The 144,179-nt window shown below is 41.8% G+C and overlaps 3 protein-coding genes and 1 long non-coding RNA gene across 6 annotated transcripts in view; 2 read left to right on the top strand and 2 right to left on the bottom strand.

The window, feature by feature from the left end:
* Positions 1-3,152, bottom strand: part of FOS (Fos proto-oncogene, AP-1 transcription factor subunit) — a 3,422-nt gene extending 270 nt beyond the window's left edge. Inside the window, exons 1-4 of the mRNA XM_006184467.3 lie at positions 2,861-3,152; positions 1,837-2,088; positions 1,296-1,403; positions 1-1,172 (exon numbers count right to left, since the gene is read on the bottom strand). The exon at positions 1-1,172 is cut by the window's left edge and continues 270 nt beyond it. Of these exons, the coding sequence (XP_006184529.1) occupies positions 531-1,172; positions 1,296-1,403; positions 1,837-2,088; positions 2,861-3,001 (1,143 nt within the window). The 5' untranslated portion in view covers positions 3,002-3,152 and the 3' untranslated portion in view covers positions 1-530. The remainder of the gene's footprint in view (positions 1,173-1,295; positions 1,404-1,836; positions 2,089-2,860) is intronic.
* A 64,291-nt stretch (positions 3,153-67,443) lies between these two features.
* Positions 67,444-103,185, top strand: TMED10 (transmembrane p24 trafficking protein 10). The gene is made up of 5 exons (XM_006184469.3): positions 67,444-67,729; positions 86,092-86,203; positions 90,885-90,958; positions 99,222-99,348; positions 99,947-103,185. Exons 1-5 carry the CDS (start codon positions 67,505-67,507, stop codon positions 100,066-100,068), a joined length of 660 nt encoding a protein of 219 aa, XP_006184531.1. The 5' UTR covers positions 67,444-67,504; the 3' UTR covers positions 100,069-103,185.
* A 4,402-nt stretch (positions 103,186-107,587) lies between these two features.
* NEK9 (NIMA related kinase 9) lies at positions 107,588-141,809 on the top strand. Of its 3 annotated transcripts, none has more exons than XR_004320845.1 (23): positions 107,588-107,947; positions 110,154-110,331; positions 112,065-112,120; positions 112,678-112,748; positions 114,031-114,136; positions 115,679-115,810; positions 117,297-117,407; positions 118,217-118,281; positions 120,459-120,509; positions 120,968-121,160; positions 122,756-122,900; positions 124,156-124,356; positions 124,545-124,591; positions 125,830-125,985; positions 127,316-127,424; positions 127,887-128,048; positions 131,370-131,540; positions 132,305-132,364; positions 134,685-134,890; positions 135,971-136,132; positions 137,390-137,602; positions 139,119-139,380; positions 140,973-141,809. XR_004320845.1 is itself a non-coding variant. In XM_032482392.1 (22 exons), exons 1-22 carry the CDS (start codon positions 107,729-107,731, stop codon positions 139,239-139,241), a joined length of 2,937 nt encoding a protein of 978 aa, XP_032338283.1. In that variant the 5' UTR covers positions 107,588-107,728; the 3' UTR covers positions 139,242-141,809. The 3 variants fall into 3 exon arrangements, 1 of the variants encoding a protein (XP_032338283.1); XR_004320844.1 differs by having other exon boundaries at positions 139,119-139,562; XM_032482392.1 differs by having other exon boundaries at positions 139,119-141,809.
* LOC116664349 lies at positions 117,108-126,693 on the bottom strand. The gene is made up of 3 exons (XR_004320848.1): positions 126,554-126,693; positions 125,224-125,285; positions 117,108-117,168 (listed from the first exon to the last, which is right to left on the bottom strand). It is a non-coding gene; the product is annotated as an uncharacterized LOC116664349 (long non-coding RNA).
* Positions 141,810-144,179: the final 2,370 nt, after the last annotated feature.

Genomic DNA, 144,179 nt, shown 5'->3' with positions numbered 1-144,179 from the left:
AAATCTACAGTACATGGATATAGCTATTTATTTCTATCTACTAGAAAATAAAGTCATATCTTTTCTTAGTTTAATATTGGTCATTGCTAATCAGAACACACTATTGCCAGGAACACAGTAGTTATTGTTAAAATCAGCTGCACTAGATACAATTTGAAAATATCCAGCACCAGGTTAATTCCAATAATGAACCCAATAGATTAGTTAATGCTATGAGAAGACTAAAGGGAAAGAGAAAAGAGACACAGACCCAGGCCTGGCTCAACATGCTACTAACTACCAGCTCTCAGATGTGTCACTGGGAACAATACACACTCCATGCGTTTTGCTACATCTCCGGAAGAGGTAAGGACTTGAGTCCACACGTGGTTGCTTTCAAGTCCTTGAGGCCCACAGCCTGGTGTGTTTCACGCACAGATAATGTCCTCCCTAGGTCTGCAGGAACCCTCGAGGGAAGACGTGGTTCTCTCCGTAATGTACCAGCTCAGGCAGTGGCACAGGCATGCCTGCTGCCTCCCCTCTCTGCCTGCTCACAGGGCCAGCAGCGTGGGTGAGCTGAGCGAGTCAGAGGAAGGCTCGTTGCTGCTGCTGCCCTTGCGGTGAGCAGCTGCACAGCTGGGGAAGGAGTCAGCCTCGGGGTAGGTAAAGACGAAGGAAGACGTGTAAGTAGTGCAGCTGGGAGTACAGGTGACCACTGGGGTGCACAGGGGCTCCAGCTCTGTGGCCATGGGCCCCATCCCCAGGGAACCACCATGCAGGGGCTCCCAGTCTGCTGCATAGAAGGAACCAGACAGGTCCATGTCTGGCACAGAACGTGCGGTCTCAGAGCCGCTGGGCCTGGAAGATGCTGGGAACAAGAAGTCATCAAAGGGCTCAGCCTTCAGCTCCATGCTGCTGGAGCTCTTGGCGGGCTCCACTGAGGGCTTGGGCTCAGGGTCATTTAGGAGGGGCAGGGTGAAGGCCTCCTCGGATTCTGGGGTGGCAGCCTCAGGCAGGCCCCCACTCAGATCAAGGGAAGCCACAGACATCTCTTCTGGGAAACCCAGGTCATCAGGGATCTTGCAGGCAGGTCGATGAGCTGCCAGGATGAACTCTAGTTTTTCCTTCTCCTTCAGCAGGTTGGCAATCTCAGTCTGCAAAGCGGACTTCTCATCTTCTAATTGGTCTGTCTCCTGGAGAGAGAGGATAAAGCAAAGTGTAAGACACAGTCTTGCTCAAGGACACTTCTCGCTTATGCCCAATCTCCAACTTTCCCCTTAAGTTTTAAAAAGAAGTGACCCAAGGGATCTACCTACCGCTTGGAGTGTGTCAGTCAGCTCCCTCCTCCGGTTCCGGCATTTGGCTGCAGCCATCTTATTCCTTTCCCTTCGGATTCTCCTTTTCTCTTCTTCTTCTGGGGACAACTGCGGGGAGAAGAAGAGCAACATTCAGTAACAGTGTCTGTCATCAGCTCCATTTGTGCACCCCAGTGAAACTGGCTCCTGCAGCTTCCCAGCCTCTGGCACCTCTTCTGTGAAGCCATTTCTAACCTGCAGTTTGCAGGCTGGGTGTGACTTGCATTTCAAATAAGATCCTCAGCAAGAGAACAAAGAGGAGCCCAGTCTAAAAGCATGAGATAGGAATCTATTAGGGAAGAAACTAGGCATTATGGTACCTCTTGGGGTGGGACTATAGGAGTCTGACTTGGGATGGAAAGGGCTTGGAGCCAGGGTTCCTCATTCAGGATTATGTAGTCATCTCTATGCATGGCTTCACCCTGTCCACTGCGCCCCCCAATTCCACCAATGCCGACCGCCACCTCTCAGCCACAGAGAGAAGGTGCCAAGAACTCCTCACCTGTTCCACCTTGCCCCTCCTGCCAATGCTCTGAGCTCTGCCTCCTGTCATAGTCTTCACGACTCCAGCCCTGGGGTAAGCCCCAGTCGAGGGAGTGGGGACTCCATAGGGGTGGGGAGCTCTGGTCTGGGATGGGGCCACGGAGGAGACCAGGGTGGGCTGCACCAGCCACTGCAGGTCCGGGCTGGTCGAGATGGCCGTCACTGTTGGGATGAAGTTGGCACTGGAGACGGCCAGATCGGTACAGAAATCCTAGAACGAAAACAGAAGGAGAAAGCTGATGTGAGTGAGCAGGTTCTGGACGCAGGTGGGGCGAGCCGAGTTCCCAGTGCCGCATGCAGCAGGGAGAGGGAGGAGAAACCGTCCTGCCATGGACTGCTCAAGTCTTTTTACATGCCCCTCATGGAGAACGAAAGATCTCCCCATTTCTTCCTAGGAATTCCGCAGCGCGTTGCCTTTCTCCTCCATCATCCTGCTGCTGCGTTCCCGTTATCCCTTCAGCATCACTCGCTTGAAAGGGGGTTTGTTATAAATATCCCTGACGTCTGCGCTGACGCAGGCGCCGCTCCGGAGTCTCCTGAATGAACTCGCTTTTTATCAATGAAACTGCCTTACACACCCGCCAGCTTCACCCTCCTTCCTTACCCCTCCTCCCTGCTCCAGGCAGCGAGGGGAGGGGAGATTGCCGCTTTTTGCTGCCTCCCTGAGGCGCCGGGCTCTAGTTAACGAGTCTTTGCCTGGGACACTTTTGCCCCAGCTAGTGTCAGGGACCAGTCAGGGAGCGCGGGCCGGGGGCAGCTCAGTATGAACCCGCGGTTGGAAAGGAGAGCCAATTCTTATGATGACAAGAGTGCGTGCACTCCAAACAAGTCTGGGGCTCCCGAGATAGGGCACTCCGGCCGGGGCAAGCCTCCCTCCCCAGGGAAAGGGGTTCCCGACTCGTCTTCCTGAGAGTTCCTCCCTGGTGTGTCTTCCTGGGTGACCCCGAGCCCTGGGCCCCGAGGCGCCGCGAAGCCAGCCTTACCTGCGCATTGACGGGAGAGCCCATGCTGGAGAAGGAGTCGGCCGGTGAGTGGTAGTAGGAGAGATTGTCCCCGGCCGGGGAGGCGCTGCTGCAGCGGGAGGATGACGCCTCGTAGTCGGCGTTGAAGCCGGAGAACATCATGATCTCAGGTAGTCAAAGTCGGGCGAGGGGCTTAGGGGCGGAGACAGGTAGGAGCTGCGGGGCAGAGCTGGGTAGAGAGCGGTCGCTGCTCGCTCGCTGCGCCGCCGCCGGCTCTGTCTCAGCTTCTCAGCTGCTCGCTGCAGATGCGGTTGGAGTACTAGGCGCCGCAGCCACTGCTTTTATAACAGCATTTTCTGAATGAGCCCAACACGTCACGGGGCGCAACCATTGTGGCCCCCGAGGGGTGGCGCGCGTGCCTGGCCACCTCTGTCGCCTTCTCGCCGCCTCCGCCGTCCTCTCAGCCCCCTGCCTCCCGTCTTGTTGTGTTCTTTATCTTGTGAGAGTTCTCCATCTGGGTCTTAGAGGTCGCATGGAGCCCTTAAGATGAGGGACTTCGGGGATGATTCCCCCCACGACCGCAGGGAACGGCCGTGGAAACCTGCTGACGCAGATGTCCTAATATGGACATCCTGTGTAAAGGGGAGGGAGGGATTGACGGGAACTGCTCGCGGGCTGCAGCCAACACCAAGGGTGCAGCGCGGGGGGAGGCGGGGACCGCGGCCGGGGGGAGGGGAGGCGGGAAAGGCGGAGAACGCGAGCGAACATTCGCACCTGGTTCAATGCGGACCCTTGTTCCCGGGGTGGGGGTGGGGGGCGCCTTTTTGCCCGTGTATGGAAACCAGGGAACAGTTCTGAAGCTCAGGTATGGGCGAAACAGGTACATAGCCCGGAGGACTTAAGCCTCGGCTCGGGAAGGAATGCGTCTCCACCCCCATTCCCCATTCAAACCCTAATTCAGTGCAAACTGTGGAAGAAGGCCCTCACCCCCCTCGCCTCAAACCCCTAGGCTCCCGGACTACTAGGAGGACTGTTACTGCTTTTAGAAGCAGAAAGTCGGGGTATCCAAATTAAGAGAATACGATAACCTACTTTATCTACGATGCTGGGTATTTCAATTATAATTTTTTTTTTAAGGAAAAAGGCGATTTTTTTTTCTCGGCCATATATGGGATGTTAGTGTCACTGTCAAATCTCTGAGACATTAGCCAATAAACACTATGCAGAACCTCAATGCAAGGATGTCTGAAGGGTTCATTTGCCTGGTTCTGACCTCGGGCCTGGGGCCTGGGGTGGAAGTAGGGGTGTTATGTGGACAAGGTCGTCAGTTCAGGGTACCGGATGTAGTGAGCTCTTGGGGAAGCGCAAGTCTGAGCTGGGGTGGTGGGGGTGGTTCAGTCCCCCAGGAAGCTGGTTATTGGGAGCCCGCAGCGAGTGATTTTCCAGCGCGGACTTGGAGGGGGGAGGATCGGGGGCGCTGGAAGACTGTGCCAGCAGCTCCCAGACCTCGGCGGCTGGGACCTCAGGCATCGCTCCGTGGCTCGGAAAACAGGGCTTTGGGGCAAGGTGCTCACGAGTGGGTTGCGCCCCCAGAACTCCTTGCCTCCTGCTCCAGTGTAAAGGACAGCCTGGGTCACCCTGTCCTGGCTAGGTCCCAGCGCGGTGGCCACCTCCGGGACCCGAAGTCGCAGGTCCCCGGATAGCCCCCGGTGTCCCTTCCCCGACTCTTCGCGCCCGGGGGGGTCACGGTGGGCACCTGGAGAGGGGCGAGGCGGGATTGGGGCGAGGCGGGATTAGGGCAGCGGGCGGATCCTTTGGGACGCGCGGGGAGCGGGACCGCCGAACTGCCTCCAGCCGCCGCACCCCGGAGCCAGGCGATCCTGCTATAGATAGTAACAGGGAAGCGGCTGTTTACAGCAACACTGCGCAGCCAGGGCCGTCTCCAGGAGACGCCGCGCGGCCGGGCGCGCCGTCGGTCTGGCTAGGCCGCCCTCCCTCCTCGCTCCCCGGGGGCCTCGGCCTCCCTGTCGCGGCTGCGGCCACTCCCGCCGCCTGACATCATCCGCGGGGTCTGGGGGCTGAGTGCGGCTTGCGCGCGGCTAGGCGCTAACCTCGATTCTTAGAGATGCGAAGCCGGAGGGAGCGGGGAGGGCAGGGAGGCGGAGATTCGTGGAACTGGGCCACTTGCTATTTTTGCATTCCCTGTCACAAGCAGAGGTGAAAACAGAATTTAATCATTGTATGTCACTGGTTTATATTGGTGGGAATTTGGGCGCGCTTTTTTTTTCTCTCTTGAAAAAGGAGCGAGAAAAGGAAAAACACATAATACATAAACACAGACTTCTCTGAGCTGCTCTGAATCCTAAAGCAGTTCTGAGGCCTTCCATTCACCTAATTCTGTCATCTGTCAAGCTATTCCACTGTCCTTGATTCTTCAAAAAAAAAAAAAAAAGTTATGAAGGCAAATCCATTTCTATTCTTCTTAGCTTCCGGCAAAGTAGGTCAAGCTTTGAATTCCTGGGTCTGGACTTGTCTTCCATTCATAACTGAATCTCAGGCCACTTAAGAGAAAACCTAGAATGATTTCATTTACTTCCCCTTCAGAGTCTTGAAGCAGCTCAGGCCAACACCTAAAGCATGTGTCAAGATTTTATATCCAGGATTTACCTCATATATCGTTTATCCTGCCCTTGCCAATAAAAAAGGAAAAGAGCCTTTGGATAAGACTGTCTCCTCCACATAGCTTAACTCTTTCCTTCCTAGCACCATTATGACCAGAGAGTTGGAGACAATAAATCCATCCTCTGAAAAGGACAAGACCACACATTCACTCATTCTTTCATTTATTTAGCAAAGAATTTACTTATTGTGAGCCACCCATGGCCTGGCACTGTGCTGGGGGCTGGCCCTTGCTGTGAAAGAGATTCCAGTGTTGTGGACTTACAAGTCATTAGAGAATTGCAGGGCAGCAGTAAGTGGTTTGACAGAGGTAATAACAGGGTGCTGTGGAACACAGAAGAGGTTTTGGGGACAGGTATCAGAGGAAGTCTACAATACAGAGATGGGACCTGGATCCATTGTCCTCTAGGAAATGACATGATAAAGACTGAAAGGGGCCAGAGCATCTTCTAGGAAGCAAGCACTCGACCCAAAGCAATAATATCAGATGATATAATCTCAGACTTCCTCTCTTGCCCCACGAATATCTAACATGCTCTTACATCTCAGTCCACTCCTGATATCCATTTCAGGACTGCAAAATCCCATTTTTGATATTGAGCTCACATGATCTAGTCTTAAAATAAAGGGAAATCAGAACCAACATGTGAAGTTATCTTTGCCATTTGCCAAGATCAGTGTAACTTTGAGACAGATGTGTGAACACAGTGCCGCCTTCCAGCAGGGCAGGGATTCCAGGTTCTGGACAAGTCTGAGCATATAAAACCAAAACTTGCATAGTTTGTGATTATCTATGTGCCGAGTTCCTCCTATCTGAGGATTCAGCAGTGAAAAGGAGGGTAGACTCTCACATCTGATTTTAACCCAGATTGAAAATAAATTCATTCTTTCTAAGCAGTTGTTTCTTATCAGATAGAGACTTTTCCTATTTGCCCTTCTCTGGCATTTGAGTTTAGAGACCTGACCCACATCAAGCATTTGTTCAATAACTCTGGAGGTCAGTGCACATTGTTTAGCCTGGTGTTATTGCAACATTAAGTGAAAGGCTGCTGTCTGTGCCGCCTACGTAAATGCTGCCGCACACAACCATCCCCAGCATGCAGAAGTACTTGTTTATTTGGGGAAGTGTGGTCTAGTGGTGAAGGGCTGTGGTCAGAGCACGGGACCAGAAGTCAGGAAGATGTGTATAGCAAATTCAACTCCTTCAGGGACTTGGGGAAGTCGCTTCTAAGATTTGTTTAGCATCTACATACTTTTGCCCTTTGTCTTTTTCACATACAAATATTCACTTACTACTTAGCCCAGTGCCTAGCCCTTTGTAGGTGTTTACTAAATATCTATTGAATAGGATGAATGAAGGAATGCCCTCACCCAAGGAAGGCAAATATATATTATTGTCCATTGTGTGGTACTAAGAAATCAAATAGATAGTGTTCTTTAACTTTAAGAAAAGCTGAACAGGCTGAGTCTTTTATTCTTGGTTATAAATAGACAAAAGTTGGGAAAGGGAAAATAACAAGATGTTGGGGCTATTTTCGGCTGGTGCAGGCTCTGTGTATAAAGAACACCCCAGTGGTTCATGATGAAAGGTCAAACTTATCCTTGTTATTGAGCTCCATGAGAAAGACAGCCAGTGTCCATACAATAAATGCCACATTGTCTGCAATGACAATGACTGTGCTACCACCACCCTCTAATTTTATTCATTCGAAATGTCTGGACTCAAAGGGGAGAAGTACTCCACAATTCCCACAGGACTCACACACACGTGAGCCCATCAAAGGGTCTTAGGGGTCAAGGTTACTCACCCTATGGCTCAGACAGTGGGCAAAGTACTGTCCTTATTTTAAAACTGTGGGAGGCACAGGATTACCACCACCATCACAGCACACACACACACACACCACCACCGCCACCACCACTAATCAGTACTAGGAATTTAGCCTCTTTGGGAAAAACCGTTTTCATTCTGAGCAACTCTTGGCTTTTTGACAGGAGATGATGATTCAGTGGGATCCCCGTCCTTCTGCTAATGCGAGCATTTAAACAAAGCTCTGTGTGGTCCCTGGGACACACTCCATCTGGAGCTAGGGAAACTAGGGAACAGCTATGGTGCCTAAGAAGGACATATTTCAGCCCAAGCTCACAGCATCTTTCACCACAGCCGGCAGCATTAGACACCCAATCGCTCGGTCTTGCAGAAGCTTGTTGCCGAAATAAGCACCCCCCACTTTCAGACAAGCAAGGCTTGTCCAGGCTGTCAGCTCCCTGGACGTCCTGAGCTGACCTTCTTCAGCTCTGGTGTACTTAGCTCCTAGAATCCCAGAGGAACCCCACCTACGTCACTAAGCCTATAGGACAACAACACACCCTGCCTAGGAAACCTCAACTCCAGGGCTTCCATCCAATGGGGAAATACGTATGGGCAGGGCCGGGGTGGCTCAGATGGGCTGGCACATGATGAGCTTCAAAGTGTTAAGCCATCTCAAGCACAACTTACATCATCTTATCACCACCATTCAACAAGAATAAGCAAGATCTTTAAAAGAGATGTTAATAATTGTAATGCAAAAAACAAAACAAAACAAAACCCTCCTTTCCCAAACCAGGAAAATCCTGACCAGTATTTAGGAATTCAGAGCTATGCCACCTCCTGATCTACAGATCATAGTTTAATCCTCAGATGGGAACTCTTGGTATCTTGGTTTAGTATCTGATTTTGTTTTACAAGAAAACTTTCAGTTACATCTCCCAGCTGAGGTCTGATTTTTCTCCACTGATGTTTTACCTAGGGTGTCAATGAGTTACAGATCCCTTGTGAAAATTCCAGAATTGACTCTTCTGAAGAATTCCACCTTTAGACTCTGACCTACCCGAGTTGGTGAGATAATCAATTAAGATAAGGACACTGAAAGTCTCTTCTGCTTAGTGGGGCTCTGAATTAAATCATAACACTAAACACTAAATCATAAATCCTTCCAAACCTGTCTAGTGACCAATATACAGAATTACACTTAGAAAAAAATCTACCCTCCTTCCTGAGGTCTACCAGGTCTGTGTAACCTGGCCTCTGCCTCGCCCTCCAACCTCATCTTGAAAGACTTTCCCTCGTTCACTCACTCCACCCACATTAGTCTTCTTTCTTTTCCTCAAATATGGCAAGCTGGTTCAGGAGCTGGGATTTTGAATTCACTGTTCCCTCTTCCCCAGATCTTGACACGTTGGCTTATCCTCATGATCAATATCTGCTCAAATGCCACTGTTTTCCAGGAAGCCTGCTGGTCTCCCATCCAACGTTGCATCCCCTCTCTTTGCCCCTCAGACATTTTCTGTCACATTACTTGGTTTTATTTTCTATCAAGGACTTATCACTAGGTTACCCTGTTTGTTTCTCTATGTACACTTTTCATTGTCTGTCTTCCTCTCCTAAGCCACAAGCTCCATCAAAGCAGGGGCCTTATCTGTCTTATTCAATAGGTATCCATCCTCTGGGCCTAGCTTGTTGACAGCAGTAGACCCTCAATGAATGTTTGTGGAATGAATGAACATAAACAGAAGGTTCATCAGCTATTGTTCCTGTGGCTGAGAAAGCAGCATGGATTCTTTTTGGATAAAGGGGCTTGATGGGTGACTTCCTACCTGTATCCTTCTTAGGTGAGGGGAACCAAAATCCTGATCAGTGCCTTCTCTATTGGGCATAATAATTCAGATGCTTATAAACCCAATGAGTACACCCATCCTTAAAACTGTCTGGACCCCACCCAGAAACAGTCATCAGCACAAGAAGAAATTTCCCCTGTGATAAGTTATCCTTCTGATCCTTACTTTTCTATAAACTCAACCTAATACCACAAGCAACTTTTTAGAAAATATTTGGGCATAAAGGTAAAAACCTAGGCAGCTTTTTAGTGTAAAAGCACTAGGAATGGAGCCATAATAAAACTTGTATGGCCCCCAATACTAAAATGATTATGGTACCCTATCAAGTAATTCAAAATAAAAACAATATCAAATTACAAAATAAATTTTTACTTAAAAAAAAAACTTACAGATATACCAGAATAATGCCAGGATGTAAGTTCCATGAGGAATGAAAAATTGCTGGTTCCCCAGTGCCTGGCACAGTGTGTGGCACAATAGCAAGCACTCAATAACTAGAACGATGGATACAGTTTTCCTGATTCATTCTTAAATCTTTCTCCACCCCGACTCCTGCCCCCACACCACCATGTGCTTCTTGGACAGTCCAGCCATGATTGAGAATGTGGCTGGGGCCAGGTCAGTATCTTGTTTGTTAGGCATGCGCTGGACAGAAGGACTGGAGGAGTATCACATACCACGGGATCACCTGAGGCCTTGATGCAGCGCCTACATCAGCACCATCTGGGCTGGAGCCCATCTCTGCGGTTATAAACAGAGCACCATGTGCTCTTGTTTGGTTCAGATTGCTTAGCACCCAGGGGAAAGGCCAGCCCTCAGGGTTCTTCATTTGAATGTTTGGCAGAACCATTCTATTCCTTTCTCCAGATTTATCAAGTGGTTTGGAATAAATCACGGGTTACCTGCCTAGAGGGTGTCTGTGGATGAGGAATCTTCACTTTCCCCTAGTCTCTGTTTACCAGGAATGGGAAGCTTCATAGTACGTGGGGATTTGGGACTTCATCTGCTGGTATTACTTCACCATCCAGCTCAAGTTTACTTGAACCTAGGGCTTCATCCAGCTGGTGTCTGCCTGAACTTGGAACTTGGAAAAGAGAAGCAAAAGGTTGCAAATAGGCTGGGGAAAGGGAGAAAACCTGATGTTCTTCAAACAGCACTCCATTCACTGGCCCCCAAATCATCAAGCTCACCAAACTGTAGTTCCAAGCCACACACACAGAATATTTCCACACTTCTTATCCATTTCTTGCCCATATGGTAAAGGGACCAGAGACATACATTAAAAAAAAAAAATGGAGAAAACGGAACAGTTTCAGATTAAGTGATTTTAGATTGTATTTTTCGATAAGAGCAGACCTGCAGTGTTAATTTCACACATCTGGTTTGAGATTAACTTAGTTGTATTCTTATCAGATATCTCTATCCTGCTTTTTATTTTCCCATTGGTTTTAGAATTCCCTCCAGGGAAGAAAGAGGTTTCACATACCTCAAATTATTATTACCTTGAATTAAGAAAAAACAATTACCTACAGCTACTAGGCTATGGCCTGTACAAAGTTAATCCTTTCATCACTCAAATTGTACAGAGGCAATTATCCTATTTCTTATTCTCCATTCAGTACCTTTATTGAATACCTACTATGTGCCAGTCACTGGAATCCATCGTAACCAGACAAGCTTCTTACTAACATGAAGCTCACAGTGTAGTGGTATAATAAATTAAGAAAACAAAGAAACAAAAATGTCAGGAAAAAGTAAGTGCTGGGCAGGTAATAAGAAGGGAGGGAGATGTTGTGAGTGACTGTGTTGTTCCTTTGGATGGGATGGAAGGAGGTGACATTTGTCATGAGAAGTGAATGACAAGAAGGAACCAGCCATGAAAGAACAGGGAGCAGAGCATTCTGGGTAGAGAAAATGCTTCCCAATGTAAAGCATTGAGAGACATAACTGCTGAGCCCAGCAACCCTCTGTCTTTGTAAGATTCATTTCAAGCCCTAGTGTCCGAGTGACCAAAAACCATCTCTCCCTCTGCCAGACCCTAACACCTACCAACAAACCATCTCTCCTTTCCCCAGACCACAAACACCAACTTTTGGGTCACTGCTACCAAATTTGGAAATGTCCCAGTTATTGCAGTTTACTTTCCTCCCTAGCTGTCACTATACATCATACAGGATACGGATGGTTCTGTTTTATTCTCACACAGTAACAGCCCATGTGGATCCTTCTTATAGATGGCTCCACACTAAAATCAATGGCTGGTAAGCTGTCTCTCGATAGCTCAGAGAGTCTTCAATGAAAGTACTGAAAAATAGTGATATAAATTTCCCTCAACCGAGCTGTGAGGTATTCCAGGGCCCTTTTTCACAGGAATTTGAAATCAGGCACATTCCATTTTGCCCGTTGTTAGAGAGCTATTGACAATAAACAGAGTCCAGCTTAGAATTTGTGCTGTAAAACAGAACACTGGACAAACCAAGCTTTCTCACTCCGGGTGGCACTCCCCTGTATTCTGCTGATATTTACATGAGGTTTAAGCAAGTATATTTGGGAAGTTTACTGGGAACTAAACTCTTAAAGTATTAGTTTCTTGAATTCTTTGTTATTTTGACTGCACTGGAAACTATCCGGCGAGCCATTATCAGAATCCACCCATCTTCAGTTCCCATAAATATTATGTCTACACAGAAGTATGTGAACTATTTCATAGCTGGAAATACGAACCCGGCTGTGAAAACCTGCTAATGGGAATGACATAAGAAGAACATTAAAACTTAGAGAAAATGCAGTAACGAAGGGAAATGTAGGCTAAAGGATTTTTTGTGTGTGGAGAGGGGATGTTAGCTCAACCTTCAGAGACTGATTATTCACCTCACCCTTGATTATTTAAATCCAGTAGCAAATGAATGCTGACACATTCCTGGGTCCACTAGAGTCACTTTCATTACACCAAATGGAAGGAAGCAGAGTTCAGTTCTCAGAGGTCATCCCTGCTGTCGTTGGTACTAATTGTTCCAGGCAATGAGACCAAGGGAAGCCAAGGCAGCAACTGTCAACAGTCGGTGATTCCTGGGAAGGAGCAAACTACAGGGAGCCGAAGCCATGCATTCTGGAGCTGAGGGCTAACTTCAATCTGGTTGCAAATTTCTCTCTCTCTTTTTTTTTAATGGAGGTACTGGGGACTAAACCCAGGACCTCATGTATGCCAAGCATGCATTCTACCACTGAGCTATACCTTCCCACCTTGTTGCAAACTTCTCATGCAGGGATTGTCTCCCAATTTTGGCAGTCCTAGCCTTTAGAACATTTGGGGAGAGGCATAATAATATGGCAAGCGTGAATTAAATATGAGTTGCTAGTATTATACATATGTTCCCTGCCCCCATCTCCCATTCTGCCCCTCAGTTGGATTTACTCTTATCCAGATCTTAAAATGTCATATCCTCACAGAGAACTTCCCTGCGCATGCAGACTGAATTCAGAACCCATCAGAAGCCCTCATTCCACCCTAGGCTTCAATACAACTTGTAATAATGTATGCTTATTTATGAAGCAACTGGACTAGTGTCTAAAAAATAAGTTCCACAAAGATAGGGATGTTTGTTTTGTTCGCTGATGGACTCCCAAGCACCCAGAGAAGGCTCGGTGTTGGTAGCTGTTAATTGTTGATTGAATTTGTCTGGAATCTATCTCCTTATACGGGGAAGGCAGAAACCTTGCCTGTTTTACTCACCATTGACTCTCTGGCCCCTAACACATATCTGACCATGAAAAAGCTGCTCAAAAACCACACCTTGAATGCATGGAAATAACAATAGCTAATATTTATTGAGTGCTTGCTCAGGGATTATGTTCAGGGCTTTACACATATGTTGATGTTATTTAATATTCACCAAAATTCAATAACACAGGTATTTGATGCCATTTAGGTGGAATGGATTCAATAAATTTTTTTAAAATAATGATTTTATTTTTTAATCCACAATAGATGGTTGGACTAAAATTTCTCCCCAGTGTAGTAAGTAGTGCCTTGGTGACCTGGATGAGTGCACTATTTCCCTAGGTGGCTACCCTTTGGGAACTGGGAGCTGATGAGAGAGAAATTCAGTCTCATGGGCCTTAATTACGCTTAAATTGCTTAGAATTAAATTATAGCCTCAGCTTCTGTTTACACTGGGCTTTTGAGGGAAATATATACTATATACCATAGATAGGTAGATAGATAGGTAGGTAGGTAGGTAGGTAGGTAGGTAGGTAGGTAGATGGATAGATAGATAGGTAGATAGATGGATAGATGTTGTGCTGGTTGCATTGGATACATATTTAACCACAGAACATGGTGAGTGTTTCCACTTCTGCCAGAGGAAACTGGAAGCAGGAAAAAAGTACTGGCCAAACCTTGCCCAAGATGCTGGTTAAACTGGTTCCACCAGTGTCTCCTGCACCCGCCTGGGACACCAGTTGGAAGGTAGGCTTGTTCCCGCCTCTGGGAACTTTGCCAATTTCCACCATTCAGCCCCATCTGATCTGGCTGAATCAGGTATAAGGTAGTCATTAATCACACCCCTACCCCCCTACCCCCCTACCCCCCTACCCCGCCAGGTAAAACTAGAAGTGTTTGGGTAGGTAGGACATGGTCCAAGCAAGGATTAGACCTACTGGAAACAAACTGACCTGCCCCAGAGTGGAAGTAATTCCAAGGGAATTACTCAATGTATTATATTCCCACCATGAGGAACTCATCCAGTGAGATTATGTTACCCTCCTTTACCAAAGAAACCAGTGACCCAAAGGTGCATAATGCAGGAAGTGGGCAGTTTGATCAGGAAACTTAAATGGTTCTTAAATCAGATTTTTACATCTCCTTGATTTATCTGTCTGTTCTTCACCACTAGAAGCACCACCCTTGGAGAATGAAGAAAGAATAGAACTGTCAAAGGAAGGTAGGAGAAATCAAGACAAAGCAAAGGTTTTTCATAAAACTACATATATTCAACTTAAAAGGGCTGTCCTTTAGTCTTAGATGTCCTTTTGACATTAAAAAATATTTGTTAAATGAGTGTTCTCTCTTTTTAAATTGAAGCACAGTTGGTTTACAATGTTTGTTAATTTCTTTTGGTGGGGAAGGCAATTAGGTTTGTTTGGTTGGTTATTTATTTAAATGGAGGTACTGGGGATTGAACCCAGAACTTCAAACATGCTAAACAAGCACTCTACCACTCAGCTATACCCTCCCCATTCCTTTTGACCTTTTGAGTGTTAAAATGCCCTCTCATGTATGAAATTATGGTGATAATAAGTGGCAATTGTATCATTTGGTAAAATTAAAAGTTGGCAACCTGTGTCAGTCCACCAACTTTTTTAAAACTTTGCTGGCCCCTAAAATCGGATAGTGTGGGAAGCCTTGGGTTACTGTACAGCAGTGTCCTCTGAGACTTTGGGTGAGGACGGAGAGAAGCCACCCCCTGTGTGTGTTAGTAGAGCTACAGGTCTGTTGGGTGGGCTCTGAGGATCCTCTGTCAGAAACCTGCACAACTGTGACAGCTGATTTTGAGTAAGATAGTCTTCTCTAGGTTCCCAGCATCTTGTTTCTCAGACTCACCCAAGAGCCCAGTGCTCCTGTGTGGTACCATCTCACCTGTCGAGGAGGAACTTGTCTGATAACCTCATTTATGTTCAACTTTAGGAGCTTACTACTCATAAAAAGAATCTGTATTCTAAAGCTAAGACCGGAGGAGAGTGGCAAATGCTTACTCCAAAGGCATGTATCGCTGAAAATGGATGATTTTAGGGACAGTGAGGAAGCATGACTTGGTATAGGACATATCAAATCCTGCAGGTGGAGATTCATCTGGTTTGTCTGTGAATTACATCCCTCAGGCCCATCTTGATATTGATCCATTTACAGTTCCTCATTTTATAAAACATTTTAAACTTTGAAAATGCCTTCTGCTTTATGGTTTTCAAAGCCCTTTCACAAGAGGGCCTAAGAGGTAAACAGGGCAGATAGCAATATCATTATTTTCACAACTAAGGGAAGCCAGACTTGAGGAGTGTGAGTTGAAGAGCTGAATTCAGTCATGGTTGGGGTGTGGAAGAGGTCTGGTGTGCACTTGGGCCTTGGGAGGCCATGTAGGTCATTGCTTCTACATCTCCAGGCATGGGACAAGGCCTCTGCTGTGGAAACCTGGTAGGTGGAGGAACCACTCAGCACTAAGGCAGGGAGGTGTTGGGGAAAATTGTACCCATTAATAATAATCAAGCATTTATACACCATTTGGTATTTCCACAGTGCCAATTAATAATCACTGTATCATTGTAATCCTCTTAGGTTAAAGCAAACATGTGGAGTCAGTGAGTTCTCCAGACCCCATTTTATAGATGGAGAAGTAAACTGGGGAGATTAATTGTCTTGTGGTTTGAGGAAATGAGCAGCCTAGCAGGACATCATGGTCTTTAGGTTGAACTTGGTCAACTAAATGGAGGAGCTCAGCCAAACCACAGGGCAGGAAGGGTCTGGGCATGTGTGTGCATCAAGCACATATGAAACAAACTGCTGCTTTCAGTACCATCAAAACTATAATCTATTTAGTATTTCCTGGATTAAAAACTCCCTAGGCCACACACCATGGCCCACAATCACGTTTAGGTCATGGTCAAAAGAACAAAAAGAAAGAACTAAAAAGGAAAGAACTAAGTCTAGGAGATGGAAAAAGACATGGAAACTCTAGGTTATAACTAATGCCCTTGGATAGAATCATAAAATCCAGTTCATGTGCTGGAGTCAAATGTAGGCACTTAGAGACTCTGTCATCTCCCATCTTTCTCCCCTCTTTCTTGTCCAGACTGAGAAAATACCCGCAGCCACCTCTTCCAGCTTTTCAGGTCATTTTCAATGTACAACGTAAATATTGCCTCATTATTCCCCTTTTGGTGTAACCCAGATATATTAGCTCTCAGAGACCAAGACACTCTGGATTCCTGGAAACATAAAGAGAGATGATAGAATTAGAAAGGGATGTTTGATCGTTTAAAAATGATCTTATATCAGACTTTCAAATATTCCCGGGCAGTGTCAGGACAAGAGGGAGACCTGTCTGGCAATTTAATATATTTACTGGGTAAACAGTAAGCACTTGCAGTCCCTGTGACTTGATCAGAATGAAGTTCATTACGATAAAAAAAAAAAAACAAAACTGTGCCCTTTGGTCCTATTTGCATTAAGCAGACTCCCAATTTCATTTAATTTCACTCACATCCCCAAAGGAAATTATAGGCTATGAGGCTGCCCTAAGGATAGAGGGAGGACAGTTAGCAAGGCTATTCACCAGAGTAGATAAAGGGAAAAAGGAGGTAGGGGGTGAGGATTAGAACAGAGAGAACAGCTACCCTCCTTACTCCTTATCAATTCTAATCTATGAAAGTAATTTTACTTTCTTGTTGTTAACTTGAGGTTTGCATCAGTGTCTCTCTTTCTCTCTCTCTGGGTTTTGAAAACATATTATCAGGTCATCTAAACCTTTTATAAAAGATTTCAGACTTGTATGTGCATGAGCTGGTGAAGATTTATTATATTTGACACCATAACTTAAGATTTTAAGGCATTCTTGTAAGCACAACTTGACTGAAAACCCTGAGGCTAGATCACTATCTCTTACCAGATGTTAACTCAGTTTCACTGATGGGAACCCAGGGTAAGGTTAAAATTGTTTCTGGAGACATTTGTTCCTCAGAATGTTTAACTCCATCAGTATACTAGTATTGTATATCAAGAAATCTGGGATTTCAAGACCAGAATTGTCCCCCACCCAGTCCTCCATCTCTGTCCTCAATTTATTTCTACCTCTTTTGGAGAAGTCAAATGTCCCCCTGTAAAAAGGGACAGGGAGAAAAGCGTAAGATTCAACTAGCCCACAAATAGAAGCACCCATCCAGTTCTTTGGGTATCCTGTGGTATCTGCTCAGGCTACAAGAAATCTGGGTATCTATGATTGGGAATACGGATAAATGATGTCATTCAACAGAATTAAGACCAGACGGAAAAATGTAGCCAAATCCTGCAGAGAGTAGCACTGAATCCTGGCATTAGGTATGAAAGGCACCCGTCTGGGCTTGAGAGCATAAACAGTTGTCAGTGTGAAGGCAACATAGTCTCTGGGATGAGGCTTGAGAGGGTGAAAGCATTTCTAAGATGTGATGCAGGGTGGCGTCAGAGGGTGAAACACCAGGTATTGGGCTGTGACCGACGCAGGGCCTGAGGGCCGTTACTCTCACAAGAGACCTGATCACAGTGGAACTCTGTCATTTGTTGGGCTATAATCGGTGGGCGCAAGCAGCACGTTGAGCACGTTTTCTCCTGGATCCCATCCTTGGCGACGGATCCAGACCTCAGCCTCCAGGATCTGTTAGAGAAACAAACAAGTGGGAGATAAACAACCAAAACAGCAACACAACAGAGCGGGCGCGGAAGATGAAGCTCCGCCTTTAGAAGCCCCGGGCCAATCAGAAGCCTGTTGCTGGGGTCCGGTGTTTTGCCATCTGACGTTCCCATGGAGACGGAGGAACGTTTCACACTAAACACTGGGAGACGTTGACGTCTATGCATTATCTCCATGGAGACGACTGCGTAAACGTCATCTCCCACGCCCCGCGTCCCCGCCCTCCCGCAGCGCCAGGGGCGGAGGGAGCGACGCTGGCGTCGCCGTCACGTGCTGCATGCCGGGAGCGAGGCCGGGTGGGCAGGGCCTGTTGCTATGGCTGCAGCTGTGGCTGTTGTTGTTTGGAGCTGGAATTAGAAAGTGCTGAGGCGGCAGTGGAGTCAAAACTGTTTCTGAAACAGCGTCTCCCGCCCCCGGGCCCGAGAGGGTTCCCCGGCCCCTGGAAAGTCAGGACACCCCCTAGGCTGTCCCAGCACGCCTCAGCCCTAGGTCCTGAGCCAAGATCTCTCTGTGCTGCCTGTGACTCCAGACTGAAGGCCAAACCCAGACCACTCCCTCCACCCTTACTTGGCCATAATTGTCAGGGTGACCTCCAGAACCACCGTCTCCTCCAGACAGCAGCCCACAGAACAACCACTGACCAAAATGCCTTGCCCAGGAGACAGGAACAAAACTCAGCGTAGAAAACTTACCCATTTTTGGAGTAAACTGCCAAATCAAGCGGAATCGTAAAGAAAGTTGGGTTTGTCTTTTATAATTTAAAAGCAGCAGAACTTTAGACATTCATTCCTTAGAGTTTTGTTGAAGACTTGATGAAAGGGTGTGTAATAATCCTGTTCAAGAACAGTTCTTCTCAAAGGGAGAGAAAATTTAGAACCCCCTGAGGACCCTAATACTAGGAAACGGGAAGGCCTGGAAAACCTAGGTCAATAGGAAGTGAAGCTTTGATTTCTACATTGCTTAATTTTCTCTTGACTATAGAAGATAGGGATGTGTGAGAAATCTCATTGTGTGGGCCTCCTTTTTCTGCACACAGCTCTGGAAACAGTTACAGAAAGGTTGCAGCAACAAATTGTAAACAAAGCCAGATAAACTAACAGAGGAGTGAAGGGTTGAGATGACCATGTCATGTGGTTCAGGGCAAACACCCTGAACAGAATGTAACATTTGAATGATACTGCACAGCTGGATGGCCTAGGACTTTGGATTTTCTCGAGATAATCATAGTCTTCAAGCTTAGCTGAATTTAAATTGTTTCTTTTATTTTTGAAGGAAAGCAGAGGGGGTATTACTTGCTGGAATTAAAAAGCCATGGGGGTGAGAGCACATAGCCTCTGTTTCTGATGGCAGAAGCATAAAGAAGGATTTCATTAAAATGAATGGCATCTGGAGTTGGTCTGGTATCCTTCCATTCCTCCACCAACACATATCCAATCCCATTTCCCATCTCTGACAAATCAGCACCTCAGGTTTCCCTCCCTGTTAATCCATGCTAGCCCTCTCTGTTCTCCCATTCAGATATTTTACTACCTGCCCACGGAGCATATCCATCCCCTTTCAACATTCCCTTGCTCCATCCTCTGACCTACTTATTACTCACTTCCCTGACACCCTTCTCTAAACAGTTCTCTCAACTCCCTTCCCACTCTGTTGCCACTCCCCAGGTGTGTACCCAGTTGACCAGCACTCTCCAAACCCTTGCCCCATCCACCTGGCTCCACCATAATGTTTTTATTTAGTGAAAGGGGGCAGATTTTTGCAAATGTCCAAACACAGGAGAAAGGGCTCAGTGCGTTGAACAAAGTCATCATCTTCACTTAAAAGAAAATCCCCAGATAATAGTTGAGATCCGTGCCACATATCCAAGCATTATGCAGATTCTGCTTACTACAGGACCATGGGCAAGGCAGCGATTTACTAATTCTGACATTTTCAGGGAAGTAATGATAATTTCTACTTTCTTCTGTCAAGTGATGGTCAAGCTATACCCCTTTGTAAGTATCAGTGGTACTCCCTTCCCCTTCCCTGTAATACTCTACCTAGAGCATAAAGCAGGAAAAGGGAGAAACCTCAAGTTCAGGTTAATGGGAAGGCCTGACGAGGGTAGATTAGATTGAATCAGTTTGGACATGGGTACCAAGTGGTTTGTGTTTTGTTTCTGATGGGAAAGTAAAGCATTAATATGATTTACTCCCAGACCTATAAATAACCTGTCTTACCACCTAGGCAAAAAGTAGGGTAGCAGTCCTTCTTATCTTCCCTGCTTTAAAATCAGTTAAGGTAGAATAAGACAGTTTTGTTTACTGTAAGATTCTCTTTCCAGATCTCTCTTCCAGTTCTTCAGGCCAATCAAGAACCCAGCAAGCCAGTGACAGAGAGCTGGGGGTGTGGGCAGGGAGAAAATAACTGAAGGTAAGATTTATCTAGTCCTCTGATGTGCCAGACTGTATAGAATGTTCTTTGCTCTCATATATATGATCTCACTTTATCCATCCAACATCCCTGTAGGTCTTTTAGGTGCCCATTTTGGGCAACTAGGTCTTCTTATGCCCATTTTGACAACCAAAGAAATGGAGGCTCAAGCAGTTAAGCAACCTGCGCAAGGATGTGGTACAGAGCCAGGCTTTCAACCCAGGTGTCCATTTTCAGAGCATCTGCTCTTCCTGCAGCCCCACGATGAGGTGGAACGCACAGAAAACCTTCACCTGAGCATTTCACAAGTTTACCTTTCTACGGGGAGACTGTAGCCCCTTTTTCCAAAAAAAAAAAAATTTAAGGCAAAAGGGAGATTGAAGATCTTTTGTGAGATCTGCTAAGAACTTCATGAAAAGGTGCTGACACTACCAAGTAAGAAAGTGGCTCCATCCCTGCCTCCTGAGACTAACCTGTATTTCCTCACTGGCCCAAGATCCAAGAGGCAAAGAGAGACATGCCCCAGAGCACACACAGCAGAAAGGTTTGGGCGAGTTCTGGGAGACTCTGACCTGCCCCAGGCTAGGGAGGGCGCCACCTGAGTTCACTGGCTACCTGGAGAGCTCTGCCAGATTTATCTGAAGCTGTCGCTTAAGGTCTGGCCCCTCCTCCTTCCCCTCTCTCCTCTCCCATGCCTGACCCTGCAGAAAAGCACGTCCAGCACGAATTCCTCCAAACCTCAGATACCTTTAAGATTTTAAAGTGTATAAAGAGTTCCCTCCTTGACAGACTTTAGTCAAGTCCAGTGGGTGGGAAGGGCATTTCCTGGTGATCCAGGGCTTGGGGGAGACCCTCCTCCCTCCCGCCTTGGCAGGCAGCTCCTGGAGGGATCCATGTGGGTGGCAATGAGTACAGACAAGCCAGAGGGTTTCTTGCTGGACAGGAATGCCCACGGGCCACACCTTCAGCCCTCGTGTCTGGACCCGCGAACTGGGCGGCAGTGCCAGGGAGTGGGTTCGCCTGTGTCTGGCTCCAACAACCGGTTTATTGTGACGATTCTATTTGTGTTCCCTGTGTTCTGTTTGACTTGGCAGCTGGGAAGGGAAAGGGCAGCAGGTTCACTCCAGTTTGTACTGGGTGGTTCCTGCAGCCACACCCAGACTTTAAAGCCAGAGGCTTGCAGCGGGGATGCCTTTACCTGGGGGCCTTCGGTGTGTAAAAGCAAGGTGTGGGAAGGGTTTCCTTCTCATGGGCCAGCAAAGTGTGGCTGGCATTTCACCTATTCCTTTACTACTGACGTCACCCACATTCAGGTCAAGGGGCAGGCTTACGAGACTTGCATCGCCCTGGGATCTGGGACCCCAGGGATGGTTGACTGTGTCCCTTTGAACTGGATTACCCTAAATCCCTGCAACTCATGGACACCTTAACTCCTGGCTCTAAAGCAAAACTCCATGGTCTGACAATTGTGTTCTACTTTGAAGGACTCGTGTTTCTGAAGTTGAAATCTGCACTTTCCTAAAGCATCCGAAGTAGGGATTCTTTTCATACAAGGTGGAAGCCTTCAAAGAGAGCAGCCTTCTAGATCAGGAAGACTTAGCCTAGAATTCTGGATTTGCTCCCTCACTTATCTGAGCCTCCAACTAAAACTAAAATCTCTAGCATGTGGGAAACAACAGCTAACACTTAGGCTACTAAGTGTAAATAGTCAGGCACTATTCTAAGCATTTTTATGAAAACTCATTTAAACTTCCAAGCAACCTAAAGAGGTGAGTAGGTGAGTACAATCATTATCATTCTTTTCTTTCTTTCTTTTTTTTTTAACAGATGAAACAGAGGCACAGAGAGGTTAAGTAATTTGCCAAAGGTCAACCAGCTAATGAGATAGAGTCAGGGTTCCGCTGCAGGTAGTCTGTCTCCAGAACTCATGTGCTGAACCAATGTGTAGTAATGCCATTCCTAGACGCCAGTGCCCTGCCAGGGGCTAGAGATGCTGTGGAGAGCAGATATGGACATAGTCCCCAGTCCCCACCCTGTCATCTCCATACTTTATTTCCAAGGCTCCTAAATCAACCTGAAAAGGGCCTGTCTACCAAACCTAGAAACTGCCCTTGCCCTGGACCCTCAGATAGCCTCTCCTTGAATGCAGGCATTACCTAGGTGAAGGTGACAGTCATGGTCATCCAGCCAGGTCAATAAAAGGATCTTCAGAAGTGCAGTAGCTTCCATGGGATCCTCACCTGTCCCAGGGGCCCTGAAATGAGAGAGCATTCTACTGCACAGGTGGCCGTGTGCCTCTCTGTGCTCCTTCATAGGCTGAGGAAGGGGGGTGGCAGAGTCAGGCCAGGGTGCTGGGGGTAACCAAGCACATCCAGCAGGCACAGCCACAGAGCCCTTCCCTGAAGAAAGTGGCCCTGACCTAGACAGCGGGTGATGAAACCATTTCCTCCTCAAGAGAGATCCAAACACATGGCCTGGCAAGGCCACAAGCTTTGTTCACCAGGCCGCTCCCTACCGGATGTGATAATGTACACTGTGGGCTTGAGAAAGTTAGAATTACTTCTTAAATGGAGACAAGGTGTAGATAATTACCATCGCCCATAGTTATTGAGTGCTTAGCGTGCTTTATGTGGCTGATATGGAATCCTTTATTTAATCCTTAAGACAACCCTATGAAGTAGGTTCTCTTATTATCCCCATCTGACACATTAAAGGATGTAGGCACAGAGAAGTTAACTGCCCCAAGTCTGCACAGACAGTGAGTGAAATTCAAACCCAAGACGGTGGGCCTGACTTCCGAGACTGTGCTCTTAATGACCCAAAGCAAGGTGAAGGCCCTTCCCTCAGAGTTAGTGGAGACATGAGACCAGAGTGAAGACTTGAAACATTTCCATATTGGACTAGGGGGTTCAAAGCCCAAAGGCCAGTTTACTGGGGATCCTTGGGACCACTAGGTCCAGGCCTCAAGAAGTGTCATCTGATTCTGGCCCCCAGGCTCTCATTAGCCACTCTGGAGCTGCCTGAGCCAGAGGTGGCTCCAGTCATGCCCTTAGGCTGAGTAGATCCCATACTAAAAGTCTGAAACTGGGCTGGAACCTGGCTGACCCTACAAGAACAGAAAAGGATAGGGGCAGAGACTTGGTACAAAACTATGTCACATTCAGGGTATTTGTCTGGATATGCCCTTGTCCATCTGGACTTGGGTTCTGTTCAGTGACCGGGATGGCATCATGCCAGGCCAAAACCCCCAAGGCACCTTTCTATGTCTGGCCCTTTCATAGCACCTCCTCTCCCTCCACCTCCTCCCAATAAAACACACACACAACCAGCCCTGGAGCCAGACTCTCTGGGTTCTAATTCTGGCTCTACTGCTCGTTTGCAAAGTATTTACCTTCCAAATTACTTAATCTTTCTGGGCCTCAGTTTCCTTGTCTGTAAAATGGGCATAATAGTACCTTCCTATAGTTTTGTTGGAAGGACACAGGTAATGAATCTTTATGACAAGCGCTCAGTAAATGTTAGGCATTATTATTGTTGTGATAATCTATTATTTCTTTGCATCCTACTTTCTCTAGATATAAGTTTGATGAAAACTGGCTCTAAGCTCTCACTTGCTGGGCTGTTGTTTATCCTCCTCCTTCCCTGTCCTCTCGCTGTCAATCCTTATGTAGTTCTGCCTGAAGAGATCCAGGAATGGATACTTTTTAGAATAAGAAAGAAATCCCATTAGACTAGGTCAGGGGTCTTTGGGAAATTCCTTAAAGCCAATTTTCCCGAGAATTTTTAATGGTTCAATTTGGGAAGGCAGCCAAAGCTATTAATTTATAACAGCTGCTGAGAAATCGTTGTCAACACCTCGGTGTAGGTCCTCTCTGCTGGGCACAGAGGTTAGGCTGAAAGTCATGAAACCCAAAATAACTACTGAGCAATAGCAATGTAGGGAATTACTGACGGCAAAATAACCTTTTTAAAAAAATCCACCTGGCCCTGCCCTTGGCTGTGTCCCCCTGGAGACTCTCACCTTCCTTTTCTTAGATTATCACCTCAGTCTGACTACACACCATGTCTTAACAGATTTAACTTCTGCTCAACTTCTAACATAAGGGCAGTACAAACTCCCATGCCTACTAAATATAAGCTGATGATAATATGGGCCCGTGATAGAAAGTGAACCACTTAATGGGTAAATTAGTGCCACAAAGGAGGGTCAGGGTGAAGGGGTACCTTATCTCAAATCTGAACAAAGAGTGTATTTCCTGTGAAATCTGATGAGAAAAAGAAAAAAAAAACAAAATGCGGTTTGACTCCATCACACAAAGTAAGTTACAGTGGGTCTCGCCCTACCCTAGAACTTTAAAGCCCTGAGCAGCATTTGTGGTTTGGTTTTGTTATCCGATTCTGAGGCTGATACATGCTGCTTTTAGTTCACGGCTGTAGAATTTCCAGTCCTCCTTTCAGCTCTTACGTTATGGTTTCAGGTTGGCTACACACCTCTCTCCACTATTCAGATGGAACAGCCCCAAGGTATCCCCACCAAGAGACCGTATTCATTACAGTAGCTGCCCCTGAGGGCTCACCATGTGCCAGGCACTGCTTTATCTGCCTCGGTTTGTTCACGATGCCCACTTCACAGGTTAGGAAACTGAGGTTCAATACAAATAAAGTAACTGATCCAGGATCTCAAAAGTAGAAAGGTGTCAAGTCTGGATTTCACACCTGAGACCATTTCATGTGACTGCCAAAACGGAGTGCTTACACACCAAATTATGCAGCATGAACTTACTCTTTCCTCCTCTGCTTTTGCTGTACTTTGCTCTTTACTCTTGCACACCTACCATGGATGTCATCTCCACTCCATCTATCCCTCAAGGACCTTCTCCTCTGTTCTGCTGTCCCAGCCATTCCAACCCAAAGTAGTCTCTCATCCGTCTGAGTTTTTTCATCTCGACCATCTACGTTGGCACTTACTTATTCATCATCTTGTATTATTATTCAAATGTTTTATTGCCTAGGCCCTGTCTCCTCAACTAAACTACAATGTTCCAAAAGTCAGGATCAGTGTTTTCCCCAGAGCATTCAGCCTAGAACTCTGGACACAGTAGATGCTCACTAAGTGTCTGAACAAATGAAAGAAAACTCAAGATAAATATTCCAAACATGGCCTCTACACAGAGGTCGTTTTCTGCAAGTGAGAGTCATTCTGAGCTTAGCTGCTTTCAACCAGAAATTTTTTGCAGTGCCTGGCTCAATAAATAGGTGACCAATAAATATTCAAGGAATGAAAGAATGAAACTCCAGGTGCATCACTTATGAGTGACTTGGGCAAATTATCTTAACTATTCTAAGTCTCCTCTAAGGTTTCCTATCTGTAACACAGGGATAATTCTTGGAGAGTTTATGTGAGGTTAGAGACGCGTGAGGCACCCCTCACGGTCCTTGGCACACGATAGCTGCTGTAATGATCATTATCACCATTATTATTTTCTAAACCTTTTGTGGGAAATGGTTGCAGCAACTCGAACATCGAGGACTTTGGTCACTTGTCTAACGAGGGTGAAGTGGAAAATTGCTGTAGACGATCAAAACAATCCTAAGCAACCGTATGACCTTGCATCTGGCTATTTACCAGGTTTCAGGCTTGTGTTTTGTTTTTGCTTGTGGCCAAGTCGGAACCCCATGGTGTCTTCCTATGGAACTCAGCCTACCGTTGCTGCGGGGGCCGCTTTTCCTTTCTTTATTAAGAAAAGGAAACAGGAAATCAAATGTAAAACCCTCTGACGGTTAATGTCACATCGAAGTTGTGAATTTAACCACACCCCCGCCAGGAAATGAAAGTACAGTTCTCACAGTGATGTTCCCTCTCCTTTCGTGGCCCACACGGTGTTTTTCAGATTTTAGTTAGATACTGTAGATCAAAGGGCTGAACTTTGGGCAGTGGGCTGTCATTGGGTGTTTGTTGATTTGGTCATAGGTTAACCTGCAGATTGGCTACTGCACAAACAGAGAAGGACTTTCATTCATTCTATGACAACATGGCTCTATCAGATGTCACAGACAGGAGGTCCACAGGCAGATTCTGACCCAGGGACGTATTCTTCTGTTCCAGCCTACATAATGCATTTTTAAATTTGCTTCACTGCCAATGTTTAGAACCAGAGAGATTTCACGTGTGTGCACACACATGTCCAATCTGGTTTTATGGCCTCCCGTGGGAGAAAAATGGTGATAGTAGATGACAGCTTCCTCCTTTAGAAGCCCCTGTGTCTTTGGTTCTGTGCAGCAGCCCACTGCACTCATTTGCTTTACCTGCCTGCCCCCGAGGGTTTTTGAAGTTCCAGGCTTACAGTCTGTGTATCTGAAAGGCAATCAGAGCAAGAGAGAGTTACAGGTTCCTGACACCTTGAGGTTGGCCTTCTGTATATTCAAGCCTTCGCTTTCACCTAGTCCTCCCTGCACGAGTCTCCCAATTTCCAGGTCACTACTGCTGGCTGCTCCAGATATGGACAGTTGTTCAGAATCTGCCCCAGCCTGAGCAGAAGGAAAGTGTCATTTCTTTGCTCTGCTCCAAGGTAGGTCCAGATACAAGGAAACTTCCAAGGAAACAAATCAGACTTTTCCCTGAACTGCACATCTTCCCCAGCTTATATGGTAGACCTCTTGTTTTGCTGCTCAATGCTCATTCATGCCTCTCCTGGCAGCTGAACTCTCATTTTCCTCCCAGGAATCACCCCTCCCAACTCAATCCCTGTGCTTCAAGTGGAGTTGACGCTACCTCTCACTCCACAGGTGGGTCCGAGAACTGCTAGATGAAACCTTGCCTGAAATAGACTCCCCCAGATTTTTCATTTCCATGAGCTGCTCCCTAGAATCTAGCCCTAAACTTTTCTATGTATTTATTCTGTAAATTTTATTTAAACCACAATAGATTCCTGTTACATATTCTGTTCACAGTTGTCTATCTTAACCACCATCTTTGACATCACACCATGGCAGTTCCCTGATGAGGACTTCAATTTCTTGGCAGACTGCTAGGGAAACATTTCTGGACACAAGTCACTTCCAGGGATGACAGCCCATTTGGCTGGTGGTTGCGCTGCCCCTAAGGCCTCTGGCAGACAGAAATTACCCACAACATCTAAGGCAAGTAACAAATAGACAACTGGTGATCATCAGCCCCTAGGATATTGTTGCACTTTTAACCTGTTGGCCATTGGTTGAGAGATGTCCACATATTACATGCTCCTTGAGGGCAAGGACTGTGCCTGAGTTTCAGTTTTCTTTCTGGAGCCTAGTACGGTGTGCCTGGCATGCCTGCCACAGAGTCAGTGGTCAATAAACATTTCTTATGTGAATAGACAAAGGGATCTTTGTTGAATGTTTCAGGGGGGTGGGGCATCCAGAAACAAGACTCACTCTGAGTCTTCTGTGGAGTTGCTGCTAAGCCCTGAAGGTGACATGACTGACCTGGCTCCATAAGCATTTATTAATAATGATGTCATACTGTCATTCATACAGGATTTCCACATAGTTTCTCTCATTCTTATGCGTTGGGATAAAACACACCTTGCATACCATTAACAGTCAGTTTTAAAAGGGCACAGGGTCCTGGGTTCAATCCCCAGTACCTCCATCAAAAAAGGTAAGGCTTCAAAATTAAAGAATATGTGTGTGTGTGTATATATATATATATATATATATATATATATGTATTTTTTTTTTTTTAAGGAAAAAACCAAAGGGCACATGAACTACTACAAAGGTGGTATAGAAGAGTGGTTACAAGTTTGGAATCTGGAGCCAGACTGCCTAGGTCCAGATCTTAGCTCTTGCATTGACTAGCTTTGGGGTCCTGGGCATGTTACTTAATCTTTGGTTCCTGGGCATGTTACTTAATCTCTCTGTAGCTTTATATTCCCATTTTACAAGTGGGGATATTAAGGGTACTCAACTCATAAAGTTGTCAAGGTGACCTGAGTTGATGGATGTATAACATTTAGAAGGGCAACAAGCATGCAGTGAGCCCTCAATAAACATTAGCTAGTATCTTCACTAGGGAGAGCCCTATTATGTGACTTTTAAAAAGAAACCGAAAGAAATGACAAACATGAGATCCTTTACCATTTCTCCTTCAGAATGCCTCTTGAGGCCAAATGGGCCACTGATTTTGAATATCTTACATATTGAGCACAGAATATATTGTTTTCACTTATTCTCCTCCCTGGAAGTTGTCCCAGTTCATTACTAGTTTCTCGGCAGTTAAAGCACATGTCTTTCTGGGTAACGGTAATGGTGTCTAATACACATAATCCTTTGGTACCCTCCCACTGTGTAAACCGAGTCCCCTGTCCTCGTCACCATCACCAGCTGTGGAATCTTCCTTCTCTTCCTTTCCCCTAAGTGGCCCAGCGTCATCTCATTCAGGGGGAGCTACTCTAACCGCTGCAGCTGTTCTAAAATTGCTGGCATGCCCACGGCCACCCTCCTGCCCTGTCTACTCCCCCGGCTCCTGCTCACGCAGGCTCTCTCCACTCCTTCTCTGTCACAGCAGGGTGATTGTCAGTCAGGATTCATGAGCCTAAAAAAAGGTACTGTTTAAAATTCTGAAAGTTTCCGAGAAAATGCCGGTTATGTTCCCACCTTCCCCATCCCCAGTTTGTTCCTGGGTTCACATCCTTATTATTCTATCACCAGGGGGCAACTCTGAGAACAGGGACAAAAGACTTAGGACAGCGCACGTGCCCGCACAGGCAGAATTCTCTGTGGAAGATCAGTAGGCAGCTTCCAACACAGTGTTAAGTGGAACTGTTGGGGGCAGTGATGCCTTGAGAGTAGAGAAAAGGTAGACTCTAATAAAGCCCCATAAATGAAAATGTCTATATTAAAACAGATGAATTAAGTGGTGATTAACCATCTTTGAAAAAGTACTTCCTGAGTGGAGGCTGAATCAGGATTTAATTAAAGAGCCTCTCTCAGTGCATCTGATTGATAGTGTGGGGCCTCCTCCAAATCTGTCTCCATTTCCTCAGAAATATTCAATGTCAGCTACCACCAGAATTGCTGAGCTGACTTCCCTGACCCAAGGTGGCGTAATCTAATGCTGTCAAGTGTGAGGTGTGCAGCGTGCTGGCATTCTTCCTGTGCTGCAGGCCAGCCTCTCTGGGGCGTGGCATGGCAGAGGGAGCCGCCAGCCCAGTGGGATGGAGCCATGAGGCTCTGATGGTTGTGGCAGAATCACAGCTGCCTTGGTAGTTCTTGGTGTGGCCACAGAGAGGGAATGGGTAGCAGCCTGTGTTCCTCCCTGAGGGTCCCTCAGGTCCATATGCAGTTCCTCTCCCCGCCACCCCACAGATGCGTGGTAGGGTGGAGGGCAGAAAAGGCAGGTGCTGTGTAGAGCACGGGAGAGGTGCTAATCAGTGATGGCTGGTCACCACGGGGACGCTGGCATCACACTAACCATTCTACCCCGAGCAACGATCCTAGCTGCCTGATACAGCAGTGGGGCAGAACAGCCTCTGTCTTAGGCTTTGGAGATAATTGTGGGTCTACTGGTGTCATTTACGGTCAGATTTCCCAGGACCTGGCCTTTGCTCTTCAACTTCATTGGCATTTCCCACCAATCTTATCCCTTACGACATTTGAGGAACTTTTAGTTCTGAAATATGACTTCTGCTCAAATTCAGTCATTCATTCAACAAACACTTGTTGCAAGCCAGGTCAGGAGCTGCAGAGACCTTGTCCTGTAGAAGCCTATGGTCTCGGCAGGATAGACTGGAGAGCATTTTAAGTACCAGGGCAGAGGTGAGCAAAGATGCCAGAGGAGAGGCACTTGATTGGAAGAGTTAACACAACTTCCTGGAGAAGGTAAGCTTAAGTTGAGGCCTGAAGGAAGCTCAGGGGGACAAAAAAAAAGACTGGAAGAGCATTCCAGGTAGATGGAACAGTCCATGCTAGCACATCAGAGACAAGAGGGTTTAGCACATTCAGGGGATTACAAGTGTTTCAGTAAGGTTTAAGTTGTCAGGGAGTTGAATGAGGCTGAATGTCAGGGAGGAGGCCCACTTTGGGAAGAGTTGAGAGGGTTGCTATGTGACCTGAGCCAGGGGGCTAACCAGGACCCAGGTCACAGAGACCCTTCTCTGTCTGCTCAGGCATTTGGGTTTTCTCTGGAGAGAGAAATAAGGAGCCTCTGAAGAGTTTTACACAGTTGGGCAGCTAGATTTGTGTTTTAGAAAGATCACTTTCACATTGGAGGGTGGGGGCAGTTGGAGGACAGTGAGGAGACCACCCCTTGGTGGTATTGGCTAGAGTAGTGAGCTCCAGCCCCCAGTAAGAGGTCGGGGGTGGGGCAGGAGTGGGGAAATTCTGCTTAGGTCAATTATTAATAAAACAGACACACAGTGATTCATTTATATCTTCCCCATTCTTAGCTTCATTTCCCCATCAGGCCCCTACAAGCCCTGTCTTTGATTCTCGTCTGTTCCCCTTCCTGATTCCCTTAGAAGCTCCCTCCACTGGAAGGCAGGTTCCCTTCAGCTCTAGGAAGCAAATCCTTTAGGAGTGCTTTGGCCAGTGGAAGAGAAGGGTCTCCAATGCATTTCAAAGAGCAGCTAAGAAATAGTGCCTCAGTCCAGTTGCTAGTAATGGGAGTCCCCCTGCTATGGTAGCTGCCGGTAAGGGTGACAGGAAAACCCAAATCAGAAACACAAGCGCCAGCCTGAGGCCTCAAATTCTGTGGGACTCTAAGAGCCAAGCCATGTCCATGCCAAACCTTCGCTCCCCCGGGGAGTGGATGCCTTATGGGCTCCATCATGTCAGCCAGAATATACCCTGCAGTTATATGTGGGAAACACGCAGCTCACCAAGGACAGAACATCTCCTTTTCCCTGCTGGTCCGGGGGACAAGACAAATAACTGTGTGACAAGCTCATCAACTCTGTTAGGCTTGTTCTGGGCGGATAATTTATGTTTTGGGAAACCTGGCTCTTTCAGATCCATAGACTAATAAGCTGTGTTATATTAGAATTTGGTGGTATGTTCATCCATCAAAATTTACGTATTTAAAATATTTATTAAGCTTCAATACTGAGAGATACAAAGACAACTTAGATATCATACGTGATTCAACTAGCAAGCACCTGTTTTTACACAGCTGTCCCAAGGTCGGCACTATAAGGGATTTTTGATCTAGAAGGAAAATTTTCCTGGTAAGATTTGTACCCAATGATATAGGAAATGCCATCTTCTGCCATCAACCCATTCCTAAACTCAGGCTTTCACATTTGCTCATCTAGCTGCTTGCTCCTAATTCCAGAGGAAAAAATTCCTGCCATTCAGAGGAAGAGTTGTTTGTGTATAATTTATGAAACTCTTGGGTTCCTTCAGAATGAAAAGAGTTACTGAAATAGAAGTTATTCTTATTACCATGCCAACAGCAGACCCACAACATCATCTTACAAACACGCTCTGTCCTAAAGCCCAAAGCACACGCACTCACGTTCCTCCATCAGAGATCTTTCCATTTCCTTCAAAAACAAACCCTTCTCGTACAATCCCCCCTCCCAGGCGTATAAGCAGGCCTCCTCCCCCAGCGAGTTGGCAGGAGCACACACACACACAGACACACACACACACACACACCTCCCTTCTCATTCCCCAAGAGCTCCGGGGGTGTATGTGTGAATGTCTGAACTGATGACATGTTGTGACAGAACGCGCAAGAGTGAGGCACAGCCACAAAGCAATGCAGGTCACAGCAACAAGCTTTATATAACCCAGAGCCACGGAGAGACCCAAAATAGCAGCCTCCCTGCTGCTCAGTTAGTCTCCCCCATCAACCAGGGATAAAATTAGAGCGGGCACTGACGCGCACCTGCGTCTGCACTGGGACTCCAGGGAGACAGTGAGAACAGGCTCGACACTGCCATCGGCCACGCAGACTGCCAGAATCTTTGGGCCCAATCTGTCACCAGACAGAGATGAGTATGTGTGTGTGCGCATGTGCGTGTGTGCGTGTGTGTGTGTGTTCCTGTGCAGGGGCTGGACGGGTGCACCACGTGGAGCCCTGCTCTGGGAAGAACATTTCAAGGGAATGGCCGGTATGAGGAGCTGGACTGTAGGGGGCTTTGAGAATGATGTTCCAGGCTTTTCAGGAAGAAGTCCGTTCTCACACCAGTCCCTATTTTACCTCACAGCTCCTCTTCACTTCCTTCCACACCACTTCTCTCTGGCCTACATGGGGGCAAGTTTGGCTAGAATACACCCCCACCCTTTAGAACCCCATTCTGCAAAACAAACAAACAAAAACAAAATCCTACTGTGTTTAAGTCCAACCAAACGCAAACAATATGGATATTAAAAGGCTATGCCAAGAAATCAAGATGCGGACAACGCTGGGCAGGGTTGGCTGACTGTTCTGTAGGCCTCTGGGCCATGACCTTGTCCGGAAGCCATGATCGCTGTTCACAGGTGTGGTGGGCAGAAACGCTGTTCAGCTGGGGCAGCTGGGTGATTTGCTTTCTTTTTCCACTTGAGGGAAGGCAGGGCAAAAGTTTTTTTCCAAAAAACAAACAAACAAAAAAAGAAGGTAGTTACAAGTTTGTTATCTTGATCACTGGGTACCAGACATAAATTCCAAGGGAGGAAGCAGAGCTGATCCCAGGAACCAGAGACCAGAGAAATTACATGGCTAGGACAGATAAGACAGAATGAAACTGAGTTGGAGGGGTTTTTTTTGGAGAAAGACCATCATCCTATATCATTACCTCTGAAATTCTACTAGTACACATTCATTTCTGGGGGATGGGGGGGTGATTCTGTCCTTGGAGTTCTCTTTTAAGTAAACATTTCAGAGAGTGGTAACATATTAAAGTATTTCACAAAGAGGAATCAGTGATTTATCAGATCCCTTTCCTTTCAGGGCAACCCAAATAAATCGTAGAGGTCTCATGAGGCCCAGGCTCTACACAGTATCGTCTTCCAAAACCAAAGCAAATCAAACCGCACATACATAGGAGAAATAACCTAAACTAACTAAAAACTAATTTTAAAATTAATTTGCGCTTTTATTTAAATATTGAGAAGAGGGGAAAAAAAGAAGGATCTGATCAGTAAACATAGCCACACTTCTGAACCTTTCTTCCCCTCTCTGAACCTTATAGCTGCTCTCAGCCCGTAAAACTTCCAGACACCCAGCCTTCCTGGATATTTCTCTGCCTCTCCCAGCTCCTTCTCTCTTAGCTCTTTGTTTTTATGTAGATTGACTAGTATCTCTGGTTTCTAGTCCTCTCCAGTCTGCCTACTGTTTGGCTTCTCCACCCACAAAAAAGGAGCATTCAGAAGCTGACTCAGTAAGCAAGAGTCTGTTCTCCACCAGAAGCCTGGATGTAAGGGTCCAGGTCTATATTCATCTCCTTAGACCAGCAGAACTGTGATGCACTGGTGGGCAAGGTCAGGGAGCCCTGGAGAGAGACCTCTGGAGAAAGGACTTTTCTGAAGGAGGTGAGATGGGGAGATGGAGAAATGCAGGTGGAAAGAACTTCAAAGTGAAATTTTTGTTGTTTGATAGTTTTGTCTCTAGCCTACCTTGTCTGGTCACCAGGAATTGAGGCCTAGACTCATTGAAAGGACATGGTGTTAATGACTTAATAGTCTGTCTACCTCCTCTCAATCCCCACCCCAACCCCCAACCTATGGCCCCACTGGACAATTCCATTGCTACTTACTGAACAGGTTTCTTCATGCCCTTGTACCCTTGTTTGTGTTCTTCTGTCTTTCCATAATGCCCTTTCCACCCTTCCTCCTTCCTTCCCCCAACCCCTTCCCTTAATTGGCAGCCTAGAGCATTCAAATTAACTCTTCTACACTCAGCCCAAAGATTACCTACCCTGGCACATTCCCTTTCCTCATCCCTCCCCACCCTTGGTAGGCAGAATTCTAAGATAACCCCCAAGATTCCTGTCCTCTGGTGTATATGCTTTGTATGCCTTTATATACCCTTGAGTGTAGGTAGGATCTGTGAAGATGATGTGATATCACCTCCTTGATTATGGCAAAAGGGATTAAGGTCCCAAATCAGCTGATTTTGAGTTAATTGAAAGAGAGATTATCCTAGGTAGGTGACCCAATCAGATGAGCTCTTCAAAAGAGGGATTGAGACCCTGCCTGAAATCAGAGAGATTTTCTTGCTGGCCTTGAAGAAGTATGCTGCCAGGTTGTGAAAGGGCCTGCAGAAGAAGCCATGTGACAAAGACTTAAGGGCAGCCTCTGGTTGCTGAGAATGGTCCTCAATGACAGCTTACAAAGAAAACAGGGACTTCAGTCATACAGACACAGGAAGTAAAATTCTGCCAACAACCATGTGAACTTGGAAGAGGACCCCACCTCCATGAAGGAATGCAGCCCAAAAGACACCTTGATTTCTGTGTAAAAAGATTTATTGAATAAAAGTTCCCAAACGGGACTCTGGGGACACCCAAGGCACATATTTCCTTTGTCACCACTTTGCACCCCTGACCAGAGTTTCCTTGACCTTAGGAAAAAGGAGGAGGGATTTCTCATGGATGAAGGATTCTAAGCCAAGGGCTTTGGGGCAGGGACAGAAGAGGAAGTGAGGGTGGCATGGCAGACACCTCTCTGTGCTTTTGATTCAGGCATTCCTGATGCTTCCTGGTGTGGACACCTTTCCCTGAGCCTGTTTCCTTGCGTGCAAAAGGGGTGTAATAATCATACTTACCCCATGGGGCTGCTTTCAGGATTATATGAAACAATGCATATAAGGCACACAGCTTAAAGCTTGGCACACAGAAAGCCACCTGTGTCCTTTAGCTGTTATCATTATTTGACTGGTAATCAAGCTCAAAGGGGGTCTTCTAGGGTCTCAAAAATTGGGTGGAAGGCCTGCCCCTGGAGCTGCTCATTGCTTATCAGGCCCTAGGGTCTCTGGAAGGAAAGTAGATCTGGCCAACTCCTCGTTACAGTCTGTTGCCCACTCACCTTACCCCTATACTGGGAGTGGCAAGGAAAGCATTTGGCAAGAAACCCAGGAGTAAGACAATAGGTGTGAATGATGAAACAGGAAGTCTGGTTCAGAAGCAAGTGCCTGCAGTGAACCACTCATGTAGAACACTGAACTTGGCCACTGACTGGGCGCTGAGCCACCATGCAGCTCAAGCTTCAGCGGGAAGGTTTGTATCAGTGCCCCCCGAATTAAAGAACGTGGCCCTTCAGGTCACCGGGGAATAGATTTAGTTGGAGACCAAAGTCTCATTTGAGTCAGCACAGGCTTTGGCCTTCTGGGTTCAAATCTTAGGTCATCCAGGTATTATATGACCTTGGGCACTTTATTCAAGCCCTCTGAGCCTCAACTTCCTTATCTTTGAAAGAGGCAGGGCTACTGGGAAGGTTAATTGACATAACATTCAAAGAGCCTAGTGCAGTGCCTGGCCTGCTCCGTAAACGTGTGCTCCCTCCCACTTCCCCTCCCAGGCGTCTGGGACACCCCTCCACCCATTCCTTGTCTGAAGGATAGTTGACTACTACCTGCTCCCTGGGGTGACGCTGGTTCTTGATTATTTGATATTGCCACACACTCAGCCTTATCACCAGTTATTGACTGTAAGACTCTCTGCTCCACCTGGCTGCTTCCTGCCAGGTGGCTTCTCCTGACGCATGCAGACAATGATGAAGGTTGGGTCAGGTCTTCTGGTGGCCTCAGGGTTGATATAAGAAAATTTCTACTTAATATACCAAATATATGGGAGGCAATTTCTTTTAAAATGTGTCTGTGTGCCTGTAGACTTGCCAAGTCTACCTCCTTGGGGTGCCCAGGCTCCATCCTCCTGGTCCTTCTTCTACCATCTTTGCGGTTCCCAGGATTCTCTTCAGGATTTTCTGTGGGTTCCTCTTCCTCAGTTTATCTTCTAAGTGTCGGATTCCAGGGGCTCCACCCTCAGCCCTCTTCTCTCATCCTCCTCCACATAATCCCTGGGTGATCTCCTCCAGGACCTCAACCACACCATCCCTGGTTGGTTTCATGATCCATCTGTTCCGCTCAGACTCCTCTTCTGACGGCAGATCTGTATATACAGCTGCCTGCAGCACATTTCTACCAGGTGGTTCCACAGCCCCTCAGAATCACTCCTTCCCTCAACACCCACCTAACTCTTCTATATTTTGTGCTGCAGTAAATGGGACACCAAGTAAACCCAGAAGCCTAAGCTAAACCTGCTAACTGACCTCCATCTTCCGTTACTTCTATTTCCTTAGTCTCTCTTGACTGTAGACCCTCCTTTCTGTCTTCGTTAAGCCTAAGCCTGTCTTCCCTGAAACACTGTAGCCACTGCCTGAATGGACTCCCAGACTCCAGGCTTCATTCTCCATAATCACCTCTGGAGAGAGCTTTCTAAAATGCAAATCTCCTCTTAAAATCCCTCCAGCCCTCTATCTATCAGTCAGGGTCCAGCCCAGGAACTGAAATCACACCAGCTATTTCTAACAGAGTTCATTTAAGATGTAAGATTAATTCCAGATCAATTGTTTACAGAGTCTAAAACTGTCAACTGAAAAGACAGATAGAAGGGTAAGGTCACCCTCAGGCGGCAACTCTAGGAAGGAGCGAATAGTTGCGGGAACCCCCAGGGCTGCGGAAACAAAGGGAAGAATTGGGGATAATTAATTTCCATTACCTTAACGATAAGAAACTAGTTTGATGTGCAAAGCCCTCACTCCACCTCCCGATTCTCTCCCTGACACAGCACCAGCTTCCCCGTCCTTAGCCCAAGTCTGCAGTCGTTCTGCTCTCAAACCTCCCAGCTGTCCACTGTTGCCTGAAATGCTGCTCTCCATCCTTTTCTGGTAAGTCATCCCTCAAGGAAGGCTCATGTCCTTCTGAGAGCCTTTCCTGAGCCCTGCCCCCACTTCAGGCAGAGTTCAGTGGCCTCCTTTTTTGAGTGTTCCAATGACATGCTGGTCATGTCACTGTGTCACTATGTATTATCATTGTCATTTTACTCATCGTTCAGCTCTGTGCAGCAGGACAGAGGCAGTCCTTTTGTCCTCTTTGCATCTCCAGCTTTCAGTAGGATGCCTGGCATGTAGTGTATGCTCAATAAATTGTTGAGTGTTAAAGTCAAACCTGCATCACCACTCACATCAATAATCTCCCGCCTGCTTTCCCCATCAAATCCATCCCTCCCAAGGGCAATTGTGATCACATCTGTCCAACGATCAAAAAACTGTCAGCGGATCTCCATTGTCTGAGGAATAAAGTCCAAAGTCCTTTGCACACTATGCCTGACTTGTCCTGACTTCTTGTCTAGGCTTATTGGCCTCTACACCCCTGCACGCACCCATGCCCCTCCCATGTCAGGCCACCCACTATTTCCTCAATACCTTGAACTCTTTCCCTCCAGACCAGAGTTCACTGTTACCTTTGCCAGGAATGCCTTTTGGGGCTACCTTTGCCTGTTGCAGTCGTCCCCAACCTTCAAAGCCTAGTTTATAAGTCGCCTACCTCAGGAAACCTACCTGCACCCTCCTTCAGTGGTGGAGGATAAAGTCCCAAATGTCCAGCAGGACCCTCACACCCCTGTGGAGTCTGGCCCCTCCTCACTGGTCCAGCCTTATCTCTTTTCACTTGTCTCCTTGCTCTGTCTGCCCTAGAATGCGGGTCTTCCCTGGTTCCTGGGATGAGCCATGCTCTCTCATGCTGCTATCCATCATGCAAGCTGTTCCCTCTTCCTGGGAGGCTGTCCCTGCCCTCACTTTCCTGAACTCCAGACCAAGTGAATGTTCCCTCTTACCCACTGTGTTTGTTCTTTTATGCAGCTCCCATTCCTATGCCTATAGGCCAGACTGTATGCTGTGTACAAGTGGGCCCCATGTGTGTCTCATTTGTCATTATATCCCTGCCACTTAGCACAGGGCCTGGTACACGCTAGATGCTCGGTCAACGTGATAAATGTTTACCCACTAACAGAGTCCCTCATTTATAGCATTCTCGGCAGTCTGCAGCAAAGTAGTTATCTGCGTGCACTTCTCCTGATCTTTTTTTTTTTTCACTTCTCCCCATCTTGATCATCAGTTTTTTAAAAAAGCAAGACCAAACCAAACTGGTTTTTTTTTTTTTTTGGACATTCTCAAAACACATTTGGGCATACAAAGATACTTGACAAAAGTCAAGAGAGTAAAATGATAACCCCCTCTTTCCCATCATGCTCCTCAACAGCCATCAACATTTGGTCAACTTTGTTTCATCTGTTTTCCCTTTTTTTTTTAACCCTCCTAGATTATCTGAAGGCACATCTCTGACAGACGTCATTAATTAAATGCTTCTTGAGGGTTAATGTGTCTTGCTCATCTTTACTTTTCACATAGCCCTTAGCTTAGCATCTGGCTGATAACAGATGATAAATGTTCATCGAATTAATTAATTAGAGGAAACTGTCATTCATTCATTCATTCACAAAGATTGAACAAAGTGAACAAAGACATATTGAGCAGCCTCTCTATGCCTGGCACTGTTGGCCCTGGGGACAGATTCTAGTGGGAGGACACAGGAAATGAATGAGTGAATGAAAGAATGAATGAATGAATAAAAATTTTAAAGTACTCCATAGTGGTAAGTACCATGCAGATCATTAAAACAGGACGATGTGATAGCAAGTGGTTAAGCGGCTACTTCAAACAGGTGGGGAAAACCTCTCGAAGGACGTGGCCTTTAAACTGAGTCCTGAATAACAAGAAGGAACAGCCGCGAGGGCAGCTGAGAGGAGAAAGAGTCCAGAGGTCCAGACGTGAAGAACAGCAGCTGCAGTGTCCCTGCGGTGGGAGCTGGCATGGCTGCTGGAGGAACAGGGAGATGGAAGTGTGGTGGGGGTGAGGAGGCAACGTCCTGTTGCGCTTTATAAGCCAAGGCAAGGAGTTTGGGTTTTGTTGAAGGTTTGTTGGGACTCTTTTAAGAAGAGTAGAAGCTTTTAAGCAGTGTGATAGGATCTGTTCAAGAGGCCGTTTTGGCTGCAGTGTGGAGAATAAACCATCAGGCAGCAGGGCAGCTGCAGTGGTTTAGCAGAGAATGACGGTCCTTTAGACGAGAGCAGGGGAAGTGAAGGTGGAGGGACTCGGGGGATGCGGGAGACATTTTGGAGCCAGAGTCCACTGGTCTTGCTGAGGGCCTGGTGTGAGGGTGAGGGAGAGTCCAGAACATTCCTGGGAGGAGAAAGGCCACTGTCCCAGGGTGAGGGAGGCTTCTGTGGCAGGGAAGGAGGTGATCAGGAAGTGCCAGCCAGTGAACAGCAGTGCGGTCATACATGACACCAGGTGGAGTCAGCTGCGCTCACACAATTTTATTTCAGAGGCTTCCGAACCAGCCTCAGTTTCCTCTTCCATCAGATGGGCATGATGATGCCATCTTGAGTGTTTCTTTTGCAGGTTAAATGAGAACGTGTGTAAAGGGCAAGCAGTGTCTGGTGCAGAGTCCGCGCACAATGAATTTGAGCTCTTACCCTCTGCCCCACGCCTGGACACACCCTCAACCTATCAGCCACCGTCTGTCTGAGGACCCATCCTGGGGAGTGCATCCCTCCCTCCTCTAGGAGTGTCACAATTCCCAGGAAGAACCAATTCACCCCACACAAGAATTGTTTTTTGAGTAATTCTATACTTTTGGTGTTTCCAATAGGAAGGGCTGGGACAAGGAACAGGAAATCATCGCCCCAGGGCTACAGCTTTTCTTGATGAGTGAGAACTAGAAATCCTGGGGGACCCACAGGATGAGAGGGGAGCAGTAAGAGGGGGAGACTGTAGGCACTGCTTTTGTGTCCCTTGTGAGACCCAGGGTAACAGGACATCCAGGGACTCTCTTCTCTGCTGAGGGTCCCTCCCCGACTCAAAGGCTCAGTGAGCACAAAGGGCCCACAAACTTGCCTCAGCTTGCCCTTACAGGAAGAGTTCCTGGATCTCCATAACCAGAACCCCTGAGCAATGCCCAGGGTATCCAAAATTTGCTCCTCCCATTGCCCACCCCCCTCACAGAGTGCTAAATCTTTTTTTTTTTTTTAACATATATTTATGTGTGTGGAGGGGTATTTATAAACACATGCATATGTGTCATATCTTATAAGTATGTATATACATAGAAAGACTAAAAAAAAGATATACTAAAAAAGACTAAAAATATATATATTAAAATGTTAAAAGTGAATTTTCTCTGGGTGGCTAAACTATGAGTGATTTTTACTTTTATCATTGTGCTTTTTTGTATTTTCCACCATAAAATGTTTTCCAATGAAGGCAAATATGATAAAGAACCTCTAAAACATCCTTCTTTGAAAATGCTCAGAATCTTCCACAATTCTAACCTATTCCTAAAACCATGGCCATGGCAGAATGTTTGTGTTGGAGTCATAGTCGAGGACATTCATTCACTCACTCATTCATTTCATTCATTCTTTCACTGGACAAATATTTGAGGGCGTTACGGGTATGACTGCTGGACCCTGTGGGGATAGCAGACATATAAGATACAGTGCCTGTCCTCAGGAGCCTTTAAGTTCAGATTGTAAAAACATAAAGCAGAATACTGCAAGGAAATGAAGGACTAATGCAGAAAATAAAGGGTCTGGAGGAGGATGAGATGGCCTCCAGCTGGAAGCATCAGAGGCAATGCGAGAAATGGAGTTTGAACTGGGCCTTAAGGGGTGGGTCACACTTGGATAAGGGGAGCGGGCGGAAGGGCATTCCAGGCAAATGGAATGACATAAGCAAAGGCACAGAGGTAGGGAAGGATCAGAGGTGTTTAAAAAATAGCAAATAAAGCCCACAGCGTCTCTTATAAAGGCTTATTTTATATACTTGAGAGTTTTGCTCAGAGTAATCCTGTGAAGTAGATGGGGCAGTGGCAGCTTCTATTTTATAGGAAACTAAAAGTCTGAGGAGATAGTGGCCAAGGCCTTCTAGCCAAGGCCTCCAAGTAGCCGTGGAAGACACAGAAAGAGAAAGTTTTCACGTCTCCTGACCCCACGGGTGCTCTCATCTGGGAAAGAATACATGGATAGAGACAGGGGGGTTCTCATCAGGAGAGAAAACCAAGCCACTAAGAACATGGCTTAGCATTCCATCCCTCGTAAACATGTGTCGAAACAAATCAGCCCTCTGTGTATACAGGCTGGCTGTCCATCATTGCTTGGGCATAGAGAAAGGTGTAGAAAAATATATACCACACTGTCAAGATTCATTTGGGTAGAGGAGGGTGCAGGAAAGAGAGAAGGAAGGCTGAAGAAAGAAGATGAATTATGTGTTAGAGAAGGCAGTTGGGGAAACGCATAAGAAATGCGTTCCTTGTGGGCATACTTTATAATGGTAGAAATGTGAACAACTAAAATGTTTAGGGGGAGATTTTACTTAAAAAGTAATTATGGCATCTGCATACCAGAGAAAGCTTTTTTAGTCTTTAAAAAAAGGATAAAAACATACATAATGATTAACATGAAATAGTGTTTAGAAGACATATTTTCAAGTGGAAAACACTATACAATAGTATGCGTACTATGAGCCCCACTCTATTAATTTGCTCACAGAAGGCACTCCAATCATGGCTGTCAGTGGCTGTGAGTTTTTTGTTTTTGTTTTTTTTAATAAATAGATTGACTTTAAGATGGGAAAAAGTAGCAAGAATTCTAATCTGCTTTTAAACCACTTTTTCTTATTTACTGGATTTGATCTGAGGCATTGTCCTTGCTTTATTTTCCCAATTGATCTAATCCCGCACCCTCACCTCCCCACTCCCCCTGCTGCCCAGAGCAAGTGCTGTGACAGGGCTGCCAGTTTCCTGAAATGCTCCACGTGCGGGCGGGGGGGAAGACTTGTCCTGCAGCCCATCCTGGGGCTTATTCACAACAGATCCTCAGCCCCAAAATAAACAGCCAGGGTGTTTCCTCTTCCTAAAGGGGAAGCAGAAGCCCCTGGTGAGCAGAGGGAAGGGTGAGCCCTGTCTAGACCATCATCCAGGGGGAATTCTGTCCACACAGTTCCCCCTGGAAATCCCCAGGGCCCGGTGCAGCTTTGCTGACTCAGGCCACCCATTCCGATGGCGCTTCAGATCCCCTCTACCTCGCCCTGCCCCCAACCTTCCTTCTCCAACGCCCCGCTTCACCGCATCTTGCTTAGGAAAGGCACATGGTGCGGGATGCTCTTCCGAAGGAGAATTTGCTCAGATAAGGTAATGGGTCCAGTTAGAGCCTCCCAGATTGATGGGCCTGTCAGGTCCAGCCTTGAGCCTTGCCTGGAGATAATCCTCTCCTCCCAGCTCTGAGAATGCAGCTGGCTGCAGCATGGCCAGAAGGGACTCAAAGAACAAAGAGACATTGAGGGAGTGCAGGTAAACAGGCCCCACTTTCGCTTCTGAGTAAAAGAGTCATCAACCAGGAATAACTCGGTCCCCCACGAGACATTTGGCAATGTCTGGTGACATTTTTGGTTGTCACGACTGGAGGGTGTGTATGTGTGTGTGCTGCTGGCATCTGGTGGGTAGAGGCCTGGGACATGGCTAAGCATCTCAGAATGCACAGAAGAGCACCCTCCCCTATCAGAGAATTATTGGGGGCATGTAAAAGCTCAGTGGTAGAGGGGGTGCTGGCACAGAGTCCTAGGTTCAATCTCCAGTACCTCCATTTAAAAGAAAAAGTAAACAAACAAAACAAAAAGAATTATCTAGTCCCTAATGTCAAAAGTGCCAAGGTTGGGAAACTGAGGTCTAAGGGATATTCTCTGCTTTATAGACCCAAAGGAAAGGGGCTCCCGAGAAATCCCCAGATTTAGGGATATCTGAAAAGAAAGACCCACAAGGTAGAAGATTTTCCTAAAGATAAGAACAATGTTTCCAAGCTGCTGGCCCCCCTCAAAACATGGTATATCTCTATTTCAAAAGTATGTTTAAAACGATTATCTTATAAGTACTTCTTTTTTGTTGTTAAGAAATAAAAGAATGTGCAAAAGGGCAGGGGGCAAAGGAAAAAGACCTGGATTTTGGCCACTAGCTTTGCCCTGTTTCTAAACATTTGGTAATTGAAGACAGACTTTTTTGTCAGAATCCCAGCAAATAAAGCAAATATATATTTGTCTATATTTGTCATGTTAACCTTTATAGTTGTCTGGAACCTTGGAAATATCTCTGACCACACCTGAAAATATATAAGAATAAGACAAAGTGAACCAGAAATTTGGTAACACTTGAGGTAACTTAACTAACAGGTATTCAAATGTCTATGGTCGAAGTTGCAACAGTGAAGATTTGAACTGACTATGTCTGCAGGGTTCACATCTGCCAAACCTTCACTTGGCTTCTCCCTAGAAATCCTAGGTACCTTTGGATATCTTGAACCTCTGGTAGGATGCTGTTACAAGTCCTTTTCCTTGGACTCCTCTCCCAAGATATAATTTGATTCACTAGCATTTACTGAGTTCTTCCAGTGTGCCCAAGAGTGTGGTAGCTGCTCTGGATACATAATACAGTGCGCAGACGTCAATTTGGGGTTAGCATCTCTAGGATTTGAGCCTGAAGGCTTGAAAAGATGCTGTTGCTTCTAATGGAAGAGGATACTAAGTGAATGAGTGGGAGCTGGATTGGGCTGAAAGATAATGACTCAGCATCAGATGATCAAGGATATCCCAGTGGAAAATGTTCATGAAGTTGTTGGAAGGGGAGGGTTGGATCTCAGGTAGGAGTATGAGCTCAAGATCTAAATGTGGAACTCTTCCACGTAAAGATGAGTCCACTGAGATGAACAAAAAATAGAACAGAAGCCAAGGGCTGGACCTTGAGGTGCAATTCACAGTTGAGGGGTGGGAGGAGTAAGAGAATACAGCAAAGGATATGAGTAAGAGCAATTAGAGAAATAGGAAGAAAACCAGGAGAGCACAACACTGTTGTAATTGAGGAGGGAGAGGTTTTTGTTTTGGTTTGGTTCTTTAGTGTTTTTTAAGGGACAGTCAAAAATGTCAAAGCTTCATAGCATGAACCCTGAGAAAAGGACCCTGAGATGTAGGATAACCAACTATCCTAGTTTGCCCAAGGCTGTCCCAGTTTTAATACTGAAAGTCCCACATCCAGGAAACATCTCAGTCTTGGGCAAGTGGAGCAGTAGGGATATGCAAAGCTTTAAGCTAGATACTACGTTGGAGTACCGAAAATGAATAGTTCGGCAGCCAGTCATGTAGATACATAACCTCTAAGAGACCACATTTTTTTTTTTTTTAAAGTCAGATTCTGTATTTGCCATATCCTCTGAGCATGACCCTGGCTCGGACACTGGCCAAGGTTAATAAACTGAGCTAGCTGGATCCAGTCTTTGAAAACCTTTGATCACTTTTTGAGGTTTCTGGCCTGGAAGCACTTCCTATCATAAAATTTAGTTAGCCAAACTCTTATTGGCTCAAGTAGTGTTTCTCTAAATTGCCTTCACTCAAGTAATTGCCTTTACTGGAAACTTAGCTGTCAAGATAGAGTTGACGGCCTTTCAGAAAAGAAAGTAAATCTAAAAACTGATGTACTTGAGAGAAAGATGAAAGAAAATTAGCTCACTCTATCAAAACTGGAGATCCAATTTGGAGGAAACTGCAACAAATTTGGGGAACTACAAGGTACCTCTCTGGCAACTTCCAGAATCCCAGAGCTTTTCTGAAGACCAAACATACCGTGGTTTTGTGAATGGTTATCTCAAGGCTCTTTTTCCAGTAGTATCTTGTGGTGTTTGGAAATCAGAGGAAACTAGGAATGATTTTCATGTTTGCTGTTTTTGTTTTTCACATGTTTCTGTTTCTACCCATTTCCTTTAAGCCAGAGGCCAAAAGCTGGCAGCCTGTGAGCCAATTCAGCTGTGAATGTGTTTTCTTTGGCCTACAGGGTGTTTTTCAAAATTTTGAATTCATTGCCAGCATTTAAAAATCAGGAGATTTCACCGCTCTGAAAAAAATCCGGATTTCCTGCTTTTCTTGAAAAACTGGAGGATCTGAAGACATTGGGGTTACATGTCCACCTGGCAATGGTCTGCAGGAGCTGAGCAACAGCTGCCCTCTTCAGACAGGGCATGTGCTCTGCCCTGGCCCCATCTACCCCCGGCCTGCTACCTCCTCTTACTTTACCTACCAGGCCCATCCCAAGACTTCACAGAGAATGAGGTTTCCAAAATACCTCTGTCATTAGTTCTAAACCACTTGCCTTGACCTGCTTCCTGCTCCACATCCCAACATGTTCCCAAGACTTGAAGGTTCTGATGTCATGACTGATTTCCTGTTTGTGGATTCATCTCAGGCCTCTGGTCCCACACCCGGCACCATTCCCTCAGGCTACCTGTGCTTCCTGCCCACCCTGCCCCTCTAAACCAGGAAGACCCACCCATGTTCCGTGCTGCTGGCAGCCACAAAAACCAAGCCAGATGTACCCCGCGTGGTTTTCTCTCACCTCGGATCTGTCCCTGCCCTGATCCCCCACTCACCACTTCTTTCAGGGCCCACCTGGGTGCTGATGCTCCGACTTTGTCTCCTGTTTCCATCCTTGAAATCATCCCTAGGACTTGACCGTAGAGTTCAGCTCTTGTTTCAGCTCTGGGCTTCTCTCTCTTGAGCTTTGCTTGTGACTTTTTCTACTTACCAAATCTGAAATGAATCCAGCTCCAGCTCTTGGAAATGTATTAGTCATACTAGTGCTAGCTGCTATAACAAGAAAATCCCTAACATTTCAGTGGCTTAATGCCATAAAAGTTTCTCACTCACATAAAAGTCAAATGAGAGTTTTCCTGGCTTGAAAGCAAGACCCAGGCTCCTTTAAACCTACTCTGTTATCCTTGAAGTCTTCAGAATCCTTTCTCCATCTACTGGGCAGCCAAAAGGAGAGAATGGTGAGGAACCCCTGCTTCTTTACTGCCTTACAGCCTGGAATTGATACATGTCATTTCCACTCACATTCCCTCGGTGAGGGCTTACCATACGTTCCCACCTAAATGTAAGAAATGATGGGAAGTACAGTTTGGGGACGAGGTGCCATCCCCCAGTGACAGTGTCTGCAACGGAAGGGAGAGCCTGAGTTTTGGAAGAGCTGCTGGTCATATCTACCACAGCGTCCTGTCTAGGCAGAGGCCCGCAGAGCTGTTTCCCTGGCTGAGCTGGTACTAGTCTCCATTAAGGAAGGAAATTGCACATTTTCCTCCAGGATTATAGAACTCTCTATGGCAACTGACAAAAATCTAAATCAGCCTTAGAAAATAGGGCATTTGTTGGCTCTCATAACTGGGAAGTTCAGGGGGATGGGGCAGCCTACAGTTGGATCCAGGCACTTAAACATGGATGTTACATTTTTCTTTCTCTCTCTGTTTCTGTATCTTGACGAAGTTCCCTCTATCCTTCTGCAGATTTCTCCATAAGGCAGGGAAGGTTGCTGATAGCTGCCTGTGCATCACATCCTCCCAATTCCATGCTCCAAGCCTTAAAAGCCACAGTGAAGGCTCTGATTGGCCTGGCAAGGGCCATAGGAAGACAGATGAACTGTGAGTTCCTTTCCCAGCACCTTGGAGTGGGAGAGGAGCAGCTTCCTTAGGGAAGCAGATACTACTGGACAGACAAAGCGATACACACAGAAACCTCTGACTGCACAGCCTCTGACCACATCTCTGTGGCCAGCCCGGACCCAGGCCCTCAGTGCAGGTCCCTCAGATCAACCCCCTGAGACCAGAGCACGCTCACCATATACTATTTTTGTTAAAGCCATAGCTTCCATAAGAGTTAATAGGATCTTCATGACTTTCCATGAATCCACCAGAGTTAGAAAAGGCCTGATGACAACTTTTGTACAAGACCTGAAGTTCTCGTAAGTTCCATCAAAGGAATATATTTATATAATTAAGTATCATTGGAAAATTCGTGTTTTTCAGGCAGGAATTCACTTCAAATGCTTAAGTACCTCCTTTATTCATCCATCCAACAAATAATTGTTAAGAATCTGCAATATGCCCCAGGGAAGAGTAAGATGCTAGGCATGCCATCATGGATAAGTTCAAGTCCATGGCCTCACCAGGCTTAGAGTCTCTAGTATATAAGGAAACACAGGTGAGGCAAAATGTGATACCATGACCAAGTCTTTAAGATAATATTGTTACACAAACAAACAAACAAAAGACACCCTGAACCCTGAGTATAGAATCAAGAGATTCTCAAAAATGGAAGAAATTCCTGATATGCTAAATAAATGAAGGTAGGAATCAGGAGCAAACAGCAGTCAGAATATCTTGGAATCATGATGTAGGGCAAAGTAATTTGGAGTGTAGGTACCATGAGTATGCTACCTTGCAGGTAGGCCATTGGGATCAGCCATCCTCTGACTTCTTCCTTGATTGCTACTGAGTTTTAGTGGGAGATTTTTTTCCCATGAACACACATTTCCATTTTTTTAGTTGTTAAGTCAATGGCAATTGTTTTGCGCTTTCAGAAACTTGTAATACCATTACCCAAAGTAAAGAAAACCTATACAGTCTAGCTCTTGATTCTCTTAATAAGCTTTTAAAATAATTTCTGATTTATAGAAAAGCTGAGAGTTTCCATATACCCCTCACCCAATGTCTCCTAATAGTACGATTGACAAAACTAAGAAACCAACATTGGTACATTACTGTTAACTAAGCTCCCTACTTTATTATGATTGCACCAGTTTTTCTACTAATATCCTTTTCCTGTTCCAGGATCCAGTCCAGGATATCACATTGCACTTTGTAGCTCTTGATTTTTAAGGATCATTATTCCTCAGGCATGGGTCAACTCTGCCTCTTTTCCTCCTTGCTGCCAATGCTGTAGACATTTCATGGTTCATTAGCACCTGCTGTAGAGTGTGAACAGGGAAGGAAACAATTTTGAAATGCAAATCAGCCAAATGTTGTTATTTATTGGTTTGTGGCAGTTAGCTCAGTTGTTAATAAGGTCAAGGTTATTGGCTCTGTCTCTGTGAGTCAGCTGGCTTAGCAGTGACAGAGGAAATTTTGTCCTATGTCTGTGATTTTTACCCTAAACCCTGTTCAGCTTCTTTGAAATTCAAACTTTTTGCTGCAGTGGGGTAATGATGTGAGTGTCTACCCTGTTACCTTGCTACTCAAAGTGTGGTTCCTGCACCAGCAGCATCAGCAACCCCTGGAGCTTGTTAGAAATACAGAATCTCAGGCCCCACCCAGATCTAAGAATCAGAATCTGCACTTTAACAGGATTCCCAGATGATGAAGAAGCATGGCCAGTCAGCAAATTTTACTGAGAACCTACCCTGTAAAGGGGCTAGAGTCTCAAAAGAAAAAAAGTATATCTCACCATCATAGAATGTACCATCCACCTAATAGAGATTCCAGACAACCCAAATGACAATTGGGATTACAAAGGAAATGTCATATTTAAGCGGAGAGCTGAAGAATAAGAAGATTTAGCAGGTTGAAAGAGGAAGGAAGGGTGAGGGTAAGAGGAAAAGCAGGTAAGGGTTGGAGAAACTCAGAGGCAAGAGAGACCATGGGACCAAGGGAGACTCCTGGGAATTGCACATTGTACAGCATGGCTAGAGCATCAAATGCCGACACTGGGAATGTATGATAGGGGTGATCAGAGATTTCCTTCTCTCTGCATTCATCAGTATCAGCTCATATAATTGAGCACCAACTATACACTAGGCACTGTGCTAAGGCCTGGGGGTATGGGTAATAAATACCATGATCCCATTAGATATGGGACTCCAGTCTAGGTCAATGAAATGTTGTAATTGCCCAAACAAGTGGAGGGAAAATGTGCACGATACATCAGAGAACTTGCAGGTATAGCTCAAGGGTCCTCCAGATGGAACAGTCCAAGGGAGGCTATTGCATTCAAATAGGGTCAGTAAACTGTGACAAATATTGAAGGGCTAAGAAAAGGGGTCCCAACTAAAGCATCATATAATAAAAGGATACGTGAGTCCTACAGAACCAGAGGGTGATGCCAAGGTCAACATGAGGTAGGGGATAGAAAGTGTTTTCATTTTTTATTGCTGCACAACAAATCACCACAAACCTAGCGGCTTAAAATTAAACCCATGTATAAGCTGATAGTTCTGTAGGTTTGAAGTCCCGCAGGCTCAGTTGGGCTCTGTGTAGGTTCTCACAATGCTGAAGCCAAGGTATCAATCAGGCTGGGCTCTTATCTGGAGGCCCTGGGGAAGAACCCACTTCTAAATTCTTTCAGGTATTGGCAAAACCCAGTTTCTTGTGACTATAAAACTGAGGTCCCTCTTTCCTTCCTGGTTTCCACCCAGGGTCCACCACTCTCTGCTCCTAGATGCCATCTACATTCTTTCTCAAGTGGCCCTTTACATCTTCAAAGCATCAACAGTGTATCAAATCTCCCTCATGCTCTGAATCTTCAACTTCCTCTTCCACTGCCAGCTGAGAAAGCTCTCTGTTCCTAAGGGACCATGTGATTAGATCAGGCCCACCTAGATAACATCTCTATCTTAAGGTCAATTGTGCCATATAACATATCTTAATCATGAGAGTGATATCTCATCTTATGGAAAGGTTCTGGAATTAGGATATCTGGGGGTGGGGGTGGGGATCAGGGACCATTTTAGAAATTCTGCCTACTACAGGAGGTAGGAATCAAACGGAGTTTTGGGGATCCTGATTGGCAGGTCTTGGTTCCACATGAGACTTATGGTGAGGGTAGAAGTGGAGTCTGCACTCTGATGACCTCCTGGGAGGTGTGCCTTTGCACCAGTCTGATGCACACAGTCAGAGATTGCACACACATAAACCCTGTGGTTTATCTGATCTCTTGTGGGATTCTGTTCCATGACAGCCCAGATCTGGAACTCAGCCCCATTTCAATCTTGAACCCCAAAGCCACTCACTGTGGCCTTGAGGGGAGCAGCAAACTTTACTGAGCTTTGAGACATGGACACCATCATCCCCTCAAAAGCACTAAGCATTGCTCCCCTTAGAGATACTTCATGGTGCTTGGCTCTCTCTCCACTCCCGTTTCTCCAACTTTACATCCTGCACTACTTTACCTCTTCCTGCCTCTCAGAAGCCAACCCTTTATAAAGTTCCTCCCTTTATCATATGCAGAGTAATTCCATCTTCTCCAGCTCCAGACTTTCTTTTGCACAGCTGATGATTTGGCTAAAGCTTTGGTGTCATCACTTGGAAGGATCTACAAGATTCAGTCCTTAAGTCAAGACCACCCTTTCCGGGGGAGTGAGGGTGAAGGTGGTTTCTGATGCTATGGGTGGAAATGCAAAGTATAGGGGGAGCACAGGGTTGGAGCGCTTCCCCTAGTGGGTTACAGGGAAGGGAAGACCTGAAAGGATGACTAGGAGGGTAGAAACTAGGTCTCAACTAAGGGGAATCATTTTTACTAAAGAGGGAGCTAAGAATGAGAGAGCAAAACCTTTTTTAAGAAATGAAGAAGGAGCACAGAATTGGACCTCGAAGGAAGATTAAGATTCAAGAAAGTGGAGAAGAAGATGAAACAGCTTTCCAAGTAGGATCCTGTTGACAGAAAGGCAGAGAGGATGGTTTGGGGATTCTTGTTAATTACTAGACCTTTTTGACCTAGGTTGGAGGACTGTGACAGAACACACTGGGTGTTAAGGCCAACTAATAAAAGGCATAGAACACGAGGATTTTATTGGACTTCCCTTCCAGAGGTGATGAGGAGCCATTGAGGGTTTTGGCATGGCATGTCAATTTGTGCTACCAAGGTCACTTTTATTGACTTCGCCAGTATATTTGCAAGTATATACTTTCAGATTACACAAAACCCACCTTTATACGCACACGCATATCCAATTCACAAAAGAGCAACTGTTTGTTAAGAACCTGTATTGAACTTGTTTTTTTCCTTTGGCTTAGTGATTCCTTAGTTCACTGAGAATCAGCAGCAGAGCTGTCGCTGACAGGCAATGTATTAGATAGGATTAATTGGCTTTCAGTTTCCAGTCCCACTTTTTATTGGGCCTTCTTAAAAGCTAGAGAGCTATAAACTATGTTTCTCAGACTCCCTTGTGGCTAGGGTTCTAGATGATGCAAATTAAACTCCATCAAGTAAATTCACTCATGAGAGATTTAAATATCAGAAGAGTCAGGGGGCACCTTTCTGATGCTTTGGCTATGACTGCTGACAAGCAATGTGAAGGCCATGTGGACACTACAACAGCATTCCAGAGTTCAATTTCCAGATCCATGAGTCTCAAGTGGAACTTGTAGCAGAGGTGGTAGAGGTGGTACCTGATCCCTGGATTACAGCCATGCTGTTGAATTCTTAAATCAAGCTGTCTCCTTAGTAGCTTCCTGATTATGGAGGAGTTGCAGTTCCCCTGGCAGGTCAGTTCTGCAGTGCTCTGGTTCTCATTCCAAGAGGGAGCTCAGTCCTCCAACCCTTCTGATAATGATAAAATTATTAATTTCCTTCTTGCTTAAAACACCTTGGGTAGCTTCTGTTTCTTGCTCTGAACCTTAATTTCTGCAGCAAGAGGATATAACAGCATAGTTTTTCACTAAAAAGACTCTCAAAAAATATTCTTAGGGTTGACATCCAAACTGTGGTGAATTGAGGGGTCTGGAATTATGTGCCTTTAGCATATGGGCTTTTCTAGGATAATGTTCCCAAGGTGTGATGCAATACCTCTAATGAGATACACCTCCCTCTATGGGACGATTTTAGATACTGGGTGAACATTTACACAGTTTTAATGGATGCATATTTATTTTAATATGTTCTAGAAGAAAGTTGACAGGTAGCATATCACACCTGATTTTGTGAATCAGTGACTTCATGAATATTATTATTTTTTATGGCTAGGCTAGACTGGGTTGCAAGACTCCAGCAAAACACACTAATTAATTTGATGAAAAATATGAAGTAACTGACAGATGGCACACAGATTTGGGAAAAACCATGGAGATGGTATTCGAGTGACTGAGGTTTGGAAAATCCTTTCCTAGTAACTTATTCTTACGAGTCCCCGCACTGTATGAATGAGGGGGAGCGACCTGAGATCATAAATCCTGTTCTCCAACTTGTACCAGACTCCATCCCAAAGATATCATTCTTTTACACTCTAGATATGACTGGAAGTCTAGACTTCTCTAGAATGTCACAGAGAGAACACCCAGAACCTTCAGGTTATCACATACCAAGGCTGGATCAGCCCATCAGTGGAACCAAAAGGTAGGAGGAGAGGAGAAACTGCAGAACGAGCCTGGATCCAGGAACAGCATGTATTCAGCACAGAACCCTAAGTTCGGAAATACCAGACTTGGGTGTGTTTGTTATGGAGACTTACTATAGTGAAAGGGAGGATAAGAATCCAGGATGATTCTCAAAGAGAAAGCTGGCAAAATCATCTCCCAAGAGTCTCTGTCAAAAGCCACAAGCCCCAGACACACTAACAAAATAAGGGGACAGCCAGGAGCCACCCTACCTCTCCGTCCTTGTTTTCATCCCTCAGATCTCAGAAGAGATACGGCAGATATATGACACTAAATGTAATGAGTACAAATTGCAACTACTCAAAAGCTATACCTTGATAAAGCTTAACTGCCCCAGCAGAGAGATAAGACAAGAAACTGGACTAGAGGACATTTAGAATAAAAAAGGCCTAATAGGTCAATGATTTCCAAGTGCTGGTCTATAGACCAGTGTCTAGCTGGCTACAGAATAATCACCTGCGTGGAGGATGGGTGTAGGTTTTTAATTTTTTTCCAGCTTTGTTGAGATATTATTGACATATAACATTGTGTACATTGAAGATGTACAATGTGTTGATTTATACACTTACATATTGCAAAATGTTTACCACCATAAGATGGGAGTGTGTTTTAAAATTGTAGACTCCCAGTCACCACCCAGAGAGTATTCTGGTTCAGGACAGAGACGGACTCTCAGGATTCGTAATTTTAATAAGTTGCCTTGATGGTTCTGATGTGCAGTCAAGTTTTCAAACTACTTTTTGAGCCCTTGTGACTCATGTCTCATTGCTTCCTTCCATTCCCCATGGGCCCAGCCGGGTTCACTCCTCCCACGTTTGTTGACTCTGGCAGCTTGCTAACCCATCTCCTGCCTCTCTCTTACCTTTAAACACTTTGGAACCAAACCAATGACTCTGAAGGTTAGGAAAATCACATAGTAAAGAGAAATAGGATTTAGTGTCCAGAAAGAGCTTTCCCTCTTGGGAAAGTCATATAACCTCTCAAAACTGCACTTTCCCTCATCTCCAAAAATAAGGGTTAATAAATGTGCCCGCTTACTGGGTTGTTGTGAGGATCAAACAAAACTATTCAAGCATCTAGTGAGTGACATGTGATCTAAGTTCATCACATTATTTCTGAGCTCAGAAGCATTAGTGGCTGCTAGGGCTGACAGGTCTTATGGCCAGCCTCTCTTCTTTGGGAACTGTTTCCCTTTCCATGTTCTGCAGGATTCTGCAGGACAAGCAATCCAGATCCTCTGTGGTGGGCACTTGACCCAAGCTAAGCCAATCAGACTCTCTCCTGGGAATCTGAATTTTGAATGGGGATTCAGTGATGAGAAGTTAGAAATTGAGTCATGAATTCATCCTCTGGAGATCCCCTCTTGCTTGGTCCGTTCTTCCTTCAATTCTGTCAGCTCCCCAATAACCTTCTAACAGATTGCCCCCTTTTTCTTTTCAGTTAACCTAGAATTGTTTCCAGTCTTCTGAAACTAAAAAGCCCTAACTGATATACAGCTCCCCATTGTCTACAGAATGAAGTATGCAAACTTCTCATCCTGTGTTTCAGATTCTCCACATTGTGTTCATATCTCACTAAATGGCCCCTCCCTGACTAAACTTAAGCCCCCGTGTAACAATCTCGTGGGAGCCAGCTATTAGACTGTTTGCATTTTATGGGCAAGGATGGGGTCTAACTCATCTCTGTCCCATGCCAGATGGCTTGATATACTTCGATCAGATTTAATTGAGAACTAGCTCTGACATTTAAAAATAAGAAAAGGCACCCCATAGATCAGAGCAGGAAGTGGTTCTCAGAGACTAAGGTTACAGAGAATCTGGGCATTAACCAAATTCTGGGGATATTTTTTAAAGTATATTCTAAAGGATATATTCTATTCCTTTCGCTAGAAATTAGATTTGGAAGTTTAAGGTAGAAGAGCCCACCTGATGCTCCGTGAGGCCAAATGCCCCCCGGGTTTATGTAACACTCGGGATTACACACTTGGGCATTTAGAAAGGCTGTTTGTACCCTCAGGACGTCCTGATGACCCAGGAAATCTTACTCTTAAGTGCTGAGTTCTGGGAACTTAAATCAAGCAGGCTATAATTTTTTTTTTTAACTAAAGGAAAAGAGTGCAAATCCTTAACTGACCACAAATAAAATTAAGAAATTAGGTTGATTTTAAGTTGATCTGGTGACACGACTATTAGTAAATTCTCTTTCCCTTCCTTATCTGTCCCACTCCCTCTGCTAACATTATTAGCCCCAGTCACCATTTAGCCATTGCTATAGGGGCCGCATTCACCACAGGTTTTATATTCCCTGATAGTGATAGGAGAGAGGTAATGATTAAGGTAATTTCTCCTTCAAGAATGATGCAATGAACAAGACAGCCTTGGAGTCTGACAAACTTGGGTTTATATCCTGCGCTGGCACTTGCTAAAAGTTTAACTTCAAGCAAGTTATTTCCTCTCACTAAGTCTTAGTTTCCTTATCTGTAGAATGAAGAGAATAATGCTGTTCCCCTTCTCCTTCTCCAAGATTCGGATTCTGTTGGTCCGTGGTGGCTGTGGATCATTGGAATTTTGTAAGGATCAAATGTATGAAAAGTCTAGCACAGTGCCTGGCACTGAGTCTCCTCAATAAATGTTCCTTTCCCTTCTCCTTTAATGCACTCTTCCCTAATAATATCTGTTCATTTCCACTCCAGACTTCTGATCATATTATACATGTGGTGTATGTACAAGAAAACACATGATTTTTAAGATATAAACATATTCTATGTACATATTCATTCATTTGTTCAACAAATAGCTGTTGAGAATCCATGTGTGCCAGGCACGGTGATTAAACCAGTTAGACAAGATCCCTGTTCTCCTAGATCTTACTTTCTAGTGGGAGAGTGATGTGATAGGGAGGTGCGGTGTGGGGGAGGAGGGCCACATGGACCGGGAAGGTGAGGGAAGACTTCTCTGAAGAGGGGGGCCTGTGAGGTCCGGAGGATGAAGGGAAGCCAACCAGGAACCAGACCAGGGAAGAGCACCCCCAGCAGAGGGCAGGGATGCTGAAGTGGGAAAAGGATGGATCCAATTTATGTTTAAAAAGTGTCACTTTGGCTGCTGTGTCTCAGTGGATTCCAAGGGGCGGGGGTGGAAGGGGTCCATGTGACTACAACACAGCACACCAGATACGTGGACTCCCAGAGTTAGAAAAGAGAGCAGAGGAGCTCTGACCCAAAAGCACAAGAATGCCTGAGGTGGGGGGGGGGGATCACCAGCCTAGAGAGCACTGGTTTTCACCCCCACCTGCACAGTGTAATCACCTGGGGGCACTGCTAACAAAATTCCAAGGATCCGTAGCCACCACCAGGAGCCAAGAGAATCAGAATCTCATAGATGGGGCCAGGCTAATGGAATCTTTTTTTTAAACAAAACTCCCCAGGATATATTCAGAGTTGAGAATCACTGTGTCTGGGTGAACTCTGCAGGACCCCAGCTCTCACCAAGACACCTTTCCAGTGTTGGACATCCCATTACTACCATGTTCTTTTTCAGAATGGGCTAAAATCAGCCTCTGGGTAGCTTCCCTGCACACTCACTCTTGTGGGGCCAGCCAGCAACTTTCTTTTTGCTACTCAACTTACCCACCAACCACCCACCTTTACCCTCATCGCCACATCCACCAACACCCAAGGCAAATTTTGGCAAAGGGGAGTGAAGGAACCCTGGATAGGAAAGAAGGCGCTATCAGGCTTCTGGGCACCCTTCCCGCTCCCCGCAGGGCCACACCTAACAGGCTCTGGCACCTGCGGGCACTGTGTGGGCTGCTCAGTTCCCCACCTTGTGGCAGCAGTGACCAACTGATGACTGTCCTCTCCCACCCAGTACACACTTGTGACCAGAGAATTCAAGAACTGGAAGGGGCTTTAGTATAAGTAGCTTAATTCTAACTCGACCATGGGTGGGCGGAGGAGAGAGCCAGACACTGAATATAATCAGTCTCGTATTTCTGCGGCATTCCTAGAAGCTTGAGGGGGAAGGGAGCTTGATCAACTCTATTCTGGCAGGCTTTGTGTTCCCCGGGCCTCACAAAAGCTCCCTGGAACAGATGCTGTTCTTCTCACTGAGAGATTAGGCAACTGAGGTTCAAAGACATAAAGTAACTTGGCCAAGGCCACACAGCTGATCAGTGCCCAGGGCTCGACGAAAACCAAGTCAGCCTCTCACCAAAGCTCAGCCTCTCTCCGCCACTGTACCAGGCTCCCTCTTGGTGTCCTTTTCTAGAATCTTCCTTCAGTAGAGGGATAATCATCATCACCCTTTCCCCATGTCACCCGATCTGGGGCCAGGAGCCAGCTCGCCAACTCTTCCTACCCATTGCCCACCACTCTGTGCTCCCTGCTTCTTGGGTTCTCCCTACCAGTGCACAGCACCCTTCTGGCCCCTCTCTTATCTTCCTCAACCACGTCTCCTACAAACCCACACCAGAGCACAAAGAAACCCTTAAGTATTAAGAAAAAACAAACGTGGAGGTTGAAAGTCTCCGTTCAGCGTGCATGTTCTGACAGAAGGGTGTTGAGAAGGAACTGCTTTCACTCTTCTGTCTTGACCTATTGCAGTTGCTTTACTTGGGCTGCTATTATTTTGCACACTGATTCCTCTGCAGGGAGAAATTTCTCAACCACTCAGCCTCCGATGATCTCTCCTTTATAGGCTGTGCCCAGAGAGTTCGTACTTGCCTAGGGAATCAGCTTATCCTGTAAAGTTCTCTCGTTGTTGCACATGGACAGATTATGCCCAAGCACTGCCACCACCCTGTTAAACTAAGGGGTTATGGTCTGTACCCCAACACGTGACTTACTAATGTGTGCTTGTTTACTAACTGATTGGCTGACCTGTGGGCAGGGACCACTCAACTGAAACCTGAAAAGTGGCACCATATCTACTCTGAGACCTCAAAAGTGCAGGAACCACAGAAAGAAGCCATTCTTGATGGCATTTTACTTTCAAGGCAGAATGAAAGGCTTTCCTGGAGGAAGCCATTCCTATTATAACCACAGTCCTCTCCCACCTGAAGGAAGCCTCCTCCAGCTCCTGGCAGATCCTCCCCCATCCCCCCCAGGAACTCAGGAGCTAACATCATTATCTCAGGGGCTCTGCCAGGGCTTTTTATGGATCTTATCTTAGTTAATTCCCACAGCCAACCTAGGCAGCATTACCCCCATTTCAAAGCTAAGAAACTCAGGATTAGAAACTGGCTCCAAGGCACAAACAGCTAGTAAAGAGCTGAAATGGGATTAGAACCCAGGTGTACTGGGCCACAAAGTACTAGGTTTTTAATACTTCATCTTGACCAGATTCAAATCTCCTCCAGGTGGAGACCAGGTTGGGGCTCCCCTCCAGCCTTAGTACAGGGCAGGAGCTTAGTGAGTGTTTGCTCAGTAAATTGTCAGAGGAAGTTTACCCTGATTACCTATTGTGTGAGAGCAGTACTGGGGGAAGAGGAAGTGTTTGTGTAGTGATAAGGCCCATGTGCCTGACGGTAGCCCCAGGCCCTGGGCCAGGGACCAGAAGTGGGACATTGGGCCACAGAGTGCGGCAGGGTGAGAGGCCCTTCCCTGACAGGGGCTGAGGGGAGAAATAGCGGAGGCCAGGAGACCTGGGATTTAGTGGAGGATAGAGCGGCCTCCAGAAGTTTGACTGGCTTTGCTTCTCTGACATCCAGGCCTATAGGTTTCCCCGCCTGAAGGAGCTACAGAGACAGGGAAGGAAGAAGGAAGCGGGCTCTCGGTGGACACCAGGGCCACCTGGGGGTTGAGGGAGAAACCAGCCAGAGTGGCTGCGTGTAAGGTGAGGGATTTGGGTTTGGGAGACCTTTGGGGCAGATGTAGGATTTGAAGGAGCTCCCCAGGAAGATGGAGGAGAAATATGGTTTGATTCAACACCTCTCAGAAGAGGACATTTTCCTGGAGGGCCCAGACCAAGGAGGCAAAGAATGAAAAAGCATGGCTTGGAGGGACCAGAAAAAGTGGGGAACTTGATGTGGGGAAGCTGTGTGAGGGAGGTTTAGGAAGCTGGTTCAGAGAGATGGCTGGGCCTGATGAGGGCATACGGAATGCCTTCAGGGGATCGCAGAAGTAGAAGGGCAGGGTTGCTGTGGAAACAGGGACCTGAGCTGATACTGCGCTTCCCGGCCTCGCTGTTTACTGACTGCGGGAATTTGGGCAATTTACTTAACCTGTCTGAGCCTCAGTTTCCTTATCCATAAAATGGGAGATAATAATACCATCTGTCTTATACCATTGTTGTGAGTGTAAAATAAGATAAAGCTCTTGCTAAGCTTAGCACAGTGCCCAGAAAAGAAAGATTCAATAAATGTTAGCAATAACTGGTGATGATAAGATATGTTCTTGGGAGGGAGGGATCTAAGAATACAGTGAAAAAATTAGCTACTGCCAACCTGTTCTATTTCACAACAACTTAAATTTACTGAGTGCATAAGATGTGCCAGACACTCTTCTCAATGTTTTACATGTTTTATTTTATTTAATCCTCACCATAGTCTTAAGAGGTAGGCACTATAATTTTCCTCATTTACATGGGCAGCAGAAGCACAGAGAGTTTAGGTAACTAGCCTGAAGTCACACAGTAGTAGGAAACAGAACTCAGGCGTTCTGACTCTAGGACCACGCACTTACATCCCACCTCTTATCATCTGAAATAAATGTAAGACATCTAGAGATCCAGCAGAGAACTGGTCATGGAGTTCACAGCATGGCATGGGTGAACCTCTGGTGCAGCAGAATCTCCCAGGGAGATGATCTAAAATGCACACACTGGGGCCCCACACTCAGGAAGCCTGACTCTGGCAGCAGGGACAGTGGTAGGGCTGGGGCAGGGAAGACAGAAATTCATATTTTTAACCAACTCCATAGTTGATTCTGATACAGGTTGTCTAGAGGTAGGAGGGGAACGTACAGACAGTGCAGGAATAACTGGATGGCCCAATGGAGATAGTGTCTGGGTGGTGTGAAATGGCAAGTTCTCCTGGATAAGGTGGCATTTGACCTAGGCTTTTTTTTTTTTTCTCAATTGAGGTATAACTGACATATAACCTTATATGAGTTTCAGGTGTACAACATAATGATTCAGTACTTGTACACATTGAAAATTGATGACCTGAACTTTAAAGATGGATAGGCGTTTGTACAACCCTCTACCTTTCTCCATTTGGAGGCTGTATTGGGTTCAACTGTGTCCCCCAAAAAGATATATTGAGGTCCTAATCCCTGAAACCTGTATGACTTTAATTGGTAAAAAGGTCTAGGCTGATGTAATTAAGGATCTTGAGATCATCCTGGATTATCCGGGTGCATCCTAAGTAACAAGTGTCATAGGAGACAGAGAGGAGAGACACAAAAGAGAAGTCCATGTGAAGACAGAGGCAGAGATTGGAGTCATGCTGCCACAAGGCAAGGAAAGCAGGGAGCCACCAGGAGCCACTGGAAGCTGGAAAAGGCCAGCAAAAATTCTCCCCTAGAGACTTCAGATGGAGCCCGTCCCCGCTAACACCTTGATTTCAGACTTCTGGCCTCCAAAACTGTGACAGAATGCATTTTTGTTGTTTTAAGCCACCAAGTTTGTGGTAATGTGTTATGGCAGCGCTAGGAAACTGACACAGAGGCTTTCATCCTAGTCACACCATTCGCCCTTGGGAGGTCTTTGCCATTAGATGCTGAGCTCTGGAGGTCATGGCCTGCAGACAGCTCAGCCATGCTTGCTGAGCCCCTAGCCAGGACACCAGACCCAGAAGCAGGGTGGTGGAGCTCAGCTGTGAGTGATGTACTAGCATCGGCTCTGCAAGCCCATGACTTCTCCACTTTGTTTTGGATGATTGCTTATAGGAAGTCAAAGAAAGGCTCTGTCTTCAGTCTTTGGCTTTACATTTTACAAAGGAGCAAGTCTACATCTAGATGGCATGACTTCCAGTCCAAGGTCACCCAGTGAGTGGGTGGCAGGGCAGAGCCAGGACCCCTGTCTACAGTACACCTCCAGTGAGATGCCCAGACCATGGCTCTCAACATGCGCTTGCCACGAAGCCCTGGTTATTATAATGCCATAATGTTGCTTTCATTTCACTCCAAATTTATTTATTTTGGGGGTGGGGTGGGCTAATTAGGTGTTTGTTTGTTTGTTTGTTTAATGGAGGTACTGGGGATTGAACCCAGGACCTTGTGCATGCTAAGCATGAGCTCTGAACTATACACTCCTGCTGCACTCCAAATTTAGAGTCAATTTTCTTGAATGACTTTGCTTGGGGGTCAGTCTTCTTGCCCCCGACCAACATGTGGGTAGCGGCTTTTGACCTCTGGCTTAGAGACTCTGATGATTCCCTTCCCCGTAGCTGGGCCTTCTGCTTTAGGGATGCAAGCTGAGCTGTCCTCAGAAGCCACTATCTGAAATGCAGAAGTTGGCCATCTGTAGAACTGACAGCACTGGCTGTGGTCTGTGAAACACCAAATCTTGGAGAAGTACCTCTTTAGAAAGGTTATTAATACTTTCTTTGTCCACGTGCCACAATGATTTTCTGCCAAAGAGAAGAAAAAGCCTCTCTCATGTGCCTGCAGGGAGAGCTTCCTCCTCGTCTGAAGCCCTTGCTTCCCATTCCTCCCTCTTTGCTAACACTAGAGCTGGCGGAAGGTGGCCAGCCCAGGAGTGAACCTTGTACCCAGGCTGGTGTTCCAGGTTCTCCGCTGACCAGAGGTCTAATTTCATGTCTTGTTCTAGGAGAAAGGGCAGCGGTGCTAGAGCAGGAGAAACAGGGATGCACATCAGACTGAGAAATATTTATTGAGAACATGCTACTTGGAAGGCATGGAAAGGTTAGGCACTAAAATAGGAATGGCCAAGGGTTAGGTGGAGCATTAGTTTTCAACCCTGGATCCCTGCTGGATTACAGGGAAGTTTTTACAAATCCCAATACCCAGGCTGCACCCATACCACTTACATCAGAATGCCCTGGGGGTAGGGGTTGGATATCAGCGTTTATTAAAGATCCCCAGATGCGCAGCAAAGTTAGGGATCCACTGAAATATGCTATTCCCTGGGACTAGAAACAGATATTCTGTTTTCAGTGTCTGCTTTGGATTCCAGGTGGGTCCTGGCGTTGGCAGGTTTTAAAAAGCTGCCAAGTGATTCCAGTGTGCAGAGGTGATCAAGTCAATAATAAAAGAAAAGTCATGTGGACATTATCTAGGTGCCTGCAGCTGGTGGTGTTTTCCCATCTGAATGGTCCATTTGGCTCACAAGATGGAGCTTTTGTGGAAGGATAATGAGTTTTGGTGGATTTCAAAGATAGCTGGTGATAGTGGACACCAGACCCTGACCACTTAGTGGCCTATCAAGGAAAACGCATTGAAAAGGAAACAAAACTTTCTCAGAACCAGGGGTGAAGGCTGAAAACATTGTAGTCTTCTGCTCTAGATCACCAAGCTTTAAGGTCTCAGAGCACTTCTGAAGTAATCTCAAGCCCTTTGAGTATTTGCTTATGCATAGGCTTCAGGCATGGCTGTACCCAGGAGTTTGGGGGTAGATGCCATTTCAATCCTCCTTTGGAGGACCTCATCTCTGGGGCTACTTCACAAAATACTGAGCAATTCCTCTGTTTCTTTCATTCCTTCTCAATACTTTTTTCTTCTCAGAAGCGTACGTGGCTATGGGCATAAGGTAAATGGGGGGCTCCTCCCTTCTCCTGCTGACCTCCCTGACCCTGCTTCCTTCTCCCCTAGAGTCTCATCTTCACAACTCTTCTTTTTAGTCCCTTGGTTCCTTCACTCCAACTGGTCCAGTGGATTTCTTTTCATCTCATCCCTGACTTGGGGTTCTGTCTTCCTGGCATCCAGGACTTCTTCTCTCTGCCCTGGGCTCTAGGGCTGGTGTTCTCCATAAGCAAACAGTGCTTATGGGGCAGAGGAGATGCCTCCCCTCTACTCCTGTCCTTTTTGGCTTTGGTTTGCTCTCAAGGCATGTCGGTCGTGGTGATGGTTCACGTGATGGTTCTCATGTTTTCTGAAACTTTTTCTTTTGGGACACATTTTTATCTTTTGCTTGCATCATTTCTGAAATTCTTCCTAACAATTTTTGTTAAATCCAGACTTCTTAGTGCTTTCAGCTCACATATATCACTAGAAGAACTTTGATCCTAGCAATCAGGATTTACAGGCTGTAACATATAAGGCCAAGTGGTTTAACTTGACAATGTTCCATAGACAACACTGATGAAGAGCATTCATTTTGGTGGAGGGTTAGCGAGGAGTTCATGCTTCCCATCCGGAAAGATAAAAATTCAGCATCGTGGGAATCTGGAGAGGAAGATAAATCTTGCTTTTTGGAGCAGAGTGAATTGAGGGGAGATGTTAATAAATGCTACGAGCTTCACATCAACTATTAATATCTTCATGGATGTTCTGAAAGACTAAAATTTACTTAAACCCCACAAAAGTTGCACTATGAATATAAGTGAAGGTAGAAAAAAGAGTACCCAGAAGAATCTAAAATTTGTTAGTAGAGTGGGAACTTAATAATAAATATCATGTATTATCAAATGTAATGACAATTAATGTCTGAAAACCGGTCTACAGTTAAGAGCTCTCATTTCTATTCTCAGCTCTAACACTGACTCATTGTATGGCTTGCAGCAAGTCACTTAACAACTTCGGGCCTCAGCTTCTCCATATGAAAAAAAAGGCAGTTAAAATATGAGATAGAGGAACTAGCATTTATTGAGCAACTGTTCTCTGTTGATGTGCTAAGTGATTTATATTACGCTGTATTATTTCATTCATTCATTCAGCAAATATCTGTTGACCACCCAGTATGTACAGACTATTGTGCTTGGCCTCAGGGATCTATCAGACACAAAATAAAGACCTTGCTCTCTTAGAGCTTAAGGTCCAGTAGGGTTGGGTGATAATAAACAAACAAACAAAAAAGAAATTACAGGATACTCTCAAATAGTAGCAAGTACTATACAGATCATAAAGCCAGATCACATGATGGAAAGTAACCTGGGGCAGGGTTAGTTATGCAAGATGGGCTCTCTGCGAGGTGACACTGGGGTTGGGACCTGAATGATGTGAAGCAGCCAGCAGAGTCCAGAGTTCATGGGACAAGATGTGGAGAGGGGAGTTCCAGGTAGACATTCAGTGCAAAGGCTCTGATACAGGTAGAACTAAAACTGTTTGGAAGGCCAGGTGACTATAGGAGACTGGATGGGTGGGTGATGGGAGGAAGTGATCCCTGGGTAAGATGGGATTAGAGAGGTAGGCAGGAGCCAGACCATGGGGGCTGCAGTATTTAGGTGTTATTCTGATTGATCTGACTTACACTTTTTAAGAAAACACGAGGTGTATTAAGGAGCATGATTATAGTGGTGCAAGACTGGAGGCAGACAACAGTAGGGAGGCTGTTGTCTCATCTAGATGAGAAAAACTTTCTATAAAGGGTCAGAGGGTAAATATGTTAGGTTTTGTGAGCCACATAAACTCTCTGTCACACATTCTTCTTTGCCTCCTCTCTCTCCTGCTCCTCCTCTACTTTTTTTTTTTTTCCTTTAACAATCCTCTAAAAATGTAGAAACTATTCTTGGCTTTTGGGTGATTCGAAAACAAGAGGTTGCATGCCAGGTGTGGCCTACCTAGCTGGGCAGTAGTTTGCTGATCTGCAGCTTAGAGAGATGTAGAGACTGTTTGGCATATATTTAGGACACAGAACTGGTAGGACTTGCTGATGAACTAACTCTGTGTAGGGTAGGGGTAAAAGAAAGAGGAAACAAGGATGGCCTCCATGAAGAAGTAGCAGGCGGTGTCGTTTACTAAGATGGGGAAGAGGCAGACTTGGGAGCCGGGGGAGAGGGAAAATCAAGAGTTAAGTATGACTTGCCTATTAGTCATCCAAGTGGAGATGTCAATTATGGAGCCTGATATAGACTCTGGAATTTAGGGGAGAGGTCAGGGCTGGAGATTCACATTTGGGACTTATCAGTCTCTGGATGCATTTAAAGGGTATATGGGAGTTATTGGTCTGTGGATGCTTTTGGTCATGGACTGGACGAGATCACCCAGACAGCAGCACAGAAGATCCAGGACCAGCTCCTGGGGAACCCTAGGACTTAGAGGACCCATAGGAAAGGGCCTTGGCATCACTCTCTGGGTCAAAGAGTATGACACATGACAAATATTGCCAAACTGCTTTCTAAAAGGCTCTTTTGTATCTTCACAGAACCCATCTTGTTTCAGCTATTTAAATACACACCGTGAGTAGGACTGTACACTTGTACGGGCAGGACACCAGAGTTAGGAATCCTTGACTGCTTTTGTGTTGAAGCTGGGGAGCCTCAAGCCACATGGGAGGATTAGGCTGGTTAAAGGAGGCGTGGAGGGGGCTTTAGCTCTTCCAAGGACTCCCAACCACAGAACTGCCCAGTAAGCTTATTACAAATGCAGATTTTTAATAAGACTTTCTGATTCACTGCCTGGGGAGAGGTGTGTTTTAAACATACTCCCTCTCATATAAACGGAAGGTTGACAAACCTGTGGTTAAGGATAGACTGGGTAGAGGCTGTATCGTGGTGACATCTCTTCACCTCCAGGCTCCGGAGGCTTCAGCAATCTTAGGTGGGTCTGGCTGCGGAAGTTTCAGGATGATGGGATGGCAGAGGACTGTTAGGCCAGGAAAACTTGTGGGACAGTTTCCATTTGCTCTCCAATTCAGAATGAGGCCTTTTCCCCAAACAGATGTAATCTGTACCTTGTTTAATGCAGACGCAGAGTTTAAAAATTCATGTTCCTCAGGAGTATCTACTCTGCTCTCTAGTTCCATAACATAGAGGGGAGATTTTTTTTTTCCTGTGTCCTTACATGGAAACAAGAACACATTTTTTCAATTAAACAAAGATACGAATTTTGTTGGTGAAATTGAAATAGTACCTGTACTTTGGATGCATTATAGATTAAACACATTTGTGTGAAAACAGCTAAGGAATAATGGGAAAGACTTGCTGTTAGACCTTCTTCTAGGAGCTAAGGAATTAATCTTGCATTCACTGGACCATTATTTATTGTGCCTTCTAAGTGCCAGGCACTTTGTTAGATTCAGAAGATAAAGCAGTGAACAAAATAGACAAAAATCCCTGCCCTCACAAAACAGATACCCTATTTAGGGAGACAGATTAATAAATGCAGTAAGTAAGTAAAATGTATGTGGCATTATAGTGAGTGCTAGGAAGAAAAATACTGAGGAAAGGGGGACAGGACAAAGCCCGAGGCCAGGATAAGTAAGAATATAGGACAAGAAGGGAATTGAGAGCTGTGACTTAGGAAAGTAACTCACTTTCTCTAAGTCTCATTTTCTTCATCTGTAAAATAATAAATAGTAGCGCCTTCTTGAAGAAGGCTCAGGTCCTCAGACTGAATTTGCCACTTTTAAACTACAGGACTGGGTACAAAAGTTGTTTGGCTTCTCCGAACCTCAGTTTCCTCATCTGTAAAATGAATAGACTTGCCCAGCCTACGTCACATGGTTTTTGAAAATGCCAAATGAGATCATTAATATATGTGAAAATATTTTAAAGCTTATGAACTATTATTTAAATATAAGATAGAAATTTAAAGGAAAAAACACACACGGGTATTTTATGGGTTGCAAATCTCTTGCTGATGGTTAGCAAAGCCTCAGGACTAAGAGTAAATAATGAATAGATTAACTGTTTGGTACTTACTGATTCCCTGCACTGGCAGGGAAAAGGCCAATGCAAATTATCAGGATGTACTGAGTAGATTAGCAATCATATCTTGGATCAGTGATGAAATAAACTAAATGTTCCCAAGTGGACACCTCATAAAATAATTATTATATGACATTTGTCAGATTTTAAAATGCTTTACAACTCCTTTATGTTAGTTCTTGTTTTGGCTGTGGGACTTCAGTTTCAGGAAAAGAACTAGGTAGACTGAAAGAATATACAGAACAATTAATTTAATTTGGGAGAAGCTGATAGTCCATCTTCTGAGTATTTCAGTTGATGCTCAATAAATTTAATCAAAGTAGATAATTCTAAACGTAGTCTGTTGAGTGTTCCTCTTTCATCTTCCTATTTTCTTCAGCCCTGAATATTTGATAGCTTCTCAGTAACGGTTAAATCAATAAACATGTCGGTATACACGCATGCATGGTATAGTACCTGGCACATAGTTGGCAGTCAAAAAATATTTGTTAAAGGAAAGCATGAAATGATTACCGTGTAAATTTGCTTACTACAGACTAGCAATTTGATCCCTAAAGTGTTTTAAACATTGAAAACACATCAATATTTGCCTTCCCTGGACAACGCTTATCTGGTAAACCGCATTAGGTCTCTCCCACACTGGGCTAAAACAATGTTTTATTACATTTAAATACAGATTCCAAATTTAATTTGAATACTAGCTAGCACAGTAGGTGCTCGACGTTTGCTAAATAAGATGCTAATTCTGAAATCAGTTACTCCAGCCCAAATATCCCGCTCAGGAGCACGAACTGGACTCCTCCCAGCTCACATTCACCAAGTGACCTCTACATTTTCTCTGAAGTTCTGGTCCCCGCTCCCTTAATAGCCAAATTAGAATCTTTCCACTCAGCCTCTCAAAGTTTTCCTCTCAAATGCTCAAGGTCCCAACTGTCACCAAGGTGCTGGGACAGCACGACCTCCGTCTTCCCCTCCACCCCCGCCCCGCCCATCCGCCCGTCCGCCCGTCCGCCCGTCCGCCCGTCCGCCCGTCCGTCCGCCCAGGAGGCTGGTGGGCGGGCCCAGCGAAGGGTCTTGTGGCTGTTTCCTATTGGGGCTTAGTTGCCATGGTATCACCGACCTACAAACTCGCGGGTGCTGTTTCCGGACGTTAAAGGAGAATTACTTCCAGGGCTGCCCATACTTGCTATGGCCGACTGAGCTGTCACTGAGCTTAACAAAAATAAAACTTTTGCTGGGAGAGTCTAGAAAAATCTCATTTAGCCACTTTAACTTGTGGGCACGATGTGGTATCACATCCTTTCTTCCCTTTTTCAAGATTTACTATACATTTTTCTTCTATTTGCCAGCCCCCAAAATGGCGCCGGCGGCATTGGAAGGTCAGAGGTGAGTTACGTGGGCCCTCCCGATTCCGGCGCAGTTGAGGCCCAGGGGGGTGAACAGTCTCCGGCACCATGTCTGGTTTGTCTGGACCACAAGCCCAGCGTGGCCCTTGCCCGTTAGCGTTGCTGCTTTTATTCCTGCTCGGCCCCAGCTCCGTCCTCGCCATCTCCTTCCATCTGCCCGTTAACTCCCGCAAGTGCCTCCGCGAGGAGATCCACAAGGACCTGCTGGTGACCGGCGCGTACGAGATCACCGACCAGTCTGGGGGCGCTGGCGGCCTGCGCACCCATCTCAAGGTGCGGCCCTGGGCGGCGCGGGGCGGGGAGGGAGGGAAGACCGCAGGCGTCGGCAAGGTGACTGCGGATCGGGGGAGTCCGGCGGGTAGAGACCTAGAGGGTGGCCTGGCCTCCCGGAGCGCGAAGGGCGCGCCGTCTAGACCGCCCCCTCACCCGGCTCGTTGGCGTTTGCTGGGCGGGGCTGGGCGCCAAAGCCGGGAACCCATTGAAGGGCCGCCAGGCTTTGGCGGATGTGGTGACAGCCGAGCTGTGGCGGCTTCAACTTTGGGTCGTTGTCAGGGGCCTATACCCGTTTTGATCTTAAGTACCTTGAACTGTAACTTGATTCTCCAAAGGAGTCTTTGGATGCCGAGTATTTGTAGGGGCCGGCATCACAGGACACATTGATATCGTCAGGAAAATAACAAGTTTACTCTGAATAGTAAAAGCTGTTATTTCTTGAGCATTAGCTGTGTGTCAGGTCGTGTGCTACTGAACATACACGACCATTTAGTTCGTACACTGCCCTATGAAATAGGCACTGCCACCCTCATTTTACATATGAGGAAACTGAGGCTCAGAGAGGGAGTATAACAAACTGGTGTCAGAGCTGGAATTGGTGCTTAGTTTGGGAGTTAAGGGGAAGGAAAAGGGCTGCAATCTTATTCTCTCCTTGCTTTTGTTTGCAATTCCTGTGATTGATTAAAGCCTATTACTGGTCACAAAATATTCTAAGTCTCTAGTTCTTTCCTTTCTGGTACCCCAGAATCTGGACTTGACCAAGTTTTGTGTAAATTTCAACGATACTCTTGGATGGTGATAACTGCTACCATCAGGCCATTTTGGTCCCATATTGCAGTTAAGATGACTGGGCCTGATCTTTGAAACATAATATAATTTGATGTCTGTCACGATTTGACTGCATTTTAGGTAGTTTTTTTCATTCACAATAAGCACGTGGTTTTTGTTTTTAACAGGATGGGTCTTAGACTAAACAGGAAGGAACATTTTTACATTTTAATAGAGCTTCAGGTATAATAAGACTATAATTTTATGCTTAAAGTATTGGAACCCAGTAATAGTAACAGGAGCAATTTATTTAAACTTTATTTGAAAGATATAAACTATTTTCAGGGCTATTGTACAGTGACCTAGCCTTTTATTATTCTCCTCAGGTACCAGACTTCTGTCTGGCCAAGAAGGCCATGATGGCATCATTTTAGAGGCTTAGATGCAACATTTGGTGGCAGTGGGGTGTGGAATCATGCTTTTGGCTCTTCAAAGGATGTAGCGCATAGAATCAGCGAATTTGAGCAACGGGGAGACTTTACTCTTACCTCTAGCCCCTTCTGACTTGTACTTATATTTTAAAACCCTCCAGTGGCTCACTGTTACTCATCAGGTATAGTTTAAATTTCCCAACGTACTCTATAGTGCTCTTCATAATCTGTTCCTGAATATTTATTTGTTTTTCACTCCCCACTTTGCATTTTACATCTGAGCCACCCTGAACAGTTCTCTAAATTCACTTATTTTCATCTTACATTATAACTACTTATGTTTATATCTAGTCCTCCTCATTAGACTGTTAGTATCCTGAGGGCAGGAATTATTTTCATGTTCATATTTTTCAGAATGTCAAGCATACTGCCTTGATTCTAGTAAGCACTCAGTACAGGAAGCATATAGTGTAGCATGGTCTTATGGGAATTACATGTGTATCCAAGGCTGCTGGATGACCTCAACAGCAGGAGTCTGCATCTTCACGCTAGTATTTTGCCATCACTCAGTTGCTCTCCTGGGATCTGCTCTATTCTCTTGCCACTAACCTTCTTAATTGGACTACTCTTGGGGTCCTTAACCCAAATGCCAAGTAGGTAACATAAATAAGTGAATTGGGCCAGCTATAAGAAAAATAGCAGTAGTCATGATAAATGGGGGATAATTGGGAGTAGCGGAAACTGTTAATTTGGAGTAGCCAGTACTCATCTCTTGATGTAGGCCTTGTTGCCACATCTGATTTTTCAAATGAAGTCAGAAATTAAGATTTTGGTGTAAAAGCGCCTGAATTTTAAATGTCACCAACTAATTCAGATTGGCTTTGGCTTTTATTTTCAGTTTTATAAATAGTACAGTCAGTCCATGTACACATTACCCAGATTCAACAATTATCAGGATCTTGCTATACTCGTTTCATTGTAACTGCTTCTCTTTTCTCATTTTATGCTAAATTGTTTTAAAGTAAATCCTAGACATCATGGTATTTTGGTCCTTCATACTTCTTAAAAAGTATGAACTTAATCACAATGGTATGTGTCTATAATCATACCTTGCAAAATTAACAATTCCTTAATGCCATCTAATAATACCCACTCTGTAGTGAAATTTCTCCACTTGTCTCAAAAATATCTATTTAAAATTAATTTGTTGTGTCTCTCAAATCTCTTTAAAGCAACCCACTCTCCCTCCCTCTCTCTCTTTCTTAATATGCTTGCAGTTGTATTATTGGAGTCAGTGGTCATTAAGGAATGTCCTACATTTTGGATTTGTCTCTTTGCTTCCCTGAGGTGTCATTTAACCAGTTCTATCCCCCATATTTCTTGTAAAAGGAGTCAGCTGTAAAAATGTAATTAGATTCAGGTTTATCTTTTTGGTGAGGTTACTTCGTGGGCGGTATTGTGGACTTTGTGTGGCATCATGGCAGAGCACACAGTGCTCTTTGTGTCCTTTAGTGCTGCTAACAGAGATCAGTGGGTTCAGGCGTGTATTAGTGTCCTACTGCTACTGTAACGAATTACCATATACCCAGTGGCTTACAACACACATTTACCTTATAGTTCTATAGGTCAGAAGCCCTAAATTCAAGGTGTCAGCAGGGCTGTGCTCCTTCTAGAGGCTCTAGGGAAGAATGCATTTACTTGCCTTTTTTAACTTCTAGACCCCACTTGCATCCTTTAGTCAGTGACTCCTTCCTCCATTCTGAAAGACAGGAGCATAGTATCTCCGAATCTGGCTCTCTCTTTCTCCCACCCACACCTCTCTCCTTCCTCGGCTTCAGTCGTCTCATCTCCTCTGAGATGCTTCCCCTTTTCCCTTTTAAGGATTCGTAATTTAATCCACATCTGCAAAACCCCTTTTGCCATGTAAGATAACAGATTCATAGGTTTTGGAAATTAGGATATGGACATCTCTTGGAGAGTTGGGGACATCATCCTGCCTACCAAGGTGGTAACAGCCTGGAGCCTGCGATGGAAAGCTTCCAATTAATCTTTCATGTATGAATCCATTGACTTCTTGTGTGAATTTATTGCTTCTTCAAGGTTGTGAAATGACTTTCTAATTCTGTTATTCCTTCTATGTTTACTAGTTGGATTATTCTTAAAGAATTCATCAGTTAAGGCCATTTGGTTACCCTAAAATTTGTCATTCGTGAAGGAAAGTTAGGATAAGTGCAGAATGCATTCCTCCTTATTGACAGTTTTCAAAGTAAGGAATTATTCTTGTCGTTTCTAGCGTAGTCTGAAGAAGGTTTTGTTTTGTTTTTTAAGTATTATACTGAAATCATTTTGTGTTATTTGTTTCAAGTTTTAGAGTCACTGTTTTTAGTCAGTTGCATTCGTTCTTTATGCTCACTTGTCGCTTTGGCTCCTGTATCCTTTTGACACAGTCCTATTGGGCTTTGATAGCTTCCTTGTTTTGTAGAACTAGGAGTTCTAGGCTCAACCCCTGACCTGGATGCAGCTGTTTCTTCAAGAAGTTCTGGTTTCTTTTTGTGAAGAATGGTATTTTAGAGATCATAAGCTGGGTGTTGTTTTTAAAAATTTAATATATTATGCAGGCCACGGAACCCATTTGTGGGCATGATCCAGCTCCTTAGCACAGTTCGCAACCTTTCTCATAGCCTCTGCTCACTTAGTTCCTCTTTCTCTTAAATTTCGACCACTCGTGGCCCAGACTGCCTAGGACCCTCTCTGCATCATTTCAACTTCTGAAGTGCAGCTCCTGAGTGCAAGAATCTGATTGGCTCAGCTCCTTTTTGTGTGCCAGACCACCTTCTGCGTCTCTGAACAGCCTGTTGATTGTCCTCTCTTTGGTCGTATATCCACACCTGGTTTAAGCAGCTGTGGTTTGGGTTGAGATTTGGAGAATTGGAGACTTTCTGTAGTGCACAACCTGGCCAGCTGGGCTTGGCATTTAGTTGTTGCTCTGAATGAGGCAGTCTCTCTCTGAAGGATCTTAGTGAATATACTGCCTTGATTGACCTGCCTCATTCACCATCTTCCTGTCAAGGAGCACCATATGTCCAGGGAATAATACATGAGTGTTATCATGTATCACTCTGTGTGTTGTAGTTTTGTGCTTACCTGTCTCCTCATATAGACTTTAAGTTCCTTGAGCGGAGGTTGTGTCTCACTCATCATTGAAATGCCTGTGTCCAATACAGTGCCTGGCACAGAGTAGGACTTCAGCATAAGGGATGAATAAACAAATGAATTGGCACTGTCCTAGCCTCATCTCTGATCTTTACCTCTTCCTTCCTCTTCATTTCTTTCCTTCTGCTCCTGACTCTAGCTGGTCTGAATACTGGCTTGCAGTTCTTTTAATACAATGTTGTCTTAACTTAGACCAGTCTTTGCCTGTGTGCCCCTTCTTTGTGTTTCCATTGCATCCTGTTTGACATGGCTTACTTTGTGAACTTTTTATTGTCTTATTCATTCTTTGTGTCTTCAGTTTAATGTACTATGTAGGCATTGTTGTACAGCTGAGTTAAATGTCTTAGTCTTACTGAGCTGGGATCTGGAGTCAGACAGATTTGGGTTCAAATCCCATCAACACCACCACTTAAAGGGTGTATGGTTTTAGGGGAATTACTTAACTCTTCTCTTTGGGTCCCTTATCTGTAAGATGGGGATGATAGACCTCATAGAATTGTTAGAAGGACTAATTGAATTGAGTTCTTCATTGTGCAGGGCTCGCTGGGGTGGGCCATAGATGTTAGTCATCTTTCCTTTCCTCTCTAGCGAGTGAAAATTGAATTGCTTATCTAACTCCCTGGCCCTATATCATTGCAGTGACCAGTTAAAGAATATTTTAGTAAGAGGAATTCTTGAGTTTTTGTGATCCTCTCATTCATTCAATAAATATTTGTTTAATACTTAATATAAGCCAGACCTAGCTGGAGATACGGGAATGAATAGCAGAAAAGGTCCTTGAGCTCTAGTGGGAAACAAAGACAAGAAACAAGTTTCAAAAAATACATAAAATATAAGTACTAGAATGAAAAATGGAGCAGTAGGCAGTAGGGAGTCATTGATGGGGCAAAGAAAATTTGAATGGCCAGGGAAGTCCTTTCTGTACAGAGAAATGGGTTAAAATTATGGTGGGAACTTTCTCCTTCAGTCATATATTGGGGTTTGTTTTGTGTTGAGATTTCCTATTGAGGTTATCCCTCCCTTACTCATTTCCCAGAATGAGGCTAAATTAAGCTAAATAGTTTCAGATTTAAAGACAACTGCACAGAATTGAAGCAGGAAGTATCAACTCATCATTCATAGTGAATATGGAAGTTTCCTCATTACTTCACGTCCATAGTAAAAGCCTGTTGTAGCAACCCAGAATCTTTGAATTGAAAACCACATTTTCATAAAGATGATACTGTAGTAGTTCAGTAGGCTCCAGTACCATTTATTTAGAATGTTTGTTAATAGTGAAAATTGGACAATGAAGTAATTTTAGGAGATGAGAAGAGTTATTGCCTACAGGTGATTTATACTTTGGACGTACATTACAGGGAGATAAAAAGCAGTTGTGAAGAGATGTCATAATCATCACCAGAAAGGAAAGAAAAGCCTGATGGTAATAATTGAAGTCACTTATCCTGTTTTAGCCTCTTCCAAATAATCTAATTGGTCTAACCTTTTTTTTTTTCCCATTGTCATTTTTCAAGAGTGCTGTTGCTAATTATTAATCCATTTTGCTAAATGAGATTTTTAAGAATTTTGATGTTACACTCAGTTATGGTCCCAGTCTTTCCCAACTAGCTTACAGATGAGAAAGCTAGACAGATCATTTGAAGAGTTCAGCCTTGAGTCATAGGCCTATCACAATTTAAGCCCCAAATTATCAAGAAGCATCTTGGCAGTTGGGAAACCATTGGCTTATAACTTTCTTTTCACACTAAAAGCTGTATGAAAAGATTGTGTGTGTGTGTGTGTGTGTGTGTGTGTGTGTGTGTGTGTGTGTGTCTATACTATAGTTCTGATCAGTTTTATTTGGAGTAGTTATACTTTAGCTTTACTGTTGTCTATACTGGGGGCTGATCTTTTTCCGTGAGGAAGGAAATGTCTTTTTCAAATTTACATTTTATGTGACTGTTGTCCAGTGGGTTAGAAACAGGTCAGTAAATAGATGGTTTAGTGCAGGCTAATTGGTATGTTAAAATTTAATAGCATTAAAATCTAGTTTATTTTTGTATTATATTACAAATTTCTAGCTTTAAATTAAAGCCTGACCATGTTTCCTTCTTCATAAAAGTTAAACAGTATGTTATCTCATTTAAATCCCCCTTGTTCAACAGTTGTCCACAGCCTTTTCTGTTTTGTTTGAACTGATCGAGAGAAGGGGGCTGCTTAAAATTTAAGTTGCTATTCCGTATCTCTATGATGACTTCTGAAGACTGAGTCTAGTTTCTAGGAAAAGGGACAGACTTATAAAGGTAATCTAGTTGGGTGCAGTGACTTCTGTGCTATTTCTTGTGTGAATTACTGACTGGTGGTTGATCCTTAGCCGTGGCCCCCAAATGCATACGCAGCTTGGCAGCCTGGACAGTAGAGCCCTCTGTGAAATAGCTAGCTGGCCACAGACCAGAATTTGGGCTCCCAAACAAGCCTCCGAGTTGAGGGAGGTTGATGTCATCTGCTTTATCCTGTGCTCCCAACCTCATTGTTCAACATAACGTGTGGGAAATCAAGGGACTAGTTGTTAAGAAAGAACAAGGCTTTGTTTGTGCCTAAAAGGGTCACGCTGGAGGTTTTTACCGTAAATAACTTTGAAACAGTATGAAAAAAAACATTTGATCTGGCTTCACCCCCGCAGTTGTATTGTTAGGGCAGCAACTGGTCTTTCCTTCTCATTCCCCTCCCTCCCTTCCCCTCGTTCTCCAGTTTTCTCCTCCCCCAACTCCCCCTACTCCTACCCCCTAGTCAAGTGTGACGTACTGCCTATGCTGAGTTAACGTGGCAAATGCTGATAGAAGCAGGAAGAGAGCATCTAGCCATTATGAGATCAGTGCCTGGAAATTTTCCATTTCTAGTTTTCCACACTTCTACAAGCCTCCTTAAACAGCACTTCTGTGCTATGCTATGCTGAATTGTGTTGGAAATTTGAAAGAATTCAGTGTTGCTAAATCCTGCTAAGTTTAACTTTGTTCTGGGTAAAATCTAGGTGTGATCCTTTGATTTCAGGGATGCAGTTGGCTGACTTGATATTTGCTCTTGTTTGAACGATCAGGGTAAATTTGTTTTAGGCCCATTAAATATAGCTTCTAGGCTATCCGAGTTGTCTGTGTTCTTCGTGTTTGAGAACAGTGGCCTTTTGAAAATATTTCTAATACTATTTTTTTCTAGTCTAAAACTACAGCATCTTCAATGAGTTGGTGTTCTAATTATTTTTATATCTTAAAGTAATAGACCCTGCAGTCTAAGATTCATTCTGAATGCTTACCAAATGAAGTGTACAGACCCGCAGTCTTCTTGCCCTCCCCCTACAACTAATGTTGTTGGGTCCTTCATGTAGTTTATTACTTACAGGGTAAAACATACACAGGAAATGCTGAAATCATCTGGTATTTCTTACTGTCCCTTGTTAGCAGCTAAAATGTTTCATCGAATACCTGGCATTTTGTATCCCTTCATCTGGCTGAGGTAGTGTGTCAGGTATTCTCCACTGTAAGGTTACTGTTTTGGGGGTTTTTTTTTAAGAGTAGGAATTTTTTTTTTTTTATAGAGGTACTAGGACTTGAACCCAGGACCTTGTGCATGCTAAGCATGCACTCTACCAGAGCTATACCCACCCCTCAAAAAACTTTTTTTCCCCTTTCTATTCTGCTGTTGGAAGGAAGTTACTGTGTACAACCCACTCTTAAGGAGTGGGAAGTTATGCTCAACCTCCTTGAGTGTGCTGTCTCCACATAAATTAGAGTCTTCTGCACAAGTAGATTTGTCTCTTCTCCCCCGTTTATATCATTTATATCAGTGTGGATTCATGGATATTTATTTTATACTTTGGATTACAATCCCACTTTATTTTTTTGCTCAAATTGTTTTAGCTTTGGCTTTTGGAAGCTCTTTCATTTAGCTTTTGTGGCTTTTTGACATATCCCTGTTCTTGTTTTTTTGTTTTGTTTTGTTTTTGAGTGCTTCTTTACTTTCTGACACTACAAGATGCTCCACGCTTATGTTGTATATTTCTTGCTCCAGTCTTGGGATCAGCCTTTTAATCAAGGGGCCCTGGTTCCTTTTATTGGAGAATAATATTAGAAACCAAGATCTGGGTGGATAGTATTTTTTTAAGACATTTTTTCCCCCAGCACTTTTATTTTTATTAAACACATTTGTAGTAATAGCAAGTGGCCAAAAGTAGTCCCAGCCTTCTTGCAACTTTAGAGTAAGGTTAAGAATTCCCTGAGCAGCAAGAGGAGCTAGGATGGGGAGAAAAGTGGTGTGTTAATGGGCAGAATCCCTGGGCATGGGAGCATTCATTTAGTTCCTTCAGGTCCCACCTCTGCATTAGGTCAGACAGATCATTAAGGAGGGTCACTAAAATCATCCATTTGAACTGTGTTTTTATCCTTAGCAAGGCCATGGTTCAAAACAGAGAGTCTAATATTGGTCATAGTCTTTTTACAAGGACCTTCTAGATAAGTTGTTCTTCTTGTTTAGTTCCAGGAAAATTATCTCTGAAGATAAATTTGTGAGCATTTATCAGAAAAATAATATGTAACCCAACTTGTTTCTCTTTTAATCTTGGCTTCCAGAAAACTGAGAGCCAGATTTATTGTACAGATATCATTTGGTCAGTTCAGGTTCTCGATAGTGCCTGTTTGTTTCTTCCTCCAGTTGAATTCTGTTCTTTAATTCCTAATTGCTTTATTTGCTTTGTGTTTGGGCCTAAGCTACTTAAAGATCCTTCTGAAGTAGGCAGGGTATTTATTATCTTGAATGTTGGATAAAGAAAGAGGGGCAGCCTTCGGGAGCAGGACCTGCTCAAGAACCTGTTTTCTGGCCACTGCCTGGAATGGTCCAAGAAAATCCAATTCTAAATGAGTCTTGCTTTCCCAGTGGATCTGTATTCTCCCTTATTTGGTGGTTCCAGTGTGAGTATTCACATATTCTTGACATCAGCTACTGTGCATATACAATTAACACTTCCCCCCCTACTTTATAAGTTGTGAGCTTTGATTTGCTTTTCTTCAGAAGGTGTTATCTAGAAATAGATCTTTATTACTTCCCATTCCTTGATGTCATTAGGGAGGATTTTATGGCTTGATGTTACTTTTGTTTAATTAAGAACTTCATAGTATATTTTATAAGTGTTTTTTATTGTTAAAGGGAAGAAAGGGATCCTTTAAGTGTCTGCTGTTATAGTAGGTAAAAGTGGCAGTTATTTATCGTATTACCATGGTAATTCTCTAGTAGAATTTAAGAAGAAAAAATAGAATCTCAGTTTTTGAGAAACCAGATGACCTTTTAAGGTGATCTGTAATCAGAGCATTTTAATTAAAGAAATTTAAAACCATCATTTCAGCCTATTAGACTTTGTCAGCTCTGGCTAGTCACTGAGATTGGCCTAGTTTTCTATTCCCTAATTTTAGCTACCTGCTGATTTATGTGATTATGCTGGGGTTAGGACATGTGGTTTTTTGGGTTTTTTTTTTTTCTCTCTTAAGATCAATTGGCTCCTAAATAGCTGCAAAGTTATAAACTACATGGAACCCTACAGATGTTCAGAAAAACTCTAGGGTCACTTAGAATGCCCAACACTGTATAAGAGCCTGACATGAAGGTTAAGTTGTCAAGTTGCCTGCCTGGATTTCCAAATATCTGGATAGATACCCTTATATAGTTGTGTCAACTGAAGGTCACAGAGATTATAGAAATGTGGAGGCATTGAGGAAATTGTGATCATTATCACACACTATTTCTAGAAGATAAATTTCATGCTGATAAAACGTACAGGCAGTGATAGTTGCTTTGCCTCAGCCTCTTGTAAAGCATTTAAGTCTTTGCCCTAAAATGAATCTTTAATACATTTTCACTTTAATACATTTTCAGGTATCAGAACCAACAATGCAACTGGTTCTACCATGCGTAGTTCCTTAGTGAAATGTAAAGGAGAACAATAAATAATTTTCACCCTTTCTGAATACCAGTTGGAGGTGCGGAATTTATCCAAGTCTTTCAGAAGAACATGGCAGACTTCTTAATTCATTTTGCAAAATACTCGATGAAGGATTTTTGCCAATGCCAAGAGTTTTCTGACTTGTATCTAGGTTCCTATCATCTAGAGAGGCCTCCTGTCCTTAAATAAATAATTTTTAATCAGCCTTTTAATATCTTAGGAGAATACAAAGAGATCAATAAGCTATTCTTCTAGGAAATAAGATGGTTGGGCAAACTTGTGCCTGATTAAGCTGGGTCGTTTGTCCTCGGCCACTGACCTGGCCTTTTCCTTGCCTGACCTTGGGCATGATGACATCTGGGATGACTGTTCAGTGCTGTACCCTTGATGCTTATTTCCTGCTGTCCTTTACTGGTTTCATTTACATTTAAACATTTCTAGCCACCGGTAATCCCATCCTTCTCCCTTAAGAATTAAACTGTACAATGAGCAAATCTGGAGGCTTATTTTTATCCAGTTATGCCTTGGAGAAGTTCTACATTTTCTGTAACTTTATTCATAGGAGCCAAATCGAAATTAGAGTTTTTAGATCAGCTTGGAATGTGGAAATATGTTATTCCTGCAGTCTTGTCTTTTTGAATATCCTCTTTGCTCTTAGTAATTGTAATTGTGTTCTTGGGGGCTAGAGAGTGGGGAAGTGTGAGTATCAGATGGTGAACAGGTTCTGAAGAAAGGAAGGATGGCACCACTCTGGTGACTACACATTTGGGATTTAATTAGTTCCCAGAACTTTTTGCCATAATACATGTGTATCCAAGATTCTAAAGTAGTACTTTGTTTCACTTTTTCTTTCTTCTTCTTCTTCTTCTTTTTTTTTTTTTTCTGTATTAACAATGTTTCCTCATTTTCTTTTTTTTTTTTCTTTTTTTTAACTTTTTAAAATTGAAGTATAGTTGATTTACAATGTTGTGTTAGTTTCAGGTGTATAGCAAAGTGATTCAGTTATATAATGTATATATTATATATATAATTCTTTTCCATTATGGGTTATCATATGATACTGAATATACTTCCCTGTGCTATACAATAGGTCCTTGTTGTTTATCTATTTTATATGTAGTAGTTTGTATCTGTAAATCCCAAGCTCCTAATTTATCCCTTCCTCCCCCATTTCCCCTTTGGTAACCATAAGTTTGTTTTATATGTCTATGAGTCTGTTTCTGTTTTATAAATAAGTTCATTTGTGTCACTTTTTTAGATTCCAGATACAAATGATATTATGTATTTGTCTTTCTTTTTCTGACTTACTTCACTTAGTATGATAATCTCTAGGTCCATCCACGTTACTACAAATGGCATTATTTCATTCTTTTCATGGCTGAGGAGTATTCTATTGTGTGTGTGTGTCTGTGTGTATATATGTGTGTACATGTCGTCTTTATCTGTTTATCTGTCGATGGGCATTTAGGTTGCTTCCATGTCTTGGCTATTGTAAATAGTGCTGCTGTGAACATTGGGGTGCATGTGTCTTTTTGAATTAGAATTTTCTCTGGATATATGCCCAGGAGTGTAGTAACTCTATTTTCAGTTTTTAAAGGAACCTCTATACTGTTCTCCATGCACCAAATTACATTTCCACCAATAGTGTAGGAGGGTTCCCCTTTCCCCACACCCTTTCTAGCATTTATTATTTGTTGACTTTTTGATGATGGCTGTTCTGACTGATATGAGGTGATACCTCATTGTAGTTTTGATTTGCATTTTTCTAATAATTAGTGATGTTAAGCATCTTTTCATGTGCCTGCTGGCCATCTATATGTCTTTGGAGAATTGTCTATTTAGATCTTCTGCCCATTTTTCTGTTGGTTCGTTTGTTTTTTGGATATTGAGCTGTATGAGCTGTTTGTATATTTTGGAAATCCCTTCTTGGTCACATCATTTGCAAATATTTCTTCCCATTCCATAAGTTGTCTTTTCATTTTGTTTCTGGTTTTCTTCACTGTGTAAAAGCTTTTAAGTATAATTAGGTCTCATTTGTTTGTTTTTGTTTTTATTTCCATTACTTAGGAGACAGAGCCGAGAAAATTTTGCTGTGATTTATGTCAAAGAGTGTTCGTCCTATTTTCTTCAAGGAATTTTATAGTATCCAGTCATATATTTAGTTCTTTAATCCATTTTGAATTTATTTTTTTATATAGTGTTTGAGAATATTCTAATTTCATTCTTTTTACATGCAGCTTTCCAGCTTTCCCAGCACCACTTATTGAAGAGACTTGTCTTTTCTCCTTTGTATATTCTTGCCTCCTTTGTCATAGATTAATTAACCATAAGTGTGTGGGTTTATTTCTGGGCTTTCTATCCTGTTCCATTGATCTGTATGTCTGTTTTTGTGCCAGTACCATACTGTCTTGATTACTATAGCTTTGTAGTATAGTCTGAAGTCAGGGAGTGTGATTCTTCCAGCTCTGTTCTTTGCTCTGTTCTTCTTTCACAAGATTGTTTTTGCTATTTGGGATATTGTGTTTTCATACAAATTTTAAAATACTTTGTTCTGTGAAAAATGCCATTGGTAATTTGATAGGGATTACACTGAATCTGTAGTTTGCCTTGGGCAGTATGATCATTTTAACAATGCTGATTCTTCCAATCCAAGAAAGTGTATCTTTCCTTCAGTTTCTTTCATCAGCATCTTATAGTTTTCAGAGTACAGGTCTTTTGCCTCCTAAAGTAGATTTATTCCGAAATATTTTATTCTTTTTTATGTGATGGTAAATGAAATTATTTCCTTAGTTTCTCTACCTGATATTTCATTGTTAGCATATAGAAATTCAACAGATTTCTGTATATTAATTTTGTATCCAGTAACTTTACCAAATTAATTGATGAACTCTAGTAGTTTTCTGGTAGCATCTTTAGGATTTTCCATGTATAGCATTGTGTCTTCTGCAAATAGTGACAGTTTTACTTCTTCTTTTCCAATTTGGATTCCTTTTGTTTCCTTTTCTTCTCTTATTGCTGTGGCTAGGATTTCCAAAACTATATTGAATAAAAGTGGTGAGAGTTGGCATCCTTGCCTTGTTCCTGATCTTAGAGGACATGCTTTCAGCTTTTCACCATGGCATATGATGTTAGCTGTGGGTTTGTCGTATATGGCCTTTATTATGCTGAGATATGTTCCCTCTGTGCCCACTTTCTGAAGAGTTTTTATCATAAATGAATGTTGAATTTTATCAAAAGCTATATCAAGAAGATATAAGTTGTAAATATACATGTACCCAACATAGGAGCACCTCAATATATAAGGCGAATGTTAACAGACATAAAAGGTGAAATTGACAGTAGCACAAATACAGTGGGGGACTTCAACACCCCACTTACATCAATGGACAGGTCATCCAGACAGAAGATCAGTAAGGAAACACAGGCCTTAAATGACACATTACAGCTGATGGACTTAATTGATACTTAAAGAGCATTCTGTCTGAAAGCAGCAGATTACATATTCAAGTGCACATAGAACATTCTCCAGGATAGATCACATGCTGGACCACAAAGCAAGCCTTGGTAAATATAAGAAAACAAAATCATATCAAGCATTTTTTTCGACCACAACACTATGAAGCTAGAAATCAACTACAAGAAAAAAAACTGCAAAAAACACAAACATGTAGAGGCTAAACAATATGCTGTTAAGCAACCAATGGATCACTGAAGAAATCAAAGGGGAAATCAAAAAATACATAGAGACAGATGAAAATGAAAACATAACGATCTAAAACCTATGGGATTCAGGATTTGCAGATACTAACTACTATATATAAAATAGATAAACAACGAGGTTCTACTGTTCAGCACAGGAACTTGCTGTCCAATATCTTGTACTAAGCTATAATGAAAAATAATATGAAAAGGAATATATATGTATAACTGAAACACTATGCTATTCACCAGGAATTAATGCAATGTTGTAAACCAACTATACTTCAATTTTAAAAAGACAAACCCCTTGCCCAACAAAACCTATGGGACACAGCAGAAACAGTTCTAAGAGGGAATTTATGATAAAGGCTTCCCTCAGGAAATAAAAAAAAAAACCTCAATAAACAATTTAACCTTATGCCTAAAGCACCTAGGGAAAGTAGAACAAACAAAACCCAAAGTTAGTAGAGGAAAGAAATAATAAAGTTCAGAGCAGAATAAATGAAATAGAGGAGACTTTAAGTTTCATTGATTGAAACTCAAAGATAGTTCTTTGAAAAGATAAATAAAATAAATAAACTTTAGCCAGACTCATCAAGAAAAATGGGAGAGGGCCCAAATCCTTAAAATCAGAAATGAAAAAGAAGTTACAACTGACACCACAGAAATACAAAGGACCATAAGAGACTACTACAAGCACCTATACTCCAATAAAATGGACAATATAGAAGAAATGGACAAATTCTTAGGTACAATCTCCCAAGACTGAACCAGGAAGAAATAGAAAATATGAGCAGACTGATTACCAGTACTGAAATTGAATCAGTAATTTTAAAACTCCCAGCAAACAAAAGTCTAGGACCAGATGTCTTTACAGGTGAATTCTACCAAACATTTAGAGAAGAGCTGACACCTGCCCTTCTGGAACTATTCCCAAAAATTGCAGAGGAAAGAACACTTCCTAACTCATTCTTTGAGACCACCATCACCATGATACCAAAACCAGGCAGATATTAACAAAAAAAAAAAAAAAGAAAATTATAGGCCAGTATCACTGATGAACATAAATGCAGAAATCCTCAACAAAATACTAGCAGATCTACTCTGACAATATATTAAAAAGATCATACACCATGATCAAGTGGGATTTATTCCAGGCATGCAAGGATTTTTCAATATCCACAAATCAGTCAGTGTGATACCACATTAACAAATTGAAGAATAAAAACCATACGATCATCTCAATAGCTGCAGAAAAAGCTTTTGATAAAATTTGCTTTTTCTTTTAGTTGATAATTCAGGAAAAGTATCCCATGAACAAAAGGCCTTTAGGAATCTTCAGGGCTAAATATTCCTGTGCAGATTATTTATTTATTGCTGACTTTAAGGAGTCTACCTTGTGGCTGCCTGCAAATCCCTCTCAGGTAGAGGTTGCAGACTGAACAGTACTATGTCCTGCTCAGGAGGATGCTCAGGCTCTCTGACATGCACTGACCCACAGAATCTATCAGATTCTGTTAGTCTTTCTTGGCTTCTGTGCGTTCCACTTCTTTCAACCATTCCTTTTGTGGGGAGGCAACGTGGAATGTGGAAAGAGCATAGGTTTTAGACCCTATCTTGAAGTCTATATACACAGTTTACTGACTCTGTGATAATGAGCAAGTTACTAAGCATCTGCATCAATAAAATGGGGATAATAAGACTGGCCTCCCTGGGGTTGTTGTGAGGATTAAAGACTGTGTAGGTTAAGTTTATAACTTAATTCCTTAATCCCCTTATCCTTCCAAACCACTCAGTTGCAGAATCCCAGACCTAAATCACTTAATACTTGTCTTTGCTCCTGCATTCTGGCAGCTAGATGTGGCCTGATCTCATCTAGCTGCCAGATCCTGGTCCCTGATCTCAGCTGAGCCCTCAGTGCTGCCCAGCAGTTGGTTTATGTGATTTTAGTCAACTTTCTTCCTGTCCTATGCAGAGGTCAGATACTGGTGGCTCAGAAGAAGTTGGTTCTGTAGACATCTTTTGTTTGGCCTGGAGATAGTTTTTTCAAATGTTGGGATTGGTTGTGAGGATTTAAAAACTAGGAGATTTCAAATAAAAGTTAAAACATTTAGGTTCTTTTGGAAAATTGGATGATCTAAAACCAACCTGGCATGCCATGGTAGTAATCAGTTTCTCCCTTGACAGGCCTGTCTTCTCCAGTTTGCCACATTGTTCCCACACCCTGTGGACTTGTACTGGCCAATTAGACGCAGTTATGCTACTTGCTCTATTCTTGTGGGCATTCAATCTTTGGTCTTGTCCTGTAGGTGAGCTCTCCCTTTTAAACATTCCTCAAATCTGGCCCCTTCTCTCCATACCCAAAGCCTTCGTCATTTCTAACCTGGATTTCTGGAATAGTGGCCTAACCCATCTTCTTATCTCTGTTATTGTCCCTCTTGAGTCTGTCTTCACAGTATTATCAGATTCATCTTTCTAAATTGCAAATTGAATCACATCATTTTTCTTGTTTCAAATTCTTAATTGCCTTTCCACTTTGTACGAATAAACTCATTAGCATGTTGTTGTAGTTCTACATGATCTGGCCAGTATCTCTCTAACCACTTAACCTCTCTGTGCCTCAGTTTCCTCCTATGGATCATAGGAGCAATAATAGTTCTTACCTAAAGGGTTATAGTGAGGATTAAATTAAAAATGCATATAAAGCTCTTGGCAAAGTACTCAACACTTAGTAAGTGCTTAATAAATATTATCTGCTTAGTTTTATGATGATACCATGTTTTTGTTTTGTTTTCCTTTTCTGAACCCAGACCTTCATAGCTGCCATCTCTTCTACTGTGAGTGGCTTTACCCCTTTTCTTCCCTTGATTGCAGCTCATTCTTCAGAACTTAGTTCATGTGTCACTTCCTCTACGACACACTCTGACCCCCTATAATCCCATGGCACTTGTGCCTGCCTCTAGGCATACATTTTCTCCCAGGCATCATAAATGCTTGACAAGTTAATGAATGATCAGCATCATTCATGGAAGAAGATACTTGATTAATATTACTGCTGTTATTCTTAGGGAATTTAGAAGATATGCCATAAAGCCTTTTTTATTAACCCATTGTTTCAATTTTGTCTAGCAGTGGTAACTATTCTTTTGTTATTATGTTTTTTTCCTTAAACTAAAGTAATTTTGTTCTAATCATGATACATACATCTATAGAAAAAAAAAGTATAAAGAAATCTCACTAGTCAAAAAGTAACTAGTGTTATTGAAGTGCTTTAAATATGTAAGCTTATATGTATGCTACTCAGTTTTTGTATTTAAAATCTGACTTAAAATTGAGTCACAGCATTAGAATATCCAGTTTAATACAATGAATTCACTACTTTTGTGTTCCACTTTGCAAGTAGCTTTCTGTATTAGATAATGAAATGTGTCTTCTACTAAGACAGAAAAGAAGCCTGAGATCCAGTCTGTCTTATTATTGTACTATGTCCTTGCTTTTATATGTGATTGTTCACTTAGCAGTATGTGCACTTCATCTGTGCTTACAGGCCATTCTCAATGAGTGGAGAAGTTTATGAGTTTGGAGAACTAAAGGCAACAACCTAGAGGAAAGGAATTATCATTTCTGGAAGTCAAGGATGGCTTTTTTAGGAGAAACTACTTGTTTACCCACCCTGCCTCCCCCACCCCCACATAGCCATTGACATAATTAAATGCAGTTTGCAGGAATAGATCTCCCAAATTTTTTTCTCTATGCATGCCTTCTTTTCCTTCTCTCCTGGTATCAGGTGTCCCATTTCCACTCTCCACCTCATCAAGATTTGTTTTACACAAGAAGTGTATTCTTATCACATCAAGATTTGTTTTACACAAGAAATATGTTCTTATATATTTTTCTCCTTTTTGTCATATATTCTTTTGGTATTTGTCCACTTCTATTTTTGTGACATGTCCCTTTCCAGGGAATGATACTGGTGTACATTCTATGAAGTGAACTTTTCCTAATAAACCACTTTATATCAACTTTTTGATATGGTGAGGCATTTTATAGCAGTAATAGATTCTAGCCTGCGGTGTGGATGGGCTGTTTGAATGTATGAAATTTGCTGTGTTTGGGTTTCACTTCTAATCCATTTCCTGTCTTTGGGAATAGTTGGACTATAGTCATCATAATAAGAAATGTAAACTGTCCTTTATAGACAGTGTTTCTTTCAACTTCTCCAGTTTCTATAAATTCTCTTCCTGAGTATTATTTGCTGCCTATTCTTACTTACTTTCTAATTTTAGATCACAGATTCTGCTGGCCATATTCTGTACTCCAAGGAGGATGCAACCAAGGGAAAATTTGCCTTTACCACTGAGGATGATGACATGTTCGAAGTGTGTTTTGAGAGCAAGGGTAAGTAAATCAGAATGTTTTCCCTGAGTTAAGCATCTTCATCTAAGCAAGCTAGAGCATGAATTTTCTCTCTTGGGCTGGACAGGAAGAGGAAGTGAAAACTACCTTTGCTGGGGTGCACGCACATATAAGTGAAGGCTGGCTGATCGGTGAAGTTGTTCTTCATGTGCAGGAGCAGGCATTTCTTGAATGCTGTGATATACTTAGCTTAAATGATAGAGTTGAATTTGGTATAGATGCTAGAAAATAGTGCATTTATATGCTAGTGACATGTTTTTTAAGGGATTAGAAATAGGGTCTGTCTGACAAATAATATATGGCAAAGTCAGAAGCAGTTTTGATCTCCAGGGCACTTGCTGTTGCCTAGCCCTTGCATCTTGCTATGGTTTCTTCTGTGCATCTCAAGGCCAGGAGCCCATAGTAACTTTTAGGCTGATTACCTGATGGCTTCTGTGCTCAGTGGTGGGTGAAAAGCAGATGGCTTTTCAATACCTATTCTTCAGCTTCAGGGACATGAGACTCTAAAAGCTGTATACATTCATACATGTTATATTACTTGGGACCCTTAGGGATTGCAAGATGCAAAAACATAAGTCAAATTGGCTTAAAGCGGAAGAAGAAGACCACGTTGACTCTCTGAATCAGGAAGTCTACAGTGTAGCGCTGACTTCAGGCACCCCTACATCTTGGGTTTTTGTTTTTGTTTTTTTTAATTGAAGTATAGTCAGTTTACAATGTTGTGTCAATTTCTGGTGTACAGCATAATGTTTCAGTCATACACATATATACATATATTCGTTTTTGTATTCTTTTTCATTATAGGTTACTACAAGATACTAAATATAGTTCTCTGTGCTATACAATATAAACTTGTTTGGATCTTGGATTTTTTTATCAGTATCAATAGAACCTTACCTCATTTTTAGTGCTTTTTGTTTGTTTGTTTGTTTGTTTGTTTGTTTGTTTGTTTTTTGCCTCCATTTGACTTTATTTTCAAGCTTTCTCTGTATGGTAGCAAAAAGACTCCTGGCAATTTTAGATTTATAGAATATATAGAATATATTCAGAATATATGATCCTAAAAGAAGAGCAAACACCTTTGCCAACAGTACGAATAGATTCCCAGAAATAATAGACGAACTAGCTGCTTTTGACAGTTAATCAAGAATTGACTGCCTTTATCTTAAGTGGGTCACTTTAGCCTAAAAGCTGAGGGAGTTCACCTAAAGTAAATGGAATAATAGATTAAGAACAGAAAATTAGGGGAGAGGGTATAGCTCAAGTGGTAGAGTGCACACTTAGCATGCACAAGGTCCTGGGTTCAATCCCCAGTACCTCCTCTGAGAATAAATAAATAACCTAATTCCCGCCCCCCCCCAAAAAAAAAACTGCACACACACAAAAAGAAAACTAAAGGATTTTAATAGTGATTTCATAACTGATACCCTTCTCTCTGCCCCCACCGCTGCTGGTTCCAGGATGTCTCAACAGTATTCCAAACATTTCCACTTGGTTGTGCCATTCTTACCTCAAAACTAGGATGTCTTAGACTGCGGCCATAACCTTTCCTTTCAAATTAGTTCCTTTTACTCATCAGTATTACCACCATCCTTCCCATACTTGGGCTTACATTTTTGAAATTATGTATTTTTGTCTTTTCCAGTCTATCATCAAGTTAGGCTGATACTTCTTTCAAAGTAACTTCTGTATTGTCACCACACAAATCTTGAACTCTAATCTTTTAAGTCATGGATTATGTCATTAGCTTTCTAACTGATATCCCAGCTTTTAATATATCCAACTGCTACCAGATTTGTCTTCTGAAACACATCTTTCATCATGTCAGTCCTCTTTCAGAAGCTTTCCCTTCTTTGTAGTGGCAGTTATGTTTCTGTTCTATAGAATGAAACGCAGAATCATAGAATTTTCAAGCTGGACAGGATTTTAGGCATCATGGCATTTAATAGTCATTATGTTCTTGCTCCATACCAACCTTATCTTCCACTGCTCATCAGACCCTAGCCATTCTGGTTTGCTCTGCCCTCTAAACATGTCACATTAATTCATTTGCTAGAATGTTCTCTTCCCATAAAACATGAGTTAACTTTTAGTTTTTGTATTGTACGGGCCTCAACCATTATGATCTGCTCAGTATCTCAATCAATTGATTGATTCATCCAACACTGTTCTAGGTGTTGGGGATATAGCAGTGAATAAAACAAGTCAGTTGTCAGTGGCACTTATATTTTCATTGGAGTGAACAGACAGTAGACAAATATAAGTCAGATGGTAATGAGGGCTTTGGAGAAAAAGTAAACACCTTGAGATGCTGAGCATGTCTCAGAAATAGAACAGAGGTCACTGTGGCATCCTCTAAATAGTGTCATCACTTACTGATTGGATTATTTATTTAGGTATTTATATATATATATATATAGCACATACAGCCTCGTGTTTAAATGTCTCATGTGTATCTTACATTCCCAATTTTGAACTCTTTGAAGCAGAGATTATCTTTGTTCTGAGTTTTTTAATATGCTTATGTATATATATGCCTAGGAACTTATTTAAAAATGTGTGTGTGCAGCAGGGAGGGTATAGCTTAGTGGTAGAGTGCCTGCTTAGCAAGCACAAGGTCCTGCGTTCAATCCCCAGTACCTCCATTAAAAAAAATTAAATAAAAAATGTGTGTGTGTATATACATGTATAAATGTCTGTACACGCATATTATGGTCAGCACTCAGTTTCTAGTTTCATGAGTGTTCTCTGTTTATTCTGTTGGAGACCTGATACTTTGTAGTCGTTGGCGCACTTTTTAAGATTGTCTGTTTGCCAGGCAGTTGCAGAGAGAAATTACTGAAGGGTCTTTTTACAGAGGAGACCCTTTAGAGCCATGATGTCAGCTGTGGGGATAGGTTTGGCTGTTCTATGCAAGAGACCGTATGGTCTGGACTCAGATAGTCTGTGGTTTTGTGGTTTTGCTTGTGTTTGAATAATGCTAATGCTGTGCTGTGGCAAACAGAGATAGTGGGAAGAGTCTTTTAGGAAAAGAATATCTTGATCATTTGGACCAGGTAGGGCTGTGAGCTGCTTGGATTTCATAACTTTTTAAATGAAGTAGAAGTAAAAATTCACATTGAATCTCCTTTGGGCAATGCTGTGATCAGGACTGCATATTGGATTTGGGAGAAGAGACCTCTCTAGGTGTCACTTTTTATTTTGTTTTGTTTTGTTTTGGAAATTGGTTTAATGCTTGGAAGATATATATGACTTGTCTTGGTTTCTTAATCCTTCCTATTCAGTCTTATTACTTTCAAATTGATCTTTCTAATCTATCCAAAAGAACGTCTTTACTGTGTTTTAAACGTGCCATATTCCATTCAGTATCTGAGTCTTGACTCATGTGTTGCCTTCTGCCTGGGATACTCTGTCTGCCTTCAGGTGCTACCTCTTGAGTGAAGTCTGTCCTCAAACTAATCTCTTCCCTCTTCTAACTTTTGCTCCATAGCAGGAATTATCTGAACTATTTTTTTTTTCCTTAAAAGTTTCATACTGCTTTGCATTTTCACTGTAACTTATTCATATTTACGTCTTGATGCCCATCAAGTTCTTTGAAGGCAGAGATTGTTATCTCCAGCACAGTTCTAGCACCCAGTGAGTTCCCAATGAGTGTTTATTGAATTGACTTCAGTCCATTTCAGAAAATTTCCAGTGTCTCTCAGGGTACAGTACCATTCTCTGTAGCTTATTATGGTCTCAGGAACACCAGATGCTTTAGTGGCACTGTTTCCCAAAACTCCTAATTTCATGCAGCAGTTTTTAATTTTATAAGTACTCAGGTGAATTCCAGGGACTGATCAGTTTTCTGGGGCTCTTTTGAATCTTTCCTTTTCTCCCACTTGATGATTCCTTTTTGATCAAGCTGAATCAGATTACTTTTTCTAATAAGAACATTGCTCTGTTGGTCCTACTATCCCAAGTAGACATTTTTCTGTGTAAAAAAGTATCTCTGAGAATTGAATTCTTATTGTTAAGTTTCTTCTTGGGCTCTTTTCTTTTAAGGGCTTTATGGAAATAGTCCTGTAACATTTTATTTACCTATTGAAATGGGTGTACTTTGACCAAAATGTTTAAATTAACTGGAATATTAGAAAAACCCTGTGTTCTTTTCAGTACTTACATTTGTATTAAGTAAATTCAAGTTTAGCGTATACCCATAATCCTTTTCTCAAAATTTCACAGGGCAGCTTTTTCAGGTGTGGAAGTGTCCCTTTTCAGCCTGAGTTGGTGCCCACTACCTATTACTGGTCCATATGCCACTCAGTTGTATACTGTTTTGACTTTTGAGTTGTATTTCCTAATCCGATAAGCCTATGTGTTTTCTCTTCTCCTGTTTTATCCCTCTGGAGTACTAGCTACAGTATCTTGTGTCCTGCTCCCTCAGAGATGTTTGCCAGCAGCATGTTCTCATTGCTTTCCGGCACCCCATACAGATAGAGGCTTTGTCTGGAATGCTTGAGATTTTAGCCAGAGCCAGGAATTTTCTGCAGCTGAGTAGGGGGAGGAGTTGCGGCTATTTCCCTCTATTGAGAGGGTTGAGGCTAGGGAGAGGGAGGGTGGGTGGGTGATTTCCCGGAATTTTAAATATTTCTCACAATGAATCCTTTGATTTCTTTCTCAGGAACAGGGCGGATACCTGACCAACTCGTGATCCTAGACATGAAGCATGGAGTAGAGGCGAAAAATTATGAAGAGGTATGTCCTGATTTAACAGCCAATGGAGGCAGTAGCATGCCGTGCTCTGTGAGGTTTCTGTGACCTAGTCAGGCCAACAGGCTGTGCTTTGCCCAGAAGGCTGTGGTTTTCTCAGCAGTCATGTGACAACCAGCTTGATATAAAAAGTTGTGTTAACAGCCTTGAACAATAATTCTGGCTGTGCTGTCAGCCAGATGACTGGACCAACTGTCCCATAAAAATATTGGTGTGATAAAACACTCAAGCACATGCCATTAGTTCTCTTGAGACAGGGACCAGATATATATTTATAATTTTTAAAAGCTGGAATTCATTTATATGTTAATGTTCAAGGTTAAGAAAAATGATTTGCTTTTAATTCTTATGGCTTTTATTTGCAGACTGACCGTTACATAGATAGCTAGGGCACGGATTCAGTGCTGTGCTGTCTTTGAGAAACACAATAGGCAAGAGTAGCTTTTAGTTAAAATAATTTCAAACTTTTCAGGAAGAGAGCAAGATGGAAGAAACTGCAAGAGACTAGGTTTTTGTTGACAGGAAGTACTGTAGAGATTAAAAACTGACACTTATTTGGATGGTAGGGAGGTGGGGGTGTGCACATAATAAGGGGAAGGGGGACTGAGCCCTTTTTTTCTCTATTATGAGAGACTCTAGGTCAGCACAAGATGGTTCTTCAAATGAAGAGCACCTTTGAAAAACCACCAAAACTATTTAGGACCGAAGGATTGATCTTTACAGAAAGATAAGAGTGTTTTTACCCAGATCAGAGTCTTTTTACGACAATAGCTGAAGGCATGAAGAAGAGGTGGGGTACGGGAGATGTAAATGGCTTTTGAAGAATGTAAACTGCATAAACAAAGGGAAGTTGTTTTAAATGATTTTAGGGTATTTTCTAGGAATGATGGAACAAGGAGAAGTTGTTCTATCTTTGGTCAGAATTTGGCAGGGAAATAGCCTAAAATGGAAGAAGACTGGAAGCGCCTGGCAGATCCTGCAGCAGGAAGGAGCACTGCAGTAATTGCAGCTCTTGAGGTCTTTCCTCTTCTTCCCTAGTTCATGTGCTCAACTGAACAAAACTAGACTGAGTTATTTATGGGCAATAAACAGGAGCAAGCAATGCAAACATGAATGGAAGACAGTTCCTGGTAGAAACTTTGATTTGCTTGTTTCGGTCTCCAGGCTAGTTTAATTAAAAGAAATAAAGCAAGAGCCTTTTTGATGGAATAAGTTGAAAATCCTTTTCAACTTTTATGATTCAGAAGAATCTAAATTATAATTAATTATAAAGTTAAAGTGCTGTTGTAAGGTATAAAACACTAAGAAAAATGTTTTATTGTTAGGAGGTGGAAGAATAGGTAAAATGATTTTCAGTTTTGGATTACTACTGCTATATCCTCAGCCTTAGACCATTCTCTAAGCAAGCATTCATTGAATTCCTACTATGTGGAATTTTTACCTGTTGTAATCCGCCCCCAATATGATGGCCATCATTAGGTAATCTATATTAAATGACAGGACACTTGATTAGACATTAGACACAGCTTGTTCTTCTCTAAAACACATAGTATTGTTGTGAGTTTACATACAGAATGATGTGGACATCACTGTCGTATAACATTTTAGAACCCCCATACCTCCTGGAATTTCCATTGTCCTTGGACTTAGTTGACACTGGGAAAGGGCCTTTATCTTTTCTGACCTTTTACTTAACCCAAGAGGGGAATCCCTAGCAGAAAGGAAACCACAGTGCTTCCTTTGCCTGCTTCCTGCTTCGAAAGTCTGGCACATCCTAAGCCTTTCTTTACGCACATGGTTACAACACAACTCTTAAATTCTGTTACCTAACCAAGAAACTCCTCCCACTACTTTGTTCGGTGACCTACCCTCCTTCCACCAAAAAAGCAGATCAGACTGAGACAGAGGAGGAGAAGTGGTTATGACACAGGCCAAAGACCAGCCCTTTTCTCAGTCTGTGGCTAGGCTCCCTTGAACCTTGCTCAAAAACAGCTGTTAGTTGTCTCCGGGCTAATACTGTGACAAGAACATGGATAATAGAAGCACTTGTTCCTTGGTTAATTACCAGAGAGCACTAAGCATAGGTAGAGGTTTTGAGGCAGTGGAAAGCCTTTATCTCCAGAAGTTTGGGGCCCTTTAGCATCAGTTTTTAGATTTAGGAAAATGTCACGTTTCTTTAATTTTTTCACATCTAACGTATCTCTCCCTCACACTTGTGGACTTCTTAATTCTGAAACCCTATGTGGTCCTGTAAAATTCGTTAGTAATCAGTGTTTTAATAGCTGGGCATAGTACCACACTACCTGCTAAATTGTTATGGAGGATTAGTTAATGCATGTGGATTGCTATGCAAACACGATATAAATGTAAGGTGATAGTATTTGGAAGGCAGAATGGTTGCCATTTTGTAAAGAAGCATAGTCTTGTAGTTTGAATTCTTTAAAGAGACAGAATGCATATGGCCTCAGAAATGAAGTACTTTTGATTCCCTCTGTTCTATTTTAAGGACCTCTCACCACTATCTTTTGCCCCTCAGAGGATGGCATCTTTGTAGAATCAATATGTGCATCTCTTTTTAGTTTGTGGTCTGAACTAGAACAGCTGTTTGCAGGGACTTACTGTCTGTTCATACAGTTGTGGGAATGAAGGTAATTATCCCAAGAAGGAGCTGTCTGACATATCCTCTAACTCTTGGGCTGTGTATGTCCCTTCTTGCTGTGAATATCAGCATTTCACCACAACTAAAATCCTGTTTTGCCTAGGAGTTCTATTGGTCTGTCATTTGCTATCAACAGATACATCAAAAACATAGTTGCCTTTGTTGGAGTAACAGCTGAAGACTTTCCAAAGGTTCTGTTTCTCTGAATGCCCTCAGGAAGGAGGAACTCTGCTTCTACATACTAGATCTCAAATCCCCTTCCTGACATAAGTTAAATGAAATAACATGGGTAAAGCACCTGACACGTAGGTGATCAGTTTAGTAGATTTTATCTCGCTTCTTCCCTTTCTGGAAACTGCCAGATGGCTATGGCAGTGTAAATAGGATCTTGCTAAATTTCATTCATTTAGCCCTAAGATTGGCAGTATTATCTGGACTTACTTTGGCACATTGTTGACCTTTTGACCTTCTATGGAGAAGCCTGTGATTCATATACCCGCACGCATAAGTAGACTTGCCTTGCCTTTGGGTGTAAGTCTGTCTTCTTTATCTTGATTATATTAGACTGGATAGTCTCCATTTTTGTTGCTATGCTTCTAAAATTTGCAGAGGCTGTGGAGATAACAGAATAATTTGACTGCATCTGGCTTACCTCAAGAAGCTTCTCTCAAGTTTCTTAATGTTCCACCAAGGAAAAGAATCTAGTGATTCTCTAGAGGCTGGTTTCACATGTGTGTTTAAGCAATTTTTCAGATCTAACACCTTTCCTTGGTACAATTACATATAATTGAACTTGATAGATTCAGATCATCATTGGAATGGAAGATTTGGATGTGGTTTAAGAAGTAGTAATTTTACAGTTATTTTGGAGGTATTGTAGATGTGCAGGGAAAGCTTTTCCAAGCACTACCTACCACTGCAGATGAGAGTGATAGATATTGTGGTAATAGATACTGTGATAGAACTTTCTCCTAGGCAGTGGGCCTTGTGAAAAATGAATGCTGAGTAAAAGTAGGTACAGAATGCTGTTAATGTATAGGAACTGCTGACTTCAGGGGATCAGCAGCACCTAATATCCACTATGAGAAAGTTGGCTCCTTTGAAGAAGGCACTAGAATGGCCATAATGGGTCAGTTACATGTGTGTACCATGTATCAGGCTTTTGGGATTATACAAAGTGTGCATCGTTTTAATTCCGCTGAGTTCAAGATCTAAACTAGCATGGGGAAAAAAGATGAAAATCAAAATCATGTGAATAGAACAATGTCTGATTGAATGTTAATTGTGTGGCACAGTCTAAGTATTGTAGGGCTTTAGGGAAGAGGGAGTCAGTGTGGACGGGGTGGTTAAAGGAGGCATCCTGGTTAATGCTAGAAAGATAGGTAAGATTTGGATACGCTGAGTATGTGTGCTTTTGGAAGTCAGGGATTCCTTTTTGCTGGTGTTTTAGAGCAGAGCTTTGCAGTTTTGATGCTGAATAAATGCTTTGGTAACCCTGGGCAGGGAGTCAAGAGACCATGGTTCTGCTAGTCTTGGTCTTCCACCCAAAGAACTGAGTAACTTTACGGAATCGTCAGTTTTCCTCATTTGTAAAATGAAGTCTCTTGTAGCTCTGATATTCTTTGGTTGGTTAGTGCCTAAATGCAGCCTACAAGGGGAATGCTACCTCCTAGTGGAGAACCTTTGTTACACATTGTTAAATAGGCTTTGCTTTTATCGAACTGTTGACAAAACACATGTCATCCTTTCAACCAAGGAAGATAAAAGTAGACTAGAAGAATAATGACATGCCTTCATGAAGCATGTATAATGTCACATTCTTACAGACACTTTGAACATTAAATCAGGTGCTTAGAATAGCAGAACAACAGTCAGTGGGCATATTGATAGAGCTTTTCTTGTTAGCTTTTTCACTCTGTGATACTGGCTCAGTGATACTGGCTGAATGCTTAGTCCTGGGCAAGTGAAGAGGGTCTACCTGATACTTAGGATAATTTGTTTTTGAATTTTACTCTCTTAGTCTATAAAAATTAGAGTAATAGCAGTATGAAAACTAGGAAGTTTGACTGATAAACTGGACAACTTACTCAGATCCTTGCAGCCTAATATAGCTCATTAACTTCACCTTTGAGCCAGAAAAACACTTACACAATAAAATATAAACTCAGACTTGGATTGCAATCCCAGCTCCACGAAGCTCTGAGATCTTGGGCAAGTAATTTTAATACTTAGAGCCTTAGTTTCCCACCTGAGAAATTTAGGAATAATCATATTCACTCTATATATAGGGTTATGAGGATTAAGTGAGATGACAAGATATACAATATGTATCACATTCTGGATTTATACTAATAGGTTTAATTCATTACATTACCTTTTTCATCTTCTTCCTCAATTTAGCTTCAGCCTAACTTTTGAGCCTTATATTTACCATCACCCACCCTCCATCCCCAAGCACGTGTGTGTATTAACACATGATTGTGTGCATGCACACACATGCGCGCCTATTTATAACTGGACTACTTGTGATCTCCCAAACAGAGCCTACACTCTCCTCCCTCTGTGTGTTGGTTTACAGGTTCCCCTCAGCCTTAAATGTCTGTCTCTCTCATCTTTTAAAATCCTGCACAACTTGTGAGATGCAATTCACCCACTCCCTGTTAAGCTTTCCGTTATCCTTCCAATTATAATTAATCTCATGCTACTTTCTTTCCATTCCACTTCTGATGTGTACCTTTGTTGTAGAAGTTAATACATAATGCTTTATATTATGGTTATAGCTTTTTATGTGAGCCTCTCCACCTGACTGTAAGCTTATTAGGAGCAGAGATCATAATTTATCTTGGTGCCTTGCACACATAGTAAGCACTCAAAAAAGCACTGTTGTTAGGGTCTTAAAAATATTTTTTAAAAACTTTTTTACATTTCTTTTGATTTCTAGGTTTAGATTAAATGTAGAAATAGATTCATTTGTTATTTTTGCTGTTTACCACCAAGTATCCATGATGTGTTAGATGGTTGAAACAGCAAGTTGATGTTCAGTGTTTTAGTTTCTTGACAGTTCTTCAAGTTTACTAGATTTTAAAGTAATATCAAGAATAGAGATAGTTCTTGGGTAAAGAATTTTTTTATTAGGGAAAGAGACCTTCATCCCACTCAAGAAGTCTAAAAATAATTTACTGAATTAAGGATAGCATAGAGTAATTATTTCATTGAGGAAATGAAATCTACTTGGAAGATACGTTATGAATAGAGGTATAGATTTAGAGTAGGACCTATGCTAGAAAAGGGATTAAGGAATTGAATGATTAAGTATACAATGATCTGTATGCCATATGGAATACTATGCAGCATTTAATAAGAATGAGGTGAATCTACAATCACTGAAGTTTTTGGAAAGAAAATGAAAAAAAGGAAGCCATAGGACAATATATACATTATGATTATATTTATAACTATTTTAATTATATTTTTCTGCATCATTTTTACACATACAAAAGCATAAGTAGTGTGTGTACCTTCTAACAAGGTCTGAAAAGATATACACCAGGTTCACAACCAAGGTTACCTCTGGGAAGGAATATGGGGATTAAGGAGCTATGAAGATGGGGCTTTTGTTTTTGTTCCCTTTGCTTCTGAATAATTTAAATTCTTCAGCAGGAGGACATATTAATGTGTTTCTTGAACAACTAAAAAATAAATGAAACACCAGAAAGGAAAGGATTGGGAACAGGTTTTTTGGGCTATAATCTACAAAGGCCATTCTCAGTATCAAGTTTATTTTAATTCTCTCATCCTTTTTTGGGTTTTGGGCCTTTGGGCTACTGTCATTTAACCAAAAAAGGAGTGGGGAGTTAGAAGTTGTCTTCAAAGTAATTTTTTAAAATACTATTTTCAGCTGGCAGAGGCACAGCCATAGTTTCACTTCTAGTTCCTTTTGTAAGTTTCTATTCAGGGAGCCTTAAATCACTTAACTCTAAAGATGTATCATGCCATTGCCTTTAGGCTGTCTCATTCAGGAAGCTTTGGAGGGGAAGGTACACACCAGAAGGGAAAATGTTAAACAGCCTATGGTTCATCTTATTATATTATATATCTTCTGTATCTTTTTCCTGGAGAATTTCTTTGCTCTGCCCCTCTATATGCTCTATATGAAATCAGTAGTACGTGTACACACACACACACACACACACACACACACACACACACACACACACACAACTAACCATTTGGTAAATCTTATACCAAATTAGCTTTATTCTGTTCTGCACCTGTCAGTCATGCCATTAACTCTACCCAACGTTTTACAAACGTAAGAAAATGTACATCCAGTGAGAGAAAACTTAGGTAGATCATTACAAATCCATCACCACATTTTAGGTACCATAAATATAAACTCAAGTTTTACATCCCTACCTTAATAACAGCTTCTGATTTTATTTTAAAGAACTTTATCTTGTTCTTCATATATTTGGTGAAGAATATAGTTTAGCAGAGAGAACATAAGAACACCCTTAAACTGTTCCCATTCAGCCCATATTAACTGCTGTTAACATTTAACAGAAAAAGAACAGGGAAGGTGAACTGGACAAAAGAGAAGAAAAAGTAGGGAGGTGCATAGAGAGAATGAATGGGAAATAGGGAGCAAAAAAGCAAATGTAGATACATTTTTTCAAAGAATTCTCTGTGGAAAAAATATAAGAGCAGCTGGTATATGAGTTTTAATATCTGGAAAGCTCTGGTGGTATATCCCCATTTTAAACGTAAATCATAATCTAAGATTGATAATAAAAACAAATAGAATAATGAAATCCTTGCTTTGGTCATGTATGACTTTAGTTATCAGATACTCTTGGAGATTTCACAGTGGTCTAGTTTGGAAAAGGAAGATAGTTTATTTCTTTCTCACACCCTTCATTACTGAGCATACAGGGAAGTCTTTGGAGATTTCTTTTGATAACTGGCTGTGTAATTAAAAACAAAATACACAGTGCAGCTTTTTTGTTTTTTGTTTTGTTTTGTTTTGTTTCTTTAGCAGACCTAGGATTCATCTGTGCTCTAGAGCTTTGAAGCAAACCTTAGAGCTGTTGTGGGATTTAAATGAGCAAATCAGAATTCTCCAATTTTGCGGTTTGATTTATCATCTTAATGCTGTTATGGTTTACATACTCTCTCATTCCTGTGCAGTCCCTGTTGGGAATTTGTTGTTTTCTTCTAAAACCACATTTGACTAATACTATGATTCTCACACTTACTCTAATAATATTGTTTCTTAGACATAAGTGGAAGGGCAAAGTTAAGTGCTTTATTAAGTCTGAAATCTTGGGAAAATAGTATATCTTTTATAGCCTACCATATTACAGTGCTTCTAAGGAGGTTTTAATCAAAATTAAAGTATTAAAAAAGTGAGATGGAAACATATAAAGGGTTACAGGGAAGGGAAGATGCCCAAATTTTGAAATGAGTTAGAATGATGGCAGAAGAGATTTTAAGCTTGGTGAAACTTTTTAAAAGTCTCCTCTGTTACTTTGTGTTCTTGATTGGAACAGTTTTTTCAGGGAATGGGTTTATAATTCCTTTCTTTTCCAGATTGCAAAAGTTGAGAAGCTCAAACCTTTGGAGGTGGAGCTACGACGCCTAGAAGACCTTTCAGAGTCTATTGTTAATGATTTCGCCTATATGAAGAAGCGAGAGGAAGAGATGCGTGATACCAATGGTGAGTGGAATGATGGCTCTTATTTCTCAGTAAGTGCACCATGAAGGAGACAAGTCCCCACACTTTAAATTCTGGTGTGCCCTTTTCTGTTTTGCCAAAGGGGGTTGTATGAAGGATAATTGCTTACTTCAGTATTGTTGCTGCTACAGGTAAATGAGCCATGTTAGATTTTCAGAGGAATAGCAATTTTCTCTGTGATAAGCAGTTGACCATATTCTCAGTCAACTTACAGTGTATCAAACTGATAATACTAATCTCTGTAATTTTTAAGTTTTTTGTTTGTTTTGTGGGGGAGATAATTAGGTTTATTTATTTATCTATTTATTTTAATGGAGGTATGGGGGATTGAATCCAGGAACTCATGCATGCTAAGCATGCATTCTACCACTGAACTATACCTCCCCCTCAATCTTTGTAACTTTCAATATTTATATATTGAATAATGAAAATTTAAGAAAAAACTATCTGAAATCCTACTGTAAGGCCTAGGGACAGAGTGAAGCTAATTAATTGCCTTTTTCTCTGGCCATCGTTTAGCTTGCTGATCCTCACTTCATTACATTTACAACACTTTTTTTTTTTTTTTTTTTTTTTTTAGAGTCAACAAATACTCGGGTCCTGTACTTCAGCATCTTTTCAATGTTCTGCCTCATTGGACTAGCTACCTGGCAGGTCTTCTACCTGCGTCGCTTCTTCAAGGCCAAGAAGTTGATTGAGTAATAAAGCCCAGTCTCCTCCTACCTTGTATCTTAGCCAGCAGAACATCGCTGGGACGTGCCTAGCCTAAGCATCCTACCAACAGCACCATCATGGCACATTGGAGCTTTCTCGCCAGAACTGATCTCTTTTGGTGTGGGAGGACATCAGTTACCACCTACACCCAACAAGTCAAAGAGGGACTTCTTTTTAACTTGGTAGGACTTGGACTGGTTTTGACAGTAAGACTATTATTAGAGTCACCTATGACAAAAAATAGGGGTTACCTAGATAATGCCAAAGCCAGCATTTGTACTGGGTTTCCTCGTATGATCTGTTTGAACCATGTTTTCTTTCCTTCTCCCACTTGCTCACCAGATTGGGCTTCCACTCTAGTTCCTTTACCAAGATTTTTATGACCATGTTGAACTTGTTTCATTCAGATTGTCCTGTTTGAATTTCTGTGTGACAACACCCTTAACTTTCTCTTGATTCTTAGCTGAAATGTTTAGGTAGCTTCTGGTGATACCCTTTCATAAGTTTGTGTCTCTTTAAAGGGTGATGGATGTGACACCTCATACAAATGAGCTTTGAAGTGTAGATAACTCTTAAAGAAAATTTCATTTTAGAGAATTAAAATATTTGTGCTCAGTTGCTTGAACTTTTTTCTTTTTGTGTGTTTATGTGTTTATGTGTGTTTAGTTCTGTACATTTATCACGTATAGATTCATGTGACTACCATCACAAGATGCAGAGCCGTTCCACCACATGGATTGCTTGTGCTACCCTTTTATAGCCACAGTCACTTCCTTCCTTACCCCCAAGCCTCAGCCTCTGGCAACCACTTATCTGTTCTCCATCTCTAATTTTGTCATTTTAAGAGTGTCATATAAATGGAATAATATAGTATGTAACCTTTTGAGATTGACTTTTTTCACTCAGCATAATGCCCTTGAAATCCATCCAAGTTGTTGCATATTCCACCAGTTTGTTCCACTTTATTGTTCAGTAATATTTCATAGTGTGGATATACCACAGTTTGTTTAACCATTCACCCACTGAAAGACATCGGGGTTGTTGTTTTCAGTTTTCGGCCATTACTAACTAATAAAGTTGCTGTGAACATTCATGTACAGGTTTTTTTTATGTGAACATAAATTTTTATTTCTCTGGGATAAATGCCCAAGAGATGAGTTGCTGGGTTGTATGGAAAACAGTTTATTTTTGTAGGAAACTGTCCTGCTCTTTTTCCAGGGTGACTATCCATTTTATATTCCCACCGGCAATGTATGATCAATCCAGTTTCTCCACATCCTCACCAGTATTTGCTATTATTTTTTATTTTTCAGTCATTCTGATAGGCATATGTAATGATACTTCACTGTGGTTTTAACTTGCATTTTCCTGATAGCTGATGATGTTGAACATCTTTTTCATGTGTTTATTTGTCATCTGTTTATCTTCCTCAGTGAGATAGCTGTTCATGTCCTTTGCCCATTTTATAATTAGATTGTGTGCTCTTTTTACTATTGGGGTTTTTTTTAATTGAAGTATAGTTGGTTTACACTATTGAGTTTTGAGAGTTCTTTGTATATCCTAGATATAAGTCCTTTGTCCGTTACGTGGTTGCTTAAATTTTTAACCTGACTTCTACAAAAGAAAAAAATAAGTAAAATTTACCAAGTCTTCTTACACGGCAAGTCACTGACTTAATTTCTGTTCTTATGTGTTCCATCTAATTTCTGTTCTTGCGTGTTCCATCTAATTTCTGTTCTTACGTGTTCCATCTAGAGAATGAAGACATAAGAGTTATTTAAAAATAACACACCTGGGAGGATCATGAATAGAGTAAATACTTGAAAACATATGTTGTGAAAGCAAAGCCAAGAATCACTATGGGAATATGAAGTGCCTAAAGGCCAATACTAATGTAAATAAGAGAAAGTGTGGACACACGTGACCATGTTCGTAAACAATTGTGAAAAATACCATCACTTGAAATTTTCCCCATTTCTTCCAGTAAAGTAGGTAGGAGTTTGTCCTTTCTGTAATCTCTTTTTTAACCCCTGCCGACTGTTGTAGGGCTTGTCTAATAGCAGTGGCAGGAATTACAGGATTTAGGACCCTGTAGTTTGGCAGCATATTGGAATTAACAAGAGAGTGCTGCTGGGATGACCTGGATAAAGTACAAAGGGGGAAGAGGGAGTGAGTTATGTTGTTAAAATCTCAGGCTCTTCTCTTAATGTTCCAGCTACTGTGAACCCCAAAGCCTTTTTTTCTCCCTTCCTTTGACTCCCTGTGTGAATTTCTCTGGTGCGGCATAAAAGTGGTTCTTTCATTAATTTGTGCAACATTGCCATCTGCTGTTAAGAATTGGTAGGTACTGCTTCTGAGGCCCTGGCAGCCAAATCCTCATCATAAAGGCAGCAGATGTGGATAAGGTCTATTTGTGGTATTACACATACTGAACGACAGAGGATATATCCAAACAGGAAAGAAAATAACCAAATTTGTGGGTTAAGATCCATCCCTAGATGCTTAAAGGTGAAATTCTGTTCTGTACCATTAGCCTAACAAGATACTCTCATATTTCTGACTGGTGCCTTTCTCCCTTTTAGAAGAAATGAAAGCTATTCAGTTGGTTAGTCTTCTGTTCTGACAAAATGTCTGAGAAGAAGATAGGAGAGGAGAATATTTTATTTTGCTGATGTTTTATTCCCAAATATGACTTCGTGAAACTGAAATTCTTTCATGTCCTTTCCTTTTACTCATGCCAAAACTACCAACTTGGACATTTATGCTTTAGATTTAAAGTTCATTGACATTATACCTTGATTTTATCTAAAAAGTAAAAATTTTGCTTTTGGTAAAAGATTAGTGCAAGAGCAAATCAGCTTTAAAAACAAGGATGTTATCTGTGTTCCTCCATTTTTGACCCGGTTAATCAACAGTCTGTAAATGATTGATGAGAATGATACAGTTTAAGTAAGCTTTGTTATCTGTTGTCGTAAACCCCTGTCATAAGCCATTTTTCTGTTTGTTTAATGGAAAGAGGCATGTGGGATTTATACAGATTCACTTGTAAGTATTGGATTGGGGATTTTTGTGTAAATTTTCTCAAATAAAGTCTAGCAGAAACCATTTTAGGTGTATTTTTCTGTTACTCTAGAGTATTTCTTTGTCTGGATTGGCAATAATTCCTCCATATTCCTCAGTATTAAAGTATGGCAAATTATATGTGACAAATTAGAGGGGAAAAAGTCCATAATTTACTCCAGATGGATAAAGTTTATGTGAGCTAGTTAAAGTTTATTATGCTTTATATATAAATGTATAAACTATATATAATGTGTATATAAATAATAATAATTACACATATTCAGAAAGACCAAATAGGGTTTTGTTAACTAGGAATTCTCTGTAGCTTCTCTGTTTTGAAAACTGCTATTGGAATTATTCCTACAGAGAGTCTTCAACCTTTCCCTCCATTCCTAAAATACCCCTCCCAATTTAGAACCTTGCAGGACTTGCTTTTTTGCCCCATTATATCTATGCAAAACCCCACTCTAGCAAGTAAAGCCATCTTCTCTTTTCCTTTTACTTGGAGTTGAACATTTTCCATAAAGCTTCTAAGAGTCAACCTGAAGTGCTTTGCACATTGACTAGCTGGCCTCTTTTTATCCTCTACCTCCATTCCCCCAAAAAACAATTAATAAATTATGTCAGTGAATCTATAGTCAATAAGGTAGTGGTTCCCAACATTTGAGTATACTTTAACATCAAAAATATCTTATTTCTCCCTGATGTTTTAGAGAACATAAATAATGAATTCAGCAAAATGTATAAGTGAATTTAAATTTAGTTGTCTCAACAGTATCATATACATGCTAAACGGCTGTACATGTTTTGAGAATTATTACCTATTCAGTCTGCTACTGCGGTATCTCACATAACATGAGCCCCATGAATAATACAAAATTTTTAGTACCACATTAAAAGAGTAGAAACAAACAGATGAAATTAACTTTAATAATATATTTAGTCTAATATATCCAAAACAATTTCAACCTGTAGTCAATATAAAAATGACAAAGATACGTTACATTCTTTTTCCATATAAAGTCTGAAAACTAGTGTGCATTTTATAGCTACAGCACATGTCCATTCAGATGCCACAATTCAAATGCTTAATAGTTTCATGTAGCTAGTGTCTACTATATTGGACAGTGAAGACAGAGACTTTGCTTAGTACTTTGGTAGTTTCTTTAACATTAACAGTAACTCTTTGGCCTGTGGGGATCTGCTATTCACAAGTGAGAATGTATGCTATATATCATCCTAACTATTTGCTTGTTAAAATATAAAATTGAAATATCCATTTTTTTTTTGCAAGGGCACTTTAAAATCAGTTATACCTTCAGAATGTTGAGGACTTAAGAATATTCAAAAGTCAGATATTTAGTTTCATTTATATCTTGCATAATGAAGTGCTGAGCATGAGTGTTTCTGTTCTGTATTCTCTGAGATGGAAAAGGATGTTTGTTAAGCTTATATCTGTGTGTTATACCGAGAACAATTCACAACATCAGGCTAACCAAGTTACAGAAAATTGTCTAGTTCCTCATTGCAAAGATGTCAGAAAAAACAAATTTTTCAAAAAGTATTTTACTTATTACTGTATTATTTAATTGGGGAAGGCAGGTAATTACATTTATTTGTTTTTAGAGGAGGTACTGGGGATTGAACCCAGGACCTCATGCATGCTAAGCATGCACTGTACCACTTGAGCTATATCCCCCCCTTGAATTTTTAAGCTTTGGCTGAAAACTACTTAGCTTCTTGGAATGAAGGTCAACAGTTATGGTTTTAAGTAATTGGTTTTTCCATTCAACTCAAAAAAACAATTATTGATTATTCTGTTTAATGTGCTGAACTAAACTCTGGAGTAGACCCAGATAAACAAGAAGCATGCTTATCCTCAAGGTGCCTTCTAATTAATAGGAGGAAGTAGATGGAATGGCCTCTATCCAGGATGATCTCCCTACTTTCCTTAGCCATCACTGACTTAACATTTTGGATATTCCTCCAGAAAGCCTTCATTAACCCAGCTAATTTGGCTTGGAAAGTTGCCCTCTTTCTAGAAGATTGTACTTTCCTTATAATAGCACTTACACACTGCTGTAATTGCCTGGTTAATTGTTACATGGAGTGTAAGCTCCAGAAGAGTAGGAACCATGTTTATTTTGTTCTCTTTTGTAACCCAGCACCTGACACAGGTTGGTACTCAGTGTTTGTTGAATGAATGAATTGAAAATTCAGAACTATCTGTACAATCTAGACCCCTGGAATTAAACCAACAAAATAAAATTTAACAAGGATTATCAGTCAGTCATGCATTTAGGTTTAAAAAATGTTATATACATACCAGATAATGATCTGATATTCATTCAACAAATAATTTTTAAGCCCATAATATCAAGCACTTCTCTAGGCACTGATGATACATCACTATGAACAAGAGCATAAAATCCAGGCTCTCATGGAGCTAATATTCTAATAAATGGAGATAGTCAATAAAGTAAACATAATAAACAAGACATCAATTTTATAGATAAGCATTGTGAAGAAAATAAGGAGTGATACGATCTGGTGGGAGGGCTGTGTTACTTTGGGTCAGATAGGATGAGAAAGAGACATAGGTCTGGTTAAATACAAGCACAATATAAACAGACCATCATGAAGGCTGGGACATTAGAAAAATTGGATCCAGATCAAGGAAGACTGAAATTCCTTGTACTCTACTATTCAGACCCAATGTGGAACATTATACAGAGTATAGGACATCATACTTTAAAAGGAAATGTTGATGAAGTCTAGAGGTCAGAGGAATGTGAACTCATTAGCTCTTATACCCTTCACCCCATTCTACCAATTCTTTTCCTCCTATGTTTGCTGTCAGTATCCACCTACTCAGAAACCTAGACCTGAATCTCCTGGACTCAGACTTGCCTCACCAACCGTATCCCAACTGATCACAACGTTCTAAATAATCCTCAGATGAATTTCTTTTTTTTTTTTTTCCAGATGAATTTCTTAAATCTGGGCCCCCTCTCCACACACAGAAAGCACCTCAGTGCCAGTCTCCCAGCCTCCAGTCTTTGTATTCCATATTGTTATTAGAGTTCTTTGTAAAGTATAACTTTGGTCTTACGTAAGGTGATCATATTGTTTATCATCTGAGCTGGGCACTTGAGCAAAAGAAGGCTCCATTAATTATGCTAGGGGGGAAAGGTATAAATTGGGACTTCCCCAACAAATTGGGACATATAGTCACACAAATTATGTAGTCCCCTGCTTAAAAATCAGTAAATTTCCACTGCCCATAGGAAAAGCCAAATTCCGAAAGTAAACATTTGAGGCCCCTGTCTTCCTGCTTCTACCCCACATTATGCCATGACCTCCAGCCACATGATCTTCTCTTAGCTCCAGTGCATCCTGTTCTCAGAGAGACCTGGAGCCATATTGCTGGTTTTGACTCCCAGCTCCCCTGAGTAGTTGTGTAACATTGAGCATTACTTAACCCCTCTATCTCAGTTCCTTCTGTAAAATGGAAATAATATGAAGATTAAATGGGATGATACATGGAAAGGAAACCTTTAGCACAGTACCAAGAATATAACAATAAATGTTAGCTGTTATCTCTGTAGGTCATATTCCCACAATTTTACAGATTAAAAAAAAACCTTATAGATGTGAAGTTGCCCAAGGTTACATAACTGATGAAACACGTTTTTCCACTGTATCGCAATTCTCCCAGACCTGAGGGCAGGGAGCATCTCTGCAGACTCCCCACCTCCAAATACGTATGTGGCACCTAGTGCTCAAAGAATGTTTCATGAGATCAGATGGTCAAAGATTTGGAAAGACACATGGAAGGAGAATGTGAAATCTGGAAAAAAAGAAAGGAGAGTGGACTTAAAATATTCTTGGAGGGGGGCATAGCTCAGTGGTAGAGCGCATGTTTAGCATCCTGGGTTCAATCCCCAGTACCTCTATTTAAAAAAAAGGAAAAGAAAATGGAAAAGGAAACAAAATATTCTTGGGAGCTTTGTGGAAGAGGGAGGGACTCAGAGTAGTTCTGGAAGAAATAACTGAACCCACGGACTGAGATGACGGGGCTAATATTCCTGATTAGTATAATATCTTTACTATAACATCTCCGATATAGGTATTACAGACTTCGATTCCCCAGTCACTGCCCTTGAGATAGGCCTGGCGCCAAGATGAGACTGGACGACCTCTGGACCTCAAAGCCGTCTGGGTACCTGGCCAGGGAGGTTGTGGTGGGGAATCTGCAGGCATGTCAGTGACTCCCTTGGCCCTGCCGGAGCCCTTCGGCTCCACGCAGTCATCACCAGGCGCCGCCAACCACGCCCCAGGCCTCGCCTTCCCCGCGGGCCAGGAGGGAAGGAAGTCTTGCCCCGAGGCTAAGCTAGCCGACCTACGCAGGCGGAGGAAACCCCGCCGGGCCGGAAGCTCCCAGGACTGCTTCCGGGTCGGGGGGGGAAGGAGCCACCATGGAGCCTCGCGGGGTGGCGGGGCTGACGGAACCTTGGGCCGGCGTCTGAGGCGGGAGGGGCGCAGTGCCGCCGGGGACCCGCAGGCCGGTCCCGCGGTCGCAGCCATGTCGGTACTGGGCGAGTACGAGCGACACTGCGATTCCCTCAACTCGGACTTTGGGAGCGAGTCCGGGGGTGGCGGGGACTCGGGCCCGGGGCCCAGCGCCGGTCCAGGGCCGCGAGCCGGCGGCGGCGTAGCGGAGCAGGAGGAGCTGCACTACATCCCCATCCGCGTTCTGGGCCGCGGCGCCTTCGGGGAGGCCACGCTGTACCGCCGCACAGAGGTAGCGGCCCCCGGCTCCGGCCACCCCGCCCCTCCTGCGCGGCCTGATTCTCCTCGCGCCTCATCCTCAGTTAGTGTTAGGGCGCCCGCAGGGTATCCATCTGGGGTCTCCACCACTCGTCCAACTCTGCTACCCTAGGAGTTCGTTAGCTCACTGGTTGTACTAATGGGTGGTTTTCTGTTTAACCTGGCGGACTGAGCGAGTCATTGAACCTTCTCCGAGCCTTAGTTGCCCCGTCTGTAAATTGTAGTTAGTGGTAACTACATATCTTATAAGTAATCTCTTATTTTCTAAGGTTATTTTGAGAATCGAACGAAGGTACTTTGCAAACTATAAATTAAAGCGGTATACGAATGTAAGGTATTGTCAAAACTTCCTTCCTCTCATGCTGTGCAGCTCTCCAAGGTCAGAGTGGAGAGGAGGGGATAACTTCAAAATTCCTACATCCGTGGCAACCACTGACTGCCGGATCTTTTAAGTTCAGTTATGAACACTCAGTTGGAGATTTTTCTTGAAGATCATTTGGAAGGTTTTCGTGTGTTGGTTTCTTCATCAGTGTTTAACCAGCAGCGTTTATGCGTGGGAAGTACTTTTTTTGGTATATTCTAAGCCGTTAGTTCTTAACTTTAGGAGGGTAAGTGCTCCTTTGAGAATCTAATGTAAACCTATCTCTCCCCAATCCACTATTGCATATATACACATCCTTTGAAGAGATTCATGGATTACTGACCCCCAAGTTCGCAATGTATACTAAAAAAAAAACCTGTAGTGGTGACTCTACTTCCAAAAGCTAACCATAAGCTTGGTTTGATCACAAAAAATTTAAAACTCTAGCTTTAGAATAGTTCAGCATCAATGAGGACTTGCTGGGGTTGCTGAAGATGATTCATCGATCAGTGATCCATCTGCAATTCTGGTGTGTGTTCCAAGCTAGCATACTTTTAAGACTAAAGGATGGAGGAGAGAGGTGGTTGTAAGATTAATGTATACTGTTACAGTTATTGCTAGTATTCTGTTTTCTTCTTTGTACTCAAAATATGAAACGGGGGACATGACCATTGGTATTCCTGTTTTGTAGTTATAGAAACTAAGTAATTTCAAGTGACTTGCCCATTTCAATTAGAAGCCAATCCTAAGTTAGAATGGAGTTTCACGTCTCCTTGTCCATCCCTTTCCATTATTATCACGTTGAACTTGATTACTGAGGTTGTTTTAAGTTAAACTTAATTACACCTTCCCAAAACTGCATAGTGTTATCCATAACACCAAGTGTTTATTACATCTGTGAATTTCCAAAGGTTTAATTAGAAGGAGCCCTCTCCCTCAAGAAGCTTATATTTCAGTGGGAAAACAGGTTAGCCTTGTTAGAAATGTTTAAGATGTATGTGAATATACATGAAAATGGACAAATATTTCAGTGTATGAGCTCTGAAAATTAAGGGAATGGTTGCATTAAATAAATGCACAGTAGAAGATTCATCAGTCTTCCCCTAAAGTTATAAAGTCCTGGCAGAGCCATTCCAAAGGATAGGGAGGGTTGTTTGGGTGGGGATGCTTCTGGGCTGGGGAGCAGTATCAGAAAAGAATTAGAAATACAAAAGGGAGTGGATACTGGGAGCTGCAGGTAAGTTTTAGAGGAAAACATGATAAAAGTGTCAGGAGAAACAGAATTGCAAAGTGGGACAGGGTGAGGGAAGTAATCTTAAAGCCCTTAGACCTGATTTATTATCCACAAAGGATGAATGAAATTACTAGAGAAATCTAAATTTATAAAATTAGAGGCTATTTTAATATTTCTGTTTTACAAGAAACTGGTCATCTGTAGATAACCACTCTCTAGTTCTCTATTTCTCCAGTAGTCTAACCCTACTACAGTCCTCATCTTGACTAGCAGTCTGTCATGTCCCTCAATAGAATCTTTGAGAGCTACCTCCAACCCATATTTTACTTGGAATTGACATTATGTAAATTAAGTATAGAAACAGTGTAACAGCACCTTAATGCCTTCCCCAGTCATGCAGTAAATTATGGTGCTTAATTGCATGCAGAACCTTTAAAGTCTTTTCATGTTTTGATTAAAGAGAAAAAAAAGGAGTCGGTCTCTGCCCATCTAGGAAGTTTTCTTTCTAGGTTTACAAGATCCGGGTGTGGATTCGTTCTCTGCCTTGTGAGAGGAAAGCACGATACCTCTGTTACTGTGTTGTAGGATGACTCATTGGTTGTGTGGAAGGAAGTTGATTTGACCCGATTGTCTGAGAAGGAACGTCGTGATGCCTTGAATGAGATCGTTATTCTGGCACTGCTGCAGCATGACAACATTATTGCGTACTACAATCACTTCATGGACAATACCACCCTGCTGATTGAGCTGGAATATTGTAATGGTAAGGTAGAGTTCAGTGGGACTTCCTCCAGCAAAACATTCTTATTCTTATATTTACCTTGAGAGGGAGAGAAAAAGAAGATACATATACAGTGATGTAAACAAAAAAGAAAAAAAAAAACTTTAAATGGATTTCTAGAGTTTAAGAGAAATAGTTCAGGCCCTGGAGAGTTTTGAAGTGATCTACAAAATAAGGGCAGGGATTTTCACCTACATACTCAAATTCTCTGTAATTATAATTCCATCTTTAAATTATTTGTTCAGTTGAATTTTATATTCATTTTTCAAGGTTTTTTTCTCATGAAATAATATTAGTTAGGCATTAGAGACATAGTGTGGTTTGGCACTGCCTGATAGAATATTTAATGAAATCTTACAGGTGATACTTCTTTATATTGACTTCAGCTAAAGTTGTCCTGTTGAGAAGTGGTCCAGAGAGCATACTAACTGAAAATGATACATAGCAAAGCATGGCCCTGTTTATCTGGTCCCTGATTTCTTTGGATCCTTTTGCTTATAAATAGCAGTGTAGCCTAGTTGTTAAGAAAATAGACCCTGAACCCATATCCCAAGCTCCACCACTCTAGCTCTGTAATCTTGCACAAGCAACTTAACTTCTCTGTGCCTCAGCTTCCTCATCTTATGTGAGTTCGCTGATAAGTAGTAGTTACCTCCTAGGGTTGTATTAAATGAATATGTAAAGGCCCTAGCATAGTACTTGATACGTAGCAAATTTTTGATAAATACTGTACTAGCTATTATTCTTATTACATGAGAGAACCCTCAAATCCTTTCTTGAGCTTCATGCTGAAGAGGTCCCAGCATATTCTTCACTTAAATCTCTAAGAGAAGGCTCCTAGACTTCTAAGTTCTTACTAGACTCTTGTGTGTCATGATTGTTCCTGGTTCTAATCAACCCGAACTGTATGAGACTATATTAGAGATTTTTGAAATAGCAAAGCCTGTTAACTTCCTTTGTGGTTAGGAGGAATTACAACAAATGGTACATTTATTGAAACTCCAAGTTACTAAATTGTGGGGGGAAAGAAGTTGTGAAACTTAGGACTACAGTATAAGTTACGGTTACAGGTAGAAAATAAAATGAACCATGATCATTTGCAGTCTGTATTACTTCATAATAAAAAGGAGAAGCAAATTTAGACTTACTCTGTAGAGAAGAGTAACTGGAGTAATGATTGAAAACAGTCTAAATTTCCCTAAATTTCGGGAAACCTTTTCAGTGTGAAGTGGAAAGAAAAAGAAGTTAGTGAGGATATGGTCCTGTATATATACACATTGTATATATACAACATTGCATCACGGATGTAACCCAGATGTTCTAGTAGTCACATTGAGAGAGTTGTTAAAATATTGCAGAGTCCTTTAAAAAAGAGTTCTGGAAAAGAAAATCATCTGATTTTGAAGACTTTAAGGTAATTTTGCTAATTAGGCCACTATAGAAATGGTCTTTACTCTCATCTTTTCTAAAAATGCCAGGCTTCCTGTTTTTGTATTAAGTTTCTTCTGTTAAGGAGGGGAGTCTTTGAAGATAGACTATTTCGGATATGGTCCTTGACACATGGGAAGAGTTTTGAACCGATGTATAGAGCCAAGAGGGAGAAGGGATTTCCTTTAGAGAGCAAGCAGAATCCTTTATTTCTTGTGTCACCTGTTAAAACCCTAGTAGCTTTGATCTCTATTAAGCATTCAGACATGTTTCTTGTTTAATTGCAGGAGGGAACCTGTATGACAAAATCCTTCGACAGAAGGACAAGTTGTTTGAGGAAGAGGTAATTCATATTTCTATGGAAGGAAGCTAGAATTGTTGTGATTCTTGCATTCTAGTTCTGTATTTACTCTTCCAACAATGAAGAGTGTTTTTTTCCTTTTGTTCAGACTCCTTCCAGACTCTGGTTGATATTCATGAGAAAGGAAACCTCTAACAAGGAAGCTGTCTATAGCTGCTTCCTAAACGGTTTACCTCCACATCATGATTCTCTATGGGCTTTCTTTCCCGGTTCTATTACTGCATACTCTGCATACTGGTATGCCCAGTTTTCTATACCTTTGCATTCTTCCTGGATTTTCTTCCACAAGTCTGCTTCACCATACTATATTTTATAACGACATTGGAACTATTTTATGATAATCTGCTTTTTTTTTTTTTTTTTTTTTTTTACCCCTACCACTTTGCCTACTCAACCTACAAGCAAGAAATGTCAAATCATGTTGAATCATAACCTCTGGTTGCAGCTTCCTTTGTTTTGTGTGTTCGAGTGTGTGTGTTTATTTAAATGGATTTTTTTGTTTGTTTCCAGTCCAAACCTAATTTATTTTTTCTCTGCAGATGGTGGTATGGTACCTGTTTCAGATTGTTTCAGCAGTGAGCTGTATCCATAAAGCTGGAATACTTCATAGGTAATGAGTGAAAGAATATGGGATGGATTCCTTTCCACCAATCCAGTCCCCACCTTGGGTACCTCCCATCAGCACTATTATTTTCTTGATTAAACAGGCAAGGCTTTTCCGTTGATATAATTTAGGAAGGAAAGAGTGAGTAATGAGGGGCGTTATCTTCACTTCCTGAAGTTAAATTGTGTTTATGATCGAGGAAGATTCTCCTCAATAGCTAAGTACTGCTCAGTCATTTCTTTAAGAAATATTTTAGAGCTGAGTTCATTAATTCATCAGTAAAGCCTAGAAGCCCCTATGAAAATGGTATTAGATTGGTTAGAATTCACAGCAAATGTTTTCTCTGAGCAATAGTAATTGGGAATTGTTTCTTAATTTTATAATTAGGTCTTTTAATTTAATTTAATAGCCTATTCATTTTGTACAATTGATAATGCAATTTTACCAGATCTCTAGGGCAGAAAACAGCTTTCTATTCATTTCTAGCTATAGGAGAGAACTATTTTAAGAACATTTCCATGTCATTATACCCTTCTTAAGTGAATCAGTGACCACTGCTAGAGATTAATGTTAATATACTAGTATTTCTTTTTTTTTTGGTTTGTTTGTCCAATTAACGTGTTTCTTAATAGCTGTTGAGTGGCTATCATTGTGTATTGTTGTTTTCTTTTCAAAAATTACAAAGAATATTGTTGTGGTTTTTTCATGTTTTTCAATAAAGGAAGCCAGAGTGTGAACCAGCACAGTTTATTTGTGTTACATATGATCAATTCATCTTTAGGGAAATAGCCTGTGATTTTATTTTGGTGATCTACAGAGCCTAATCATTTTGCTGCTAAGATGTGCAGACTCTTCTCATGTCTTAACAGATTTGAAACTTGACACCAACCCAGTGGTAAAGTTACCTTTATATCACTTGATTCAAGGCATAATGGTAATTAAAAAGGCAGTGCACTTTATAGGAATTATGATTACCTAGGGCACCTTTTTATTTTTTTTCTGTCTGACCCTCTCAACTTTTTTCCTAATGACTTCAGTAGTTTAGGGGACATGCTTATGTTGTGAATTCCTGGAAAGTGAAGTTAATTCTCTGCCTCCACTCCCTCAAGTCCCCTTTTCAATGTTAAAATGTTTGAGAAAGTGATGACCATTGTTTGGGATCCCACAACAGTCTGAGCAATGGTAACACACTCTTTTTAATTTTGTACTAATCCTGGACTGGAAGGAGGATGAGTTTAAAAAAAGTTGAGTATATGGGTTTAATGTACAGCATCTTTTTTTTCCCCAGAGATATAAAGACATTAAATATTTTTCTGACCAAAGCAAACCTGATAAAACTTGGAGATTATGGCCTAGCAAAGAAACTTAATTCTGAGTATTCCATGGCTGAGACGGTAAGTATGTGTTGCCCTTGACTTAATTTTTTTCTTTTCTTTCCTATACCATGAGCTATATTACCATACCCCCTAAATCTTGCACATTTTTCTTAATATTCTAGCAAGTTCTCCATACTTATAAAGCAAGTCTTCAGGAGTCTTTTTCCTGGGCTCACTAACAGGCATTTGCATGCTTGGGTGTTTTTTCAGAAGTCATTGCCCGCATTACAGCTCTGACTTCATTGCCCTTTTCCACACTAACTAGAGACTTTTCTGAAAGTAATAAAATGCTTTACTGTTTTTTCCAGCCTAAGATCTTTAGTAGATTTCACTTTATCCCTTATTTAATGTTTGAGTTTAGGATGTTGGACATCTCTTGTTTTGTTTCTTTTCAGTTTTTCTGGTTCATAAGCCCTATATTACAAATAAAGTCTGATGCTCAGAGAACAATCTGATCTTTAATATATACAGGCTGAACCACAGGGCTCCCTTCTCACCCAATCCTATGAAAGACCATTGGTAAAGAGTAGACATAAGTTGATATTTAAAGACTGTGATCTGATCCTTTAGGACTTATAAAACCCAATTATTACTCTTCTGGTTTCACAGTGCTCTGTCTTTAAAAGAACTTGGAAATGCAAGTTAATAAAATTAATTTTGTCCTGATGATGTTTTTTGGTAATATTGAGATCTGCCTGCAGGCAGTTTAGAGACATCCAAGGATACTGATAGTCAGGAGTGGGCATCTGCTTCAGGGACTCAGTCTGCTTATACGACGGTGCCATATTGACTTTCTGAGGAAGCAGTCATGTCCTTGCGTGGATTTTTCTCATTAAGTAATCTGATAAAACCAAGAGTTAATTTTTTTAGCTAGTTAAATGCAAAGAAGGAATGATATGAAAATGTATAATTGCCATGTAAGCCACCTGAAAGACTGCTTTGTTCATTTAAAGATGGCTGTCTGGGGTACTCATTGTCTCTCATCTTGGGAGAGGCATAACCTCCATTCAAGGACATTTCTTTTTCTTCCAAACATATTCTTGAACTCAGAGAACTCAGAAGATCTTTTTAAATTTGAAAGAAATTCATTAGCTGCGTTAATATTACAAATGTTGAACTGAGCCATTTATAGAGTTTTACTAACTGTACATTTCAGTTAGAACTTTTAAACCTTTTATTCAATTACTATCTCCCTACTGCCAGTTTTTTGGTTTTTCCCATAGGTGAACTTATACCAAATACGTTTTTATCTCTGAATTCCTCAGTATGCCTTGAATACCTAAAGCCTCTGTGATCCAGGAATCACAGAGCTGTCTGTCTCCCAGATTATCACAGGCCTTTACTATAGAGATTGTCCCTTTATAATTGGCCCAAGAGATTTGATGTGAATAAGATTTCTCCCCATAGTGACATCATCTCATAAAAACCATTTCGGGATATGCTAATGAATGTTTTATAATTGTTATCGATAGTTCCTAAGAAATTTAATTTGTTGTTGAAATATTAATATAGTTACCTCAAAAAAAAGGTTATTCTTTAATTGTTTTCTTTGTTGTTCAGCTTGTGGGAACTCCATATTACATGTCTCCAGAGCTCTGCCAAGGAGTAAAATACAATTTCAAGTCTGATATCTGGGCAGTTGGCTGTGTCATTTTTGAACTGCTTACACTAAAGAGAACATTTGATGCTACAGTAAGTTGATGGGTTATCCCTACATTGCCCTTGCAAATGGTATGACTTGGTTGAGAGAATCAACTTTGTGTATCCCTGAGCTTCTGATTTCTTGGCAGAAATCAGCTGTAGGTGAAAATAACAACCATTATTCAGGCACTGGCTTAGTAGTGTATTATTAAAATGCTATAGACCAGGTTTATCTCTAACTTGAATTCCCTATTGAAATAATCGTAATCAAGTAGTTTGAGCACAGTGCTTGAATTTGTTGACTGTAATTTGAAAACTGGCTCTAGGATTGACTATTAGATGGATGTTGCAGTTTAGATAAGCCATTTCATTTCTTATGCTTCAATTATATTGTTTTTTAAAAGCAAATTATATAATACTCGTTAAAGTGTTTTGATCTTTTTTATGAAAAATTATACACTGACTCTTACTAAAGATTGTTATTATTTTATAGACAACAAATCCCTTTAAGCTGTTTTCTTCTTAAGTAAAGCCCAATGTAAAGCAGTGCTACTCCACCTTTAATATGCATAGGAAATCACCTGGGCATCTTGTTAAAATGCAGACTCTGTTTTAGTATGTCTGGAGCTGGACCTGATATTCTGCATTTCTAACAAACTCCCAGATGGTGCTGATGCTCCTAGACTTGGAACACAATATGAGTAGCAAAAGTAGATTCACACCCAGTATCCTCTACAAACCAGGTGTGAGAACTTAGGCAAATCACTTCATCTCTTTGATCTTGTATTTTATTGTCTATAAGAAGGGAAAAAAATACATATTCCTCTTACAGAGATGCTCTGCTAATACATAAAATGTGTATAAAAATGCAAATGTAAGATAATGCAGCATGCATTGGCCTTGTATGAGACCTGTTTATTTCTCTAAGTCCTGAAGTTCATTCCAATCTATCATCTAATTCTCTTAAATAATATAGTAGAAGGAAAATGAGTTTTGTTGTCAGATAGACTGGTTGGAATTATGATTCCATTTTTTACTATCTGTGTAGACTTGGGCAATTCACTTTACCTATCTGAATAGGTAATAATAATAACCTTGTGTGGTGTTTGCAAGGGTTAAAAAACATTATGTATGCAAGTTATGTTATTTAGTAGTCTCTCAGTAAAGGTGGTGGTATATAATCATTATTAGGATGTATAAAGTAGGAGGCAAATTAGTTGGCAAAGGAGATAACTTAAAGCCAAGAAGCACTGCTAAACTTTCTTTTTTCTTGGGATTCAGTTGAAGGGTCAAATTATAATATATGCTAAGTAGTATTCATAGTCATACCTCTTTGTTGGTCAGTTGGCTTCATTCTCTCTGATAGCAGCAGTGCATTTCTAACAATTTCTTGCTGATTATACTAATAGCTGTAAAAAGAAGTCAGACCAAATTCAGAACTATTGCCACTTCTTTAAATAATAGCCACAGATCCCCTACTGGTAGATTATAATATCCTTGTATAACCAAGAACAGTATAAGAATCATTTTCTCCTAGAACCCACTCAACTTGTGTGTGAAGATTGTACAAGGAATCCGGGCCATGGAAGTTGATTCTAGCCAGTACTCTTTGGAGCTGATCCAGATGGTCCATGCATGCCTCGACCAGGTAAGTGTGACCTACATATTGATTTCAGTTCAGTGTTTTCCTTTCCAGTCCTAGTGTTTGGACTGTGGCATAGATGGACCTGCACAAAACCATATCCACTTCCCCAGGGTAGGATGTATTTGTGGCTGTGCCCAGGAGAATAGGCGTTGGCAATTCATGATACTTGTATGCTTCAGCCAACAAATTCTTACTTTACTAATTTGTGAAATGATTTTACCATCTAAACTGTGCTCCATTTTTTATGATCAAGATTAATTTTTGTAAATTGATTTTATAAAATAATAGTGGTAATTTAGAATTCCTAGTGTGCAGAATGTATCTAGCTCTAAATGTCACGGTTGGCTTGCAATGTAGCTCTAGGTCAGCAGTATTCAGAGATGGTCCAGAAAGCACGGGCATTACAATCGCCAGGGGATGGGAGAGTTTTACAAGAAGAAAATGAAGATTCCTAGGCCCTAACCCAGACCAATTGGATCAGAATCACTGTGGATAAAGCCCAGAGATCTTTATTTGTAGCAGGCACTCCAGGAGATTCTTATGTGCTATATATATATTGAAATTTGAGAGCCACTGCCCTTACTGTTAGAACAAGTGAGGAAGGTACATCTCATTCATGTACAAGTATTGATGATAATGAGATGATAAGCATGAAGCATAGAATGTGACATAAGAAATTGTTTTTTGAAACAAAAGGGTGATATACAGTGGAATAACTAACCTGCAGCCTTCAGAGAGGAAGTAAAATGTCTCTTTAGTTCCCACTTTGCCCATTTCCTTTAAATTAAAACTAACCCATTGGTACTTTTTAGGATCCTGAGCAGAGACCCACTGCAGAAGAACTTCTGAATTGCCCCCTCCTCAGGAAACGCAGAAGGTAAAGAACAAAGAAGTCGTTTCATTGTCTTCCGCAGACAGTTGACTGTTAGAGGCCTGATCAGGGTACTACAGAGAGAGGGTAGTGTTTCCTAACTTGGCCACTCTGGTGCTATTTTTCTACCAACATTGGTTTCACTGTTTGAGGGTAGCTCCTGACTTTCATCTTCTTGGCCTGCCTACTTCGTTCTGTGTTTGTACCGATGAGCCCTTAGAGCACTTCACTACCCCCATCTGTGAATTCTAATGTAGAGTTGGGGCACTGGACTGTAGAAATTAAGAGAGGAGGGCTATTGTTTGTATCTGACTTCTGTCGTTAGCTTTGTCAAGTTATTTAACATCTCTGTCCCTTAGATTTCTCCTCTATAAAGTAAAGTAGGGTGAGGATTAAAGGAGGTAATGCATATAAAGTGCTCAGCCCAGGGCCTGGCACAAGGTGCTCAACAGTTGGTGGATAGTAGTGTGAGTTTGGACCGGGTCTTTGTTTTTTAGTGCATTTGTTTAGATGGTAGGTTGCTGTTGAAGGAGTTGTCTTCAAATACCTTTTGCCCATTTCCTGTAGTCAAGCTTGTTTGATTTCTGACAGGTTATTTCCTGAGATTTATTCAGTGTTAGAGATTTCTAGAGGTAGGAAGGAGGTCCTTTATTCCTCGTTTTTTGTAGGAGGCTTCAAACCCTATCTCAAAGGAAGAGTTATTCTTTATCCTCCTTAAATGTTCTGATCTCTATTCATCCTGTTACACTATATTTGCTTTATCACCCTTCTTTCTCCCCTACTAGTTCTTTGTTTCCATATCTTCCCAGTATTCAAACATTTACTGTGCTCTTTTTCAAATTTTGCCTTAGATGCATTCAGTATATACCTAATTCCATAATCTGCTGTTTGGTCAGTAGTACCTTTATCTTGTATTAAATTAATCTTTTCTAGTTCTCCAGTTGCTCTGTAGCCAGTGTTTTAGTGCCTAGATTTATGTGTAATACTCCAGATACCACACTATGACCTTCCATTTATGTTCTATGCATATTCAGGCAATATCACCCTTTAGAGCTGGTTAAGCATATTTAAATTTTTTATCTGGCTTATTTTCCAATAATATAATCACTGTTTAAATCTCTTATTTAGATATTTCCATTGATAATTTTTAACTGCAATTTTTATTGAGATAGAGACTTACAAGAAGTACTTTGTTAGAACTTTGTTCTTTGATGGAAAAACATAAGATAAAGAGCTTTCCAGATAAAGCATAGACACAGGAAATTGTGGAAATACTCAGGAAGCACTAAGTTCTGTTTGGCTAGATTAGTGGTTTTAGATCTGGCACTCTAAATAGCAATACCCCAGAAACTTCCAAAAATACTGGCACTTAAGTGCCACCCCAGGTATTCAGCTATAATTGATTGAGGCAGAATGAGAGCCCTGGGTTGGAACATGGGAGTAAATAGAGGGAAAGAAGACTGGAAAGGGAGGTAGAGAATCTTGAATGTCAGGGGAAGGAATTTGTACTTAATTAAGGGCTAGTACAGAAGTACTGGATGTTTATGGGAGGGCTGTTCATGTGATGAGAGGCATGCCTTAGGAAGAGTTATTTAGCAATACTAATATCAGTGTTAAATCAGTACAGGACTGGTTAAAGTGGATTGGAACTATGATGAGACCGATTAGGAGAGGCGAGTACAAAGGGCATTGTATAAGTGGAATCTCTAGAATTTGAGTGTTGAGGAAAGGGAGACAGCTAAGTCTAAGAAGACTGAAGTTTTAAGCCTACTTCACTGGGAGAATGGGTGTTCCAGTTGTAGAGTTAGGAGAGTCGAAAGAATAGGAGAAGGATAATGAGCTGAGCTTTAGAGATGTTGAGTTTAGGGAGTCAGTGGGCAGACTAGATGGAGATGTCAGGAGTTTCCTAAAATGTACATCAGAGTTCTCAAGGCTCTTTGTCTCAGCCTGGAACATTTCTCAGAGATAGAAAACAAATGGCCCCCTTGTATTTGACAAATTGTCTAATGCCAGACCTATATAAGTGTTTGAGTTGTATTGAAGTACTTTCCTAAAAGTATTTTAACGTTGTAGAAGGCATTATAGTTTATAGAAGATTAAACCTGTGAAAGATATTAAAGAGACATTTGTGCAATATAGGAGTCTGTTATTTCTCTCATGTATCTTTGCTTTTCTTTTGGTAGAGAGATGGAGGAAAAAGTCACACTGCTTAATGCACCTACAAAAAGACCAAGGTAATGCTCAGGAGATTCTTGAAAAATAGCATGTCTTAAATTACCACCAAGGGGTCTGTCTTTCTTGGGTCTGAACACTGTTTGATCCCAGTAAGTAGCCTTTGGTATCCTTTCAGAAGCCAACATCTGCTTAAATGTCAGATAGTCATTTTGGAGAAAAAGCAAGCTATAATTTCACTCTCATGCTAAAGTGGACATCATTACAGTGATGAATGTTAAAAAGTTGAAAAGCGTAGGTGTTGTGGATCAGACTGGAATCTGATCTGGCTGGGCTGTGATGAAACCCCGAGGCAGGGATTGCAAAGCCTGCTATGATAGAGGGTTGAAATAAGTTGTCGAGAAAGAACATACTTTCTCATACCATAATTTGCAGTTCTTTTCAGGGAACAGACTGGAAGCATTTTTCTTTGATATAATTTTTATATTAAATGTGCCTTTTTTCTGGGGGTTGTTGGCAGGTCAAGCACTGTGACTGAAGCACCCATTGCTGTGGTAACATCCCGAACCAGTGAAGTCTATGTTTGGGGTGGTGGGAAATCCACTCCCCAGAAACTGGATGTCATCAAGAGTGGCTGTAGTGCCCGGCAGGTGTGTGCAGGGAATACCCACTTTGCTGTGGTCACAGTGGAGAAGGAGCTGTACACCTGGGTGGTAAGTGAAGCTACATACTTTAGAGCAGTGATGTGAGCCTCATTTGTTTACTGGGCCCACGATGTCTAAGTGTTTTGTTGGTTGATCATGTGCTGCAGAAGTGTCAGCATGGGATGATGGAATGTAAGCTCTTCTGAGAGCAGGGATTTTGTTCAGTTCACTGATCCATTTCCAATGCCTGGTACATGTTAGGTCACTTGTAAATGCTTTTTGAATGAATGAATGAAGGAGAGAGAAAAAAGGCTCTCACCTACAGGCTGGGTGATTTCAGAAAGTTGCTTAATAACTCTGTTCTATTACCATGCATTTCAGAGTAACTCATATCTGTGAAATAGCTTTGTAAACAAATAAAGCCGTGTACCATGTCAGGAAAATCCTGCAACCTCCATCAGTGACTGAGATGGTATATCTGGAGTAGAATTTTCCTTTGTTCCCCTCTAGATTCCACCCTCTCACCTGGAACAAATTGCCTGTATTTGATCTCTGTTTTATCTGCCACTTGTTCCTCATTCACCTACAGTACAGCTTCCATTTCTGCCACTGGATTGAACTACTCTTGACAGAATGACCTAAATTGTGAAATAAAACAGACATGTACACTTTAGTTCTTGCTTGACCTCCTGTCATATTTGCCATAGTTGGCTACTCCTTCCTTCTTGAAGCTTTGTCTTCCCTTGATTTCCATAAGACCATATTCTGTTGGCTTTCCTCCTGTCTCTGGCTGTGCGTTCTCAGGCTAATTTCAGGCTGCTTTTCCTTTACTCAACCTTGTCTTAGGCCCTCGGTTCTTCCTGCTCTTCCTCCTCTTCCTCCTCTTCCTGAGCGAGCTCATTTTTTCCAGTAGTGTTGGATAACTTCTCTGTCAGGACAGGCTTTATCCCCAGTGTGTGACAGAGTAGACACTCAACTATTAATTGATTGATTGAAAGAAAAAATGAGTAATCACTCATTTTTGGTCTCTGTTTTAGAGTGTTAACTTGCTGTTATTTCCTAAAATTCTTTCCCTTAAAGAACTAGCTTTTAGAGGTGGAGTGATATTAATGCCTTAAAAAACATTTATATAAGGACTTACAGTTGAGTTATTGAATGGGAAAAATTACCTATCTCTGTAAAACTGTTGAAAAATCATTTAGAACTATTCTCAATGCTTTATAGCAGCCTCTTTGATATAGCCAGATTCCTTATAACTATTCCATATTTCAAGGAAATTGTGACCAAAATTTGTAAAAATTTTATAAGGATTTTCAAGAGGCCGTAGTCCTATAGAAAACAATCAAATTAGACAATATAAAGAATCTTTTCACCATCACTCATAATTAAATAGACAATTCACCTTAGACTTGAAGGAGAAAGACAAAATTGGGAATGTGTCCTTTTAAGACATGATGGATATCAATCTGGGATACTTTAAAAATCTTTACCTATTGGCAGGGGTTTTTTACTACCTACATTAAAAGGTTTCATCCCCCTTTTTAAAATTTCATTTCTAAATTTCCAGCTGATTTTTTCCTACTATTTTTCTTAATAAGTAGTGATATTAAAGGTTAGTTTTGGCATGAAAAGTTAAAATTTCACAAGACCTATTTATTTCACAGAACATGCAAGGGGGTACTAAACTCCATGGTCAGCTGGGCCACGGAGACAAAGCCTCCTACCGACAGCCAAAGCACGTGGAAAAGTTGCAAGGCAAAGCTATCCGTCAGGTGTCATGTGGCGATGATTTCACTGTCTGTGTGACAGGTAAGGCATCAGCAGAAAGCATCCAGGTGCATTTAATGTGGAGTATTATACCTAATTCTGTGCAGTTTTAGTTGGGATTTTATAACAAAGAAAGCATCCAGAGAACCAAAGACAATGAGCAAAGCACGTTAATAACAGCATGCCCTGTATCTGGAGGGAACTGGAAAAGATACATGCGCTCCAGTGTTCAGCACAGTATTATTTACAATAGCCAAGACATGGAAACAACCTAATTGTCCATCAACAGATGACTGGATAAAGAAGTGGTATATTTATGCAATGGAATACTACACAGCCATAAAAAAGAATAAAATAATGCCATTTTCAGCAACATGGATGGACCTGGAGATCATCATTCTAAGTGAAGTAAGCCAGAAAGAGAAAGAAAAATACCATATGATAATCACTTATATGTAGAATCTTAAAAAAAAAAAAAAAAGACGAATGTAATTATAAAATAGAAACAGATGCACAGACACAGAAAAGAAACTTGTGGTTACTGGGGGGGGGATGGGGTGGGAAGGAATAAATTGGGAGTTCGAGATTTGTAGATACTAACTACTATATATAAAATAGATAAACAACAAGTTTCTTCTGTATAGCACAAGGAACCATATTCAATATCTTGTCATAACCTATAATGAAAAAGAATATGAAAATATATGTATGTATATATATGACTGAAACATTATGCTGTACATCAGAAATTGACAAAACATTATAAACTGACTATACTTCAATTTAGAAAAAAAGGAAAAAGAATTTTTAAAAACATGCCCAACTTGCTGTAGTATTAGGGGAGTGGTGAGCAAGGAGAAGGCAGGTGGATAACAGAGAAGAGGTAGGATTAGGAGAAATATATGGTATGTTCTTGTTGGAGGGCATAAAATAACCATTACCTTAGTGAGGTGTGGATAATACTAAATCAGGAATCAGGAGCTAAAATTTAGTTTTGGTATTGCCATTACTTACTTGATGATTCCTTGGTGCTTCTCTTTTTCTCTATAAAATAGAGATAGCCCTGATATAAGTTTAAGCCTTTTTAACATGATAATCCTACTACTATTTTTTTAAACTGTTATTGTAACAGTACACGTGCCCCCCAAATACAACTCTAGACTTGTGCAGGATTTCTCTGATATGATCTCATGTGAAATCATTGGCTGAGGTCATCCTCATTCCAGCCCTACCCAGCTCTCTAATTAGACAAAATAAGTCATTCCTTTGATGGGTTGTGCTTTCCTTCTTTTCACAGATGAAGGTCAGCTCTATGCCTTTGGATCTGACTATTATGGCTGCATGGGGGTAGACAAGGTTGCTGGCCCTGAAGTATTAGAACCCATGCAGCTGAACTTCTTCCTGAACAATCCAGTGGAGCAGGTCTCCTGTGGAGATAATCACGTGGTGGTTTTGACACGAAACAAAGAAGTTTACTCTTGGGGCTGTGGTGAATATGGTAGGTGTAGCCTTGCTTCTGTCCACTATTTCCCAGGCACACAGCCTGACTTTAGGCTTGTGTGCCTGTAACACATCATGCATCCTCTACTTGAGAAGCGTTAATTCAGTAGAAGAGAATCTTATAGAACATTTTCCTTGGGAAGGAGGCCCTTGTATTAATGATTTTCTTTCTTATGTCTATCTCAGGACGACTGGGTTTGGATTCAGAAGAGGATTATTATACACCACAAAAGGTAAAATCAGAGGCAGCTTCTTCCTAAAGCCTATGTCACACAGACTCCAGTAGTGTGTCCTCTTTCCCTGACTCCTCATATCAAGATGTTACTCCTGCAATATTTCCTGTCTGGAAGACTGATAATCCAAGATTCCTAATTTAGCACTATGTGGTTTTGTCATCTGACTAAATCATAGAAAGTTGAAAAAGAATATATAGCTGCTGTGGGCATTCTGGGGTCACATCTTACACTGGGATGAGCAGTAAAATCAGCATGTACGGTGAAAAAGTCACATCAAGCTAAACACACTCTGGAAAATTCCTTGGGAAGATACTGGAAAGCAATATACTATTCCTTAACCCAGCACAGCCATTATGCCACACTCCCACCCCCATTTCCACAGTTGGACACCAGATGAAATAGTTGTTTGTGTTTAGGGGTCATGCTGGGTGAAACATAAAATGTAATTACTCTTAGCACTGCAAGGGCTGGCGTGGTAAGAGCTGGCACAGGACCAGCTGAGGAAGAGCATGGTCACATCTCTGTCACATCCACCCTGGGACACAGGCTCACCAACTGGAAGGTTAACTATAATTGACTATACCATTCAGTATTAACAATGTTTACTTACATTTTAAAAATTAACTTACATATTTGTTGGACCATTCTCACTCAATAGGATTCACAGCTGCTTCTCTTTTCCTGAAAGAGACTGTAGTAGAAGACTTGAAGTTTGAGTTTTCACATTTCACAGACATCCATCATGTTCCCCACCATTCTCCAGCCCTATCTAGTTAGCTGCAGAGTGATGTGAGTGTTCAGAAGTCTTGCCTGCTACCTCAGTACTCAGCCATCTCACTTATAATATGACCAGACTGGGACCCCACAGGGCTACTGAGTTTCTTCTATAACTGTCATGGGCATTCCACCTCAGAGGACAAAGTCAGCAATAGACTGAGGCTTCTCCTTTCCCAGTGTTTTCTGAGAAGTCTTCCTAACTAGAACCTATTGCTAAAACAAACTTTGACAGGAGCTGTCTGTTTAGCTGATCTGGAATTGCCACCTTTTACTTTATTAAAAAACTAGACCTCCTTGTTAAAACAGTAGCCTCTAAGCTGCTGGGCAGTTCTGAAGAGAATAGTGCAACCTTTACTTCCCTATAGTCATTCTGCTAAATGCAAGATGTCACTTTTGAAAGAATTTGAGAGGTTTTTTTCCTAATACAAGTTATGTTTGGGGATTTATTTTTCTTACAGGTGGATGTTCCCAAGGCCTTGATCATCATCGCAGTCCAATGTGGCTGTGATGGGACATTTCTACTGACCCAGTCAGGCAAAGTGCTGGCCTGTGGACTCAATGAATTCAACAAACTGGGTCTTAATCAGTGCATGTCTGGAATCATCAACCATGAAGTGAGTATCCCCTTTGGTGTCCTGAATACATTGTCAGAATTTCTCTAGGTTGGAATTTCTTTGGGAATGCTGATTTGTGACTGTGGAATGTGATTTAAGAATAAAATGAGTATCTCACAGACTTGTTCAGCAAAAGAAGCCAGCCACAAGAGTACATACTATATGATGCCCATTATATGAAGTTTAAGAACAGGCAAGATTAACTTATGATGACAGAAGTCAAAATCATGGTTACTTCTGGGAGGAGGGGCGTAGGTATTAACAAAGGGTGAGAGGGATCCTAGGGTGATGGGAATGGTTTATATCTTGATCTGGGTGGTAGTTTTACATTTATATACCTACAGAAAAATGTGTCAAGCTGTACAATATTGTATAGTTTATTAAACCTTAATAAAGTGATTACAATCAAGGGATAGAATTCAGATTCTTACCTTATCACTGAAATAGGTATAGGAAAATTAACATGAAAAGAAACATTTTTTAATGTATCACCTCCTTGGAAAGTTTAGATTTATTGCTGAGAAATCACTGATTCTATACCAGCTTATTAAATGTAAGTATCACTCACCTCCTTCAAGGATGTCATAAAAGTCACCACTGATAAGTCCTAGTCTCCTCTTTGTGTTAATATGATGAGTTTTTGTCATTGTCTAAAGAAATTAAGAGACAAAAGCTTGCTGACTCAATGGAAAAGATAAGAATTTTAAAGCAATCTCCAAAGTAGTGATTCTGAAAAGGGAGAGTACAAATTTAGAGCAAGTCTAGGGAGGGTGTCTGTGTAGTTTGAAAACGCAAATTTAGAATTAGCACTACTACTTGAATTTGAGTTTTGTTATAACATTGATTTGTTGTGAAATTTTAAACTCACATGAGAAGATTTATTTTTATGCTTATCTAAAGGGAATGTGGGTTTTAACAACTTGAGAACACTGTAGGTCAAATTAGATCACAGTAAACTGGTTGCTTTATGGGCTGGAGAGAGTCCAAGATTTTAATTCCTTGCCCTGCTTTTGTTACGTGTAACCAAGACAAATGTCGATTCTATTCTAATATAGATGCCTTCAGGAATGGAGATTCCATGTTTTGCATACCCTAGTTTAGGAATCTAAAACTTTCGTTGTCAGAAAGCTCTGCCTCATACAAATTAAATTCTCTGATTATATATTGAGCTTATTTCTTCTTGTATTCTGTTGGAGATGAAAAGCTACCTGGCACCTTCTTAGTAATGTGATTTGTTCGAAGGCCTTTTGGTCATCATGACAACATTTTCGGCCTGTTTCTCCTCCATTTTTTACCTCATGAGTCTGCTTTGTGTTTTACCTTGTTTCAGGCGTACCATGAAGTTCCCTACACAACCTCCTTTACCTTGGCCAAACAGTTATCCTTTTACAAGATCCGTACAATTGCCCCAGGCAAGACTCACACTGCTGCCATTGATGGTGAGTTGATTTACAACTGTGTACGCAGACCTTAGTATTTCAGGCTCTTTTATTCTATCAAGTATTAGCTCTTCTAACTATATATACATTTTCCTGATTTCCCCCCATCATGCAGTATTGTCTGATTAACAACTTGGGCATTCAAATAAATGTTTTGTTGGTAATCATTGTAAATGCATAATCAATACATCCTTTACTGAGAATGCCACATCTATAAGTTTCCTAAGATAGATAGTAACCATTTTCCACATTTAAAATAGAATATATAATATTGAGTCACTTCCTGGATCTAACTGGTCCTTGATCTAGATACCTAGCTGCCCTAGGTCCAGGATCATGTGGATGGCTTTATATTTGTATACTCTTAACAACCAGAGGCTAGTCCATGGGACTCTGCATTGGTTGCATTTTCCCTTTATTCCATGACCCATTGGTGCCTGGTTACTTTTCCCTTTGTCTCAGAGCGAGGTCGGCTGCTGACCTTTGGCTGCAACAAGTGTGGACAGCTGGGCGTTGGGAATTATAAGAAGCGTCTAGGAATCAACCTGTTGGGGGGACCCCTAGGTGGAAAGCAAGTGATCAGAGTCTCCTGTGGTGATGAGTTTACTATTGCTGCCACAGATGGTGAGTCTACACATTGTTTCAAGCTTCCTGGATGGATGGCTGTGTTTAAATTTTGGTTGGGAAAGAGTTGGACTGGTTATTTATATAGCTGGATCATATGTTTACTTTTTTATTTGTGTTAAATTGGTGGCCAGTTTTTATGCATATGGAGCTTCATTAACTTTTCATGTGTCCAACAGAGTAATTGTAAAAAGGTCAGACTTCTATAATGACAAGTTAGTATCCTAAGTCTCTACTTTTTAACTTTAACTTTTTTGATAAATGTTTTAAGAGTTATAATATATATACATATATATATATATACACATATATATATATATATACACACACACACACACATATATATATATATATATCTTGCCCAGCACCATGTTGGTTTCAATAAATGTTGACTGAATGGTTAGAAAGGAGAACAACATAATTTAACCTTGCTCCTTGGTCGGGATCAGTTACACTGCAGTACTTAGGGACTGCTAAGGCTTGAAGGGCTGTGTACCTTGTGTCTCTTAGCTTTCTGATTGACCTAATGGAATTTTCATCTCTCTTTCCTCTCAGCTATTTCTTCTCCTCGGGGCCTTCTTGCTCCTATCACTGCTTCTCATCCTTACTGCCACTTCTGCTAGCCTTCACTCCCTTTCCTCTTTCTTCTGCTTTGTTTTTTCCTTTTTTCTCTCTTCTTGCATCACCTTCTAAACTTTTTTGATTTTTGTAGCCACTTCTTTCTCATGGCTGGTGAACAAAAAAAAATCACGTTTCATCTTCTTATCTTTTCACTCATTTTGGCTTTTTTGGTTATTGCTCCTGCTCTGGGATGTCTCTATTTTCTTTTGTTCTGTGCCTATTATTTACACAGGAGAGGTCCAGGGATAGTGTCAGATAAGTGATCTGTTACCATATTTAATTAAGTGAACCAACCTTCAGAGTGGTACATTAACCTTCCCTGCTTGTCCCAAAACAAGGGGTTTTAGGGAACAGACTGGTTAGTTCAGACCAGATGAATGGAAATGTTACCTAGAAAGATAGAATCAGGATGTCACTAGGGAGTAAATATAGTACAGCAAGTTCAGTAGCACTTTCTGACAGGGCCTCAGAGAGGTAATATTTCTTCAGTAGATCTGTATACTTCTCAGATAAAACTTCAGAATGATGAGTGTAAAATTGGATTCTGTGGCTGGGCATATTACCTCTTATAAATGTTCTTCTACTCCTCTGAGCTGTACCTGATTGCATCATTCACCCAGCAGACAGAAACTAAGTGCCTACTGTGCTCCAGGTCCTCTTTTAGGCTCTGAGAATATAGAGGTGCTGTATGATCCAGCAGTTCCACTCCTGGGCATATATCCAAAGAAAATGAAAACACTAATTCAAAAAGATACATCCACTCCAATGTACAGAACAGCACTATTTATAATAGCAAAGATATGGAAGCAACATAACTGTTCATAAACAGAAGGATGGATGGAGAAGATGTGGTATATAAATGGTGGAATATTACTCAGCCATAAAAAGAATGAAAATTTTGCCTTTTGTAACAACGTGGATGAACATACAGGGTATTATGTTTAGTGAAATAAGTCAGAGAAAGACAAACACTGTATGTTATCACTTATATGTGGAATATAAAAAATAAAACAAATGAATACAACAAAACAAACAGACTCAGTTATAGAGAACAAACTAGTGGTTATAGGTGGGAAGGGGTGTGGGGAAGGGTAAGATGGGGTATGAGATTAAGAGATGCAGACTGCTATATAAAATAAATAAGCACCAAGGATATATTGTACAGCACAGGGAAATATAGCCATTATTTTATAGTAACTTAAAATGGAGTATAATCTATAAAAATATTAAATCACTATGTTGTACACTTGAAACCAATATAATATAAATTAACTATACTTTAATTAAAAAAAAAAAAAAAGTTGAGTCTCAGAAAGCCTCTGTCCTCCAGAAACTCATGGACTAGTAAGGGAGACATACATATAAACAGATCAGTGCAGGGAGAAGGGTTCAGTGCCGTGAGAGCAGTATCCAATCCTTTTCTCTCTCCACCATCTCCCTTCACTGTCTAAGTGAGCTTGTTACCTTAAATCCCTCCTGTACACTGATAGCTTTATATTACCATACCTGACCTGCAGATTCACTTTTTCAACAGCCCCTTGACTTGGATGCCTAAAGATAAGGTCCAGTCTTTATAATCCAGTCTTCCCAGGTCAGTCCTGATTCATGCCTATTATCCTGGCTTAATCATTAGTAGCACCCCCTTTTCATTAAAATATATCATGATTTGGTTAAGAAGTAATGGGCATCTCAAACAAACTTACTATGTTCAGAATCAAACTTCTGATTTTCTGTTCAAATCTGTTCCTCCTACAGCCTTCCTGTCTCAGTAAATGGCAACTCCATCCTACACCCCCAGTCCCATCCATTAGCAAATTCTACAGATTATCTCCAGAATATATCCAGCCACTTTTTACCATCTTCACTACTACAACTGGTCTCCCTACTTCCACCCTTGGTCCCCTGCAGTCAGTTCTCATGGTAGCCTGGGAGCTCCTTTTAAATACCTACTCTTCAGAATCTAATGCTTTCCTATCTCAATCAATAAAAACTAAAATCATTGCAGTGGCCTACATGACCCAGACTTTAGTCACCTCCTGACCTCTTCTGTGACCACTGTCCCTCCCTTACTTTGCTGCAGCTGCAGGAGACTTCTTGTTCGTGTTTGTGTTACATTACCTACACTGGACCTTTGCGCTTGCTGTTCCCTCTGCCTGGAAAGCCCTTCCCCTAGATACCACTTTGTTATCTCACTTCAGTCAGGTCTCTGCTCAAGTATCAACAAGTACTTCTCTGACTACCCTGTCTAAATTAATGATACCCCATTATTCTTTATTTTCACTTTTATTTACCATTTATCTTCCTTCATAGCACTTGTCACTACCTGAAATAATTTGTTTATCAGTCTCTCCCCACTGGAGTGTCAGTTCCGTAAGGGGAATGACTTTGTTTTGTTTACTACTCTCTTTCTAGCACCTCAGTCAGTGCCTGTCATGAAGCAGATGCCCAATAAACATTTAAATGAATGACCAAAAGTGTTGAATGAGTGAATGAATAGATGGCAGTATGTAGGAGTGCTGGTCATGTTTACGTAGGTGGCGTCAGGTATTGTTTATGCTTTATATAAGGGAATAAATAGCTTTACCTTGTTTTGTACATAGTGGAAAGTCTTTCAGCTCTAGGACATAAAGATGGGGGACCCAAAAGAGTTGGGAAGCCAAGGTGCAATTAAACTATTTGCTGTTTAATTTTTTTGTCTAGATAATCACATTTTTGCCTGGGGCAATGGTGGTAATGGTCGCCTGGCAATGACCCCTACAGAGAGACCTCATGGCTCTGATATCTGCACTTCATGGCCTCGGCCCATCTTTGGATCTCTGCATCATGTCCCAGACCTATCTTGCCGTGGCTGGCATACCATTCTCATTGTTGGTAAGGGTTTCATATGTGTGGGTTGGGATGGCTTTGACAGAGAATAGAACCACACCTAAGTTACTGATGGTCACATTCTTGCATCCCAAAGAAGCTACTTCTATAAGTCTTATAGTGGTCATTGATACCATATGTAGTGGCAGAAACAGAATATTGGCATTTCTTGAGTTCTGTCATTTGCCACCTCATGATAACTTCAGGCTCTGCACCCTTGCCAGAGAATTTGTTACTTCTAGTTGCTCCCTAGTTTATCTGTATTCATGCTTTTGTGAGAAACATTCAGTACACCTTTAAAAGAAAAACTAAAACTAAATCGTAACTTCTTTCTGCATAAATATTCCTTTGTTATGAAGTAAATTATAAAGGCCTGTGTGAAGGTTTACAAGTTCATTGTTTTAGGTCAGTGGTTCACAACCTTGGCTGCGCATTAGAATCCCTTGAGGAGTTTTTAGAAATCCCATTGTCCTGACCAATTAAATCAGAACCTCTAGGGTGGGACCTAGGCATTGTTAGTTTCTAAAGCTTCCCAGATGATTCCAAAGAATAGTTAAAGTGGAGAATTGCTACTTTACATTGTGAATATAGTTAGAGTAGCTAGTGGCACTTGGCTTGTAATATTTATATCTAAAACAGTATTTAATTATATCTGGTGTGAGGGATAATAGCAATTATCTCCTAGATTAACTCCCTATCCTAGTCTTCTCACTTTTTCTGCCTCTAACTATACACAGTGCTTACCTAAATACTGAAATATTTTTCCTCAGAGAAAGTATTGAATTCTAAGACCATCCGTTCCAATAGCAGTGGCTTATCCATTGGAACTGGTAAGTAGCAGTGTCTCAAGTACCAGTGGTTTTCTGAGATGTGAGTCTTAGAGTTGAATTCTGTGCAGTCTCCCAAAAAAGGAAATAGGAAGTATCTTTGGGAAATGAGGAATACCATGCTCAAGAGGGAGGATCATATTTTGGTAGATTTCATAATAACTTATGACTTTTACATTGTGGTTAGAGGGAGAGTACATCTTTGCCACCATGCACATGGAAGTAATAAAGTGACTTGCTCAGCATTGCAATGTGATGACTTACGTACTGTTCCTTTTCTTGCTGTGCTAGGGGCTATGGGTTCTGTCTGCCCTCTACTTCCATAGTATTCCCAGTCTATAGAGATAGTCCTTCAAAACAGGCCCTCAGAATTAAAAGTTGGCTAAACTTTCAATATGGTTAGGAAAATCAGCCAAAGCTCTCTGATACTTTTCCTTTGGCTGCTTTCTTCATGGTTCTGATTTGGGACCATGCCAGGAAATTGAATCTGTGTTCCTTTCGGTTTTCCATTGGCTAGAGTACCTGTAGTCTTTGATGTTTCAGAACTGGATTCTGGTATTTTGTGGAGTCAAAACAGATGAAGACCCAGAATGAAAGTAAATTAATCCTCCAAAAAGACAGTTGAAAATCTGATTTAGATTTGTTGAACTCTAGTTTATATACACACACAGATCACACATTTTATTAGTTTCTTTTAGTAATCCATTGCTCAGGATCTATTTGTGCATATTAATATCTGTCGCAAATGTAAAATGCTTTTTGCTAAGCACAGCTGTTCTATTACAGCTTTGTTTTGCTGGAACAGTATTTAAACGAAAAACGTAAGATTAAAAGCACATGTCCATTGGCTCAAAAATGTAACTCTGTAAGGGCAGGGATTTTTGTCTTTTTTATTCATTAATTTTATCCACATTGCCTAGAAGGGTGCCTGGCAAGTGGTAAATTCCCAATACATATTTGTTGGTTGGATGTTGTATAACCATCCAGTGGAATATTGTATAAGTTAAAATGAGTAACATCTACAAATGTTTCCATAATGTGAAATGTAAAAAGCAAGTTACAGCAGCCTACATGCCTTTTTGTAAAGTTCAAAAACAAGCAAAATAAATAATATATTGCTTAAAGATACATAAATATGTGGTTAAGTTTTCTTTTTATGAAGAAATGAAAAATACAAAATTAATCAGAAGTAGTAAAATCTGAGTAGGAGGCCAGAGAAGAAAGGAATTCACAAGGCAGGTAAAGCAATCTAGGTTATGTCCTAGTTCAGCACCGTCCCGTAGATCTTTCTGCAGCAGTGGAAGTGTTCTGTCTCTGTGCTGTCCAGATGTAGCTGTGGAGTACTTGAAAAGTGGGTCCTGTGACTGAAGAACTGAATTTTTAATTTTACTTAGTAGCTACCATATTGGAAAGTAATTGTACTTTCACGTAATAGATTTCATCTGTGTTTATTTTGCTAGGCATCAAAGCTTACATATGTGTTAAAAATAGTCTTAATGTATATATCAAATGTAACATAATTTTTAAAATCCATTCAAAACAAAAAAGCAAGGTTCAAACCTTATTTTGGCATCTACAGTTCTGCTGTTTTGGTAGGATCCCAGTGTGGCATAGTCAGTTCTCAAGCCAGGTTAGCTGGTGGCCATAAACAAACTTACATTTAACTTTAGAATATACCTTGCTTTTTTTTTTTTTTTCAAGCTTTGGTAAATTACTTTCTTAGTTATATTTTCTTTGGCCCATATTAAAATTGTTTCATTTTCTCCTGACTACACTTATCTTAATTAAAGGTAACTTGGAATATGCTGCATGATATTAAAAGAACCAGCCATCATATTTTTAAAATTCTTACAAATAGTCATTAAAGAATTTAATGAATTGAGTGGTTGAGGATTTCTCTATTTGGGTGTTTCCCCAGAAAAGGAATTAATAGTAAGCTTATATGGTAGCTTTAAGAGGTGTTTGGCTCAAATGTGAAAAAGCTTTGTATATAAGATGAACCTTTATGCTGGAGTCTGGATATATCTGTTAAGGTGTGGGTGATATGGTTGGGGTGAGTAGTCAGTAATGCTGTAGACACTGATAATCTGCTGAGAACATAGGGATAAGCACATTTGGAAAGTAGAAGTAAATTATCATGAAGATACTGATATACAAGACCCTTGTGTAAAAACTGAAAATTTAGTCCTAAATATCTGACTTACTGTTGCTAATCCACTTCATGCAACTGTAGGGACCTCTCCAGGGGTCAGTGGGGCTATCAGATGGTAAATCTTTCTTGCTGCAGAGCAAAGCTCTCTATTTCTTTCTGTGTATCTGTCAGTGGTTCAGAATTCTAGCCCAGGAGGTGGCGGCGGCGGTGGGGGAGAAGAGGAGGACAGTCCACAGGAATCTGAAACTCCTGATCCAAGTGGAGGCTTCCGAGGAACAATGGAAGCAGACCGAGGAATGGAAGGTTTAGTGAGCCCCACAGAGGCCATGAGGATCAGCAGTGGCGCCAGCAGCTCTTGTCCTGGCTGGCTTCGAAAGGTAATTCCTTTGGTAGAGATACCTCTGTGGGGACTAGAAAGGATCTCACTGTTTCCTATGTCCTATTCAAGTGCTTTGCAGCAGTCGTCTAGGTTTCTACTGTCTACTTGAACCAAAACCACCAAATCTCTAATTCTTTTTCTTCCTGACAAGAAAAGATATAAGATGTTCTCATGTCTTTATTACTTACATGAATGGAAATTAATGCAAACTTCTTTGAAGGCAGTTTTTGCAGTACATGTGTGCAAAGATTAAGCTTATAGATTTGGTACTGTGGTTCATAGAAGTAGAATATTGGGGCAGTTGGATTGCCTTACAGTAGAGAAATGCTTTATGAGTGCAGACAGTAAAAATGTTGGAGTTTATTTATTTGTATGGCAAGTTGGTTATAACATATGACTATGAAGAAAGGATGGGATATCTGAGCAGTATGACCCATTCTTTTAGAAAATATGTAATGTCTAGAAGAATGTCCAATATGAAAGCTACATACTGATCATTTTAACAGTGGTTATCTATGAGTGATGGGATTACTGGTGATTTTTGTCATCTCCCTTTGCCCATCTATATTTTCTCATTTTCTACAGTCAACATTTATAGTTTGAATTTTTTTTTAATTTTTACACCACCACCCGCCCCCCCGCAAAAAAAAAACAAAACATAGATTTAAAGCTCCCTCTATAATAAGATTAAGCTTGATAGCTGCTCAGGAGTATGAGTGGAGGAAGCAGCACACTGTTCTGTCTAAAGCTTCAGCCTGGCAGTTGGCCTCACTGCCATCACCTTAGAGCTTCCCAACTTACTGAGTAGCCTGTGTAGACTAAGTGTATGTTGGGGAAACATGCCAGATACTCCAGACTGTTCTTGAATTTGAGTTTGATTTCGCTTCACTATTGCTCCTTGAGGGAGGGATGACAGGATGTTGACAGGTAGGCTGAGCTATGTTGTAACCACAGCTGGCTTGCCCCACTAGAGGGTGCTGATGTCTCGATAGAATGAAAGAAAGAGAGAGCAAAGGGAATTTGGGTGAAAGAAAATGGCTCAAACAGAACTGATGAGATTCTTTCTCTTAATACACAGGAGCTGGAAAATGCAGAATTCATCCCTATGCCTGATAGCCCATCTCCCCTAAGTGCAGCCTTTTCACAATCTGAGAAAGATACTCTGCCCTACGAAGAGCTGCAAGGACTCAAAGTGGCCTCTGAAGCTCCTCTGGAACACAAGCCCCCAACAGGAGCCTGGGTAACAGCTTTTGCCTTTAAATCACAACTAGGTAAACAGTGGCTGTGAACCCTGCCTGGTTCTCTTGGCTTCACTGTCTCCTTCTCCAGCTTCATTGGTTTCCCAGCTGCCCTACATCACTCATACTGTCTGTTTAGTAATGTTTAAAGCTTCTACCCAAGGCTAAACTGATGGGAAAGTATCTACCCATTCACATTTTTGACAGGCACACACCTTTCTACACCAGAGGATTGTCTTTCTTTTCTCTCTGCCTCAGAAGTACCAAAATTGAAATTCCAAAATTCAAATCCAGTTTTTCATGACACTGCTAGGGTAGGTTGGAGGTACTAAATATAAGTAAGAAATAATACTTGTAGTCTAGTAAGGAAGCAACACATGTATACCTAACCTTGGTAGAAATGAAATTGTGGTAAATATCTCAATAAAACTGTAAATTAGATGACATCAAACTTTATCTAAAGGGCTACATAGTAATTATTTTAGGCTTTGCAGACCATACAGTCTCTTGCAACCACTCAACACTGACATTGTAGCACAAAAGCAGCCATAGATAATACATAATGAATGGGCATGTTTATGTTCCAATAAAACTTTATGTACGAAAACAGGCAGTAGGCCGGATTTGGCCCATAGGCTATCATTTGTTGACCCTTGCTATAAACAAAGTACAGTGGAAGAATGGAGAAAAATCCAAGCTAGGATAATTAAAAAGCTTTCCAGAAGAAGAAATAAAACCTTTCAAACTTCAAGGTAAACATTTTAAATCCTCTGTCAAGTAACCTTCTGAATTGTTTTGGTGATCTTGTTTACTCAGCACTTCTCAAATCTGTTCTAAAGTGTGATCCGCTGTTTTTCATGAATATTCACCCTTTGCATCACAGTGTCCTCACAATGATCAGAAAGACTTGTTCCCAACCAAATTGTGCTTTCCCTCACTTCAGCATTTTAAATGGGAAGTCATCAATGCACTGTAAAAATTTTCACGAAGTCCTCCAAAATAGATGATTGATTATTCTTTTAATTTAGCATAACAGGGACTGAGGCATTGAGAGTTCTCTGACTCTCTTATGTTAGAGCTGGGTTCTGTTGTAATCCCAGCAATTTTCTGTTTCTCTTGCATTTACTTCACGTGTATATGTATTTTATCTTGTTACTTTAAAAGTAAAATCTGATAGCACTTAGAGGACATTTGGATTGGGGAGCTAGCTGTAGCATCTGGGCAGAATCTCCTTTGACCTCTCTCTCCTCTCTTTTTAGCCACCTCGGCTGAATCCTGCAGGAACATGTGCTGGAAAGGGAACACCCTTGACTCCTCCTTCCTGTGCATGCAGCACTCTGCAGGTAGAGGTTGAGAGATTACAGGGTCTGGTGTTGGAGTGTCTGACTGAACAACAGAAGCTACAGCAAGAAAACCTCCAGATTTTTACCCAACTGCAGAAGCTGAACAAGAAGTTAGAAGGAGGGCAGCAGGTGAGAGCATTAAAAGAATTAATTCGATTTCTGATTCTGTTTTGAAGAATCACAGAAGCAAAACACCAAAGACTAAAAAAATAGACTTATTCCTTTGCAAGTACTTAACCTTTTGATGATGTAACTTTTGTAATGAATCCTGGAAGCCTTGGCCTTGTTCACACCCCTGGATTGAATAATTTTCATCACCTAACTTCCATTGTTTTTTTTGTTACCTTTGTTTTTTCTTTTACTTATTATGAAAAACTTTAAACATTACAGTTAAGCGAACACCCATACATCCACCATCTCAGTTCAACACTTGTTAACATGTGCTGTATGTGTTTCAAATGTGTATGTGTGTCTGTGTGTGTGTGTTTAAAATATGTGTAGGTATGTATCTCTGTGTATTTAAAATATGGGTGTATGTATATTTTTTTTCTTTTTCTTTTTTTTGCTAAATCATTTTCAAGTAAATTATGAAAGTCATGACATAGCCCCCCTAAATACTTTGTTACATATATCCCAAAATAAAGAGATTCATTCTCCTGGATAACCACAATACTGTTATCACACAGTATTAAAAATAACAGTAATATCCTCAATTATCATCTAGTACTTAGTTGAACTCAAATTTCCCTAGTTTTCCAATAAAAATGTCCTTATAACTGTTTTTATCAAGACCAAAATCCAGTCAAGAACCCCGTTACATTATGTTTCTTGTTTCTTTTAATATAGAAAATTCCCTCTACCACCACCCCTTGCCTTTTTTTTTTTTTTAATTTTCATGGCATTGGTTTATTGAAGAAATGGAGTCAGTTGCTTTCACAGAATGTCCCACATTCTGGATTTGTCTTAATTTCTTGAGATGTTGCTTAATTTGTTCTTACGTCACCCTGTCATTTCTGAAAACTGAAAGTTAGACTTAAGGCTTGATTAGATTCAAGTTAAACATTTTTGGTAAAAATACTTCACAGGTGATGCTGCTTGCATTGTTTTTAAAGAGCCATAGTATCACTGTATATAGAGTGAACTAGGATTGGGGAAATACCGTTTCACCCTTGGCTTTGCCATTTACCAGCTTTATGTGTTTGGACAAATTACTTGGTTTCTGTGAGCCCTGGTTCTCACCTAAAAGAATAAAGTAGTATCACCCACCTGGTGTGATTGTTTTAAGGATTAAATGAAATAATGTCTATGAAATTACTTTGGGAAGCATTATACATACTTGAGGGAAGCAAGGGTGATTGGCAGAGGTAGCAGGCAGGAGGACTGTTTCACTAGGACTGTTTGAGTTTTAAAACTAAGAGTTCTGCATCCTAGAAAATCCTGTAGTCCTGGATAAACCAGGATAGTTGATTACCTACTTGCAGCAAATGTAAAGGTGTAGACTTTATCTAAGGTCCTATATTATTAAGGTAGGTAGTATTATGAGCTTCTCACAAAACTGTTGGCTACACATCCTTAGATATTGGCATTAAACTGCTGTAACTAGGTGGCGGTGTTGTTAATGTGGAACTGTGTTTTATCTGGACAGGTGGGGATGCATTCCAAAGGAACTCAGACAGCAAAGGAAGAGATGGAAATGGATCCAAAGCCTGACTTAGATTCAGATTCCTGGTGCCTCCTGGGAACAGACTCCTGTCGACCCAGCCTCTAGTCTCCTAAGCCTTACAGCCTCCAGGAAACTGGGATCCAAAGACCTTCACAGCACACTTACTGAATGCAGAGAGCGCTTTCCTGGCTTCATTCACTTGCAGACAAGGAGCGCAAGGCAGAGGCTCTGAAGCACTTTCCATGTACACTTGGAGAGTAGCATTGCCTATTAGATAGGATCTAGGAGTGGTTTTGTGTTGGAAAATGGAAGGGCCCCGTGGCCCTGGCTTTGTCCTCAGTGACTGCCATAGCAACAGCAGCTCTGTACCTCATCTGGTGATCCCACCTTTGAAGAGGAGACACAATGCTCACCTTAATTTTGCTGGTAGCAGCTTATATCCCATTTGTCATTTTCACCATGAATTGGAAGCTGCCTTAGGAATTCAACACCAGGCATTGCACCTCTGGGTGGAGGAGGTTAAAGTGTAAAGCTGGAGTGGGCTGGAACCAGTGTGGCCCATCCAGGGTCATCTGGAGAGTGGTAAAGTGTTCTAAGCCCTCTCAGGAGCCGGAGTCCAGGAAAATATGTCTGGTGGAGTCAATCTGGGGCTTGTTTTCAGAAAGTTCAATTACTTTGTGCAGCTAAATGCTTTAGGAGGAGAAGTAGATTAGATTGCTTTTCCTCTGAGGGTTGATTGAAATTTCTTCAGTGAGGAGTAGAGAAAGAAGGGCAGGTCCTTCCTCATCACACAGCAGGAGTTTCAGGCTGGTGCAGTGTGGGATTTCCTAGGTTTGGAAGATACCTCTAAGAGATGAGGCATCTTGCAGAGAATTAAGTCAGTAGGAACAGACAAGAGAAAACCATGAGGGGAGGTCCTCCTTTATATGCCTCTACTTGGTATCTTCAAGAGAGCCTAGAGTGACTGAGTCTTCTGCCCAAGAAGGCTTCTTGTGCCTCTGCCTTCGTGGCTCTTAGGGTTCTAATCTTGACAGCAGCCCCAACCACTCCCTTTCTGTATGTCTAGTCAGTATTTTTCCCCTTTTGGTATTTTATGAAGCCATATCAGTGAATATGCATCATCTTTCCTACTTGAGTGGCCCAAAGCCAGCACCAAAACCTGGTAGTCCCTGAAGCCTAATAGTACAAGAGGAACCTGCCAAGTGAGAGGAATTTGGCTGAGAGCTCCCTTCTGATCCATGTGTCTTCATGTCCTTGTAGACAGGAGCAAGCTAAGCTTTCCTGAAGAGAGAAAGTGTCCTAGAAACATTTGATGGTTCTACTTAAGGATGTGAGCTATGTGTTTCCACCTCTAACCTTTGGAATGTTCCTTTAGTATCTTGGGTCACAGGAACTGCCTTAATGAGTGTCACATCCTACCTCCCTAGAAACAGCTAGATTAATTTTTGTTTTATTTTCTGGAACCAAAAAATGAATGTTTGATATCTGTTTAATGTTTTGGGAGGACCTGTGCAATGGAAATTTTTGCTATTTCCCTAAAACTGATGGTGTAAAGGCTGCTGCTCTGGGAAAACCCCACAGCTGGGGATGGGCAACTCTATTCAATGGGATCTTCTTTGGTTTGATATTCCCATTGTTTTCTCAATTCTGGGAAGCCTAGTACAATGGTACTAATGTAATCACCGAAGCCTTTTCTTAAAATAAGGGAAGGGGCCAACCCTGGATTAAAGTTACAAGTTCTGGGGACTTGGGGGTTTGCTACAAACCCTAACAATGGGTTTTGGTTCATCATGTAAATGCAACTTTGATTTTTTTTTTTTTTTTTTTTTTTTTAAGGACTGACTGGCCTTTCACGTTCCTGTATCCCTCATGCTCACCATCTCAGCAGGCCTGAGAGGCAGGGTCAGTTTGGTTGTTAATCATGAGTATTGCCTCTGCCGTGGAACTGAGGAACATGGGCACGTTGCTGAGACTGTGGGATGAAAGTGAGCATTGAAGAGAGGGTGAGAGCCCTGCTCTGGCTCCAGAGGGGGAATCACTCTCTAGCAGTGGAACGCTGGGGTCATTTTCTCTAGCATGTTCCCTTGAGAAGTTTACGTTTGCTGTTAATCTGGCTGAGAATCTAAGTTCTGTGCCTTAGAGACAATTTGCACTTTCCCAAATTGTGCCTGGGACAGCCATATGATTTTACCCACCAAAAAGCTATGCAAATAGAAACCAGTTCAAAGGTGGCAGCCACACATCAGATAAAAAGTGGAAGGTGAAGCATCAGAAATGCCTTTGAATGGTTTTCTCTAGCTCATTCTCTTAAATTGTGTCCTATTTTTCTTTTTTATGTAGTGCTAGGTGTTTTAAGTTTTCCAGTAGTATTGCTTTTGAGTTATAGTATAACCTGAGTTACTCCTCTGCTCTGACATTGTTGCTGAAGAATTAGCTTATTGTTAGCCAGATGTTGAAAGGTTGAGGGTGGAGTGGTTTGGCATTTCTGTTTTAAATAAACATTTAAACTCTCAATCAGTGCTATGCCTCAGTAAGCCTGCGCATGGACCTTTGTCACTGGGGAAAAAAAAACCCAGACTCTAGGCCTTCACGAATCTTTGATTCAGTGAGTCTTTGTATAAATAAATTGATGGTCTTATAACAGAAACAATGCAAGGGATATTTGCACAAAAATAATCTTTGCTTCTTCCCAGTTTTTTTTTCTTGCTAACAATCATTTCTGCTACTACAACTTTTTTCCCATAAAAACTTTGAAAATGCTTAAGATGCAGAGGGAGGAAAAAAAATGAGTCATTAAAAGAGGAAGGGACACATCTTGTACTTACCTCCTTAGTCATAGTCAGCTTTTTCAGATGATGATGCCAGTTTGTGTTTGTAAAACTGTTTTCCCTCAAAGAGATTGAACTGCATTTGGTCTCCCTGGCATAGCACAGCCAAGTTATGACTTCTCTTGGCTGAACATTTCACTAAAATTTAAAGCAAGAACAGCCTTAAACTCACATTTCATTTGGTTTTGCCATATATTTGGAAACATTTATAATAGAACAACTCTGAAGCAAGGATGTACTGTAAATAAATTCTTTCAGATAGCATCCCTGGCCCTCCAAAGAAGTATTATTCATGATAGTGTCAGGGCAGAGCAGGCTGTAGTTAGGACTACAAAACATGTTCCTTCCTGCCACAAAGCCAAAAATCATTTCTTGCTTCAGTGATTAACTGTGGAAATAAACATGCTGATCACTAAACCTCACAGAATAATGAACATTAGGGAGAAAAACACTATATCACATCTCTGCTACCTCCTTTGTAGCTGTGAAAAGTGCAAAAATTAATGACTTAAAGCAAATGTTGGCCAAAGATGCTGTGCTGCATTCAGTATACTGCTGTTAATACTGTCTCAGCGCATCCGTGTACTTTTCAGCGAAGTGAGTTTCACCATGAGATTTTTCCCATTGCTTAACCTTTTGAACTTTAAAATTTATAGCCTTTACTTGCACTGAAGATTCTTGGATAAAGCAGTATAACACATGGACATTAACAAGCAGCATTTTTTACCCTCTGTCATCCTCTGCTATCCAGGAAGAGACTTAAGATAGAAAAAGGGTTCTTACTTCTTCCCAAAGAGCCAGTCAAGCTAAATTTGAAGGCCAATAAATATTCGTGATATAATGAAGCCCTAAACATGTTGATATCGAAGGGAACATTATGACATTGACTGTTTCTCTAGCAATATAAGAATAACACTTTCTGTGTCTATAGAAGGTATTCCCCTCCCCCACACACATTTATTCTCCCTGCAGGCCCCTGGTCTGTGACCTTTATAACCTCCTCTAGGGGTTACAAACCAGGCAGACAAGGCAAATAAGGGAAGCAGGCCAGGCAGGGCTGTGGTGATCTGAGTGCCTCACTCCATCTGGAAGGAGAAACTGATTCTGAACCCCACTCAGTTGGTGCTATGCAGGATAGCTGGCCCAGGGTTTCCAGAATTTCCAGTTTTTCAAGACAAGCTCCATATCCCATATTTTTAATATTGGATTATATTTTTAATGCTATGCCAGTCAAATAAAACATATCTGTGGGGCAAAGCAGTCCACAGGCTACCACTTTGTGACCTTGGCCACTGCTCATTCTTGTCCTCTATTGCGTTTACCATCAAATGTGAAACTTAAAGTGGGTACTTCATTAAACTTGCCTGGGGATGTATATATTGGGTTAAATATCCAGTGTCTCTTTGTGAGGTTTCTTTAAATGGCCAACCAAAGGCCCCATTATATGATACTTCCTTTTCTTTGTAACAAGAAGAGCATAAAGCAATATGTGCTATTTTTTTAATATGTAATTTGTTTCAGCCTAGTGTCCTGCAGCTTCACAGCTAAAGCCTTAAACTCGTATCAAATTGGTCTGATCTGTTAGCCCAGCCACTCAGCAGAAGGTGCAGAGGAAATGGAACAAGAGTGAGTGCCAGCTGTTGTTCAGCAAATACAGTTTTGTTGTCTGCCTTTGCCTAGGTCAGGTTGGGTGATTTTTTCTCCAGTATTTTAAACTAACAATTTAAGTGATGTTCTCAGGACAATAATCTTACTAATATTTCAGATCTGTTGTGCTGGCTTCATCTGCCTGAACTGATATTACCCCCATCAGACCTTACCTTATCACTTCTCCCATCTGATATGTCTAGGACTCAACTCATTTTATTATTTTTAAATCCCCAAAACCCATTTATTGAGAGCCTAATTATGAAGGTTACTGGCACTAGACACAATTCTGTCCAGAGAAAATTTTAAAGATCTAGTACCTCTTCCTTTAAAGTTTACTTTCTAAAATAGAAGCTTACTGTAGTGTAATTGGCAGGGACATGTGACACTGCAGTATCCCAGCTTGCTTTGATGGTAGATTTTGCTGCCTCGTTTAGGAAGTCATCCAGCCAGCCTGATTTGAAAGCAGAGTGCTAGCAATAGCTGAAACTGAAGTTCCTTCCTCCCCCAACTGCCTTTTTTTTTTTTTTTTGACATATGAAATCCATTAGGAAAGAACAACTACAGA

Source organism: Camelus ferus, chromosome 6 (assembly GCF_009834535.1).
Source record: "Camelus ferus isolate YT-003-E chromosome 6, BCGSAC_Cfer_1.0, whole genome shotgun sequence".
NCBI classification, from domain to species: Eukaryota; Metazoa; Chordata; class Mammalia; order Artiodactyla; family Camelidae; genus Camelus; species Camelus ferus.
The sequence above is the reverse complement of the archived record's forward strand: the minus strand, read 5'-3'. Positions and strand labels throughout refer to the sequence as shown.

Bases quoted from the DNA above. Each gene is read 5' to 3' on its own strand.
- TMED10 (XM_006184469.3), top strand. From the start codon at position 67,505: ATGTCTGGTTTGTCTGGACCACAAGCCCAGCGTGGCCCTTGCCCGTTA. The intron at 67,730-86,091 runs GTGCGGCCCTGG...TTCTAATTTTAG, and splicing joins GCCTGCGCACCCATCTCAAG to ATCACAGATTCTGCTGGCCA. The intron at 99,349-99,946 runs GTGAGTGGAATG...TTTTTTTTTTAG, and splicing joins AGAGATGCGTGATACCAATG to AGTCAACAAATACTCGGGTC.
- NEK9 (XM_032482392.1), top strand. From the start codon at position 107,729: ATGTCGGTACTGGGCGAGTACGAGCGACACTGCGATTCCCTCAACTCG. The intron at 118,282-120,458 runs GTAAAGAACAAA...TTCTTTTGGTAG, and splicing joins CTCCTCAGGAAACGCAGAAG to AGAGATGGAGGAAAAAGTCA. The intron at 124,592-125,829 runs GTAAAATCAGAG...TTTTTCTTACAG, and splicing joins ATTATTATACACCACAAAAG to GTGGATGTTCCCAAGGCCTT.